Source organism: Danio rerio, chromosome 17 (assembly GCF_049306965.1).
Source record: "Danio rerio strain Tuebingen ecotype United States chromosome 17, GRCz12tu, whole genome shotgun sequence".
Taxonomy (NCBI): Eukaryota; Metazoa; Chordata; class Actinopteri; order Cypriniformes; family Danionidae; genus Danio; species Danio rerio.
Genome location: NC_133192.1, coordinates 16,694,269 through 16,826,554, shown reverse-complemented (window position 1 = coordinate 16,826,554; position 132,286 = coordinate 16,694,269). Strand labels below are relative to the sequence as shown.

Below are 132,286 nucleotides of genomic sequence, written 5' to 3'. Positions count from 1 at the left end.
AGCATATGTTTTACGCAGCTGATGCCCTTCCAGCTGCAACCCAACACTGGGAAACACCCATACACACTCATACACTATGGCCAATTTAGTTTATTCAATTAACCTATACCGCATGTCTTTGGACTGTGGGGGAAAACGGAGCACCTGGAGGAAACCCACAAACACAGGGAGAACATGCAAACTCCACATAGAAATGCCAACTGACCCAGCCGGGGCTCAAACCAGCGATCTTCTTGCTGTAAGGCGATTGGACTACCCACTGCCCACCGTGACGCCCTTGCAGGGTTTAGGGAAGGAGGAGGGTGGGTCAGTCGATCGGTCAGTCAGTCAGTTAACAGTGGCCTCCGGTGGATTTTTGTGAGAACAGCAGGTGCCAGTGGCACTCACAAGAGAAACTCGAGATCTCAAAAAGCATACACAGCGCCCTCTGGTGCATTTGCGAATACAAAAACTGCAACAACAACAACAAAAAAAACTCTTGAGACATATTTGGCACTCTCCAGTAATGTATATAGAGGTATTTTTTCAGAGTGAGCCTGGGTTGAAATATTGTTGTGTTACTTTTGTCCCTACTGACGGTGTCTAAAGTAACAATATGCAATTTATGTTTTAAGTGAAATGATCTTCAAGTTGTTCTACATTTGTTAAAAATACCACCCGATATTGATAGATAACACTTATGAGTTAGTAACCACAGCAAAAATATATTTCTGTCTAAAACATTATCTTTTAAAAATAGTTTTTTATGAAAAATGGTACTTTCATCCCCACTCTCCCCTATTTAAGTGTCTGCTCTACTTATAGTCTAATTTGTGCCTTAAAGAGCAAAAAAGTGGGACAGTATATTTGCTTTTGTATTTAAGCTCAGTAGCAAAAAAGTCTTAATACAAAAAAGCTAAATCTGATCATTTGCAAACATTCAGAGTCAGACAATTCAGTATTTTATCTTTACAATAATCCCTATTTGTAATAAAGTGTGTACCCTCCGTAGGAAAAAAGTTAAAAGGCATATCAGCTATATAGAGATTCAATTGTTTGACATGTTTGACCAACAAAATTTACTCGTAACCTCTTTTACAGGGACTCCTCCAAAATATAACACTGTTGATTAAAGACTGAACCCGTCACATGCACTTAAAGACCTACAAACAGCATCAGCCATGCACTAATTAGAAATTTAGCAGCATCACTTTCCACAAATGAACACACCCAAACAAACTGCATGGTGGGAGACGAACTACGCACAAGCAATTCCCAGGGGCACATTCTGAGAAATTATGAGACCACCAATCACAGACGCACACAGTAAAGTTTACACATGCCATCAGTTTTCATACAGTTCCCATGAAGATACATCTGCTGAACACTGGCATAATGAAACAATTTACCCCTCTGGCACCCTCTAGTATATTGCACTGAAATGTAAAGAATGAGCTTTTTTTTTATGAGGAGTGACGAGAAAAGGAGGAGTTATTATTCCTGATTTTCTTTATTGGTCAAAGACAAAACATTTTTAGCATTAAAACTAGGGCTGTATGATATTTAAAAAAATCTGACATTGTTATGTTTTATTTTTCTGCTCTAAATTTTGCGATATGAATATAGCTTCACAAGATAATTTGAATAGCACCATTTGACAGTTTTCCGGGGGGGTCCAAATATCTAAAAATTCTTAGATAATGTAAAAATATTGTTTTATTTTCAACTTTAGAAGAAATAAGTCAATATAAAAACTTAAAACTTTTTAAAATTATCTGCAAGTGGTGTAAGTAAAAAAAACAACTTATTTTGACTTTGAAATACAAACAACACAAAAATTCCAAAAAAGATACAGTAATTTAATTCAATTTTGCAGCTATATTGTATATACATACAATATATTGTATATATATATTGTGATATCCATGCTAAAACCATATATTGTGCAACAATAAAAATTAATACAGACAGAGCTAAACTAATTTTTTACAAACTTGTAGTTCATTTTAATAACACAAAGCATTTAGGTTAGTATTATAATCTAGAATGATCATTTTAGGTGATGTATTCGGATTACTTTTGAATTCATTTTTGGCCTGACTTGTTTGCAACATCAATTGGGTTATTTATTTTTATTATTTTTATTTTAAGAAACTTAAAAAATAATAATAAATGAGAATTAATGAATAGGGAATAATTTTCTTCCATCATGCGAGTAATCCAGCAAAATCTCATCCAGCAAAAATGACTGTAGTCTGATAATGGGCATTTTATAATGTAATATAAGTTACTTAGTTTAATTTTAACTTTGATTTCTAGATGACATCATTTAAAATGCCATTTAGTGTTAATGTGGCAAAGAAATGGCTGGCAAATACATTTTGCTGACAAATTCTTGCTGACTTCAATTTTTTAAGTTTAGAATTAAATAATCTTTTCTAGTCCTCTGACCTTACAGCAATCAAACCAAAAAGACTAAAAATATTAAGTTAAACTAACTAAGTAAATTAAATCAACTTACAAAGATTTGTTGTCTTGACTTTTTCCTCAGTACAATTTTTTGTATATTTCTTGACATCTTAAAAAAACTATAAAGAATCACATTGGTGTCTGAAAATTGTAATAAAATGTCATTTTAAATCTTTATACTTTAGCACTATTCTTTAAAAACTATTTTACGATGCTTCAGGATTGGCCAGCCCAGTCACCACTCCTGAACATTATTGAGCTTGTCCGGGGTAAGATGAAGGAGGAGGCATTGAAGATGAATCCAAAGAATCTTGATGAACTCTGAGAGTCCTGCAAATATGCTTTCTTTGTTGTTCCGGATGACTTTATTAATAAGTTATTTAAGTCACTGCAGATATGTATGGATGCAGTCATAATACACAATATTAATTCTTTTTCCACTGCACCATGACTTTAAATTCTATACTGTACAGTGTTTCTGTTAAGCAACAAGACTTATGGCAAAGCAAAGTCAGATCTTACTGTCCTAATTAAATAATTAAAAGTCAAGGTATGATCATATTTTATTTTGTTAAAATAAGCGTAATCTAGAGGCCTTTGCCTTTCATATAAGCCACTTTTAGCCACTTTCAAGATATTATTTGTTGTTTCTAATACTTGGATTGGCATATAATACTTGGATATAATCAATTATTCGATACATGTCAGTTTTGCATATAAATGTTATGCAGCTCCATGACATCACCTATATTTTGGCACTTATTTTCAGAGAAGGTATAAGGAATATTAAAATGTACATAAAATTACATTTTATCTAGAGAGCATAAGGACATCTCGTCTTGCACACTTAGTTTCATCAGTACATTTGTTTAGTTATTCACACTGAATGCTGCCCAAAAGTTGCATCTCTCATAATAATTTTCATCGCCAATACATCAAGCTGTTTTTAATTATACACAGTGGGCGAGAGTGCTTTAATTGAACTGCGCAACTGTGAAGAGTTTGTTGGCTGAGAAGAGATGTGACCTTATAAAAAGCAAGGTACATCTCTATATAAATGTCAAAGGCACTATCATGATTCATTAGTAGCATAAAACTGTGCGCTTGTATATACATGAATGTTGTTACAGTCTTTATATTTGGAAGTACGTAACGAGTTTAACCTGTAGTAACCCATTTACAGCGTACGAATAACAAAAATAGCTATTGTAAATTCACAATAATGAGCACTTGGCGTGAAGTTGACTGTCAGTCGCTTATCTTACATTAAGATGGATGGAGATTGAGTAGGCGCTGCTTTAAAAAGCACACGGCTCATAATGTCGGGCTCTGGTGCATTTCTGTCCTTTAATTTGGAAAGGGCGTTTCAGAAATGTCACGGAACTTAAAAAGATAATAGAGGGTAAATGTATAGATTACAGTGGATTTCCAAAGTCCAACGATATAATTTGGCTCATTTCAATGGAACAAACCCACAGCCGGAAGCCTGTAAATGCAGTTTAACACTGATAGAAAAATCTCCAATTGACTAAAAAACACAAAACAAAGGATGTTAAACTGTGAGACTTTAAAGTGATGCTTCATTTGTTCTGCCAAATAATTTCAGTACTACGTTAAAAGGATGACAAAACGTAAAGAAAAGTTTGCTCAAGACTGCCGTGTTTAGAATCCAAGCAAAGGCTAGTTTATTTCTGTGCAAAATTGCCTCTTAAGTGGTGATGAAGGATAAAGAAAACCTGTCCAGATGAAAATGTTTGGATCTTGGCTGTCATGGTTTGCGGATGAATGAGCGGATATTTTCATGCAGTAATCTTTGAGGAAAAGCAAATCAAACAGAGTAAGAAAAACTTCTGAAGGTAATTTGTCTACAATTGTCAGCTTCTAAGCTGGAACATCTGTAGAAGAGGAAATTTGAAGTTTTATTTCTACCACTAATAGCTGAATTCGAACCAAACACAACTTAGCAAAAGGCTCAAAACCCACGTTTCTGGCAAGTTTAGCCCTGTGGGTTCAGCTGTTCTATTTGTACACCATAAAACCACCAACTGCCCTCTCTGAATGTATTCATATATCACTACAAATAGCTTAGGTGTCCTCTTAAACCAGCATAAACACCTTAAAAGTGTCTGTTTTGAAAATGAGTCCTCCTTATGCACTATTTTGCATTTCAAATCTACCAAACACTAACTTGTTTTTTTCTCATTTCTTCTAATCATCCAGCCCAGCTTACGGGAAAAATGTAACAAACAGGAATTCAGCTCGTTCTGGAACACTAAACTTCATAGTGTTCACTTCCATTTTGTTGCTACTGAGGAAAAACCCCAGAGGAGATCATTATGTGGCGCAGAAGAGACCATCCTGCATGTGGTTCCTAAAAGTCAACAGGTCATCAGTTGTGGTTCCTGAAGAGCAACTTTGGCACATGCTGAAATTACAGAGATCACTGAAGCTCTCAGAGTCAAATACTCTTGAGGTTGTCTCCTCGTTCGCTGCCAAAGCTCCTATATTAGGCCAGACTTTCCGCTGAGGACCCGTCTACTCATCCGGACTCCGACTGTTTATGAGTGGCGTAGTTTATAAACGCATTAGCCTGAAAAATATATGGTTCTAAAACTGTCTGAATATGCGGTTCTTGCTTCAGCATGATTATTTAAAAAGCATCTACTATTTATTCAAAATATAAAATGCAAGGTGTAGGCACTTTCATTTAAGCATGTACGGTTGATTTAAAATTTATACTGCACTTTTTAAAACTCTTAAAAATAAAGAATCTTTATTGGAATTGTCAGTTCCATTAGGAAGCCTTAAAGGTGCAGTAGGTGACTGTCTTCAGAAACATGTGCTGTTGTGCTGGTTGAAAGTCTCTTCACAGTCCAATAGTAATGATTAAAGCAAATGATCTAAATGTGTTTATATGTATTTTTATATTCTGGGTAAGGCATACAACTAAATGTTCATCCAATGAAATATTGTCAGCTGACATCTCCCATAATTCTGATAAGTAGCTCAAACTGTCTGTCAACAAATGCAGATTTGGGTTTTTGTGCATCTTTGTTCACGCATATCCGCCATCAGCCTGTCCACGCCTGCATGAGACGCATGTGACGAACTCCCGATATTGTTTACAGCTGCTCTGAATATTCACTCTGAAATAGCATGTAAGTGTGGCTTAGTCATAAGTGAAATTCTTGCAACCTGCCGGGCCAAAAACTACTCACACTTCTAATTGACAAATGACATGAACTAGTGGGTTGTCGGGCCGTGGTGGGGGCAATCGCTAATATGCTAACCAATTAGCATTTTGGCAGATCACCTGCTGCACCTTTCAGAACATCCATGAACCTTTTCATTCCAAAAGGTTCTTTATAGAGGAAAGAAGTTCTTTATCATTTGACACACAAGGTTTTCCAAATTCATAATATTACAGCCTCTATTTACCACACTGTAAAAAATACTGGGTTCCACACAATCAATTTGTGTTGGGACTAGGGCTGGGTAATAAAATCGGTCTCGATATTTATTGACCAAATACCATTGTCAATATCGATAAAAAAAGTTCAGTATGAAGGCTATAGTTTTATTAAAATGTAGCTGCTGAGTGTGCACATTGAGAGGAATGTCAATAAGCTTAATCTAAGTTTGTGATTTCCAATAGAGGCGCGCGACTTGCACGACGTGCACATGGTGTGCAGCGAAAAACATCTGAACTTTCAGAATGCCGCAAGCACACCACAATTCATGTAAAACTAACCAATCTGCTTTACACTTTATATGGAATATACTGATTTCAGTAAGACTGAAGAAAGACTAAACACAGTACAATCAAACACTGTAGTGCTTTTTACTTTTCTCCATAAACTCCATAAAATCAAAGCTGCAGCAATGGTTTGTTCGTTTGTCATCCTCTGAAAAAAACGGTTGATGGTCACCTAGTTACGAAAGACGCCATTGAAAATGGCGAAGTAAACCCCGCACTCGCACTTGTCACTTCAGTTCAAAATAACAACACATGCAAAAAAAAGTGCCATATAGCAGCAGTGAAGAGATTGTAAATAAAAAAGGATTTAAGGATATCGCCAGAGTGGCTTTTTGGTTCCTCTTCTTGTGCATCCCAGCCACTAGCTCCCTATCTGAAAGATTTTTTAGAAGGGATGTGCAATTAATTGAAAATCCGATTTCGATTTCGGCTTCAAACGATTATGAAAAAGCATTAATCGAGATAAAAGATAATTGCATCATATACCGCCCCCTTTCCAGCTGTACACATCTGTTGCTCCTAAAAGCGCGAAAGACCGCGTGCTTATGTGTGTGCGGCACGCGCACAAAGCCAGAAGCATTCGGCCGGTCAGCATTCAGTCTCATTCGCACACTGAAGCTGGAATTATACTCGCGCCTGGTGCCGCATCGCGCACCTCCGCTAACCGCGCCCGCACCTCGCGGAACGGACAAGGTGCAAGACATCTAAAATCATCTTAATAAGAGCGCTTTAATAGTCAAATAGGTGTCAAAACGCGGTGTTTAGCGATTATTCATAATGACCCTCATTTGTGTAATAAACAAACGAGTTGAGAATCAAAAGACAAGTGAAAGAGAAACCATTAAAGAGACAGCGCGCTATGCTGTTTTTATCATTTATCAAACAAAACGAGAAAATCCCTCTCTGCTCTTGACTGAAGGATTTTTGTAGCAAAAGTTTTATTCTTACAGTGAAGATGCTTAAAGCACAGTTTGTTTCATATTTTTATTATTTTGTATTTATTTCTTTTTCCTTTGCAGGGAGGAAAATAACTGTATGTATATACATTGAAGTCAGAATTATTAGCCCTCCTAAATATTAGCAACGCTATTCCCCCCAATTTCTGTTTAATGGAAAGAAGTTTTTTTTTTAACTTATTTCTGAACATAATAGTTTTGATATATAATTTGTGATTACTGATTTCTTTTATCTTTGCTATGATGACAGTACATAATATTTTTCTAGATATTTTTTTAAATACAAGCATTCAGATTTAAGTGCAATTCAAAGACTTAATAAGGGTTAAGCAGTTCATTGTATAACAGTAGTTTCATCTGCAGACAATCAAAAATATATTGCTTAAGGGGGCTAATAATATTGACCTTAAAATGGGTTTCAAAATATTTAAACCTGCTTTTATTCAAGCTAAAATAAAACAAATAAGCATAGAAGAAAAAATATAGGAAATACAGTTAAAATTCCTTGCTCTATTAAACACTATTTGGGAAATATTTATTTAAAAAAACAAATTCTCAGAAACACTAATAATTTTGACTTTAACAGTAATCGTTTTAAATAATAGTGATTACAATTATGACCAAAATAATCGTGATTAGGATTTTTCCCAAAATCGAGCAGCCCTATTTTTTAGCATAGTGAGTAATATATCCATCTAACTTCACAATTTGTAATGCTGTATGTATTTGAATAATGATGATTAGTTCCTTTACTTGAAAGCTCAGATTTTGTCATAATATGTTTTGTTTACAGAGTTTGAGGTGTACTGTATCATTATTATTCACACCTTGCAGATGTTGATTAGCAGACCTTTATCATTGCACATGCTTTGTAACATTTTATTGATCAAGTTTAAGAGTCTCTTTAACACTTGTTTATTTTATTATAAAAAGATGAGAAATTTTGTTTAAACATTTTTGTTTTGATTATTAAAACTATTTGCCTTAGTAATGTTGGTAAATTAAAATAAATTGGTTTAAAAAAAATACAATTATTGAGTTTTTTGGGGAGCGATTTTTTTTTCAAGTAATTTGAACAAACAGCAAACGCCATTTTTTGAGTGCATTTAAAAATAATCATAAATGTTTTCATATCTTTTAAAGTTTTCATTTTGTCTGTGTTGTCTTTAAAGAGATATTTTGTATCATTATTCCTACTTTTAGTTTGGTGTAAAGGCTATTCCCCAATCCAATTAAGTCTTTGGAAAGTAAATATAAAAAAAAGTATTGGAGAAAGGCATCTTGTTTTGTTTATTTTTGGACGGCTGCTTTGCTGAGGGCGCTCTTGGTGGGTTGCCATGTCCTTTTACTATACATGCTGTTTAGCTTATTTTGAGCTTGCTCCTTTTGCTGAGTTTACTAACAAGATTTGGCAACACGTACCTCCTTTACTTTGATTTCTTGAACCGCACATGACCCTATGTTCAAGTCATAAAGCGCTTTGGGTGTACGCGTTAAAACACACGGTAATACACGTTTAAAGCGCGATATAAATGCGTTCACTGCAGGTCTTCACATTATTTTATGATACGCCATTAACAATCAGGCCTATGATAGACGGCTAGCATAACGAGGTCGACGTTTATCAAAAGACGAGCATTTTATATTTCACTTTTGTTCGTGATGGCACACGAAAATGAGTTGTAAGTAACACTCTTTGGCAGATAAAAAGATGCTTTATCTTACCTGTTCACTGGTATGAAATAAATCAGCTCATGCTCCTTGATTTGCCTTGAGGTTTCTTTGGCGCGCACTCCTCAACTTGCTGCAGTGATTGACAGCTTCGTTATTTACAATGAGAGGGAGGTGGTTGCCAAATGTGTCTCTATAAAATAAGGGACAAAACTAAAAATTCTCAGCACAAATATTGGTTTTTTATAGCAGATTCAAAATTCTGTTTTATTTATTTATTAGTATTTTTTTTTTAAAGCTAGAGAATTAAATAATAATAACAAAAATAAGAGTATATAACAAGGTGTTTATTTGCTTTATTACAAGCTGAATCATCTGCATTTTCACTGCACTTTTAATCCAAGTAGTGGTGCTACATTAACCCTGTTATTAATTAGCTAGTTAGATTGTATAATTACAAAATATAATATCAAAATATTTTAAAACATTTCAAACGGGATACATTGCCCTTTGAAGTGAAAAACAAAAATAATCACCATATTGCCATGTCATTCCAAACCAAAGTGTCCTTTGAAATTACGGATTTTGAAGGGTACAATTGATGGACACATCAAGCACTCAAGATCCTTTGTGCAGGGTAGTAGTTTTGATTTCACACAGAATGACAACTGAAAGCTCGGAGTACAAGCCAGAAACCAAGATGTGCGCCTCCATTGATTGCAATCCCACAAGTTGATCAAAACACTGTAAAAAGGCAGTCATTTGCACAGACAGTGCTGAAATGTCCACAAATAGAGGGTGGATAGCACTGTTTGCATCACTGGCTTCACCAAGACAAAAACAAACAGAAATGTGAATAAACAATATATTTGTGATGCAAGGTACAAACACGCAAGGCAAGGAACCCACGTCATAATGTTCAATCAGTATAACAAGACTCAGCAACTAGTGTGTGGGTCTGTGCTGTTTTTAAAGTCCATGTGATCAGTTCTGAACAGCTTCAGCTGTGTGTTTGCAATCAGAGCTTGATCAACTTTTTTGATCACCAGAAACTGTGGCTAGTAGATTTCCATCATTATTAGCCACTCACCATTTTCAATAGCCACATTTTTGTTGTTGGGAAAATATATTTTAAATGCATAAATTTGACTTTGACATGCTAAAATTACTTGATTTAAATTTTGTGTTATGTCCACATGCCTCCTCGTGCATTTAACTTTTTGTGTGTGTTGAGTATGAGCTTGCTCAGTGTGCATGAGCAAATGGGTCTTGTCGCATTGCAATTAGTTTTTATTTCACATGACTTTTCAGGGCTTAAAATTAAGAATTTACCAAATTTATCTCTGACCACACAAAAAATAATTAATTATTTCTAAGCCTCAAGTTTTTTAACGTGTCAAAACAAGGAAAATATATGCCATGTATTTGCCCAAATTTGCCATGTATCTAAACTATGTGCAGTAATCTGTCATAGCTAAAGGTCCCAGATCACATTTGCGTGAATATTGGGTCATCTTTATTGTTGAATCCTCTGCTTTTAAGAAAACTACAATTTAAAAATGATTTCCAACCAGCTAGAGTGGCTAGTGGAGGTGGCCGTCTATGCATTTGGTGGGACCCGCATTTGGTGGGTTGCCGGGTGTTAATCAAGCCCTGTTTGCAATCATGGAGATCTGTGTGAGTGGTGCATGACTGGATATGTAGTTCTTTTGCTGGCAGATTTGTAGTTCTCCAGCGTTCTGCATAGGCTAGATGGCTGGTGACTGTGACAACATTATACTGTTTCAGTTCTATATTGACTTCTGATATGGAACACAGAAAAAAAATAAAACAGCAAAAAATTGTAATGTAAGTTTTGTTACTTGGATTCAAAATTAAGATTTCAATATTTTTTCTGTCACAACAATGGTCATTACATTTATTTATTATTTATTAACTTTTTAAAAACAATAGATCTTACATTTTAATGCTAGTAGATCACAACTAACAACAGATACTTTTAAAATACATTTTAGAGTGTATTGTATGATTCGTGTTATTTAAACGACCAAATTAAATTTGGGTCCATTTGATAAAACCATGTCTTAACTGTTTCACAACTCCTTGACGATTGCGCTAAACTCCAAAGTGTTCTTCGGGCTTTCAGATGTTTGTCGTGTTTTATTCTAAAACTGCTTAAATTGTTTCTTGCAGACAGAAAGCCTGCAATTATCTTTGGAAGACACTCTTGGATCAGTGATTATCTTTAAATACAGGACTTAACCACTAAATTTATGTTCTGAAAAAAACATTAGGTTGCTTTATTTAACCGTATCCTTTAAGCGATTGTGATTCCCCGAAGCAAGGGATATTTTTTTTTCTCCCATGCTGTCATAAAAGAGTGAAAGGCGAGACCTGTCTGAAAGGTGGAGGATCAGAGACACAACAACTCCAAAAGAAAGAGTCTCTTTGTTAGTGATGCTTTTAAAAAAGCAGAAATGAAAAGCAAAGGAAGCCAGTAATGTGCTGAACACTTGACACGATCAGCACACCTTTCACTTTATGTTTTTTTCAGTATACCTGTGATCTTGGAACAAATAACAATGATGGCATCAGCAGTCGTTCAGACGCTTCATGCTTGATGAATAACGTCTCAGAGAGCAGTTTCATAGCGTCTATTTCCGAGACCCTATAATTTAGCTGATAATCTAGTTGAGTAGTTCCCATCCACCCTTCCATTCATAAAACTCAAAGTAGCTTTTAGTGGTGGAGTTAGTTTATTGAAATCTTAAATTTGTGTCCCAATCTAGATGGGGTGTATCTTTAGCTCTCACTCAAAAGCAGATCCCTGTTGCATCAACCAATAATTATTGTATAGCATGTTCTGCTGCTGGGTGAGGAAGTGCTCTGGTCATCTAGGAGGTGAACTGAAAATGTTTTCTCATGTGTTTTCATGTACTTAAACTAATGAAAGTCGAACACTGAAAAAAATATTGTTTTCTTACTTAGATTTTTTGTCTTGATTCTAGTCTAAATATCTAAAAATTCTTAAATCAAGAATCCTTTTCTAGACAAAATATTGCCTTGTTTTAAAGGGGTGGTCAACTACAATATCCAACACAATCTCACGGCAATTCGTAACCTTTCCATTTAGTGGCTAATTCGTATGAATTTGTACGATCTAATTTGTACTATTTAATACAATTTGCTCATCCCCCAATAACGGTTGGGGTTAGGGGTGGGGTTAGGTGCCACGCCTCCTTTTTTAAATCGTACCATTTCGTACGACTGAACTCGTTCAAATTCGTACGAATTAGCCACTAAACTGGCCAAAGTAAAATACTTACGTTTTCTCGTGAGATCAGGCTGCAATATCATATTTTATACTTTAGTTGATTTGTAATGTAGCTGTGTGAACATAAACAACATCTCTGAATGTAATATGCTCAAAGTTCAATGGAAAGGGAGACATTGGCTTTTACAGAGAAAGCTTAGCAAAGCCTACAGTAGACAAAGTTTGGCGACAAAAAAAACAACATCCGGGTTAATGAGGTCATGAACCCTTCAGGTTGGGCACATTCACCCCGCACAGAGCTTCTTCTGTTTCTGTATTTAGGCATCCAACGGATATGACACAAAAAGAGAAGTGCTTACAATTTAATTTTAATTATGTTCCAAAGAATAATAAAAAAGATATAGCTCTAGCATTTGACAAAGGAGAGCTTCCAGAATCTCTCTTAGATCAGTGTTGGATTCGGCTAAAAACTCCTCAAAGAAGGAGCAGCTCTAACCATAATAGACAAAGCTGTGGATTGTGAGCCACAACCTGTAAGTGTTTTAATTTGTTAAAATTGATCTATTACATGCACATTTTCCAGTGTTAACGTTATGTTGTAGTGAAGGCGTAAACAAGGATGTAAACAACAAGAAATGCTGTTTGGCACAGATAACCATTTAGCTACAAATTCATATTTATCTGCCAAACCCCTGTAAACACCCACAATCTTCAGCAGTGCTACAGTGTCTCGCTATGCAGCCGCTATCCCTGCGTTCTACAATTCAAATAACAAACTCGCAAAAGATATGAGAACGTTTCATGTTACTTACACAAGCTTATTCCGAATATATGTGAAAGAGAGCTTTATTTTAGAGAGCAGACATGAGGCTCAAACTGATACAACTAACAGCTACACTGACTGACAGTGTATTTACACAATAGCAAAGTGTATGCTAGTAGAGGCATGGCGCTTCCTTGTGACATGGGGCTGACCTGCAAATCACAGCACATTATGTTGGCTGACCAATCAGAGGCTCTTTAGGGTGGGCCTTTTAGAAAAACTAGGAAATATGACAGTTGTTTTCATGTTAGCTGAGTAGCTGTATATAATTAAAAGAAGATATAAGAAAAACTTACATGATTTTCTACAAATGAAGCATGAACACACATTGCTTTGCTTCTTATAAACACAACCAAGCCTTAAAATACACTCTGGACCACCCCTTTAAAAAATAATATGCTAAAATTCCTAAATAATTTGTCATTGGGGTAAGCAAAATAATTTTATGTCAAAAGGACATTTCATTGCCAGATGATTTTGCTTGTTTTTAAGGGAAAAATCAGTTTATTTTGGCATATTATTTAGTAAAACAAGACTATATTGTTTGCTTGTTTAGAAAATCTACATTTAGAAAAGCATTTTTTTGTAAAGATTCAGTCTCGAGCTACTGCTGGCCCTCAATAAAACATTTGTTCGCAAATCGATCAGATGTACTGTCTTCCTTCTTATTTGCAGTGAAAAAACACCATGATTTTACAGAACAAAATGTGATTTCTTTTATTTCTACCAGGATGGTTAGAATTATGAAATATCTATTGTATTTATTAACATGTATTTATGACAAATATGTATCATATCTTTGTTGGTAGCTAACTGAAACTCATCAGCCACTTTTTTTTTTTTTTTTTTTTTTATCTTTCTGATGCCAAGTTGGACCCTATTTTGTCTTCAGAACTCCCTTAGTCTACACTTACTCAGATAAATCAGATTGGCTATAGGACTGGTGGAGCTGCTTATTGGTGGTGTTGCTTTTTATGACATTTGCATTACACAATTAAATTGATTTGCTCACAACTAAATCTGAACTACAACTAGACAACTAAATCTGAACTAAACTGAAATGAACTTCAACTGTGACATCTGTACTAAACTAAACTGAAGCCGTTTAATTTTACTAGTACATCAGCATTCTCCACTACTCAACTATTGTAATATTTGTAATATTTGGCTATTAATCTGTATCTGTATGTTTAACTGCTTTGACATAATCTACATTGTAAAAAGTGCCGTTGACATAAAAATTAATTGAAAGAAAGAAGGTCAATTCTGTGAATCAATCTCCCCTTCTGGCATATCCCAGTTGCTCATTCCAGATCTGAAGACTGTGGAAAAAAGTTTAAGTGTTGAGAACTCATTGTAATTTTCAAGAAACTTTCCCAAGACCCAACTAGTCTTTAAACTCAACTGGCACAAAGAGGGATGTACCAAGCAAATATACATATTTTTGCCACCAGCAGCCTCAACCATTGATATACAGCAAGGCAGTATATCCCAATGTTGCAGCAAGAAATCGAGACTCATCAGATCAAGCAACCTCTGACCTTTCCTCCGACCTCTGGCATCAACAAGATATTTTCTCACACAGAACTGCCACTCACTGGATATTTTCTGTTTTTTATGGTACTCTTTGTCAACTTTAAAAATGCTTGAAGTTACTAGTAGATCAGCAGTTTTTAAACTCAGCAGCCTGTCTGGCACAAACAACCATGCAACTTAACCCAGCAGGCACATGACGTCAGATTGACATTGTACCCTAACGACGTGGGACATTGCATTATGTTTGGAAATGAAAATTGGGTTGACGTCAGAACCCAACATCAAGCCAATGTCAATATCCAACATCCGACAGACGTTGCATTTTGGTTACTTTCCATCACAAACTAAAATATCAACGTCTAATAATATTACAGCTTGACGTTGTGTGGATGTTACCAATATGACGTCTATCAGACATTTGATTTTGGTCACTTATAGCACAATCTAAAATCAACAAAATATCAATGTCATTTTACTTTATTATTGGACGTCAAAATAAAATTGTCACTAGACGCTGGTGACCTAAATCTAACCTAAAATTAACATCTTAAGATGTTGTGTGTCTGCTGGGAAGTTGATCAGAGAGTAAAGCAAGCCATTTAAATTGAGCATAATGAATTGGTTAAGTACACAATCTTTCCATACATCTGGCTTTCATGTACTTTTTGCTTTAATTGTGCAGTAATTTATCTCGTAGTTGGTTGTGTTGGTTAATTTCTTATAAAACACTGATTAAAAATTACGATGGATAAATAAATACAGGATTTAGTGCTGTTGAAAAAAACAAACAGGCACTAATGCACTGAGTACACTTATTAAACACTCTTTTTTCTGTAGGTAGACAGTTCATTTCTATGTACAGTATCTTGTTAACTTTCTAAATGCCTGAAATGCAGGCCATAATAGTCATTATAAAGTAAGCCGGTAACCACAACAAGAGAGTCAGAGAGGGTAATGAGTTTAACAGAGGCTGAAACACGTTCTCTATCTTTTCCTCTGTTACTGCAAAGTGAAGTCACCGTAACTTAAGTGCTGTGTCATTTATTGCCTCATGGCATGGCTCATAAAAGTAAAACTAAATCACTCACAAGACAGTATACAGACTTTTAATGATCTATGCAGCAAACAGTAACACAGTTTCATGAGATGGACCCATCTTGACAGTTTTTAAAAAGAGTAAAGACATAAATTAACCGAACCTGAAAATGTAACAAAAAGACTGACTCCACCCATACTTGCTCTGTCATTAAACTAAATGTTAGTAGCATTTTGAGTCACTCGCCTCCTTAGTGGGTTGTAAACACAAACATAGTTTGCAAGAATGGATGTCTGCTGGAGACTTCACTGCAGGAGGTGCAATTACACATTTAGAAAGAACTGTTGTCAGCAGAGGAAAGTGTTCAAGGAGTTAGCACACACTTAAAGCCTACAAGTCTCTTTTTTAAGACTTTAGGTTAAATATCAGTTTTTATGTTATAAAATTTATGTTGTAAACTTGTAAACAAATTATTGTTTAGAAGTTGTATGCAGTCAAAACGTGCAGTGTCAGTTCCACCTTTATGGACCACTGACTGATGACATCACTCTGCATTTGCTTCTCAGCTCACAGCTTCTCGTCAGATTTTCGGTCCAGTCAAATGAGATTCTGAAGCGTAGTTTATTCAATTCACCTATAGCACATGTCTTTGGACTGTGACTTGGAAACCCAGGCGAACATGGGGAGAACATGCAAACTCCACGGAGGAATGTCAACAGGCCCAGCCGGGACTCTAAGCAGTGAACTTCTTGCTGTGAGGCAACAGTGCTAACCACTAAGTCTCCGTGCCGCCCAATTTCCCATTGTCACGACAGATCATATGTGCAATGCTGGAAACGATACTCATTTGAACTACAGAATCCTCCAAAAATTCTCAGCCCAATCCCTCTGGTTTAGATCTACATTGACCTGGTATCTGGGTCACTGCTGCAATTCTAGATTGGCACAAGTCACAGGTCTCCAAATCGATTCCTGAAGGACAACACAGTTTTTCTCCAACCCTAATCAAACACAGCTGATCCAACTAATCAAGGTGTTCAAGCCTACTAAAAACTATTAAGCAGGTGTGAGTTGGAGCTAAACTATGCAGAGCTGCGGCTCTCCAGGAATTAAGTTTAAGATTACTGCTTTAAGCCTTTCTGCACTCGAGATATGTTTTAATTATATTAAATGTTACAATAAAAGAGCAAGACCTCATACAATTGCTTCATGTCTTAAATTTTATTTCAGTTTCTTTTAATTTAGGTAAAGAAATTGTATAACAATTTCTGCAATTTTATTGATATCCCCACAGATGGACATTTGACTGGTCTTCAAATGAAAACTCTTCTTAATCTAAAAGCAACACAAATTACTTTATTAAATTTCAGTCTTTCCACAATATAGCATTAATATTGAAATATTGAGCTTGAGATATCTTGTTCAATTGTTTGGGGTCAAAAATAATGTTTTTAACAAGGATTCATTCCTCAAGGATGTATTAAACTGAGAATGACAATGTAAATACGTTTATATTTTTACAATACATTTTGTTTCAAATAAATCCAGTTGTTAAAATGAAATGTCCTCCTATATATTAATAAATCCTGAAGAAAAAAAATCTTTAGTTTACATAGGAATAAAAACAACAATTGTTTTCAATATTGGTAGTAAAAATCTAGCATGAGCACCAAACGTAGTTCAGAATAAAAAATAAGGATGCATATTAAAATGATATTAGAAGGATCAAATGAGGAGTTAACATGGTTATACTACAGTTGAAGGCCCTCTTGTGAAACTAGTATTCTCTTAAAAATATTTTCCAGGTGCTGTGTAATGCAGAGAATATTTGTTTTAACACATTATTAACCATAATAATTTTCTAAAACTCTTTGCCATGATGACATCATATTTTAGTAGTTATTCAGTAGATTTTCTTTTAGTAGATATTCAGCTTGAAGTACAATTTAAGTTCTTTAGTTAATTAGGCAAGTCATTAGCTAACAGTGGTTTGCTATAGCCAATCTAAAAAAAATATTGATCTTAAAAACAGCTTTGTAAAGATTAAGTGAGTAATGTGCATTTATGCAGCAAATTTGTCGTGTATGGCCATACATCCAAAGCACTTCACAATCATGATGAGGTGTGGTCTCTCCACACCACCACCAGTGTGCAGCATCCACTTGAATGGTGCGACGACATAGGACAACAACACTAGTGCGCTCACCACAAGGGCTGATGGAGGGAATTTGGCCAGAACACCGAAGTTACAGCTCTCCTCTTTAGAAGTGACATGGGATTTTTGGTTTAACATCTAATCTGAAAGAAGTGCTCTCTGAGAGTACAGTACTCCTTCTCCTTCTAATAGCAACCTAGTTTTCTCACGTGGTCTTCCATCCAGGTACTAACCTGTCACGGTTCATGGGTTTGTGTGTTCTTTCTGTATGTTATGTGTCATGCCTTGTGTGTTGTCGTGTGTAAGGGTGTGTGCTTGTTTACCTTTTTGTGTTGCTATCGAATCAGCTGACTTAATCATCCTCCAGCTGATCCCTGTTTCACTGGCTATTCATTTCAGCCTGTGGTTACTGCTGGTTATCAGTCCGTTGTTTGTCTTTGTTCCTGTCTGTTGTCTCTCAGGATTCTTTGTAGTCTGTTCGTCGGTTGGTGTCTTCGTTTGGGCCAGTGGGCTCTCTTTTGAATGTTTCATTGTCTTCTAAACATCTTGTATCCTTTGATACATATTTTTCATTAAAAATACTTGCAATTGGATCCTCTCTGTTTGGTTTCGTGACACTAACCAGCCCTGATTAGCTTCAGCTGTCTTGGGCTGCAGGGGAATTAATTAGGGATTAAGAATGTTTTTATTTTATCTAAAATAAAATAATTTTTCCAGATGAATAGTTATAGGAAATACTGTGAAAATATGGGAAATATTTGAAAAATAATACAATTTTCACATGAGGCCCAATTAATTTTCATAAATGCAGCTGTAATGAACAGCCTTTTGTGTTCCACATAAAAAATACCACAAAGATTTGAAGAGTCTTAAGAGTGTCTCGCTAACAGCTTCTTTAAATATACCATGCTGATTACATGCAGAGATTAATGTGAATAAAGAAAGGAATAGGAAAAATCCTGTCTTGGAAAAAAGAACTAAGCGTCTGAGTATAGCTTGCAATCAAGCATAAGCTCTAGACAGCAGATATTGTGATCTTTTTTTAGATGCCATGTCTATAAAACAGAATTTTCTCATATTCCACAGCAATTTACCAGGTAAAAGATGTTGGATTTCAGACTGCAGAACATGTTAAAACAATGCTTGTCAAATGCAATTACTGTTCAAAACTGTTTAGTATCTTAAGGCACTACTTTGGAAAATTATACTTGATTGAGACTAATTCTGAAAATTGGAGATGTTGTAACAAACTTCATGTTCAGAGAACACTTAATGATACGCTATGTGGCACAAATCTTCCATCGTGTGTGCAAAGGGATCTTCCATTCAACCTTTCCGCCTTCATATGCATGGTATAAAATCATATATGGGCTAAACCATACAGTATGTGTTATTATGTAAAGATTTAGGAGCTGTTGCCTGATGATCATACCTCTAGACCACTCTAGTGTTGTAGAGGCTATGATTAATTGGGTGTGCACGTTTCCCATGCAACCAAAAATAAATGGGGAAAAAATGAAAAGATCCAGCAGCAGCCTCAGAAAGTGAGAAAGAGAGAGCTGTGTGAGAAGACCTAATTTAAGGAAATAAAACATGATGAAAGGACCATAATGGGACGAAATGCGCAGAGATGAAGATGCTGACAAATCCGAAAGCATTCACAACCATGCGTTTAAAGCAAAATATGCGCCCCCTTCTGGACGCCTTGTGAAAGATGTATTTTCCAGAACGTCTTTTTATACATCCTTTATTAGCTGTTTCTGGGTGAAGCACTTACAAAAATACACACGTAAAAAACCATAAACTTGTTTGGCCTGAAATAGTACATTTTATGAAAGCCTCACACACTCTCCGAACAGACAGGCTGAACAAACAGAGTCCAATGTGGCCCCTCTATGTGTATTTTTCTCAAGGAAAAGAGTTAAATGTGTTCTCTAATGGTCAGACGCATTTGGGTTCATCGTGTTTGTTGTTATGAACAGCAGGAGGGTTTTCGTTTACCACACTAACCTGCTGAATCCGTCTTCCCCGCAAATTTTAGTGTTTATTTTCTGGGAGAAAATCAAATGCACCAGACAGTCCTGAAAACTGGGGAAGACGACCAAGTAAAGATGCATCTGGAAAGTGAATTCACTGCTTCATTAGCAGTTTTGTGATGACTGATGTGAAATAAAATAAACAAAAAAAATGAAAAAAATGAACATTTATATGTATGAATTTTATACTCAGTATAATCAAATAAAGAATTAATAATAATAAAATAAATAATATATTTCAAATATATGAATTCAAAAACTGCCACCTGAATTTATTTAATTAACATTTTATTATTAACATCTCAGCCTTGTTTATGTTCAGTTATTTCACTTGCAATGACAAGAACCTGTTCTTGGCCATAAAACTGAAAATGTTGCACCAGACACAAGTCTCTGAGAAAAAAAAAAGCTCTTTTATGGAAGAAAATTTCAGATTACATGCACTGTAAAACCCAAAAAGTTAAGGTAACTCAAACCGTTTAAGGAAACCGAATGCAACAAACCAACTTAATCAGTAAACGAAGCAATTAGAGCACAGTAAAACCCAATAAATAAAGAGAACTCAACCGTTTGAGCAAACCGATTGCTACAAGCCATTTGAGTTAAAAACAAATCTATATAAGTACTTTCAACTTACTCCATTTAAGTTGAAGTAATGAGGTATTTAGTTAACTCATTATCTTCAACACTGAGTTCAAAACTCTTTTCAAATGAGTAGAATTAACTTTCAGTAAATTTTGAGTTAACCCAACTCATTTCATTTGATAAAGTTGATTGTTGGGTTTTACAGCATATGTTTATGTTCAGTTATTTCACTTGCAAAGTGAACCTGTTCTTTGCCTTAAAAGTGAAAATGAACCAGACACAAGTGACTGAGAAAAAAATGCTCATTTTATAGAAGCAAATTTTAGATTACATGACTTTATATAAATTATATGTTATAAATATATCATTATGAATCATATACATTCATTTTTACTTTTATATCTACACTGTAAACCCGATCAGTTAACGCAAACTGTTTGAGGAAACTGATTGAGGTAAACCATTTAAGTTTTGAAACAAGAGTACTGTAAACTTAAATGTTGTGTTACAAACATATATATCATTTCTGTTGATATCATCAAACTTATAGATATTAGTAAGCATTAGATAATATTCAGTATTAGTAACTTAAACATTTTAGGTTCAGTTATCACATCACTATTAGTTCAATTAACTTAAATAAATTAAGTCTATACAACTATATATAGATACTCAAATGGTTTGGTGTTCCTTCAGGCATTTGAATTAAGTTAACCCAAAAATATAATTAATGAATTAATTCATAAATCATTCAATTAGAGTTCTTCTTAATATAATCAGTTTGAATGACCATAACTCTTTTTTTTTCATTGAGTCAAAGTAACTTTTTAATAAATTATAAATTAAACTAGCTTATTTTATCTAGTTTCTCAGTGATGGGTTGCAGCTGGAAAGACATTTGCTGAGTAAAACATATGCAGGATAAGTTGGTGGTTCATTCCACTGTGGTGACCCCAGATTAATAAAGGGACTAATATAATAATTTATACTTGTTATATCAAATGACTAATCATATATAAATATATATTGTCACTGTAAAAAATTCTATGATAAATTAGCCATGACAGCATATGTTTTAGTTCATTGTAACTTATTCAACTGTTAATCATGTTCTAACTTAATTTTAAGTTATTCAAGCCGTTTTAAGTCAGTTTACAAAATATAAGTTCAATGGACTCATAAAGTTAATTTGATTCAGCTTAAAAATTATATATATATATATATATATATATATATATATATATATATATATATATATATATATATATATATATATATATATATATATATTGTATTTTTGTATTTAGTTTTTTTAATTTAAGGCAAAGATGTTTTTTTTACAGTGTAGTTATATAATAAAAAATGTAAATGTATAAATGTAAACACAATGCTAAAACATAAAATCTAGAAAATCCCTAACTACATACACTACATGAATTATTGTTTACATCATGTTCCTAAAATGAACAGCATTACACACACATCACACAACTTGTCCATACCCTAAAAATGACATTTTTCATGCCAAATATAGGACTAAAATGCATCTTTTGCAGCTTTGAGGGGAGCCTAACAAGATCTAATCATGGGTCTAAACACTCAAAGCAAAAAGCCATCCTGAAGTGACATGCCAACAGTGGGCAAATCTGCCTGGTAATTACAGCCCAGCAATGAGAGGGGAGGTACTAGTGTGGTAGGTGCTTTTTTAATGATGCAAGGGCCAGATATGGTATAAAAACCCTCATCATTGTGCAAGGCAGCAGCAGATCCTGTCTGGCTCATACCACAAGGATATTCAGAAGTGGGAGCCACGGCTGACTTTTTTTTATTTATTTGGAACCCAAGTATGCCGGTAGGTGTCCATTTTTTTCTCTCTTTGGATTTTGAGAGACTGGGCCATAATATTAAGGGATATCTCTCCACTTTGGGTGGAAAATGAACAGTTAACATGATAATTTACATTATATTTAAGTAAAGTTTTCAGTTTATTTTTTAAAACTGTTGAGTTAGTAGATATCTGATCCAATCAAGTGTTTTTGGAGTGTATCTGCAGGTGCAAAATAAAGGATGCTTACTAAGTTAAGCTTTAAACAAGCTATTATTAATAGAATCATAGTTGATATCATTGCATATGATTATTGTTTATGAGAATGTTCCATTAGAATTTTCTACATCATCACTTATAACTGTTGGAATTCTGTTTCAGATTTGACCTCAGAGAATGGAACTACGAGTAGTAAGCATTCTTCTTCTCCTGGTGGCCTTGACGGCTGCCCATGGTGAGAGATATGTTGTCAAGAAGGTGATGAAGGCCCCGCAGTACCAGCCTTACTCCGTGAAAAGCCATGGTATGTGTTTAAATTTGAAAGATGATTTTCTTGGCTCTCGGAAAAGCTGTGTTTCTGTATATGTTTTATGTAAAGAACACAACAATGATGTGTGTGCATAGCAAAGCAGCTCGCTGATTGGTTACCAATGCATACTGCTTCCTCCAATAGCATGGGTTGTAATATTTAAAGCACAGATTTGCTGTATGTAAATTGCTTCATACTAGAAAGAAAGACATGTTAAAGGGATAGTTCACCCAAATCATCATTTACTCACCCTTTACTTTATAAACCGGCTTTAGCTTCTTTCATCTGTTAAACACAAAAGAAGGAAAGCTGGAAACATGTAGCTATTGACTTCCATAGTATTTGCTTTTCCTACAATAGAAGTCAATGGTTACCGGATTTTAGCTTTGTTCAAAATATCTTCTTTTGTGTTCAACTTAATAAAGAAGTTTGAGGGTGAGTAAATAGTGAGTATTTTCATTTGTGGGTGAACTATCCTTTAAAACAGATGCATCATACTAAAAAGTTTATTCCGATTAAATCCTGGAAGTCATTTTTTAAGTTTTAAGGAGTGAAAATTGCATTGACATTCAAATATTATATATATCTTTTGTATGCACAATAGATCTATGTCCACTAAATGATTCACAAACTAAAACTAAACTAAACTAATTTTGCTGAACACCAAGATAAAAGATGTACTGTATGAGGTATATTTATGTAATGTTTAAATGCTTTTTATTTATAAAATCTGCAAAGTTCAAATATAATCAAGTTTAATATTTTATTTATTTAATTATTTTATTCAATCTTTTTTGTTAAGTGTATGCATGTCAAAAGCAACACAAGTGTTAAGAAGTAGTCTGTAGAGGCATGTTGAAAAGTGATTTGTCTGGGTGTGTCATGGCAAAATCTAGACACATCTGTTTTGGTTCATGAAAGCTGTGGCTCTAAGAATGACCTTTGGTATGATGCAGTTTATAAACCAATTGATTTGACCACATGAAGGCAATTATAAAACTGAAGCCCTTGCCGTATGAGTGCAGAAGCGGGACTAGATTCTTCAGTGAAATTGCAAAATGCACTACAAGAATGTAGATTGTAATGCAATGAATATTTAGATTTTTTTATTTATGAAATGCATGTAATACTAGATTTAAAAAACTTAAAACTTTGGCTTCTAAATTTAAATCAAACGTTTTTTTTCATTTAGTTTATTTATCAAAAAAATTATTTTAAAAATTGTAAATCGCAGGAAAAAAATCTGAATACTTTAAAACCATTTTAATGAAGATTTTCTTATTGTATTTAAAGTTTTAAGTGATATCTAAACACTTTTATGAAACATGGGGCTTGAATAAAAAGGCCTTTTTTGAGAATCTACAGAACATACTGTGAGTGCATCCTTATACTGACTCCCTGCTTTATAGAAAGATAACAACTCTCTTAAAAACACTTGTGACAATTTTCTTTAGTAAAACAAGTTCTAAGACAGAAAAGCATTCCGTTTTTAATAGTGATCTGAATTTTGAATATAGCACAGACTGTCTAGAAATTTTAAATATTATCACTTTTTTATTATAGTAGTATATTGTACTTTTGTATTTTAATGTTATTATTGTATATTATTTTATTGTACTGTAAATTGTGCTTTTCTAATCATTGAGTATCATGGCAATATAACTTGTTTCACACACTTTATATTTACATGAAATATGTTCCCCCTATATGAAAACATTAATTGAATTCAAGTGATATGCATATTGATTGTGACTATTGCAACTGATATAATTCTTCTTTTGTTCCAGTTGTATCTGTAGCAGGAGAACCAGGCACCCCTGGTGAGCCAGGACCGGCTGGACCTCCTGGCCCACCTGGACCTGCAGGACAAGATGGTGAAGGTCTGCCAGGGCCACAGGGACCTCCTGGAGCACCTGGGCCTGCTGGGTATTCAGCACCTGGAAAACCTGGTTCTCCTGGTGGCCCCGGAAAACCAGGAGCCACAGGTGCACCTGGACTTAAAGGAGACACTGGTGCGCCTGGTCTTCAAGGCCCAAGAGGCATGCCTGGTCCTTCCGGTAGTCCTGGACCTGCAGGCATTTCTGCAACAGGCAAACCTGGACCAGCAGGTCTGCCAGGTGCAATGGGACCACGTGGTGAGCAAGGTTTTAAGGGACATCCAGGTATTCCTGGTCTACCAGGACAAAAAGGAGAAATGGGGGTTGGGGTTCAGGGGCCAGCAGGTGAGAGAGGTCCAACAGGACCAGTCGGACCTTCAGGGAAACCTGGAGCGCCTGGAGTTGGTTTACCTGGCAAACCTGGAGCTCCTGGTGAAGCAGGCAAATCAGGCTCACCTGGCCGTGATGGGGAATCTGGGCCCATGGGTCCACAAGGTCAAAAAGGTCAAACTGGGGCTCCTGGAGTTGGAATTCCCGGCAAACCAGGTGAAAATGGTGCTCCTGGTATGCCTGGCCCTACTGGTCCCAAAGGTCCACAAGGTGCATCTGGCGCTCCAGGTGCTCCTGGTGTACCTGGTTATGGAAAACCAGGTGAAAATGGTCTAAAAGGTGACAGAGGAGTACCTGGTAGTCCAGGAACAACTGGTCAGAAAGGTGAGCCAGGTGCTAAAGGGCACACTGGATATCCAGGTTCTCCTGGTGCTGTGGGTCCAGCTGGTCCTCAAGGTGCAAAGGGTTTCCCAGGTGAAAGGGGGCAAGCAGGTGATAAGGGTGAACCAGGTCCAATGGGACCACCAGGGCTAAAGGGGCACAAGGGAGAACAGGGAGCCCAAGGCATTGAAGGCAAGCAAGGTTATCCAGGGGCAACAGGTCAGCCAGGTCCAAGGGGAGCAACAGGTGCTCCTGGAGCCAAAGGAGAGTTAGGTCATACAGGTGCTACTGGTGCCCCTGGAACACCTGGATCTGTTGGACCAAAGGGTCATCCAGGGTACCCTGGAGCAACAGGTGAGAAAGGAGAACAAGGAGCTCCTGGAGCAAGAGGTCCTGTTGGCCCAGCAGGTCCTGGAGGCCCACCTGGCCTAAAAGGTCACCCTGGTATTCCTGGGGCACCTGGCCCTGCTGGTTTGGCTGCAAAAGGAATTCCTGGACCTCAGGGTCCACCTGGTCTTCCAGGATCTGAGGGACCTGCTGGAATTCCAGGTCCTTCTGGACCTCCCGGCCCACCTGGTCCTCCTGGTGAGGTCATCTTTGAGAAGGCTCAGGGTGAAACTGCATACCCAGTTCTTGTCAAAAGTCCAGTGTCTGCATTTACTGTTGCAACTGTGACACCTTATCCCCCATCTGGTACTCCAATTAAGTTTGACCAGGTTGTGTATAACGCAGAGCAGCATTATGATCCAGAGACAGGTATTTTCACCTGCCACATTCCAGGAATTTATTACTTCTCCTACAGCATGCATGTGAATGGAGCTAATGCTTTAGTGGCACTTTATAAAAATGGTGACCCAGTCATGTTCACTTATGATGAGTACAACAAGGGATTTGTGGACCAGATGTCCGGTAGTTCTGTACTTCAGCTCAATGAGCAGGACACAGTTTACATGCAGATCCCCGATGATGAGGCTAATGGTGTCTTTGCTGCCGATAATGTCCATTGCTCTTTCTCTGGATTCCTGATTGCCTCAACGTGATAAGGTGACCCATCCACATCACATCAAAACATCACTATTTCTCAAACAAAATTTCCTGTTCTGCAAACATGATGCACAACAGACTGTGCTATTGTTCTGAGAAATGCACGCATCTCAACTTGAAAATGCCAAGCAGTGGTGCCTAAAAGAAGGAAGTAATTTATGTAATGTTATCAGGGATAAAAAGATAGTTAAAACCTTAAAGATTTCAATTTTGTGCGGAGAGTGCATGTGAAGTTGTGTCCTGACAATTTCACATCTTTTCCTCATTAGTTTTTTTTTTTTTGTTGTCTTTTATTGTATTTTGTTTCCTTGTTACTGTCAGTGTCTACTTCAACTTTGTGCCTTATTTTTTACTGTTTACTGTTGTCTTTATAGTCTCACTGATTAAACTAAGAGACTGCTCTTCCTGACATCCTTATATCTGACTTGAATATTGTGAGATGGTGAAAATGCGAAAAAACAAACTCACAAGCAAATAACATCTATAAATGTTATCCCAAATGATTGATTTTGCTCTGTAAACCATTATGGCTGAAATAAAAAAAAACATTTCCTAAAGAATTCTTGTCTGTGTGTTGTTTACATGTGCTGAATATTTTAATGAATTGTTTATTGTGATTATTTAAAAACAATAACTACTAAGTGGTCTACAATGTACAGCAATTTACAATAGTACAAGTATTTAATAAACCTCTTCTGTGTTTTGGTGGTTGCAATAAAAAAAAACTGAAAACTCAACAACTATTTCAGTAGATTTAAAAATAGTGCACTTAAAAATGGAAGAGGGAATTAAAGGAGCATGCTTTGATGACTGTGTTAACTTCACCAAATAGATGTGGGTTAGGTGGAGAGACGAGTCAAACAGAAGCCGCTGGGTGGAGGCAATCAGAAACTGGGAGCCACAAGCCACAGGCAGGCCCTGCATTTGGAGGGTTTGAGGGATGTGGTTAGATAAAAAAAAATGAAGTAAATGAAGACAAGAGCACCTGGAGGGTGAATTCGTTACCATCTGGGAGAGCCGAAGTGGGAGCTACAAGTTTAACATTGCAATATAAGATGAACATCCATCATCTAAACTAGGAACAGGAATATTGGGTGAAAGCACACCCATCATGTGGTTGCTAGATTAGTGGTGCAGTTCATCTTGGAGCATAGAAAATGGATGGTTCTAAATTACCCTTTGCATCTGTGGTAGGCTAAAAACATCCGAAAAGTGTCTGTTAACGTTTATTTTTTTACTTAGAAAGCATTCGACTTTTCTTGGCCTTTAGAAATACAGCAATTACCAGTGGTGAGGGTAAACACAGAAATCTGAGTAAATCCTTAATCTTCTATCAAATGTAATTGTTTTCATTAGGACAATTTGGCACATGGCTCTATATGCTGCTAAACTTTTTATGAATACAATGATCTTTCCTCAGCTATGTTTTTACGCTACAAGTTGGTCCCACACGAACATTACAACACTGAAAAAGGGCCTTTTGCTACTTGTTCAAACTACTTATTTAAAATGAGTTGAATCAACACAACTCTTAAGGTTTTTAGGGGACGGTCCACTTAAATTTGTAAAAACGATGATGGAATGAAAGAACTGTGTGGAACCCAGCATTTTTTATACTGAACATTAAAACCATTGAATATTATTTATAAACAAACTGTAAAAATTGTAGCTAAAAAGTCAGGGAGCTATAATTACCGTAACTGTATTAAACAACATAAATTACTAACATTTGACAATTTTTAATTTATGCCGATGTGTGTTTAATGTAAAAAAATATTTCATAATTTTGCGCCACCACCTCTCAAACAATGCGTGACTGGCTGCAAGAACAATATAAGACAGACTAGGTCATTGGTTACAGGCCCGTAGCCAGGGGGAGTTTGGGTGGTTCAAAAGACCCACCCCTCACTGACAGGTCCATACATGCTCATTGTTGACTGCTGTGCCATAATAAATTGTAAAAATAACCCATCAAAAAGGCATTAAGACCAAGCAGAATCCTGTGTTGGCTCTCGGTACAGAATTTGGGACACCGAATTTAGCACACCATGACTTCCTGTTCTGAAGTCACGTCATGCCAAATTCAGCATCCCAAATTCTGACTGAGGAAAGTTGAATGTGCTGGCCAGTTTGTAATTAGCCAAATAAATGAAAATAGTCTACAGTTTTTTTTTTTCTTTTTAAACTTTAACAGACTGCTATTTTTTCCAATGATATATGATATTATAAATTTGTATTTAAAAATTAAATATTTCATTCATAATTTTTTATTCTAAATCTGTAAAAAATGTTTTTGGTACATCAAAAATTGTGGTTATGATCACCATCCAACAAGCTAAAATGATGCTTAAAATGCCACTAAAATGGCGATGCAGTGGCACAGTAGTGCTGTCGCCTCACAGCTAGAAGGTCGCTGGTTTGAGCCTCAGCTGGGTCAGTTGGAGTCTCTGTGTGGAGTTTGCATGTTCTCCCTGCATTCAGGTGGGTTTCCTCCGGGTGCTCTGCTTTCCTCCACAGTCCAAATACATGCGGTACAGGTGAATTGGGGTAGGCTAAATAGTCCGTAGTGTATGAGTGTGAATGAGTGTGTATGGATGTTTCCCAGAGATTGGTTGCAGCTAGAAGGTCATCCGCCCAGATTAATAAAGGGACTAAGTCGAAATGAATGTCACTAAAATGCAGTGTTTGAACCTCATAAATAAATATAAAATAAGAATAACTGCAAAAAGGTTCTCTTGTTGAGAAAAAAAAAACACCCTTTTCACCAGGCTGGTTATGGACCTGGGTTAGAGGTGACAAACTCAAGACAGCTGTTTTTGGACAATCAGTTTTTTTCAGTCAGAGCAGCAGAAGGAGGGAATAAAACACCAGTAATATTAAAGAAAGTACCACTTTTAGCTCAGCTGTTTGGCTTAAAGAAAATCAGATCAGTAGTTGCATGTTTGATTTTATTTTATTGATGTATTGTATGTAGGGCTGGGCTAATTAGCAATAAGATATCCAATCGCAATAAAATGTATGTCGATAACAATAATCTCTGGACTTTTTTCTCCATACTGATGTAAGAGCCAATACCACAGCAGAAATGTGCAACAATGGGAATCTAGAAGTGTGTTGATGTTGGATATGCACTAAAACATTATCGACCACCAAAAATAGGTTATGCTATTTAATAGACCCTCTCATTTTTGTGGCTTAAGTCATTGTTGGGGTATTCTTTTAAATCTAGAAGCATTAACACCTGATATTGAAATAAACATCTTTGTTCAGTGTGGAAAATAATCCATCAAGGTTGCAGTTTTGCCATATAAACCAGGCCCAATTTTAAGTATATATTGTGCTTTTTAAAAATATTTTTAAACTTGTTACAACTTCCGCCCCAGGGACAACAGATGTAAATTGGCTTTAGCTAACTCTGGCACGTGTCATGTTGTACATTGTCCCTGAATAAATAAATAGTTTACTTCAAATATAAAAATAAATTGTTCAAACAACTTCTATACAATAAGCGGAAAAAACACAAAATTCTTGAGTTTTTGAGGGGACAACTTAATTGTTTATTGTTCAATCAAATTAATTTGTAAAAAAAAAAAAAAAAAGAAAGAAAGAAGTTAAGTACACCAGTGGTTCCCAAACTTTTCAGCCCACGAGCCCTAAATAACAATGCCAGTGACTTGCGACCCCCAAATTCCTTGGAGGTGGTTATAAATATACATAGTTGCACACACATCAATAGGCCAGTATAAACACAAGCATATCGACAACACAAAAAAGTGCAAGTCTAACAACCATTTCATTTTCATAGTCATTTATTAATTTAATATTAAACTCAGCTAAGACTGGTGGACACAATGTTTTCAGCACAAGTCTTTTCTTAGTTTAATTTTGGAGAGCACCAATCAGAGATCATTTCCAATGTATTTGATTGCCATAAAGGTGTCAAAGTTTAACCTGGTCCTATAAAATTAATCTGCTGCAGCTGACGCTATTGCTGTGTTTTTAATCTAACGTAAACACATCATTCCTATGAAAAAAAAATTAAAGCTGATGGATTTTCATTTGCAGGTTGTTGTTTATTACTATTAAAAACTTCTATTTTTAACTTGGGTTATGGTTAAAAAAGGGGTAATTCTATTAGTTTAATCACATTTATTTGATTTTAGGAAAATTACCAAGCCACCCCGTATTAGTCCCAGCACCCCCACTTTGGGAACCACTGATCTGAACTCCATGTTGTCCCAACAGAAATTGATTGAAAAGTAAATCAGCCAAAATAACATAAAAAAAATAATAATAATCAAGCTAGACATTTCACATTACTCTTGTAAAATTAAAAATAAATCCCACTTAAGTTTTTTCCCCCCACTAAACGATGACAACTATTAAAAAGGTTATGTTGTACAATCAATACTCAAACAAAACCACTCAAATCATGTCTGTCTAAATCCTTTATTTTTATTTTGAGTGCCCCTAAAATGAAGGGGTAAAAGAAGCATTGTGAACGATTTGCACGCAGTTACATTCCATTTAAAAATCAAGTAGAGATGGTGCTGAAGTATTTACAGGAAAAAAGGAAGAAAAAAAATATCTACTTGACGATTGCACTGGCAACTTTTCAAACATTTGTGGAACTCTGCTGGAATAAAAAACACTTTGACTGCATTACACATGACAGGGCAACGGTTTGATCTTAAACACTTCAGAACATCATTCTCATTGAAACAGGAATATTTCAAGAAAGAGAGAACAAACAAAAAAAACTTCAAATTGATACCACTGAGGGAAAAAAATAACATGAAAAAGCCATTTTCAACATCTTAAAATCCAGCAATGACAAAAGCCAATACCAATACATAATGCTGCGGTATTGCACAATGCAGCTGCTGAGGATTTGAGCACCTGTTTTAGTGATTCATGACAGTAAAAATCAAATGAGAACGGACCGATAACATCTACAAACTGTTCAGCGATGTCGTTTCTGATAGCTCCTTTTTCCACACGCTTGATTTACCCAATTGTATGGCACCAGTACCTTCAACTAACATTTCAACTTAACGTCCTTACAACACTAACAAAGTTCACCTACAAAAGAAAAAACAAAACAAAATTTAAACAAGCAATATTTCTATTAAATCTCACTCATGCGCGCACACACCCACACAACTGCTACAGAAAATTATGAGAAAACATGGGGGGAGGAAAAAAAAAAAAAAACAATGTGCCTTTCACTTCCAATCATTCCATCCAACTTCCTTCCTTCAAAATGCCATATACAATGTAGTGGATGGAACAGGAATGGGTGAAAGTATGGGATATAACAGAAGGTTTGAAATGTCATTGGTTTTTGTACAAATTTTCCATGTTTGTGCTCCTCGGACTTCATCTAAAAACGGGCCTTTCACCTCCTCCATCTTACTCTGTGGCAGCGGCTGGAGCCTCTGAGCTTTCTGCGGCTGCTGGTTCCTGAGGAGCCGCCTCTTGCTTCTCCTCAGCTGGCTTTTCCTCAGCTACCTCGCTGGCTGGTTTCTCCTCACTGCTTTCAGCTTTTGGTTCCTCAGCTTTGGGTTCCTCAGCTGGAGTCTCCGCCTTGGCCTCTTCGCTGGAAGCTTCGGGCTTGGCCTCCTCGGGTTCAGCATCTTTCTTCTGCTCTCCATTCTCAGCGGTGGCCGCCGCCGCTTCTCCACCTTCAGCTTCTTTTTTGGCGCTCTTCTTAAAGGAGAAACCGCTCAGCTTGAATGGCTTCTTAAAGGAGAATCGCTTTTTGGTTTTGGCAGGCTCGCTGCTAGTAGCTGCGCTTTCTTCTGTCTTGGTGGAGTCTTCACCATTTGCAACAGCAGAACTCTCTCCTTCACCCTCCGGAGCGGCCTTCTCTGCGTCTGCTTCCTCTGCCTTTCCCTCCTCGGCTTTTACCTCCCCATCGGCAGCATGCTTTCCATTGGCTTGGACATCTTCTGCTGCCGCTTCAGCATTCGGAGAGGCATTCCCGTTGGTTTTAGCATGGCCATTTTCCTGAGGAAACATGAAATGTATAGTTTTTGCATTGTGTATCATTTTAAACTTTTTTGCATACATTGTGCACTCAATAAAAGGTGAAAAGCTGTATTAAAAGTAAGCTATAGGATCGCCACGTGGGTAAAGTCTCATGCACTTTGTCTGGCTGATGCTGTTGCCATCTAAGTGAAAGCGTTGCAAGATGGACGAGTGGATCCTCCAGCGCTGGAGGATCAAACCGAGGAGACCATCGTGTTGAGCACACAAGCAGTCTTACAAGGCCACTTCTCTCACTACAGCCATTTCTCATGTTAAATCTACGGATTGGGTCTCGTGGCTTATTTGTACATCCATTTTATCAACTAGATGCGATAAAGGCGTGGTGATTTTACAGTAATGGCCATCCACGACGGAAAAGCTTGATAAAGCTGCGAATATTAAACATTTTCCAAAGGAAATCCTCGTGTTATCGCCGAATTTCGGTTTAATCACAATTTTTTCATTTACGATTTTAAAATTAACTTGACGTTAAGAGCTCGGCTTGCTTTTGGGTGGTCTGTTACAATAAACGTGGAAATGTGAAAAACAGATTTTCCCCCAACTCGAAGCCGTTCACGCGCACCATTCATTTTTAATCTACAACAGCATCGATATTTACTAAAATTGCTATATTTCGTGGAAACCGGAGAGTCCCTTTGTTGATCGGCTCATTGTTCATTTGAACCGACTTGGTTTTTGGTAACCGCACACCCCCTCATAACATCACACGCCTGTAGAAAGATGATAATTAAAGTTATTACCTGCCCGTTTGATTTATTTGCAGCCTCCGCGGGTTTTTCGGCAGCAGTCTCGTCTTTTGCTCCGTTTTTGGAGATTTGTGCTCCCATGCTTTCACACGCAACAAAGAATCGCAGATCAAATGAATGAACAAAGAGCGCGAGCTTCTCCCTCACAGACGCGTCGCGTGCGCGCTCTCAAGAGCGTCTGTTTTCAAATAAAACCGCGGAAAAGAGAAAGCGAGAGGCGAAGCTGTGATCTACTGATCCCGGAGAAGTAATAATTACAGCACTCTCTTAAATAAAATATATTATTTTGGGATACGAGATGGAGATAATGAAATTGTTCTCTTTTGATAATGAGATGCGAGATACAACGCCCAAATACCCCTGACGTCACATAAAGGCGGCGTGAGCCAATCAGAAGCCTGCGTGAAGCAGGGGGGAGGGACTACAATCACGCACTGGAAGGGGAGGAAGGGCGCGCAACCAGCAACTGGTGATTCAGAACCAGTAAATACAGTCACAAATTGCTTTGCCTTTATTTTTATTTCGAAACATAATTTTCTTGGGGGGGCTTCATGTTTTAACTCAATAAATTTATGAAAAACTCTCTTTTTGATTCATTTTTTACTTCGCAAATGCAAAAACACCGTAGATCTAAATGGCTGAGAAGTATTTGTGAAGCCACATGATCTATGTAGACACCACCTGAGCCAACACACACATTTGTAAGCATTTCATTCCTGATGCTCCAACAAGCGTTGGATTACAATTTTCCAACATAAACATCCAGTCACACATTGCATGCATGATGAATTCATTCTGAGGAATCCTGGTGACCTAGATTCAGTCATAGTTTATTGTCAGCCCAGACGGAGCTGTTTTCAATGCACTGAAATAGTCTAAAGTGCGCTTTCACATCACCATACTAACTCACGTCGCCATGGCAACTGCTCAACATCACAGCAGACTGCTCATAAACAATAATAATATTGTAAATGTGCAATGGTCAAATAAATATTTGTTTACATTGGAACGAGGAAATGATCTTCCTGAATAATAGAGAAGGAGTAAGAAGATTTCAGACCACAAACTAAGATTAAACTGGGCATTTGTCCTTAAAAACATAGATGATCTGTTTTATATATGATTTTAAATAGTCATCTACCAATGTTGGTTAGATAACCTGTCTGTTACAACTTGACTGTAATTCATCCATTCATTTTCTTTTCGGCTTAGTTCCTTTATTAATCTAGGGTAGCCACAGCGAAATGAACCGCCAACCTATCCAGCATATGTTTTATGCAGCGGATGCCTTTTCAGCTGCAACCCATCACTGGGAAACAACCATACACACACATACACTATGGACAATTTATCCTACCCAATTCACCTGTACCGCATATCTTTGGACTTATGGGGGAAACCGGAGCACCTGGAGGAAACCTACACGAATGCGGGAAGAACATGCAAACTCCACACAGAAATGCCAACTGACCCAGCCGAGGCTCAAACCAGCAACCTTCTTGCTGTGAGGCAACAGCAATTGTATAATTGTAGCCTGTTATTAAATACAAATAACCTCAAAGCCTATATATTGTAGCCAGTGGCTAGATTGGTTATTCTAGGTCATGTTTTTATTGGATCACTTGTATATTTTTCAATTTGATGTATTATTTTTTATTTAGATTGGTGCCCAAATAATGGCGACACGGTGGCTTAGTGGTGAACACAGTCACCTCACAGCAAGAAGGTTGTTGGTTTGAGTCCCGGCTGGGTCAGTTGGCATTTCTGTGTGGAGTTTTCACGTTATACTCAAGTTGTCCTGTGTTTCCTCTGGGTGCTTCGGTTTCCCCCACAGTCCAAAGACATGCGCTATGGGTGGATTGAATAAACTAAACTGGGCGTAGTGTATAAATCTTTGTGTGAATAACTATGTATGGATGTTTCCCAGTGCTGGGTTGCAGCTGGATGGGCATCCGCTGTGTATAACATATGCTGGATAAGTTGGCGGTTCATTCCGCTGTGGCGACCCCTGATGAATAAAGGGACTAAGCCGAAGGAAAATGAATGAATGAATGGTGCCTAAATTCAGAAGCATGGTACACAAATTACTTAATATAATTTACAATGACAATTCTATGCTATGAATATTCTAATCTGAACAATATGACATACAGGAGAATAAAAACAATCGAAGGGAATTAGCTAATTTACTGCCACTGTAAGAATAATTAATAATTATGCAATTCATATAAAACATCAGTATCATTGAAGCATCACAAAAGCATTTTCATTCATTCATTTTCCTTCAGCTTGGTCCCTTTATTCACCAGGGCTCGCCACAGTGGAATATACCAACTATTCCAGCATATGTTTTAGACAGCAAATACCCTTCCAGCTGCAACCCAATACTGGGAAGCTTCCATACACACTCATTCATAAACATACACTACGGACAATTTAGCCTGCCCAATTTACCTGTACCACATGTCTTTGGACTGTGGGGGAAACCGGAGCACCCGGAGGAAACCCACGCGAATGCAGGGAGAACATGCAAACTCCACACAGAAATGCCAATTGACCCAGCTGGGACTCGAACCAGCGACCTTTTCGTGCTTCGCCCAAAAGCATTTTCAAAGATAAAAAAAACTCTCTACATAATATAAAGTGACTCAACAAAATATTTACAAGTATAAACTGTATTAAAATATTTCAGAATCTCAGTACTGCTGGCCAACGCTCCAGTAACAGATGTTGATGTAGGCCGGGAGTCCTCTGGCAGAGTTTCATTTTCAAGATTAAAACTGATAATATTGAAAATGCTTGAAAGTCAGCCCAAACCATGATCTGTTTTTGCTGATTACTTGTTTTGAATACATCCGTAGCACTGCATGTCATATGCATTTATTGCCATGTTTAGAACACTGTTGCCAGAGTAAAATACTGTGATTTTCCCCAGACATATAAAAATGTTTACTAGCAGCATGGTGGCTCAGTGGATTTGACTGTCACCTCACACGCAAGAGGGTCATTGGTTCAAGTCTTGGCTGGGCCAGATGTCATTTCTGTGTGGAGTTTGCATGTTCTCTTCGTGTTCGCGTGGGCTTCGTACGGGTGCTCCAGTTTTCCTATACACTATAAATGAATTGAATAAACTAAATTGGCTGTAGTGTATGAGTGTGTTTGTCAATGAGTGTGTTTGTAAAACATATGCTACATGGATAACCACCAACTATTCCATTTTTTTTATACAGCGGATGCTCTTCCAGCCACAACCCAGTACTGGGAAACACCCATACACAATCTGACAAACACCCCCACACATACACTACGGCCAAGTTAGCTTATTTAATTCACCTATAGCTAGGGCTGTGCGATTTATCAAAATCGAATCGCCATTTGAAAGAGACTGCAATATATCCATGCTGGATAAGTTGGCGGTTCATTCTGCTGTGGCAACCCCGAATTAATAAAGGGACTAAGCCGAAAAGAAAATGAATGAATGAATGTAAACAAAAATAACGAATAACATCTTCAAAACCAGTCTGCTATGCTTTAGAAAATGAAACATGCTAGACTTGCTGCCATGGTGTTGTGAAGCATCGCAGACATGGTATCGGTTATTGTAATCTATGCCACATTACACAAAAAGAAATGATTAAATCGTGTGTCATGATGTCCATTTGTTGTTTGCGACTCCTCACAACACCATACGTCAAGGAAATCATGCCGAAATCATGTGACCTGATCTGATTGGGATTTATAACTGGACAATTGAATGAGCACACTTTCGTTCTGCCCAATCAGAATTGCACACCTGAACTGCATCTGCTGCTTAAGAAGCGTTACTGAACAAATTAATATCAAAGAAAACCAGCATTTGTAATATGGGAATATTTTAGCTTCAAAGTCACAGACCACGGCTCTCAGATTATTGAGCTAAAGCCTGAATTAAATTAAAATCAACTCAAAGCTTAAAATAAATAAATAAATCAAATCGCAAATCAACACATCTGTCAAAAAATCCTAATTAAATATTTTCCCCAAACCACACAGTCCTACCCATGTCTTTGAACTTGTGGTGCATGCGCACATGCACTTTGGCACATGTCTTTGGATTTGTGGGGGAAACCGGAGCACCCACAGGAAACCCACGCAAATACAAGGAGAGCGTGCAAACTCCACACAGAAATGCCAACTGACCCAGCCAGGGCTCGAACCAGCAACCTTCTTGCTGCGAGGCGACTGCACTACACACTGTGCCACCATGTTGCCTTTCTATACTGCACTGTAAAAAAAAAAAACTGTTATTGTATAGAATTTTACCATTTTATATCACATTTTTCTGAAATACTGTTAAAAAACGCAAAATAACAGATTTTTACAGTGTGTGCAATAAAACATTATAATGAGCCTGCATAACTCCTCATTGAGTGATTCAATACCTACTTCAATATCTACAGTACGATTGGCTATTGTGGTCAAAAATCAGCAGACACAAAGTAGAAATGATTAGCCCTCCTGTAAGCTTTTTTTTTTTTTTAAATCTCAGTTTAATCTTTTAAACAGTTTTATAACTTATTTCTTATAACTGACTTTTGTCTTTGCCATGATGACAGTTTATCATATTTCATATTCATCCAATATATTCATATTTTGCAAGATACTTGTATTCAGTTGAAAGTGCAATAAGGCTTAACTAGGTTAAGCAAGTCACTGAACAATAGTTGTGTGTTCTGTAGTAAATCTAAAAAAATCTTAAGGGGGTTAATAATAATAATAAAATACATTAAAACCTTAAAAATATTTCAGAATTGGTTTTTTTTACTGCAGCTAAACTAAAATAAATGACATTTGTTTTTGTGAAAATGTCCTTGTTCTATTAAACATCACTTGGGAAATATACAAGTACTCTAGATAGTTTGGCAGTATGTTTTGCTTTTACTTTTGTTTCAGGATGCTTAATCCTGTAAAACCCGGCCTATAGTGCTGGTTAGCAAGTCAGTTGTCAAAAGTCAATTTTAATAATTAAAAAATAATTTATTCCCAAGATTTTTTTCTAAACCTTTATGACTTCCTGTTGTCTGTGAAGCGTTTAGTCTGAGTGTTAGGCTGTCATTCTGTCAAACATCTCCTTTTGTGTTGCACAGAAGAAAGAATGTCACCCAGGTTTCAGACAACATGAAGCTGAGCAAAATGTTCGCAGAATTTAAATTGGGTGAACAATCCCTTTTAAGTAATTTGAATATTTCCAACATTATCGCCAGAGGAAAGAATAAGATGCAGTTGAATGAACACATGCTGTCATAATATTTATCTGGGTACGTAATCATAATGGAACGCAATTTTTAAAAGAGCTGTTCTCATCTTTTGACTAAGACAACAGATGAAATAGAAATGTCAAATCAAAGTAACCTGTTCAGAACAATACTAATATACATATACACAGGAGAGACAGAGAGTTCTCAGTTGTAGAGTAAAATGCAGTTTTTGTTTTATTCTGCTATGTAACTACTGATGACATTTTCTTTCAAATGTAAATTATGTTGCTATTTAGAGCATTTTGTCACAGTAAATAACAAAAGTGCAAGTTTAGATGTTTATATTATTTTTTGACAGTACAATACTGATGTTTTAACCTCAGAAGAATTAAAACAACAACTTATTTTTGGTGGAATAAATCTGATTTTGAATCACAACAGATTAAAATATGTTATTCCGATCAGATGCTATTCTGTAAAAACAATAACACTGTAAATTACAATATTTTTATATGTACAATAGCATTGACGCCTTCTAGTTGATCATTTGGTATCGGAAGTGGCTTGTATAAAAGCCAAAGGCCTTTAGATTATTTACCAAAATAAAATATGATCATGCCTTGATTTTTATTTATTTAATTAGGACAATAAGGTCTGACTATGCATAGACAAAAGTGTTGTCACTTAACAGAAAAAATGTACAGTATTAATCAGTATTAATTACAGAATTAATATAGTGTAAGACTCCCATCAGCTTAGAGGACTGCATCCATACATCTCTGCAATGACTCAAATAACTTTCATCTGGAATGGCAAAGAAAGCGTTCTTGCAGGACTCCCAGAGTTCATCAAGATTCGTTGGATTCATCTTCAATGCCTCCTTCTTCATTTTACCCCAGACATGCTCAATAATGTTCATTTGGGGTGACTGGGCTGGCCAATTCTGGAGCTCCTTGACCTTCTTTGCTTTCAGGAACTTTGATGTGGAGACTGAAGTATGAGGAGCAGCGTTATCCTGCTGAAGAATTTGCCTTCTTCTGTAGTTTGTAATGTAATGGGCAGGACAAATGTCTTGATATTTCAGGCTGTTGATGTTGCCATCCATTCAGCAGATCTCTTGCATACTGAATGTAACTTCAAACCATGATTTTCCCTCCACAGAGCTTGACTGATTTCTGTGAGAATCTTGGGTCCATGCAGGTTCCAATAGGTCTTCTGCAGTATTTGTGATGATTGGGATGCAGTTCAACAGATCATTCATCTGAAAAATCTACCTTCAGCCACTTTTCCAAATGATCAACTAGAAGTCAAGTTATTATTTGTTGCTCTTACAACTGGGATCAACAATACCTTTGTCACGAAGTGTACAATATAAAATACTGACATTTTACGTAATAAATTCAGAGAAACAAAGAATTATCTCATTTTTGTTCCCACAACTGTGTGTGTGTGTGTGTGTGTCTGTGAGAGGGAAAAGATTGTTTATGTGCTGTATGTAAATATAAATTTAAATGTCATGACTTGCCCTTTTTTTCAAAAACGCAGTGCAACGTTTCAGTTAAAGAGATTTGCATACGGCTGCATTTACTGTTTTGATAACAGGACTCGTTTTTTGGCAGGCTAAGTTACACACTGAAGACTTTCCCACCCAAACCGTTTCTAATTAACCGAAATTCTCCGGAGTGTCTAAAAAAGCAGGTGTGCCTCACTCACAACACTCGTCGATCACAATACGCTTCAGAACTCAACGTACGCACCAAGTTATCAGTGTTATTACAGTTTGTCGACGGTTACAGACAGATTTGTAGAGCATGACCAGACAGTTGTTTTCCAATAGTAGCCACCACCACAGCTGAGCCCACGCTGCATAGTAGGAGCAAGAAAGGACCATCGAGGAGGCAAAAATTTGCGCACGCACGCAGGCGTCGTCTGCGCCACCTGATTGGCTGAACGCGCTGTCAATCACACCCTCGGTCCCCAGAGAATCCGCCTCAGCAACGCCATCATCTGTTACACTCGGCGACAGGAGCAGCCTGAACCGTCAGGGCCAATGTTGTTATTTTCATAATTCACCGAGATTTTATTAATAGAAGAAGCCGTCTGCAAATGACCTATTTTCGATTCTCTCTTTGCGGTGAAACACAAACACACTTCAGGCGACCCCTCTCTTGGTAAGTATTTTTTTGATGGTCTGGCGTTTTTTGATACACTTGGTGCAGCCGATTTGTGTCCAATGGATATCGTGGGTAATGGAAATGATGGAGGCATTAATGATGCTAGCGCGGACGGACTAACCGTGATGCTTTCTCTTTATCAACCGCGTTATATTCGTGTGTGTTCAACATCGAGAGCGAATGTATTTTGTGTAAGGACGGTGTGATGCTTTTGCTCCTAAGCGCTCGTCTCTGGCAGCAGGATTGATGCGCAGCAGAAAAAGCCTTATGTACACAACTGAATGGAAGAATAAGGCCTCTGTCACTGGACAGTAGTCATTTTATGATAGAATGATATCACACAATACCCTTTATCAGGGTTTACGACCTCGACACGCAAGCTGTTGTGTGACTAAACAGATTTTATTGTTTGTTTTAATTTATTTTTATGCGATTTGTAGCTGCTTTATATCTGTTAGAATGGATATGCAGTAGACCTTAGGGACAAAAGCTCTTTTCTCTTATATTGCCTTCTTCAATGCATCCAGAATGATAAATACAGGGTTATTGTGGTCATGCAAAACATGGACATTTTAGTCTGGGAAGTAATAAAACGACAAAAGTCATGAAAATGGTTTAAAAAGACTTGAATCTCAGAGATGTGCATTCTAATAATTTTTGAGTTTATCATGCTACAGTTATTAATTCCTGAAATTAAAAGGTCTGCTAGAAATCTTGGTAAACATATTCATAAACATGATCATTTATTGGTGGAAAGATTTTGATTTAATTAGAATGTATCCTATCTTACAAAATTTTCCCATTGATGGGTTTCAGCTGATGGGCATCTGCTCCGTAAAACATATGCTGGATAAGTTGGCGGGTCATTCTGCTGTTGCGACCCCAGATTAATAAAGGGACTAAGCTGAAAAGAAAAGGAATCAATCTCACAAAATTAGGGCAGAACAATATACCGTTTGAGCATCGATATCGCAATGTGTGTTTCTGCAATAGTCATATCACAGTTTATTATTATTTATTATAGATTCAAAAATAAAGATACTACTCTCTATCTATCTATCTATCTATCTATCTATCTATCTATCTATCTATCTATCTATCTATCTATCTATCTATCTATCTATCTATCTATCTATCTATCTATCTATATATTGTTCAATTTCTGTACTTCAATACTGTTAGACTCCCCTGAAAACCATAAAGAACTGTTTATTTATTGATTTTTGCTTGTAATTTATTATAATTTATGCAGATCCACAACATAGAAAAAAGACTTGATCATCCCAGTTGATTTAAATGAATGAAATCTATCCAAATAGAGCTATTCAAATCATCTGGGGAAATTATATTCATATTGCAATAAATATTGTGGTAAAACTAAATATTGCAATGTCAGATTTTTCCAATAACGTGCAGCCCTACACAAAATATGAGTAAAAAATAATTATTTATTTTTATTTAATGGATTTATTTTAATATGTACATTTATTTATAATGAGAAAGGATTTCAAATGAAATGAAATCATGACACTTTTACAGCATTTTGCTTAACATTTTTGCTTGCTTAACATTGCTTGACATTAGCATGTCAGTCTCTTGTCAATCTAAATCTTAGGGCCTTTTAATTGCAAAGCAAATGCAATTAAGTACTTTGTTTTAATACCTGAGGAGGATTAATGTATATATTTTATATTTTGTATATATATATATATAATGTATATAATAATGTATAAATAATATTGGGTTATCAATGTATATTTGTATTTTGTACAGGTTTAAATTTTTCTTAACTTATTGATTTATTTTTTGTGTTTTTATTTAATGAATATTTTATTTTGTAATTTGTTTATTTATTTTTTTATTGATTTTTATTGATTAGTATGTTTTTCTTCTTTTTACACTTAGATAAATGTAATTTCAACTTGTTTAACGAGTAGGGGTGGGAATAATATTTGTTGAAATTTCTCTGTAAAATTACCTTGTTATATCTGTAAAAGTTTAATAAACAGATAAAAAAGAATTAAAAGTAACAAAAAAAATAACATTATTAAAAACTAATAAATATACTTAAATAATTATAATTTTCCAGCTGCGAATGATATTTTCAGGGTATCAGCAAGGTCTTAAAAAGTCTTGAAATGTCTTGAAGTTTTAGGCCATAGAAAGTCTTAAATCCACTGAAAGGTTGTGTTGTAGGTCTAAAATCTTTTTTTTTAACAGGTCTTAATTTTCCTTCATTCATGTATAGCTACCCAATCTGGCCCTTAACACCCATACAATCACCAACATCCCATCTCAATCAAACGTTTAACTTTTTACTTAAAAAGAGCATTTAATTACTTTCCTTACAATAACATTTGCTTTAAAGTTCTCCATTTATTTACTGCAGAGGATACTGGTTATTAAATTGATTTTAATGTTGACTGAAGTAATTGACAGCTATGTTTTGTTCTATTATTGGTAAAGATTATAGGGTTTGTGAATGGGTTTATTTGAAAATTGATTTAAAATATTCAAAGAAAATGATAATTATTGTATCATTAAACGTATTACATTTTAATGTGTTTTTATAGGACAAGTGAAAATGAAGAGTTTAGATGCAGAATTCTACATGCTGTCTGGAATGTTCCTCTAAAATTAGCATTTTATCAGGCTCCTGTGTGTATGTTCAGTAATATCACTTTTATGGCAAATAATAAGTCCTTTTCCTGGTCTTTAAAGTTAAATATCTTAACATAAACAAAGGAGGCTGAACAAATTAAATTTTTGTTGAAAATTTCAGACAGTAGAGGTTTTTGCATCTGAACTCTTCAAATCTTTTCTAACTATAGCATATTCAAAAAGAACTCCTTTAGCCCTGTAAAAGTCTAAAATTTCATTCATAATGATATTAAAATGTCTTTAAAAGTCTTCAATTTAACTTGGTAAAACCTGCACAAAACCCTGGTTTTAAGCACAGAAGAACAACTGTAGTTATTTCATTCATATTACTACTAATAATTACATTCAACAATTATTTAATGCAAGATTTGTGAAGATGGTGAGGCTTTTATGACTTTTCTCTTTGTTTCCCATACTGAGGAAATCCTATTCATGCTTTGTTGGTTATTTTTATATATAATGTTTTCAGAGATACAGATAAGAAAGTAGTTTGGTGGTTAAGAAGCTGTGGTTGAGACACAGTGCCCACAATGAATGACTTATTCCCCAGAATTATTGGCTTTCTGCAGATGAATTAAAGCATGTTAAATGATAAAATGTAAAATGCATCTATAGACGAGCAGTATTTGTAACACTGTAAGTTTGCAAATAACGTTGCTGGATTTTGTTTTGCCCACTCAGGCAAAGGAGCAAATCATAGATGTTTTCACCCCATCTTTAATTGAATGGAATGCGAATACTCCACTGTGGTAGCCCAGTGCTTGCCTTGGTATGTTTATTGAATATATATGCTTTCATTTATTTTCTGCATGTGTTACATTTCAAATCTTCTGTCAAACTTGCCGCTTGTTAATCAGAATGGAAAGTTTGGTGGCATAATAGAAAATAGAAATGCGGCGCCACATTAATTGACTCATTTCTACAAATCATGCTGCAAATAAGATCAAATAAATCACATATGCGCTGACTGACACATTCATTTGTTTTGATTGTAATTACAGACATATTTCTAAAATACAAAGATGTCTCTCTCAATCACTTGTCGACTTTATTATTGATTTATGTCTTTTTTTTTTTAAAGAAATCCCTCTGGTTACTTCCAGACAGTTGATTTTGTATCTGTCCTCCTTTTAAAAATCTCTCTTAATTTGAAGGAATTTAATGTTCATTTCTGTCCTTTCCTTGCTGCAAAGAATATATTGTAAATAATGTTCAGTTTCTTGCACAGACCATTTATTTCACTTTACAAGACCCTAAAGGGGGACAGTTCACCCAAAAACAAAATTTTTTTACTCACTATTTACTCACTTTTGTGTGTTTTCAAACTTTTATGAGTTTCTTCTTTCTTTTTAACATATGACATAATCATTTGTTTTCACTATAGACTTTTTGTTAAAAACAAAGATGTCTCACTGAATCACTTGTCGAGTTTATTATTGATTTATGTCTTTTTTTTTTTTTTAAGTAATCACTCTGATTACTTCCATACAGTTGATTTTGTATCTGACCTCCTTTTAAAAATCTCTCTTAATTTGAATTTCTCGCTGCAAAGAATATAGATAATATTGTAAATAATGTTCAGTTTCTTGCACAGACCATTTATTTCACTTTACAAGACCCTAAAGGGGGACAGTTCACCCAAAAATTACGTTTTACTCACTATTTACTCACACTTGTGTGTTTTAAAATTTTTATGAGTTTCTTTTTTCTTTTTAACATATGACACAATGATTTGTTTTGATTGTAATTATAAACTTTTTGCTAAAAACAAAAAACAAAGATGTCTCACAGCATCACTTGTCGACTTTATTATTGATTTATTTCTTTTTTTATGTAAGTAATCACTGTTTACTTCCAGACATTTGATTTTGTATGTAAATCTGGCCTCCTTTTAAATATCTCTCTTCAATTGAAAGAATAAAATTTTGCTTTTCCATTTATGTTCTTTCCTCGCTGCACAGAATATAGATAATGGGCTGTGTGCAATGTAAGGACAAAGAGGCAACCAAACTCACAGACGAAAGAGAAACTAGCGTCTCGCAGCATGCGGGATATCGATATGGGTCTGATCCGACTCCTCAGCACTACCCCAGCTTTGGAGTCACCGCCATTCCCAACTACAACAACTTCCATGCGCCTGTCAGTCAGGGAGTGACCGTGTTTGGTGGAGTGAACTCATCGTCGCACTCGGGAACGCTACGATCCCGGGGAGGAACAGGTAAAACTAATTAGAGACTTGGCTGTTCTGGTACTCGAATGTGAAATGTCATCAAACTGTCCTGGAGTTTACTTCCCTCTGTAATCATTCCTTACTGTATTGTGGCTGTTTTATTGGCCCACATCATTCCATTGAAGAAAAAATACTTCTTGTTAAAGGGATAGTTCACCCAAAAATGAAAATATGCGGTTAATTTTACTCACCCTTAAGGGATTCGAAATGTAGGTGACTTTTTTTTCTTCAGAACATTAAAACTCTGCTCCTTAGTGATTCATAATGTGTAATTCAATGGCTAATGGCCTCTTTAGATAAAAACACATTTTCTTTCAGTTATATTAGGGGTCAAAAAATACAGTCAAAGTAAAATAAATGTTGTCAACTTGCTCAGGATGTTTGCAAAGGTAAAATGTTGTAAATTATGTTCTGTTTCTTGCACAAACCATTAATTTCACTTTACAAGACCTTAAATGTGGACAGTTCACCCAAAAATTAAAATGTACTGTTTTAGTCACCTTTATGGGTTTCTAACTTTTGTTAAAATCTATAGAATATGTTTTGAGGAAACTTGAAAACCTGTAATAATAATTCAATTCAATTCAGCTTTATTTGTATAGCGCTTTTACAATGTAGATTGTGTCAAAGCAGCTTCACATAAATGGTCATAGTAACTGGAACAGTGTGGTTCAGGTTTTAGTGTTTAAGTTCAGTTCAGTTCAGTTTAGCTCAGTTCAGTGTGATTTAATCATTACTGAGAGTTCAAACACTGAAGAGCAAATTCGTAGATGCGTAGCTCTACCAATCCTGAACCATGCGAGGCAGTGGCGACAGCGGAGAGGGGAAAAAAACTTCACCTGATGGGAGTGAAGAAAAAAAACCTTGAGAGAACCAGACTCAGTTGGGCACGACCATTTTAATTTCTCCGCTGGCCAAAAGTCTTGTGCAGAGCTTCATTCGCCGTGGTTGGAAAAACAATAGGAAAACAAATAGGAAATAGGAATAGGAAAAACAAATACAATGGAAGTCAATGGTTACAGGTTTATAGCTTTCATCAAAATAGTTTCTTTTGTATTTAACCGAAGAAAGAACATCAAATAGGGTTTAAAGAATTGAAGGCTGAGAACACGATGACAAATCTTTAATTTTTTGGTGAACTATCACTTAGTTTATCATCAAAGCCACAAGAATTAATTTTGTTTTGCCTGTATGTGTTTTTTTACGCTCAATGAGCTGGTAGCCATTGACTTTCATTTTATGAATCACCCAGAACCATTTAAGCCAAAAACCCTTAATAGTGTTCTACTGACTAATACAGACAACTACGTTTTTGATGACCTGAAAGTGAATATATTAAAAATTTGGGTAAACTATCCCATACTACCTTATTTTGTTGGCTGACATCACTCTGATCACTCATTTTCACCGCTTTCTTTTAGCTCGACTCTGGTATCAAGCACATTTTTCACGATCTAATCAAGTCTGATGAAACAAAAATCAACTCTTGGCTTACTTTCCCCCCATCTTATATACTTTTATTAATCTGGAAACATTTAACAGAAGTATAATAAGTTGCTAAAGATGCATTTTCCCCCTACAGTCATTGTAAAAATATCCCAGGAATCCCTACATTCAAGCATTCTGTGTTGCACATTGTTGAGACATTGTAATATTTCTATAAACTGATGGATTGTTTTTGACTTTGTCAGTAAGCTTGTGTTATTTTCCTCATCTTTTGCAGGAGTCACACTCTTTGTAGCACTTTATGATTATGAGGCAAGGTCAGAGGATGACCTGAGCTTCAGGAAAGGGGAAAAGTTCCAGATTTTAAATAGCACGTGAGTATATACAACATATTTTATGAGCCAAACGGTACTTATCAATCTAAATATCTGAAATAATAAACAAAAATGTATTTATTATTATGTTAATAAAGGACTTTTCACTTTTTCACAAACATTTCGAGTGCCTTGAACTTATGATTTGTTTGTTTATATTTATGATACCCTTATCCAAAGGGCATAGACACATGACTTACCCCTGAAGCACTTTTTGTTTGATTTTGCATTTATATCGGAAATAATAATTTGAAGTGCTTAACTATTGAATTTTTAAGTATGATTTGCGTCCAGTGGAATATATTATGGTTGTGTAAGAAGTCCCATATGCTGAGCACAATTGCATTTATGTAATTTTGTGAAGGGCAGCACAGTGGCATAGTAGTTAGCACTGTAGCCTCACAGCAAGAAGGTCACTGGTTCGAGTCTCTTTTGGGCCAGTTGGCATTTCTATGTGAAGTTTACATGTTCTTCTTGTATTTGCGTGGGTTTCCTCCGGGTGCTCCAGTTTCCCCCACAGTTCAAAGACATGAGCCATAAGTGAATTGAATAAACCAATGTGGCCGTAATGTATGAGTGTATGTGAAAGTGTATGGGTGTTTTCCAGTACTGGATTGCGGCTGGAAAGGCATTAGCTGCATTAAACATATGCTGGAGTAGTTGGTGGTTCATTCCACTGTAGCAACCTCTGATGGATCAGAGACTACGCCGAAGGAAAATGAATGAATGAATAAATGGGCATCATGGTGCTAAATTGTCCATAGTGTATGTGTGTGAATGAGTGTATGGGTGTTTCCCAGTGATGGGTTGCAGCTGGAAGGGAATCCACTGTGTAAAACGTGCTGGATAAGTTGGTGGTTCATTCCACTGTGGCGACCGCTGATTAATAAAGGGACTAAGTCGAAAAGAAAATGAATAAATGAATGAATAAAGGTTTTCAACTGTCTTAGACTTATGATTCTTTTGTTTATCTTTATAATTCCCTCAACATGCACTGCCACATTAATTACACAATTAATTTTGTTTAATTTTAGACTATTTTGAATAATAATTTGAAGTGCTTAACTATTGAATTTTTTAATACAGTTAAAAATTTTGGGTTCAGTAAGATTTATTATGGTTTTGAAAGAATTCCTCTATGCTGAGCACAATTGCGTTTATGTAATGTTGTGAAAAATGTAAATATGTCATATATTTAGAAATATATATTTTGAGCAACATTAAAATATAAATATGTCTTCAGTGTCAGGTTATGATTCAGAAATAATTCAAAATGCTTATTTGGTGCATAATTAATATTTGTGCATTTTATATTGTCATATATGTCATATATATTGTCAATAATGCCTACTCATGATTTTTATGTAAACTTTTTTTCACAATGTTTTGATGAATTTAAAGTTCAGTAACAGCATTTATTTGAAGCATATAGTTGAAGTCAGAATTATTGGCTCTCCTGAATTATTAACCCCCTGTATATTTTCTTCCCCAATTTCTGTTCAACGGAAAGAACACATTTCTAACCATAATAGTTATAATAACTCATTTCCAATAACTGATTTCTTTTATCTTTACCATGATGACAGCACATAATATTTTACTAGATATTTTTTACTAGTATTCAGCCTAAAGTTCAATTGAAAGGTGCAAACTACATTAATTAGGTTAATTCGGCAAGTTAGGGTAATTAGGAATTGTATAATAATATTAAAAATATATTGCTTAAGGGGGCTAATAATACTGACCTTAAAAAGATTTTTAAAAAGTAAAACTGCCTGTAATCAGTCTTCAGAAGAAAAAATATTATCAAACATACTGTGAAAATTTCCTTGCTCTGTTAAACATTATTTGTGAAATATTGGAGAAAGGAAAAAATAATTCACAGGAAGACTAATAATTAAGTTTTTAACTGAAAATCTTTAATCACTGTATTTTCACATCAAATTTAATCTATTCTTGTTGAAAAAAAAAACAAGTTCAGATTCCTTTAACTAAATCTTATTAACACCAAACATTTGGACAGTTATTTTCGTCTATTTACATTGGAGTTTTAAGTGTGCAGTTTTCCTCTCTATAAATGAAACTTGACCCATGAGAAGTGTTTTCATTGTTTATTTGTTCTCTCGCACCTGTTGCTGTATATCAGGGAAGGAGACTGGTGGGAGGCACGCTCTCTCACTACAGGTGGAACAGGATACATACCCAGTAATTATGTGGCTCCAGTCGACTCCATACAGGCAGAAGAGTAAGTTCCGCTTTAGTGCTAAAATAGACAAAAGCCAAATATAAATAGCTGGACTGTACTGAAGAACAATGTCTGTTTTTTTGCATGGTATTTTCATTGGAGCAAATGCAATAACATAACTTTGTCTTGTGGTTATACTGTTAACCAAACCATGTATCCCTTTGTAGTTGGTACTTTGGAAAACTAGGCCGTAAAGATGCAGAACGACAACTGCTGTCAAATGGAAATCCCAGAGGCACTTTCCTTATAAGGGAGAGTGAGACCACGAAAGGTAATTTGGATTTGCACAAACCAGTTCATACTGTAGTTTATGCTACCATTAACATGTTTGGGGTCGGTAAGAAGTTTTAATGTTTTCGCTCTCATGTTCACTGAGACTGCATTTATTTGACCCAGCTGCCAAAATACAGTAAAACAGAAATATTATTAAACTTTATTAGAACTGTTTTTAATTTTGTCATAATTAAAAATGCAATTGACTTCTGCATTTTTTTTGTACTTATTTTTTTAAAGAAAACAAAATTTTATACATGCAGCACTGTGGCTTAGGGGTTAACACTGCCGCCTCACAGCAAGAAGGTCGCTTGTTCGAGTCCCAGCTGGGTCAGTTGGCATTTCTGTGTGGAGTTGGCCTAATTCTCCCTGTGTTCATGTGGGTTTCCTTTGGGTGCTCTGGTTTCCCCCACAGACCAAAGACATGCGCTATAGGTGAATTGAATAAACTAAATTGGCCGCAGTGTATGAGTGCGTACGTAAATGTGAATGTATATGGGTGTTTTCCCTGTACTGGGTTGCAGCTGGAAGGGCATCCGCTGTGTAAAACATATACCGGAATAGTTGGCGATTCATTCCGCTGTGGCGACTTCTAATAAATATGGGACTAAGGCGAAGGAAAATAAATAAATGAATGAAAGAATGAAAGAACATTTCATATAGTACGATACAGTGTAAAAGTTTTTTTTTTTTTTGCATGTAAAGGCTGATTTATACTTCTGTGTCATGTGTACGCATATGCTCCAGCGCAGCCTTGGCGCAGTCACATAGTATTCACTTTGGCTGACACTGATGCGCACCTCTTAAAAAATGTAACTGCACATTGCAACGACACTGTGATTGGTCGGCTTGGTTGTGGTGATGAGTGTGGGCGGAGCCGAGAGTCACGCAAACCCAATGGAGCGGGTGTTTACTAGTGTCGAGTGCTGTGAAGTGGCTCCATATGGAAACTTTTGTTTTGTTTACCTTATGATTATTGTTGTTGCACATCCGCTGATTCCCACCTCCACTACTTGTACATTAAGGTAGCATTCAGAAAAAACAAAACTCCAGCGAAGAAACTCGACACAGAGGAACATAAAAACCTACCACCAGCTAACATTTCGAAAATGTGTTATTGCAGAACAAATGCACGCAGAAATATAAATAGTGGGTCACGGTAAACGATCGATGCAACAGATGCAGAAGTATAAACAAACCTTCAATTTCTAGATAGATAATGGTTGTAAATACATTAGAGAATTTTTTTTCGACATGTAAAAGAGGAAAGAAATAATATTAAAAATAATAATAATACAAATAAAAAAGGACAATAAGATAGATAAAGTGGAGAAAGTAGTGTGACCGTGACCATAGCAATATGGCTCGTTATTGAAGAATTAAAGGCGACATCTACAGTTTGAGCATCAGATTTTTTTTTGAGTGCTCAAGAAACATTTTTATTATCATAATGAAAACTCTCTTTGCTGCTTGGTATATCTGTTGAAACCATTTTTTTTAGTTTCAGTTTAGAAACTTATTTGAAATAATAATCTCTTGTAATTAGGGGTGCACAATATATCGTTTTAGCAACAATATCCTTATGTGTGCGTTTGCACATCGAACATGTTGCAATTCTAAGAAATATATGTGCTGTTAATAAAAGAAATACATCTAATATGACTTTTTGATGCATTTTTCCTCCCTTCATTTACAAATGTCATGATATATTGTGGATCTTTTTCGTGATATATTCCTGATATCATGATTTATCATTATCGGGGGCAAAATATCATGATAATATCGTATTATATTACTGTATCTGAATATTCGACTACTTATTTCAGGGGGAGTCAAGACCTTGGTTTAATGTCTCATTCGAAAGACGGCACTCACTAAGCAGTATAGAGTGCCCTTCACTATACTGGGTTGTTAGAACCCACCCAGACCGCAGGTTGAGCACCCCCTGCTGCCCTCACTAACCGCACTCCTGGCAGCAACCTTGCTTTCTCGTGTGGTCTCCCATCCAGGTACTAACCAGGCTCAGCCATGCTTGGCTTCAGTGAGCGACCATGTGAGAGTTGCAGAGAGCTAGCTGCCGGCATTTTATAATGAACTTCTTAAAATAAAAACATAAACAATACACAAGTCAAGCTACACCTGCTTTTGCTTTAATTTGATCATTGATGATCCTTCGAGTGACAGTATTTAAAAAAAAAAAAAAAACTGATTCATGCACAAAACTTAATTAAAACATTTCATTTCAGTTTGCTTTTTTGCAGCTCAAAAATTAAACAAACAAACAATTGTTTTAGAATTAGAAATCACGAATGCTGTTAATGACTTTGACCCCAACCTTCCCTTCCCAACCTCTATCTTTTCTCAAAAATCAAAGGTTACCTCAGGCCAACTTTGCTTTTAGAACTTCCAATTTAGTTGGCCATGGGGAAAATGACTAGTCTTACTCTACAAACAAACTACTTACTCTACTAACAAACAAGTGTGTTCATGACTATACATAAAAAGTAGACTAATATAATAAGAAAATATCAGTTTGCAACATCAAGCAGTGTAACAAGCTGTTTTTAACATCTAAAAATCAATGGAAGAAAGTCTTGGGCCAAAAAGATTCCAATGGCTGTGCCCTCTCGTACATGAAGAATAAGGGCAATACACCAGTTAAACATGCAGCAAACTATTAAATATCCTTCTCAGAATTATTATTGCCATTTGATACCCCCATACACCTAATTTCCTGTGTTCTCGTGTTGTTCCAGGAGCATATTCATTGTCCATACAGGACTGGGATGAAACTAAAGGCGACCATGTGAAGCACTACAAAATACGAAAGTTGGACAATGGAGGATATTACATCACCACTAGAGCTCAGTTTGAAACTCTTCAGCAGCTTGTGCACCATTATTCAGGTAAATGTGTATTAAAGTGCTTAAACGTATAGGATTGTCATGATATTAGCCCTTTTTTTACTACGTGATTATCATTCCCAGAGGAGTTCACAGTATATTGTGATATCTTTAGAAGTCACTCGCTATTCACTCACTTTCCTGTGGTTTATTCTCTTTTTTTTTAATCAGCCAAGAAGTAAAAATCATGGCATTTCAGTTAAATGTTTAATTATTTTTTATTATTTATTTTTTTCTTCTGGCCAATAAATTTTTAATACTGCATAATAAAGGAAATATTACACTTATAAACCTATAAAAGAGGTTGAAACCATTTTTAGCTTGGCAAAGCATCGAAATTCAACAATATATGAGAATAACAGCATATTTTGACATAACTCACATTATAGCATCAGTCGAAGCTCATGTGGATTCCTATAATAAAATCTGACTGAAACTATAATATGTTTCTATATTATTTGCAGTGTATAGATAAATGTTGTGTTGATTACAGCATTTCATTATAAATACATCATATATTATCCTAATAATAATTTGGTAACACTTTAAGTACCCATTCTCACTATTTTGTATTGTTTATTTCTAGCCTGTTAAGATTTTAGCTGCATATTTGTATGTCTGCATGATCTTAGTTTACATACTAATCCTAACTAATACCTAAACCTAATTACTAGCTTAATAACTAATAATAAGCAGCAAATTGTAAGTTTATTGAGCTTAGTCACAGTTATTGGTTTGTAATTTTACCTTAAAATGATTTGTGGCCAAACATGCCAAAGATAGCTTGAAGAACACAGACAAACTATGTACTGTTGATGAATTTACAGTAGAGTTTTTTATTTTATTTTAATCCTAGTTTTGTGATTCAAAACATTTTTATATGCATTTTATTCTGCTAGAAAGATTGTTGAATTGCTGCATCCAAAGTTATATACAAGTAATTATCTAACTAAACAATTTAACTGCTAAAATGGTTTCTATATAGAATGAATGTGTATAGTGTGGATGAAATTCAGACATACTACATTAGCCATGTTTTACTGTCCTGTGACCTATCTGTGTCAATCACACTGCTTTACAAGCATTCATAAATCCTCTCTCGCGGCCTCATGAGATAGTAAAGTGTCCATCAGATTCACACTTTAGAATCTAGCTGTATATAGTAGGCCATTTAAGTCGTTTTTAATTAGTCCTACAGTAAATGAATACTGTAAACTCAGACATACTGTACATCTTTTATAAAATACTTTTGTTTTCCAAAGAGAGCTTGTTTTGTTGTACTTTAATTTGTTTAGACTTGACATTTCTAATTAGATTGCTTAACTTGTTTTTAATTTACATTTTTCATATTTCTTAAGTTTTAATTTTGGTAGAAGTAGTTCACACAAAATTTCCATTTTCTCACCATTTACTCAAACTCAAGTGGTTCTAAACGTTTAGGAATTTCTAAAATAATTTCTTTCTTGAATGAATAGTGGAAAGAAGCAGACATTGACATCCATAGTAAAAATACTGTGGAAGTCAATAGCTACTTTTTCCAACATCTTTCAGAATATGTTCCTTTGTGTCAGCAGAACAAAGAAATGTAAACAAGTTTGGAACAAGTGGAGAGTGAATAACTGATGACAGAATTTTCTTGTTTTTTATTTTCATTTCCTAATTTTCTAGGAATAAACATGTTAGTTTTATAGGAATTAAAATGTAAAGGATTTGTTGTGGAGTAAAGTGAACAAAAATACAAGTTTAAAATATTTGTGCATCTATTAAATTAAAATTATTAAAAAGCAAAGCCCCTTTAAGACAAGTCATTTCACTCAGCGGCTATCTTTAAAAAACCTCTCGGGCATTCTGTTTGAATGGGGAAACGTCAAATTCTCCGAAACTACTTGGCAAGCTTACGATTACATTTCATATTACGAATAACATGAAAAATTAAATGACAACTGTGTCTTTAGTTTCATTTCTAAATGTTAGTATCACACAAAATCATCAGAAACTCACGTTTGGTCTGATCCCCTCTCCCGGAGAATAGTCATTCTATAGCGATCACTGATTGGCTTCTGTACTAGAAGGTGGGCTTTATTCACCATATAGTGTTCGCTGATTGGCTCTTGTACTAGAAGGCGGGGCTTCATTCGCCATATAGACAGTTACACTTTATCCCATTCAAAAGTAAACGAGTGACATGTCTTGTGCATTCTATAGTCTTTGATTATAGTGACTTAAAGCATCTTATCGGTATTTGACTCCCATGAGTCTTGCTTGCAAACTTTCCATGGAAGGGTGCCCTCCAGTGTTGTGTATGAATGAAACAAAGTACGTGTAAGTGTTTAACATGTAGCATTATTTATGAATCATTTTATCATATGTGCACTAATAATTTTTATATATATTCCAACAACAGTTAAAAAATATAATATGATCATCATTGAAACAGCAATATTTTGGCACCCCTTATTTTGTTTAAAAATGTGTTTGTTTTGAATGCTAAACTAACTGTAATCTGATACCATGTCTTCATTCAGCCCGGGCTGCAGGACTTTGTTGCCGTTTAATAGTCCCATGCCATAAAGGCATGCCCCGCCTCGCAGACCTGTCCGTCAAAACCAAAGATGTATGGGAAATCCCACGGGAGTCACTTCAGCTCATCAAACGATTGGGGAATGGACAGTTCGGAGAGGTCTGGATGGGTAAGAGATTAGCTCAAACACATATCTAATGAAAGAGTTTGATACTCATGCATTAATTCCACATGTATAAATCTAGACCTGTCAGTAAGCAGAGAACATTTCCTTTTCTCAAAAGAAAGCCAGCCGTCTTGGAAGGATTTATGCATAGTTCCTTTAAGGATTCTGTGACTCAGTATGAAATCTCATCTCTCTCTGAATGGCAGGCACTTGGAACGGCAACACTAAAGTGGCAGTGAAGACCTTGAAACCAGGCACAATGTCCCCAGAGTCATTCCTGGAGGAGGCTCAGATAATGAAGAAACTGAGGCATGACAAGCTGGTGCAGCTGTATGCGGTCGTCTCTGAAGAACCCATCTACATTGTGACAGAATATATGAGCAAAGGTGGGAATGGCTTCACAAACAGGAGTGCTAAATATAAAGACTGCTCTTTTGAAGGAAACCTGAAAAAAGCATCATGGTTTTCACAAAAATATTACAGTGATAGTTCCCCCAAAAATGAAAATGTACTCACTATGCTCTCTCCCTCAGGTGGTTTCATACCTTTATGAGTTTCTTTTTTTTCTTACACTAAAAAAGATATTTTTGACGTCCATATTAGGAAAACAAATACTAGTCAATGGTTATTGTCAATAAGTTCTTTTAAAAAATGTTGGAAACCTGTAACAATTGACTTTCACAGTGAGAAAAACAAATACTATGGAAGTCAATGGTTACAGGTTTCCAACATTTTTGGTGGCACGGTGGCCCAGTGGGTAGCACTGTTGCCTCACAGCAAGAATGCCGCTGATTCGGCCCTCTCTGACCCGGTCGGCGTTTCTGTGCGGAGTTTGCATGTTCTCCCCTTGTTTCGTGGGTTTTCCCCGGGTTTTTTGGTTGTCTCTCACTGTCCAATGACATACACCATAAGTAAATTGACTCCTTCAAAATAACATCCTAAGGCAACTCTTAGTCAGATATATCCCAGCAGTTCACAAGTATGGGAGTTCTCGATACCTACCTGAGCTCAAACTCTTCTCTCGCCCTTCAAATGGAAGGGAGCCCCGGGCTAAAGGATAATCCGAGCTCAGGGCTCTCTTCCTGGGCAGCATGCCAAACACGCTTTATTATCAATCATCAGCTAAGTGTGAACTCTTGAACCTCTTTTGTTTTCAACAGAAAACAGAAACTCAAAACAGGTTGGTGACTAGTGAAGGGTGAACTGATGACAGAATTGTCATTTTTGGGTGAACTTTTAAAACATTTAAGCCATGGGAGCCCAAACTTTTTCTCATAAAGAGCCGAAGACTAAAATTTATTGAGGGCTGAAGTTAACTATAACAAACTGTATTGCATTAAAGTCGCCATGGGTTAATTCATAATTTATTTAATAATATTTAAAAATAAATAGAAGGCAGCATGATGCCACAGTGGGTATCGCTGTTGCCTCACAGCAAGAAGGTCGCTAATTCAATCCTCGGCTGGGTCAGTTGACATTTCTGTGTAGAGTTTGTATGTTTTCCCCATGTTGGCGTGGGTTTCCTCTGCGTGCTCCAGTTTCCCCCAAAAGTCCAAAGACATGCGCTATAGCTAAATTGTCCGTAATGTATGTGTGTGAATGGGAGCGTATGGGTGTTTCCCAGCGATTGGTTGCAGCTGGAAAGGCATGCTGCATAAAACATATGCTGGATAAGTTGGTGGTTTATTCTGCTGTGGCGACCCCAGATTAATAAAGGGACTAAGCCAAAAAGAAAATTTATAAATAAAAAATAAATAGAAAAGATTACTTTATTTGTATCAACTAATGCATTTTTTTATATATATTATAATTAACATATTGGAATAAAAGCAAACAATTCCATTTATAACACAATGGAGTTTGATGCTAAACACACTAGTCACATCCTTTTGCATTGATTTGAAAGTCAAAGTCTTGTGCATTGTCCTCTATCCATAGAGTGTACATTTGAAAAAATATGAACATTTAATTGAAACATTTAATTCAACTTAGGTTTTTTTTGTAGCTCAGCAATAACACAACAAAAGGTTACGTTAAATTAGAATTGACAATCTCTATTAAAGGCAATCCCCAACAAATCAAAGGTTATCATGGGCCAACTTTGGCCTGTATGCCCTAGTTTTCAATATTGATAATAGTAAGAATTTTTCCAGATCAGAATATTAGAATGATTTCTGAAGGATCATGTGACACTGACAACTAGAGTAATGATATAAAAAAAATCTGTTTTCAATCACAGAAAAAAATTACATATGACAATATTTTCAATTAGCAAATAAGGATTTTTAAACAGTGTTAATATTGCACAATATTTGTGATAAAATAGCCTTTTTCAGAAACATTTATGGCGTCATAAGCTGCATTTTAAAATCTTTTTTTAATATTCCACTTATAATGTTAAAAATAAACAATCAAATTGGTGTGTAACGGAAGAATCATTATCTCAAAACATTGTTACTCAAACCTTGTAACATTAGTGTACAGTCAGCAATGCATGATCTTTCTTTTGTGTGTGTGTGTGTGTGTGTGTGTGTGTGTGTGTGTGTGTGTGTGTGTGTGTGTGTGTTTGTGTCAAACTGTCTTGCTTAAAAAAAAACTTTTGTTTTTATGTCAACTTTGTTTCTGTAAAAGCTGGTTTTGGAGCAAGTTTTGGGTTCTGATACTTAAAGTGATAATTCACCTAAAACATACTATTTACTTCCTAATCTTCATGAGTATGTTTCTTTTGTTGAACACAAAAGAAGTTTGTTTGAAGAAAGCTGAAAAGCTGTAACCATTGACTTCTATTATAGGAAAACACTATGGAAGTCAATGGTTACAGGTTTCCAGCATTTTTCAAAATAACTTCTTTTGTGTTTAACAGAAGAAAGAAACTCTTAAGGTTTGAAAAGCAAATGATGAGAATTATTTATCACCTTAAATGATGCTTAACAGTACAAAACTAAATGACTAACAAATCTTTTTAATGGTTTTCAGGAAGTCTGTTGGACTTCCTGAAGGATGGTGAAGGACGTGGGCTTAAATTGCCAAATTTAGTCGACATGGCTGCTCAGGTGAGTAAAATGTTTTGATAACCCCCTTATCGTATCTGGTTTCAGAAAGCACTTACCACACTACAGGACATCTCAATATTTCATTGCTTGTGCTCTTCTTTTTTAGGTTGCTGCTGGCATGGCTTACATCGAAAGGATGAACTACATCCACAGAGATCTGCGGTCTGCCAATATACTTGTTGGGGACAGCTTAGTGTGCAAGATTGCAGATTTCGGACTGGCCAGACTAATAGAAGACAATGAATACACAGCACGACAAGGTGAGGCTTACACTCCAAAATTGTAGCTACACTTTTTTATTGTCTTATTTAACCCTTTACAATACAGTATAATGCAGCATTAACTGTTGTTTTAAAGCAACATGATTTATTAAATAAAAAGTGCAACAAAATTTGCAAACACATAAAAGGAAGTCATATGACATTTGGTCTTTGAATTAAAAATACCTAATTTATTCAGAAACAACAATGGGGCCAAGAGCTGCATTTTATATATTCTTTAAATGTAATATTTATTAATTTAAAAGGGACTAAACCGATAAGAAAATGAATGAATGAATTAATTAATTTATTAATTTAATAATTCTTTAAATATTCCACTTATAATGTTTTTAATTGGTGTTTTTTTGAATGAGTGTGTATGGATGTTTCCCAGTATCGGGTTGCAGCTGTAAGGGTTGCACTGTGTAAAACGTATGCGGGATAAGTTGGCGGTTCATTTCGCTGTGGCGACCCTTGATGAATAAAGGGACCAAACCGAAGAAAAATGAATGAATGAACATAATCATTTTGAAATAATAGAGTATTTTCTGTCTGTTTTTTTATCTCTCAAAATACTCCTTTTTGATCAATAAATGTATAATTACTTATCAAAAGGGTATGTAACAGAATAAAACAATATCTCAAAACATTGTTACTCAAACCTTGTAGCATTAGAGTCAGATCCAGTAGAGTCAGCACTACATTATCTTTTACTTTCAGCTTGTGTCAAACTGTCCTGCTTAAAAAACAAAAAATACAAAGAACAAAAACATTGCACTGTGAAATGTGTTTTTTTAAGGCAACTTTGTTTCATTAAAATCTTTTGGTTTTGGTTTTAATTGTTGTTTAAAAACAACATAATTTATAATAAAAAAGTGCAGCAAAATTATCACGTGTAAAAGAAATTATGACATTTGGTATATGTTGTAAGATGCAAAAATACTGCTCTAATTGATGTAAATGTCCCCCATTTTCTAGATATTATTATTGTTCTTAAACGTTGCATTCTTAGTATTAAATATTTATATTCTACAGTATGATAGTTAAAAAATTAAGAAAAAAAAATCTTCTAAATTTCATTTAAAGAAAAAAAAGCATCTTAACAATTCACAGAGTAGAAAATATGTTTACTAAAGGGGCATTGCATAGTGCTTTTCCAACTTGGATTTGTTTGTAAATATTAGCAATATATGTACTGTTAAGGGTGCTCCGGTTTCCCCCAGTGTCCAAAGATATGCTGTACAGGTGAATTGAATAAGCTAAATTGGCTGTTGTGTATTGGCTAAGTGTTGGGTTGCGGCTGGAATCCACTTTGTAAAACATATTCTGGATAAGTTGGCGGTTCATTCCGCTGTGGCAACCCCTGATTAATAAAGGGACTAAGCCGAAAAGAAAATGAATGAATGAATGTACTGTGAAAAAATAAATACATGTAAAAACATTCAACAGAAGGGCCAAAAAAGTGCACAAGACTGTGAATCCATTCATGAAAGTGCACCACATTGCTTATCAAGGTTTCAAATGAATATACATTAGTTTACAGATGATTTTTTTTAACATAAGCCAAAATTTCAATATGGCAACATCTTGAAAGTAATTTAGATGACATCGCCCTACAAGTCATTTAGCAAATGACATAGCTGTGTTTCATAGCTGTGTATTCAACAGAGTTAAATCTGTAATTTCGCTGGTAACATTGCCCAATTCGCAAGTAGGTCACATTTCGAGATCACATCCATAAATCCAGTGTTCCGTTGCAGGTGCCAAGTTCCCAATAAAGTGGACGGCTCCAGAAGCAGCGCTCTACGGACGGTTTACTATCAAGTCAGACGTGTGGTCATTTGGAATACTACTCACTGAGCTGGTCACCAAAGGACGTGTGCCCTATCCAGGTGAGATCTGATGCTACATGTGGCATTATTAGATTGTTAATAAAGAAAGTTGGCTATTTTCGGTAAGATGAATTTTTAAATGGGTAGTGTATTCAAAAATGAAACTTTACTCACCATTTACTTACCCTCAAGTGGTTTTTTTATCCGTTGAACACAAAGGAAGACATTCTGAAGAATGTTAAAAAACTAGTAATCATTGACTTTGACTTATTTTTCTACTAGTAGGAAAAATAAACTATCGAAGTCAATGGTTCATGTAATATCATTCCAGACCTATATGAATACACAAAACTGCCTCTTTAGGATTTCATATTATGATTATTCAATTTATATAAACAGTCTAGTTCATATATTTGTTTGTGTGTTACATATTTTCCAGCCCAGTAGCTGTGTTGAAGTTTATTTTTGTTGTTATTTCTTTGATAAACTCTCATAAAAGAAATATGATTTTTTATAATTCTCATCTAATCAGCAGTTTATAAGAAGCATGTAAACATATGTACATTTGTGAGATAAAAGCACATGAAAACCTCAGAGATTATTATGATAAAAGATCTGGTAAACGTATGCATCACTTGTTCTGTGCATGTAGGTAAATCTTTTTTAAAACAACTAAGATTGCATTTAGAAAACACTGTTGTAACACATTGAACCACTAAATAATGTTCTGATGCAGTTTTTCTACAGGAGGAAAGCGCAAATACTTACAAACTCTTAAAATATAGTCTGTGTTAGTAAATGCAAGACTATTTATGAAATCCAGGCATAACACTAATAATAAGAATTTCACTTACCTTGAAAATAGAGGTCACTTGAATGGTTTATGAGCACAATTAAGTGCAAAGCATGCTGTATTATCAGATAATTGTAAGAAATGATCCCACATAGGATTTGACTGTGTAAAGCCAAATAAAACAAAACAAAAATATAAAATATGTACCAAGCTCAGCGGCTAATCAGCCGGAATCAGCTGAGGTGACATGACGGCGAGCAGCGAGACCTAGCTCTCACTCAAGTGGCCACGCCCTTATTTATGCAGACTTAATATAACTGAAACGAATGAGTTATAAATAAATTCACCCCCTCACAGTTCTCATGAAGGGAAATATTATCTGCACCAAAACCAAGGCTGTAAACATGTTTTTATCAGCTGTAAAATTGGCAAATTTAGCATTGCAGTCAGTGAACACCTGGAGTTTCTGGAGCCAGCTATCCAAAGGCCAGTCGATAAATTGCAGTTTCAGTTACTTCCGTATTAGCTTCACGAGTGGGATGTTGCTACTTGCTATTAGGGCTGCACGATTATTCGATAAAAGATCACGATCTCAATACGACCCTAAACACAATCTTAATTAAACTTTTCTACGATTCAACCAATTATATTTTAAAGGTCAGGAGAGAAGCAAGGCAGTTGCACAAGTCTTCACAGCAACAATTGATAACTTCAGATGGTGTTACAAGTGTCACATACTGTATTTACAAGGTATAATTCACCCAAAAATGTCATTTCTGTCTTCATGTAATGATGTATTCATGGCCGCGAAATCACACATGAGCTGACCACCAGCTGTTTGTTTACTTCAGAGAAAGAGCGCGTGCACATATGACGCCTACTTTAGTGAACACAACCTGCATAGGCTGTGAATAACAGGTAAGGAAGTTGTTAATAACGTTCAGTTTGTTGCACAGAGCGATCATTTGAGGGCCGTGCGGGAGGTTTGATTTGCATGTGTGCAAATCCGAGCTGCACTCAGAAGTATTAGTGAAACCTGTGTGGTGTCACAAAATTTAAATGATCATATCTCATTTTAGAGTTATGATTACAATAAGCATTTGATTGAGAAGTTTTTTCTTTCATAGCGAACACAAAGTGTTGTGCATGAAAATAAATGTTTACTTTGTCCGTATAACAACCCTAGCCTATATATAATGTTAAATATAATGCAAGAAGGAATCTGATAATGACACAATTGTAATTTTACCAGTGAAAACAAATGGTCTAATAATGCTATCAAAAACAGATGACAAGCACATGTCTTGAACATACTGTAATAAATCAACTTCAGAATCATGAATAGTTGTGTTCTGATGTCATCATTTTACTGTGAATTAACAAACAGGACATATTGAAAGTCTGTTCAAGTCCACCATAATGACTGTACAAAATTTAGCATTTTAACCAACAGTAGACCTACACATAGGCCTAATATTATTATCATTGTTTTACCATATGTTTGAGAATGAACAACAATAATAGGCTAATCATATTAACCTTAATGTTACATCTTGCGATCTTGATTTTAAGAAAAAAATAAATAAAATCATGATTCATATTTTTGTCAGAATCGTGCAGCCCTACTTACTACAAACATATTATGGTATTTTTATGTTTTATGAGAGTAAATAAACTTCCATTCAGCACCTTTAAATCTAGCTCATGGTAATCAATGTGTTTTTGTACCCCCTAGACTTATATTGTTTGGTGAACAAAATTTATATTTTATTCACAGCGGAATGAACCGCCAACTATTCCAGCATATGTTTTACGCAGCAGATACCCTTCTAGTCAGAATTCAGTACTGGAAATCAGCCATACACTCCCACATTCACTCATACTCTAAGGCCAATTTTGTTTACCCAGTACCGCATGTCTTTGGAAACCAGAGCACCTGAAGGAAACCCACATTAACATGGGGAGAACATGCAAAAATGCCAACTGGCCCAGTTGAGACTCAAACCAGCAACCTCCTTGCTGTGAGTTGACAGTGCTAACCACTGAGCCACTGTACTGCCTAAGTTTTATTGTTAAACATTAAAAAAATTATTTGACTTAATATTTAAAGAATTGCAGAGCGGAAGCGTCATTACGACAAAAATATATATATATATATATATATATTTATTTTTTTAATGATTTATTTGACATTTTTCCATTTAACAAACATATCAAACAACCCTTACAGAAATAATAATAGAAAAAAAAGTATATATAAATACAAATAACATATTGATAAAAAAGTGAATAAATAAATAAATGAAAATAAAAAAGAAGATGATAATAAAATAAAACCAAATTAACAAAGTAACAAATAATGCGAGGCAGATGTCTACATTTATACAGTAATCTCAAATGTTACATTTCGAGTGATGAAAGATTACAAACTGATGTACTATTGTGATCAAAAGCTGAGGTGATCAGTCTAGATCCAGCTGAAGAGTTTTAACATAGAAAGAAAGGGCATCCCAAATTTTGGCAAATGTTCTGTTAGGTCTTTGAAGGGAAAATCTAATCTTCTCTAGTTTTACAAAATACAAAAAATGACACCTATCACATTCAGAAATAATTTTAATATGCAGTTCGACTGTCAACCATTTCACCTGTGTTAGCCACAGGTGGGCTAAAATAACATTATTGTTATTATTTTGCCATATGTTTGAAAATGAACAATAATAATAGGCATATCAAATTACCCTTAAATTTACATTTACAGAATCGTGAGAAAATCACGATCTTGAATTAAAAAATAAAATAAAATCATGATTCATATTTTTGTCAGAATCGTGCAGCCCTACTTGCTACAAACATATTATGGTATTTTTATGTTTTATGGGAGTAAATAAACTTCCATTCAGCACCTTTAAATCTAGCTCATGGTAATCAATGTTATTTTGTGCCCCATATTCTTACATTGTTTGGTGAACAAAATATATATTTTATCTGTGATCCACAAAAGAAACAAAAAGGTTTGGAATGTTTCTGGTTGAACTTTCACTTTAAACTCTTAAATTAGAGAATGAATTACAACCCAGCATCATACAGGAATTTAGGAGCCTCCTTTTGCGTTTTTTTTCCCCCTGAGTTTAAAAGAGCACATGCTTTTGATTTGTCCCTCAGGCATGAACAACCGGGAAGTCTTGGAGCAAGTGGAGCGTGGTTACAGGATGCCTTGCCCTCAGGACTGTCCCAGCTCCCTGCATGAGCTCATGCTCCAGTGCTGGAAGAGGGACCCCGAAGAGCGGCCCACCTTTGAGTATCTGCAAGCCTTCCTGGAGGATTACTTCACTGCCACTGAACCACAGTACCAACCCGGGGACAACCTCTAAACACAGAGCCCCAGTGTGCCACAACAGACTGCCCTACAAAAAAAAGACTGAGCGTTTGATGAGTGAAGCTTCCAGGTTTTGTGCCATCTTGACCCAATCCATCTTCCATTGACGAAAAAAACAAAACGGACATGCGATCGCATTTTATCTGTCAGTAAAGCCAAAAATAGTATTCCGGGGAGACGTCCATCACGATTAATGATAAGAAAGGCTTGTTTGTATGTAGTGTAAATAGTGTGTTTAGTTTTCCCTTGTATTTGGCTTGTTTTATTACTTTTTATAATGCTGTTTTGCGTTCTTATCCAGGCCGAGGAAAAAAAAAAGTCGACGCTGTGAGGAAAGTACGACCAACAGATCAACCGTTTTAATATTCCCGACGATTCTGGACATCCTTGACACTTCCAGTAGGACGTTGACCAGCCTCTTTTAAACCTTAAATGAATTCTGTCAATTGTACATTGAATTAACTGAACGTGTCAACAACAAAAGACATACAGCAGTGCATAGGTAGCATTTCTGACACATTATTGTGGGTTTTCACAGAAGGTAATGACGTCCGCACTGGTTTTAGTGAGTTTGCTGGGCCTGATTATTTTGCACCCGCTCAGTGTGTCTCTCTTTTCGTTTTCTGCTTCTTAGGACGAGTGCATTTTCTATTTAGTCACTTTGGATTAACGATAGAGCAATGTATGTATCAGAATAGTACGAGACCAAGTGGGCATTATGCTTGACCATAACTGCATCTTTCCTGCAAATAAGATAAAATGACTGCTAACATACCTTACTGTTGTGAGAGAAAATAAAAAGTCCATTCAGTGTATCTCACAATATCATGCATTATAAAATAACACGACTAAACGCGTAGAGAAATATTATCAAATTGTAGAACTTCACTCAAGATAACTCTCATCGCTGGGCTGCCTTGTTTTTTTGCCCCTCGTTTTCTCTTTTACGATAAAACGACATGTCTGAATATTCATTACTGGGTGATTCTTTGCTTTTTTAACACGTTAAGGAATCGTCTGTGAACATAGTCAATGCGACGGTATTGGCATGAGCCATATTTCAAGAGTGGTCGTTTTGCTACTCTTTACATTTTCGTTGTTGATTTCAGTCAATATTTTGGATAGGATAAGGGGTTTTAACCGAAGGCTGCTTTGATCTGGGCCTATCGTTTTAATGATGTGCTGCATTTGTGTTCCAACCTCATAAGTTTTTCACATTTATTTTTGTACCATCTATGTTTGGATTAATTCATAAATCTTGTGTTTATTTAATTGCTTCCTTTCATTTATGCACAAAAACATTTTTAGAATAAAGTGTCATATTCAAAATCCATTTCTTTCAACCTTTCTGTTTTTTTTACACCACCTGACATCAAACGCATAATTCAGCATTGTTTGGCAAGTACACGAAATGTAATTTTTAAATTGCTTTAATTGCTTTGTAATTTAAATAATTGCTTTAATATACAGTTGAAGTCAGAATAATTACCCCCCCCCCCCCCCCCCCCCTTGATCTTTTTCTTTTTCAAATATTTCCCAAATGATGTTTAACTGAGCAAGGAAATTTTCACAGTATGTCTGATAATATGTTTTCTTCTGGAAAAAGTCCTACTTGTTTTATTTCTACTAAAATAAAAACAGTTTTTAATTTTTTAAACACCATTTTAGGGTAAAAATTTGTAGCCCCTTTAAGCTATAGTTTTTCTGATAGTCTACAGAACAAACCATCATTATACAAACATTACCCTATCCTGCCTAGTTAACCTAATTTACCTAGTTAAGTCTTTAAATGACATTTTAAGCTGTATAGAAGTGTCTTGAAAATATATAGTCAAATATTATTTACTGTCATCATGGCAAAAATAAAATTAAATCAGTTATTAGAAAATGAGTTATTAAAACTATTATGTTTAGAAATGTATTGAAAAAATCTCTAAGTTAAACAGAAATTGGGTTAAAAATAAACAGGGAGGCTGATAATTCTGAGGGTCTAATTATTCTGACTTCAACTGCATATAAGCAAAAGAGAAAAAACTAATTCATACTGAAATTCAAAGTAATGCATTAATGCATATTCTTGATTTTTAACAATTAAATAGCAAATCATTTAGACACTTTCGATGCTGTCAAATATTTTAGAGCACTTTTAATAGTTTGTTTTATAATGCAACACAAACCTAAAACTTTGGGGTTGGAAATAAGATTTAAAAAGTTCATTCATTCATTCTCCTTAGTCTCCTTATGGCTTAGTGCCTTTATTTATTAGGGGTCGCCACAGCGGAATGAACCGCCAACTATTCCAGCATATGTTTTACGCAGCGGATACCCTTCCAGTCGCAACCCAGTACTGGAAATCATCCATACGCTCTCACATTCACTCATATTCTAAGGCCAATTTTGTTTACCCAATTCACTTATAGCCCATGTCTTTGGAAACTGGAGCACCTGGAGGAAACCCACATGAACATGGGGAGAACATGCAAAAATGCCAACTGGCCCAGCCGGGACTCAAACCAGCAACCTTCTTGCTGTGCGTCGACAGTGCTAACCACTGAGCCACCATGCTGCCTCAGTTTTATTGTTAAACTTCATTTAAAAAAATGTTTGACTTAATATTTAAAAAATTGCAGAACTGAAGAGTCATTACGACAGAAATAATTTTAAAATGCAGTTTAAGCTCAGATAACATTTTAACATTCAAATTTCAAAGTATTTCAGAAAAATATAACACATAAATATGTTAAAGAAGTATCTACAAGTTTTAAATATGTTTCGCAAAATACATTTTAATTGGTAGTTCATTACACTGTGGCAAACCCTGAGAAATCAGGACTAGGTCGAAGCAAAGTGAATAAATGAATAAATAAATATTTTATTAAATATTTTGAAAGCTAAAACTGCAATGAAATGATGTCATGGATGTGACAACAGCTGTGTAAACGATAGTTATGTTTCAAAATTTGGAACGATAATACAAAAATTATAATTACTCTTTTTTTTTTTTTCATTTTGCATTTTTCTGTTAGTGCTGCCACAGTATCAGAATTCTAGAACTAAAAAGAGACCAAATATGATTAAACCTTCACCATCAAACCCTTCCAAAACATGGCAAAATTCGCATTTACAAAAATAAAAGGATTAGTGTATAAAATAGTATACATTTAGTAGACATAATATGAAACCTGGTACAACCCACAGGTGAGAGGAACATGGCAAAAGATTTTAATAAAGTACAAATGAAATGATTCAAAAAGGTTTCACATGAACTCAGAAATAAAGGTATGCGATCTGTCACTGGGGTGGTACCTTTTTAAAAGCTACACATTTGTACTTAAAGGGTCCATGTTGGTACCTTAAAAGTATACATTAGTAGCCTATCTAAAAATTTTAAGAGGAACACTTTTGTACTTTTTAAGTATTAATATGGACCCTTGAGGTATTAATATGACCTTTAAGGTACAAATTTGTACCTTTTAAAAAGGTACCACCCCAGTGACAGATCACGTACTTTATTTCTGAGAGTGCAGGATAAAGTTTTTAAGGTTTCTAATGATGCATAATTTAGCATAATTAACAATTATTAACAATTATTAATTTAGCATAAAGAAGAAAGGTAATAAAAAGCATTGTCATGTCCCCCCCATCACTGGTGGTGGTTTATCTTTAGAAGCGCATGTTGACCCAAAACTGAAAACTCATAATTTACTCATTAATTCCACTTGTTCATTGGTTCCCAATTTTCTTTCTTCTGTTAAACAATAAAGAAGATATGAACAGTTCAGATGCAAAAACCTCTAAATGCCATTTGATATTTTCAAAAATTTAAAGTAAAATACTTTAACATAAACATAGGAGGCTGAGAAAAATACTAATTTTAGGAGAAAACTTCAGACGGCGTCTGAACTCTTCATATTTTAATAATAATAATAATTCCTTAAATTTATATAACGCTTTTCTGGGCACTCAAAGCGCTTTACACATTGAATCTCCTCATCCACCACCAGTGTGCAGCATCCACCTGGATGACGCGATGGCAGTCATTTTTTTGCGCCAGACCACACACAACACACCAGCTGATTGGTGGAGAGGAGACAGAGTGATGAAGCCAATTATGATATGTGGATGGTTAGGAGGCCATGATGGACAGAGGCCAGTGGCAAATTTGGCCAGGATCCCGGGGTTAATACCCTACTCTTTTTTCAAAGGACCTCTTGGGGTTTTGATGACCACAGAGTTGAGACCTCGGTTTCACGTTTCATCCAAAAGACGGCGCTTACTGAGCAGTATAGAGTCCCCATCACTATACTGGGGCATTAGGACCCACACAGACTGCAGGTTGGGCGCCCCCTGCTGGCCTCACTAACAGTACTTCCGGCAGCAACCTAGCTTTCCCATGTGGTCTCCCATCCAGGTACTGACGGAGCGCAGCCCTTTTTAAAAAAAAGTTTGATAAATTGGTAGCAATTATATTACCAATAATTTCTGGATGCAGCCTTTATAATGCAAGCTGAGATTGCATCACCCAGCGATGCAACGTTAGACACAATGCACTCATTGGAGTGAGTGACATCACTGTGACAGGTAGGGTTAGGGGTGGGGTTAGGTGAGCGCATTAAAAAGCATGGGATGCAGCTCCGATCGCACTGCACCAGGTCTGCATCCAGACCACTCTCTTTGTTTTTGCTAAAAATGTATGTCAGTGCTTCTTAGCTTTCATTAAAATATCTTCTTTTGTTTTCAACATAAGTAAGAAACTCATAAAAGTGTGTAACTGCTTGCCGGTGAATAAATAAAGAGTGTACATTTTCATTCTGGGTCGCTGGTTCGAACCTCCGCTCAGTTGGCGTTTCTGTGTGGAGTTTGCATGTTCTCCCTGCCTTCGCGTGGGTTTCCTCTGGGTGCTCCGGTTTCCCCCACAGTCCAAAGACATGTGGTACAGGTGAATTGGGTAGGCTAAATTGTCCGTAGTGTATGAGTGTGTGTGTGAATGTGTGTGTGGATGTTTCCCAGAGATGGGTTGCGGCTGGAAGGGCATCCACTGCGTAAAAACTTGCTGGATAAGTTGGCGGTTCATTCCGCTGTGACGACCCCGGATTAATAAAGGGACTAAGCCGACAAGAAAATGAAATGAAACATTTTCATTTTTGGGTGAACCATCCCTTTAAAACAATGGCGCATACTTTTGCAGTGCATTTCTGTAATTCCCTTGATGTCCAGCAGAGGGACACTGCATTCCAGCCAAAATGTTGATCCGTGCCTCAGAGATCCACATCTCAAGTCTCCTCTCTGCTAAGCTTGTTCTGCTTAAAAATAGGAGTCATGCTTCTGTATTCCAGATCGGTTCTACGAAGTTACAAGTGAAACCATAAACAGTCAGATTTGAGTGAAGTGTGCTAAGTGGAAGCAGGATTAGCTTTAAATAGAGAGTATTAAATATAAATATCATTTATTAATTTAACCTAAAACAAATAAACTCCCTGTTTGCTGGGTAATTTGTTACAGTATTGCATATTATGATGTAAAACATATTAGACAGTGTGTGCATCAAATTAAAGGGATAGTTCACCTAAAAATGAAAATTCTGTAATCATTTACTGTCCCTTGTTTAAGCCTTTTCTTCAGTTGAACACAAGAGCAGATACAGGTTTTTGTCTTTATCCAAAATATCTTATTTAGTGTTAAACAGAGTTTTAAAAACACATAAAGGTTTGAAGCCACATAAATAGTGAGTAAATTATCATTTTTGGGTGAACTCTCCCTTTAATGACAGATGTGAAATGGCTAAAAATCAGTGACAGTACAGTATGTGACTATGCAACTGTCTAATTTTTTTCTTCCATTAGTTCACACCCCCTAGTGCCTAAAAAGGCAAGAGAGAGTGCAGCTGGTAAATCCAACACTGTCTAAGAATAAACCCGGGCTTGCAATGGATAAGGTTACCATGAAGCACTCCAGCACTTTTTCCCGTCCCACATCCATGTGAGGCACCAATAACATGGGCTAAATTACCAGCACCAATTTGCCTGAGCCCGAACTCCCCTGTTTACGTCCCTGACCTGCCATCCCCACTCTCCCACTGCCATGATCCCAAATCCGGCTCTCTGAAAACCCCTCATCCCGCTTTTCCTCACTAGACTGGGAGGTTTCACCCATGGATTGAATGGGGACGACAAAGAAGAACATCTTTTCCTGAGTGGGAATTAACATCAACTGGGTGAAACCGGCCTAATACGATTAGCCTACACAAGCAAAAATCAAAGGACATTCAGCTGAAGTTACTACTGCACCATGGCTCAGGCAACCAAAGGTACTGCAGGTCTTGCACTCATGATCTTCTGCATTTTATTGACAGACAGTGCTTTATAATAAAACTGTGTATAATTAATGATAATAAAAACTGAATTTACTATAAATCCTGCTGTGATGCAAGACAATTGATTTTAATCTGAAGAAACAAGTTGTATAGTCACGACATTAATGCATATTTTTTTTCCCAAGACCAAGACAGAAATGTCTTTTATTAAGTAAAAAAAAAAAAAAAATAATAATAAATAAAGACTTTTAATGATCAGCTACACTGTAAAAATACTCAACTTAAAATTCTAAGGCAACAAGCTTCAGGACATTTTTGAGTCAACTTAAATTGATTAAACTGGGTCAAGTCAAACATTTAAGTTGAGCCAACATTTTACAACTTTTACAGTGTACTTATTAATGGTGATTGTTTTATTCACGTGTTAGTTTTGGGTTATTAAAAAATAGATAATAATAAACAATTAAAAAATTGTCATTATATTTCCCAATACTATTTTTAATGTATTTTTGAAACCCAACACTCAACTTTATAAAATGAAATGAGTGTAGTGAACTCAAAATTCAATGAAAGTTAACTCATTTGAAAAGAGTTTTAAACTCATTGTTAAAGGTAATAAGTTAGTTAAATACCTTATTACTTCAGCTTAAATGGAGTAAGGTCACACTACTCATATGGATTAGTTTTTGAACTCAAATGGTTTGTAGCAATCGGTTTTCTCAAACAGTTTGACTGACCTTAACTTATTGGGTTTGACAGTACTTAGTTGGTTTGAGTTCTCTTCATTTATTGGGTTTTACTGTGCTCAAATTGCTTTGTTTACTCAAATAGATTAGGTTCACAATACTCAGTTTTTTTTAACTCAAATGGTTTGTTGCAATCAGTTTCCTCAAATGGTTTGAGTTGCCTTAACTTATTGGGTTTTACAGTACTCAGTTGATTTGAGTTCATTTCATTTATTGGGTTTTACTGTGCTCAAATTGCTTATTTTACACAAATAGATTAAGTTCACAGTACTCATTAGGATTAGTTGGTTTGAGTTACTATATACATATATATATATATATATATATATGTGTGTGTGTGTGTGTGTGTGTGTGTGTGTGTGTGTGTGTGTGTGTGTGTGTGTGTGTGTAAAAACTGTAAAAAAATATATATATACAATTAGTCATGGCAGCATATGTTTTTAAGTTATTGTAACTTCTTAAACTAAGTTAATCATGTTCTAACTTAATTTTATAAGTTATGCAAGCTGTTTTAATCAGTTTAACATAAGTTACACTGACTCATAAGGTTAATTTGATTTAGCATACAAATTTAAGGCAACCAAGATATCATTTATTTATTATCCTTATTATTTGTTTTTATCAAACGAAAGCAGTAAAATCTAACTGACCCCAAACGTTTAACCTTATCATGTGTCAATATGCCTAACAAACATAGTTGATGTTTTGATGACAACTATTACATTGGGATGTTTAGTTAATATTTATTTATTTATTTATTATAAGCATTGAAACATTTCACAGAGTATTAATACAAATTCAAGCATAAACTATATCCAAGACCATTACAATAAGTGCAAAACACATCCAGACATAATAATAAAACAAAAACATAACAAGTGAAAATAATAATAAAATAAAATATAACATGGTACTAAAATAACAATAAATTATGACACAATCAAACTACAATGGGGGATCAGTACCAGAAAAAAAAACTCATTCTTTTTGTTTAGTTAATAAATAGTTTCTTTGTTTAGTCCATGATGTCACTAAACTCAAGCAGCGGGGAGAAAATAACACGAGGGAGATGCAGTTTATTCTTGCAAGAGTGAAGTCAGTTTAGACTTGAGAACAGATGTACCAAATAATTATCAGTACACATTATGGTGCTGTATTTTTTAGGAAAACTGCAGGATATAACTTGTACTGTATGTAACATTTTTGCATATACTGTAAATGTTTGCAAGCAAACTTAACATTCAGAGCAAGTACCTCCAAGGTTGCTAACAGATATTGGTATACTGTTTTGTGCAAACTTAACTCATACAGTAGTGAAATCCATCCCTCCCACCGCTGTAGATGCTCCGGCTAGAGCAGTGCATCCAGAATCCTTTACAGCCAGGAGTCATGGAATTTTACTAACCATGAGTCGTCCAGCACAATGGGTGGTCATCATCACACTTCTGATCTCTTGGTCAATAGCTGGTGTTGTCATGTTTGACTTTGTCAGTGATGATCAGATTGCAAGTAAGTTGAATAAATAGTTTTTATTTGACTTGTTTCTACTGTTGTTGAATTTGTTGATTTCACTCAGAACTTTTGTCATGCAGGCATCCAGGATTTAGGTTCAGATCCAGCGCTAGCAGTGAACATGGCCATTGAAGGAATCGAAAACAGGATAAACCACATGAATAATATGTTTAATGATGCTAATGGTAGGCCTGTGCTTTCTTTACACAAAAATAATTCGTTTTAGTTTGGTAGCAGTCATTTTTTTTAGACTATTTTTCAAAATTTGTTATGTTATGTTATTAATGCAGTTAACTGAATCTTTCAGTTTTCAGAAAGAGTGCAAAACCCTTAATAAATCTAATAATTAGTATAACATGGTATATTTTAAGTCTTCTAAAGCTATACAGCAGCTTTGTGTCAAAAACAGAAGTCATTATCATTCTCGCATAATTTTGACTCGACTGATTCGCATGAACCGATTCGCTAAAAGATTCAAATCAGTGACTCATTTTTGAATCGGCAACAGCTGTGCTTCAGTTGTCACATGAACGCGCCCAATTGAGAAGAACGATGTACATGGTAGTGAATGACATTTGACTTGTTTTGGTATTTTTCCTCACAAAACTATCACACTGAATGATATTAAGTACTTTTAATACGCCTCTGACAATCAGTTCATTGTAAATGCATCGCAAACTTGTATGTTTGAGAATGTTGTGAGATGAGGAACGTAAACGACAGCATTTCCGTTTTGACTAACGTTAAGCCAGTCCAAAGAGCATAGGCCAGTCCAATGAAAAAATGTATGATATATTTATTTATAAAATTGTTATCTTCATGCCATTTTCTTTCATCTTTTATTTGGAATATCTAGAATACATTGGTGAATTATTATATAATCCGAAGGAAGCTCTTTATTCAGCAGCTGACTCATCCGTGTCTTATGTGACAGAAATGCTCACACCTGATGGTATGTAAATATTCATTCAATTCAATTTATCGCTTTTAAAATAGTTCACAAGCAGTTTAACATTTTAATTATTCAGCTCTGCTTCTTCTTTGTTTGTTTACATTCAGAATTAATCATCGAAACTGTGAAATATGGTGGAACTGCATTGGATGAGGTTACAGAATGGGTCAGATTTCCAGTCTGCTGCTTATTCCACTTATACGAAGGTACCTGCCTTATTTTTCATGCTAAAATATTTGTTGTTTTGTGAGATGACATGTAATAAGAGACTCCTAATGTGATATAACCCAAGAATTGGAGTACATGCTACTAAAATGTGCTATATTGTTATTGAGTATTTTTATTTACTAGTTCTATTGTATTTAAATGATCTAACCTCTCTGTAATCTCAATACTCCATATATTATTGTTATTATGATAACCATAATTTTTTAATATTAAGATAAAAATACATTGTTAGTTATATTTGAGGGGCTAGATGCACTAATATTTTGACTTTCTTGCTGCGTAGACGTCCTGGATATAGTCTTTACGCCAGTGGATTTGCTGAGTGAAGCTGTTGTGCAAATTTTAAGTGGAATCAAGACTATTGTACAGTATCTTTCAAACATATTGGAAGGCGCTAGAGGTACTTCAGATCACATATAAATTCACTCATAAACCTCTAAATTCCATCTTGTTAACATTCCTGCATTAATTCTCAAAGCATCGATCCTGTATGCGGTTGTTCAGAATTGTTTTTTTTTTTTTTTTTTTTAAATCATTACTATTATTACAGACATCACTGATATTGCCAAACTTGGAGGCACTGTATTGGATAAGGTTACTGACTGTATTCGATTACCAGTGGGTTACTTATTTTACTTATTTGAAGGTATGTACATTGCTGAAACAATTAGCTTGTGTTGTGTGAGCAGATATGGAGTGAAATACGAATGATGAACATGTTTCAATCAGCATTAGAAAATGCCCCTGATTTCTCTGCATAAATAAATAATTAATCATGTTTGATCATTTCATTGAAAGATTCAACTTATTTTAGACTCGCTGGTTTCTGTTTAATTCTGTCTTTGCCATTCAGCCATCCTGGAGGTAACCATTATTTATCCAGCGGATTTGACAAGCGAAGTATTTCTGCAAATTTTAAATGTGATCAAGAACACTTTATCAGCCATATTTGGGTTCTTCAAAGGTACTGATTTAAATTCATTTTTAAATTTTATTTTTGACAAACAGTGTTATAGGGCTGGGCAGTTAATCAAAAAGTAATCGAAATCAGCATTCAGAACCTATAATCGATCTAATTTTTCCAGGTCAATTTTTTTCATTTTCTTTTCTTACCATGTGTGGAGTTACGTGATTTTGCTTTGTCAAGGCTAATTTATAATTATTATATTATTCTGTTATTATACTTCTGCCAAGCGCACGCACACAGTCCGGCGTAGCCTTTGCATAACCACACACCTCTCAAACAAACTACACGTTACAACGACACATAGCGCAAACTTTGTGATCGGTCGCTTAAGTATCGGCGACAAGGGTGGTCGGCGAGGAGAGCCGCGTTTTGGGCAATGTGCGTTTTAATTTCAGTTGTTTAGCATTAATGTTCAATAAATAATCATTGACAATATATAGTGTGTTTCCTTCAATTATTTTAAAATCAAGTAATGCACTCTTCATTTAAATATCTCTCACTTGTAATATGTGATCATATTTACTGTACAAAACCTGTCAGTGAACTATGAGGGCAAAAACATTAAATAAATAAATAGGGATGTCTCGGTACATTTTAACTTCCGATACGATACCGATATTGCAGCCTCAGGATGAACCGATAACGATACAAATCCGTGGTTTACCTATTTCGTTGTGGAATGTATGATGTATGAACGGCTAGATCAAACTGAGAACAAAAGTTAGCAACAGTATGGAAAAAACAACCAATTTATTAACTATTGGTTGCATAAATGTAAACCTTTTACATAAGAATATGTAAAAAAAGAATTAAAGAATAAATATTAAGACCCTGAAAAATATCTTAATTGAATAAACAAAAATATATTTTTTAAAGTGCAAAATACAAATTAAAGGTCACTTCAGTTATTTATTTTTTACCATTAGCAAATGGTAGAAACAGCTGAGAGCAGGAACATAAGAAAAGAAAATGTTAATTGACCAACTGCTAAAGGTTGAGTGTCTAAAGTTTCAATTTCACACACAGCTTCTTGATGAAATTTTGATCCAGTTTTGAGGTGAAAGGTATCTTTTACACTGGGCAGCAGAAATAGGAAGTTTTTGTTATAAGTTAATGTTAAATGAATAAAAATGTGCAGTATGGTTAGTACAAACATTTACATGATCAGATCTATTTAATCTGTGTTTGTATAGTAAGAAGATTATTCCTGTATCAATGGTCCCAAACAAAACATTATTAATTTTATAATAATATATATTGCACATAATATCTTTAACAAAAATATACTTGCAGTAGCTGGATTGAAACACACCTTTTTTCCACAGCACATAAAATAATATGACTTTTTTTAAGAATTATTTTATTTATCAAAATTCATTTTATTTGCATAATACATTGCACAGATTCCCACATGGGAAAAATTTGACAATGTAAATAAAGACAGAACTGCAAACTGATGTGCAAAGCTGACACTGTTTATCAGAGCACTTTGTCTTTCTGGGCTTTTTAAAGAAGAGTTAAACATGGGAATGCCTCTAATTAAATTTTCCTTCTGCCCGAAAGTTATACCATTCATTCTTTTAAACTGTAATGGCCCTTAGCAACAGAACGATTTCTTATTCTTATTTAACAGACAATTAAAACAACAAAAAATGCTAAGCATTTAACACCTTTTACATGACACTGTTTCTTTTCAGTGTGTTCAAGTAAAAAAATGAAATAAAAAAATTAAGAAATCCACTATTTCACTCCTATTATCCATGTGCACCACTGACAGGTCAAATCTGCACCCTCTTTCTCTCTCCCTAGTCTGGGTGCTGCTGAGAGATTGAGATGCACCGGCCAAAGTTTGCATATAAAAAAATGCAAAAACGCAGCTATAGAAAATGAAGGCAGAATCCGGGACATGTTAGGTGATTTAGAAATCTTGGCTGAAAGCATTTTTCCCAATTACTTCACGTCATCGGACCTACTTCTGATATGAATATCGGATTGGGACATCCCTATAAATAAATAAAATAACCGTTCATTAATCGTAATCAAGTTAAAATGTTCAATTAATTAAGATTTTGATTTTAGGCCAAATCGCCCAGCCCTACAGTGATATAATCATTTATAATCACTGTTTAAATTTTACATTTACAAGATATCACATTTTTATTCAACACAATAGTTTTCTCATTTTGTAATAGTAAGAAATGTACATTTTAAAATATGTTAAAGCAGAATGTTTATTTTTAATTTGCTCAGTGAAAATGTACAAATTTTAAGTGGTGTCAAGACTATTATACAATTTCTAAAAAAACATGTTCGAAGGCACAGAATGTACTGCAAATCACCTACTGTTTTAATTCACCCATAAACGTCTAAACTGCATTCTGTTCAAATTGTAGCATGGATTCTCAAAATAAGCATAAAATTTGTACGGTTAGTCAAAATTGTTTGTTTTTAATTATTGTCATTCTTAATTATTTAATAGGGGATGCAGACATCACTGAAACAGCCAAACTTGGAGGCACTGTATTGGATACAGTTACTGACTGGATTCGATTGCCAGTGGGTTACTTATTTTACTTGTTTGAAGGTATGTACAGTGCTGAAATAACAGGCTTTATGCAGTCCTCTGCATAAAGAAATAATTAATCATTTTTGATCACTTCAATGAAACATTTAACCCTTAATTTTTAATTCCTGCTTCAAGAGTTCACACTTAGCTGATGATTGATTATTAAGATTGTTTGGCATGCTGTCCCGGAAGAAAGACCCTGAGCTTATAAGATCCTCGAGCCCAGGGCTCCCTCCCTTTTGCAGGGCGAAAGGGGAGTTTGAGCTCAGGTAGATCTCGAGAACTCCCCTACTGTAGTAGATGCTGAACAGATAGTGATTGCTCTTAAGAGATAACTACTTACTAGGAGCATGTCTACAGTGCTGATTTGGATTAGTCAATTAACTTAAGTTGCATAATTTTGGATGGTGGGAGGAAACCGGAAAACCCGGAGGAAACCGAAACCCACGTGAGCATGGGGAGAATATGTAAACTTTGCACAGAAATGTCGGCTGGCTTGGTAAGGACTAGAACTAGTGACATTTTTGCTGTGAGGCAACAGTGCTAACCACTGGGCCACCGTGCCACCCATTTAGGAAAGGAGGAGGAGTAGGGGTGGAAGGGGAGGTTTTTCAAAACAAAGATGGCTGTCATATGGAACTTAAGGTATTTGTAGTGGCTAAGGAATCATCTGATTGGTGAATCATAAATTGAATAATGCGGGACCAGCCGCAAGCAATCATAAGCATGTGATCCTCTCCAAATTAGTTTATAAATAAACTTCACTTATTTCTGTCTTTGCCATTCAGCCATTCTGGAGGTAACCATTATTTATCCAGCGGATTTGGCAAGTGAAGCATTCCTACAAATTTTAAATGTGATCAAGAACACTTTATCAGCCATATTTGGGTTCCTCAAAGGTACTGATTTAAATTTATTTTTAAATCTTATTTTAGAGAAACAGTGATATAATCATGTATAATCACTGTTTAAAAAATTAGGATCAAAAATATTTTTAAAGATTTCAAATTTTTATTTAACACCAGCACAACCATTTTCTCATTTTGTAATAGTAAGACATGTACATTTTAAAATATGTTAAAGCAGAATGTTTGTTTTTAGTTTGCTCATTGAAGCTGCTCTGCAAATTTTAAGTGGCGTCATGGCTATAGGGTATATGCACAGCTAGTGTTTTTCCCCATACTGATAAACTTCCGGTGAATGGTTAGTGTGAGTTTTTTCCATTTTATACGGTTCCTTTAACAGCATCGATGCTGTAATGTAGGGGTGTCAAAATTAATCGTTTCTTCGGTGCATCGCAATGCAGACGCGGACAATTCGGTATCGGTTCAGTAATAATCATAACCGGTTATTACTGACGTCATTTACCTCATATGCGCTCTGTCGCGAGGGAGGCGATCGCGAGTATTTACAACGCTTTAACTACTTAAAACTCATAAACTGTGCACAATTTCACTGTGTGTGTTTGCTGGATCAGTCTTTCACTGACATATACAACAATAGCCCCTATTTCACTGAGATCGAGAGAATAAAAGTAGCCTACTCCATTTCTCTCTTTCTCTCTCTCTCTCGCTCTCGCTTTCGTTCTGTCTCTGTCTCTCTCTCTTTCTCACACACACACACACACACAAACACATACACACACACAGACACACACACACACACAGAGGCCCATTTGACCTGCTGGGGTGGCTTTTCTTCTCCTCTCGGCTGTTTTACAGCATTATGTTTGGATACAGAAACGAGCGCATGTCTGCAGAGTTTTCTCCACCGTGTCTATCATGCATCAGCTGTGAGATCGCCGTTGCCGCCTGCCACTTATTAGTGTCACTTATCTGAAGAGCGCAGTGCGCAAGAGCCTATCGCAACCGTTTTTGTTGAGGGTGTGACCAATCAAAGAGGTGTAAGAGAACTAGACAAGGATCAGAAATTGAGCTGGATATTTATATTTGTTTATATTATTTGCTTAATGCTCGTTTTGTTTAAAGTTACAGTTTATATATCTGACTGTTTATATTAAACGACAAAATTGTATTACAAATAATATATAAATATAAATATATTCATACATTTTAATACAAGAACTGCTGCTGTGAAGAAAATATAAAATTGTGTATGGAAAGCATCGTCAATGCACCGTGATGCACCGAAATATCGTATTGAACCGAATCGATGGCATGATAATTGTCGAACCGAACCGAACCGTGAGACTAGTGTAGGTTCACAGCTCTACTGTAATGTAATAAAAATATAATCCGTTAAATAAACTTTGTCATCCATTTAGTTGCTCAAGCGTAAAACTAGTTGAAAAGCCGTTTACACGCACGCGCCCCCCCGTCAGTATTTGCAGGCTAGCGCAGAAGATCTATTTATTATACTGGGGTAAAATAAATGTTCATATTTTAAGCACACGGCAGGGAAAATTTTTATTTAATGCAGTGCTTCTTGTACTATCTGAGACTCACTTTATATCGTATATCACTCAGATATAGTGGAGATCACTGATTTTGAAAGAAAACGGAAGTAAAATGTGCCAATGGTATACTGTTCACCGGAAGCACTTCACCCAGGTCACTGACATATTAAAAGTCCTTCCGCATACTTCTGGATATACCCTAGTATACAATATCTAAAAAACATTTTTGAAGGCACAGAATGTACTGCAAATCACCCACTGTATTAATTCACTCATAAAAGTCTAAACTGCATCCTGTTAATATTCCAGCATGGATTCTCTAAATAAGCATTGATTCTGTGTGGTTAGTCAGACTCAGAATTGTTTGTTTTTTATTATAGTCTTTTTTTTTATTAACAGGGGATGCAGACATCACTGAAACAGCCAAACTTGGAGGCACTGTATTGGATACAGTTACTGACTGGATTCGATTGCCAGTGGGATACTTATTTTATTTATTTGAAGGTATTCCTGAAATAACTGGGTTTTGTTTTGTGAGCATTTCAATGAAACTTTCAACTCTTTTTTTTTTAAATTTCTGTTTATTTCTCTCTTTGTCATTCAGCCATCCTGGAGGTAACCATTATTTATCCAGCAGATATGGCAAGTGAAGCATTTTTGCAAATTTTAAATGTGATCAAGAACACTTCATCAGCCATATTTGGGTTTCTTGAAGGTATTGATTTTTTTTTACATTATTTTAGACAATCTGGGATTTTTAATCAATTACCCTTTTTTTCAACATCAGCACACAAGAAATGCTTCTTGAATCCAAATCATGATATACTAATAATTTCTAAAATATCATATGTCATTGACGACCAAATAATGTATGCTAAAAATGAAGCTTTACCATAACAAAGTGAATTACTATTTATTTCATATTTATTTCATATTTATTAGGATTAACCCCTTGAGATGTCTCAGTTTCAAGGGTGTCCCACAATTTATTGCAATTGCATAATAATAACAGTAGATAACAATACAAAACATAAATTACATAAAACATCAACATCAACAGAAAGGGAAATAGTACAAATATACACATATTCCTAGTACAAAATAAACAGATCAGTGAATCAAATAACCACATAAACAACAACAGGAAAAACAAGTACAGTCCAAAGTAAAACATGACAGCGAAGTTTGCTTAAACACCTTAAATGATCCAATGGATCACTTGTTGGCAGGGAAATTATGCCAATTTATTGGACACTTAAACATAAATGCTCTTTTAACAAAATATATTTTTTTAACAAGATAAAACAAAAATAAGTCTGAAGAGAATGTCTAACTTGATCATTTTAAAGGAAAAATAATATAAATAATGTGGATACTTAAAATGAATGTATTTAAATATAGATTGAAGTTAATAGATCTGTACACTAATACTGATTTTACAGTATATATATATATATATATATATATATATATATATATATATATATATATATATATATATATATATATATAAATATGTATAAATATGTATATATATATATATATATATATATATATATATATATATATATATATATATATGTATATGTATAAATATGTATATATGTATATATATATATATATATATATATATATGTATATGTATATATATATATATATATATATATATATATATATATATATATATATATATATATATATATATATATCTTGTCAATATTTTAGCTTGGTTCCCCAAAATGAGCACTCGTCCTACAGAGCTGGTTGAAAAGGTTGCAGAGGAGGCCACTGATGTAAAGACCACCGTCTCTAATTATCTGTCCAGTCTGTTTGTGAGGGATGAAGGTAATGCATATACATCCCTTCCAAACAATTTGTATGTTTTATGTTTTTACCCTGGGAAAAAATTATGTGCGTTATGTTAACATATGTTTAACGTAACATTTATTTTCCTCAGGTGGTATTCCTGACGTCACTTTTGATCCCATGAAAGTTGTCTCAGACACCGTTGAGGAGTTTGCAGACAGAAGAGATATGTTATTAGCTTATCTCTCAAACATGCTCATGGAAGACAAAGGTATTCATAACATCATCATATTATCATAAATGTATATACGTATGTTAATTTCCAGTTTTCTCTTTAATATTTTCTGTTATTCTCAGTTTCAGATGAAACACCACAGGTGATAAGGCGAAAAGGTTTGTATCAGTTTTCATTCACCCAATATTTAAAGCTGCATAAACGAACTCTGACCTGGTCTGTGGTTGAAACACACAATTAAGATTTGTTCGTATTATAATTCTTCAGGAGAATTTCTGCCCCCTATGGAAAAAGGTTAGTAAAAGCACATCTTTGCATTTACACAAAAGCTGTAAAATTATGTACAAATAACACTACTACTAAAACCTCTCAAATACTACAGTACTATGGGTTTGTTCATACCTGTAGTTTGGTTCTCTTGGTTCTTTCGACCTGAATTAAAACCAAAAAATATATACATTTAGTCTGTCTTGATGCAACTTGAAGTTTCACAATCAGGGCTTAGTTTAAACCAGGACTAGTCCTTTGTAAAATTGAAGTATTTAAACAGCTTATATAAAATGCCTTTAAAGACCACATTGCTAGAATGCATCTTGAGAAAAACCAACACTCTAAAAAATATTGTTAAGACCAAAAGAAAAACATAATAAATTATGTACTTAATGTGTTATGTACTTAATTACCATAATTATACATCCAAGTTTTCAAGTTTAGAACCTCAAATAAAAGTCGCTGAACTTGTTTAATTTTTGGTTTGCTTTCAAATTTACTGTTCATTTAGTTGCTTGTAAGAAATATATTCACCAACAACACTTTTGTTTCCAGTAATTTATTTTTATTTTACAAAACAAAATGTGTACTGTCCCATGTAAAAAGTATGAAAAATAGCTAAAAAAAACAAAACAAAACAAAACAGTGTGTGGGCGCATTACTTTTGCACTGGGCTTCAGTCCATCTAGTTCATGAAACTTTACAAGTATATTTAAGTTTCTGGGGGTAGCTCAGATTCAGAGCATATATAATGCCCATCAGCAGAGCACAGCCCCTTGAGATATCCATTCCAATTAGGATTCTCATGCCCTCAAACATGATGGTTTTCATCTTGTGGTTCATTTCCAAAGTAGACTGATCACCAAGGATGGCAATTTTCATCACTTGCGTTTTTAAGGTCCTCCTCAAACTCTTGTGTATTTTTGTAAAGCAAGAAAAATTCCAGAACTCCATTAGTTTGCAAAAATTGAGTTATCAACCCAATTTCTTTGGGTTGCTACAAGTTAAATTTTGATTCAAACTAATTGACAGACATATTTACATTTAAAATTAGCCACATTTTTAGTTCATGCAATTATCAAAATTTTTCTGTTGTGAAAACTTAACATTATTCTGACAACTTAAAAGTTTTAATCTAATCAGTAATTTAAAATTTTTAAGTTACAACAATGTATTAAGCTATGTAGGGGTAACAGACCTCTCGGGTTATTTTGTTAGAGTGAATGGCACTGATGTAACTGCAAGTTATTTTTAGGTAATACAGCTCAAACATGCAATTTAGTCTAGGATTAGCTTTAAAATGGTCTAAATGATAGAAATATACAAAACAATTAAGATAAAAAAATATTTTGGTGACAGACACTTACCAATTGTATGTTGAGCAGGAAGGTTCAGATGGCAGTTTTCAGACTTATTCAATTGAACCACACTAACTGACATATCCGTTTGTTTTAATCGAACCAAACCTGCCAAGTGTGAACACAGCCTAAAACAGCACCAGCAAACTTAATATTCAGGACTTAGGATTTCAAATGTGCTTGATTTTAACTTGCAAAGAAACAAGCATGTTACAAACATATAACGCAAGATTTTGAATTAACAAAAAGTATTTAGTTTCCTGCATCATCATTTTCTATCCATTCATCTTTACGCATTGCTATGTTGTGTCTTTTCATGTTTAAATCTTTTTGGTAATTAAAACATTTAAAAACAGTGTTACAGATTCTGTATTATGGCGCATGAAATGGTCCTGCATGTCTGCATTCATGGGTAATTTTATAAATCATTTATTTGGATCACTTGTATTGTCTTTCTGTACAACAGTGTGATTGTTAATGTCCTGCACTCTCCATCTCACACAGTACTGGCCATGTGTTTTCTCCACATTATGTAAAAGTGCTTGTCTTTAATTTCTCCAGAATGGTTTAAATCAGAGGTGGTGCATGAGATTTTCACCAAATGCAAAAATAAAAATTTGCCAAATGCATTTCTTGCTGTTTGATTTCCTATCCCCTCCTTGCGATGGAGTGCGACGTCTAACCTTCTCTGATACATTCGCCGGTTTATATTCACAAGCATTCAGCATGTAGGAGTTCTTACTACACGGTATGGCACATGTTGCAAAAATATTGTGATGTTCACAATATCAATGCCCTGGGATTTAAGCTGAGGTTGTGGAAAGGAAATAGAAAGTTTTAGAAGAATGTTTATATGACCAGTGTTCAGGCATTAATGATGTTCATGTAAAGGTGCAGTATGTAAGATTGATACCCAGTGGTTGAACTGTAGGTTTTGCAGTTCACATACAAAAAACGTTTTCACCCAGCCCCTATTTCGACGACTTCAAACAAATGCAATTTGCCAGATTGACAACACCAACACAAGAGAGCTGCCTTACTATTGAAGACACGTGACAAAAGGAATCTTTTCCATGGTAAAGGAGTTTTTGTCCAAATCATCACCTGAAGCTTTTATTTTAAAACCATTTCTATTTCACACAACTGAACAGCAACCTTCAAATCTGAACCTGGAATGCTAAAATATAATTGGGTAAACTGGCAGTAGGTGGGTTATAGAGACTAGGGTTGGGCAATGTTGGCCAATTTGGCATCACGATGGACGATGGCATCGTCGTCTTAGGTGGCAATGAATTTATAATTTATACATAATTAATTAATTCATAACGAATTAATTATTTGTAGCCTACCGTTTTAACCACCTGACCTGCATGGTCATTGATTTACCCATAACCAAATCATGAATAAATGAAGATAAGTTACACACAAATTACGATCTGTCAATCACTTTTTCTGCAGAGCTCTGGCATGAATAGGCAGAGTGATCTGTGTCATAATAATGGCGCCAACAAACTTGGTTGGTAAAAAAGGTGCACAACCAACAGGAACCAACCAATGACTGTAAAAAATATGGACGACGCGACAGCCCTTTTTCCCATTGAACGCCTTGAGGGCAAAACGCCTGCTTGACGGGCACAAACTGTCGCAAAAGACTGCTGAAATTGGAGCCAGACATGCGCAGAAGGATTGTCTGATGGAGCCAGAGGAGGAGCCGCGAAAATGAGCAGAGTCGAGCTTCCAATCGAACGCTTTATGTAAAATCAACTACGCCCCCCGAACTTCTCAGCATGCGTTTGCTGTCATATCAACACAAATGGATGTAATAACGTTAACAAATATGAGGGTTTTATATATTCAATCGCGCCAGCTCCAGGCCGCAGCGCATAACTTACTCGCGGCGTCGCGGGCTGATTCCGGCTCGCATGCGGCAGCGCCTGCTCGCTCGGCCGCCGCATCTGGCTCGATTGACTCGGGCTGGAATTGGGCAGTGAGTCCAGGCATCCGGAGTAGGTCCCGCAGAGGTAACATTAGTCAGTCTGAGCTCTAAGAGATAAGTCTCCGGCAGGCGAGAATCTAGCCGGAACTGTGTTTTGCTATCTGGGTGGCTAGGCGTGTATCAGCAAACTAATAAAGCCAGAAAAAAGCCCTGAACTTAGCGAATAAACAGTGTTCCACCAGGATCATGTATGTCAGAAACTGTAGTTTACTGCTGAACTCATTTTGTCATGGTAAAATAACACAGAAATCGAATAATAACATTTCAGTCTACTTCAGTCTCCTGCCGAAGCTCAGACGCCGCGCTTTGAGAAACTGTCAATCACAGCTGTCAATCACGATGACACGCCCAGCATTAAATTACTGCTAAAAACAAACTGTTTACAAAAATGAAGATCTGCACCTATTTCAGCACAATAACCAGTGCCTTAATCGACCAGAACTATCTTTCGGGACATTTTATTGCAAGTGTAATATTTTTTTTTATTTGGGCTCAAGTCTCCTTCATTAACACGGAGGAGGCGGGCTTTATGACTTGTACTGCAGCCAGCCCCCAGGGGGCGATCTAACGGCCGAAACCTTCACTCAAACGTAGGCTTGCGGCACACTTGGAACCAACCAAGTATCTGAGGTTTTCGCAAAAATTGCTAAGTACAAGCGTGAAAGTGAAAGATTGAAGCAGTGTACTGACGCTGTGACACCTTACCTGATAGATTCAAAAGACAGAAGAGTCATTAGAAAGAGACGAGATTAATTAAATATCACGATTACAACTATAGTGAGACATGATTCAGCAGTACATCCTTGATAAACTGTCTGAAGTGCACTGCTCTCTGGGGTTTTGTGCTCTAAGCACCCACTGACTGCTGGGGCTCAGACGCGCACGTACGATGTAGCTCATAAAAGTGAGTGCGTTTTCAGCTGTATCATGTTGAAGGAGGGCTTTTCAGAAATGCTAGGGGTAACATCAGTGTGGATGTGGATTGTTTTGTTCTAAAATGGCATTTTAAAACTATGACGTATTAGTGTAAATGGGGCCTAAGTGTGTATTTTGAGCGAGCGGATTGCTGCTTTGACGGGGGCGGGGCGGGGCGGAGGATCGTAATGCCGGCTCAGCATTGTGATGTCTATTGGCGATGGACGATGGCATCGTCTATCGACCCGACCCTAATAGAGACCAAAACAAAGATTAATATTCTGACATGAAATGGACATTTTTAAAGGAGAATAGCTCATTTTAACTTGTTTCTTGAATATCTGCAAACATTGGCCATATTATGGCCTTTTTGTATTTTAGAAGATTCAAAAACTTACATACTGCAACTTTAAAATGTATTTATTTAAAATACACTTGCTGGGTCATTCCCTTTTATTAATGGGTTTTTCACAGCAATTTAACTTTTTTCCAAGACTATGTGAACAGATAAAAAATCTAAAGAACCCCCTTTTGTGTATTAAAAAGATTTTAATAGATTTGTAAAGTTTCTTCATGGGACCATAAATGTCAAATGGGCACCATCAGTTTAGTACAAATCAATTAGAAAAAAGTGTTTCCTTATTTCATAAATGCACAGAAAAAAAAGCTTTCTCAAAGAGGCATGTTTTATAAGCATTACAATTTCAACAATGAGCTTAAAACAGTTCAACTGAAGTTTGTTTTGTCAGGGTGCAACATGTGCATACTGGCGAGGTCATCAACTTGATGCAATGACATAACGTCTCGTGTATACCTAATCTAGTACATTTTTTATTTACAAAATGAGCTTGGATCTGTGATAAATCTGAATTGAAAATTGACTTGATGAAACAGTTGCAGAAGTACTAGGAAAAACTCAGGACCCCATCTACGCTGCCTACATCGCTGTGAGATCCACAGCTGAGACAGACGGCGATGAACTGGAAATAAAGGGGGCTGAGGTGGACTCTGCTGAAGATATCTTGGAAGAACAAAAAGTTGAAAAGACAGTGGACGGCTCTGAAAATGATGCAGTTGCCTCTGTTGAGGAGGAAAAAGCAGTTGTTGATATTGTAGATGAGGAATCTTCTCATACGCCTGAAGTCACAGATGAAGAAATGGCAAAAGAAAAAGATGAAGACACTTCTGATTCAACTGAAATGACTTCTGATGTGCAAGACATTGATGATACCATAGATTCTGAGACTGAAGAAATTCCTGAAATGGTTGAAAGTGTTTCAGAGGTTGGAGAAGAGGAACCTTTTGTAATTGAAAAGGTTGAAGACACCTCTGATTCGAAAGAAATCACTTCTAATGCCGCAGATGTGCAAGATGTTGATGATAATTCTGATGTTGATACTGAAGAAATTCCTGAATTGGTTGGAGGTGTTTCAGATGTTGGTGAAGAGGAACCTTCTGAAGTCATAGATGAAGAAATTGCAACTGAAAAGCTTGAAGACGCCTCTGATTCAACTGGATTGATTCCCAGTGCTGAAAATGTGAAAGACACTGACGATATCTTAGAAGTTGACGCAGAGGTGAATGAAGTTGAAACAGTTGAAGACATTTCAGAAGTTACAAATGAGGAAACTTCTGATGTGCCAGAAGTCATAGATGAGGAAAAGGTTGAAAAGTCTGATGATATCTTTCATTTTGCAGAGGACAAACCAACTGAATTGATTTCTGATGCTCCAGATGTAACAGAAGACATTGAAATCTCAATCTCTGCAGTTTCAGAGGATAATGAAACAATTCAAGAAGCTGATATGACAGATGTCAAAGATGAGGAAATGGAAGCTGAAAAGGTTGATGAAATCTCCTATTTTGTAGAGGATAAATCAACTGAAATTACTTCTGATGCTACAGATGTGAAAGAAGACACTGATGGCTTTACAGTTACAGAGGAGAAAGGAACAATTGAAAGCCTTCAAGAAGCAGCAATGAAAATGTCGGGAAATGCAGATGATGAAATCCCCAATGTCACAGAGATGGTTGAAGAACCTGATACTTCTGATGTTATGGATGAGCTAGACGAACCTGAAAAAGATGAAGATGTAATCAGTGTCACCAATGAAAGGGTTACAACTGCACAAGATGTCATATTTTCAAAGGAAAAAATGGGAGCAGCAGAACTGGATGATCATGACAAACTCAGGGCTAAGGATGATTCAGAAGTGGATCACATGGAGAAGGAAATTGCAGATGCTGAAAATGACCTTCAGAATGAGATAGATAAAGATGAGTTTAAGGTTGAAGATGCATCTCATCAAACTATTTTGGGAAGCACTGCTGCTGAAGAAGACCAAGATGATGATGATGATGATGAAGAACCTGTCCTTCTTACTGTCAAACATGAGCTCACAGACGGTGATGATGAAAATAATAATAACAACGACAGAAAGAGAGATGCCAGAACTAAAGGTCTGATCAATAGAAAAACACCAAAGAGCCATTCCACTGAAACTGATGAACAAAAGGCGCACAAGGATCTTCATAAAGAGTCTGCTAAAGGTATTGAAATTTTTTGTGTATTTTTTTTAATAGGGAAAATTGATAGTTCAGCAAACAGATGACCAAGGGACAATTCACGCAAATTGAAAATTCTGCCATGATTTACTCACCCTTGAATTGTTCCAAAACAGTTTGCGTAATTCTGTCGAACTCAAAATAAGATATTTTGAAGAAGTTTGTGAATTTAAAAATCATTGATGTCTATAGTAGGAAACACGAATACTGGACATCAGTGGTTACACGTTTTCAACATTCTTAAGAATATTTTGTGTTCAACAGTAGAAAGAAAATCATACAGGTTTGGAACAAGTCAAGGATAAGTAAATCATGGAAGAATTTACATTTTTGGGTAAGCTACCAGATTAAATAACAAATTATACTCATTATGAAGAAATTAATTGCTGTAATACATTTGTATGTTTTAAAAATCGGTAACTTTTTTACATTTAAAAAATAAAATCTAGTTTGCAAGGTTTTAACACATAGCTAACATCCTAAAATTATGTTACTGATAATTGCAGCTTAAACAATAAATATGTATTGATTGATGTTAAAGAGTATTTGGTCCAATAATTTGTCCAAGAGCAACTTTTTGAAGTTATTTTGTAATTCAGTAGTTCAAAACATTGCAACTATAATAAATTATATGAAAAAAGTCATGGCATCAAATGTTATGTCTTGAAAATATTTTAATAACTGAATCAACAATATTTATTGAAACAAACAAGAAAAAAAGTTCTGCTTGTACAAACTACTCATTTAAAATGAGATGAAACAACACAGTTCTTGAGATTTTCAGGTTCACCTTAATTTATTATGTTATGCTATCAATTTAACTTTAATTTGTGTTGGGACAACATGAATGAATTGTGTGAAACCCTGCATTTTTTTACTGTGTACAAAGTTTAACTTAATATTTGTAGCCAGTTTGATTCAAGTTGAGATGACAAGAAACGTTTATTTGATTCAACAAACAATTAGGGCAGCAATGTTTTTTTACACTGAGTTTTTTTTTTTTTTTTTGACAACAAATAAATATTGTATGTTAACTTGTTAATCAAACACAGCGGTTGTATTCTATAATCTGTATATCAAAGTCATTTTGCCCGTTTTATCTTGGCATAAATTCAGAAGAACACTTATCACTGTTCTCTTTTGGACGGGGAAGAACAACAAAGATAAGGATAAATTGTCATTTACTATTGCTTTTTCTTCACCCTTTTTCTGCGAAGAGATGATTAAAAGTGGAGCAAAACAGCCGGAGGATTCTCTAATGGACTCTACTGCTGTAAAATTATATATATATATATATATATATATATATATATATATATATATATATATATATATATATATATATATACATACAGTACATACACACATACATACATACATACATACATACATACATACATACATACATACACACATACATACATACACACATACATATATATATATATATATATATATATATATATATATATATATATATATATATATATATATATATATATATATATATATATATATATATATATATATATATATATATATATATATATATATATATATATATATGTATGTATGTATGTATGTATAAATACACTATTGCAAGCTATTTGGTGTTTAGTTACACAATGTCAGGATTTTAGCCTCCTATGTCATTATTGTTTTCTTTTTTAAAGAAAAAATTTTCTTTATTCTACAGAAAATGTGTTTGTTTTAAGTGCAATTTTATTTCTTTTTTATGAGAATTATTTTTTTTTTATCTTAAACTTGTGTTTTGGAGACAATGACGGAAATATGACTAACTACTGTATAATATTGCAATGCCATTTGTATTGCATTAACTATCAAAATGGTTACATTGAGAGAATGAACGAATGCTTTAATCCATTATACATTATTAATGTCATTTTACCATCTAACACAATGACATGGCTGTCAACGAAGAAGCTGCTTACAAGTGTCATTTATGTTAAATTAACACACTCACGGTACTCTAATTCATGCACTAATTCCTAGTGTTCATTATGGATGTTAAGACATGTAACTCTCATTTAACATTTACTCATGATTTCAGTTCTTGAGCAAGTGAAAGAAGCCAAAGAGAAAAAAGCTAGAGAGGAGATATACAAAATCATTCAAGGTGAATGGTTTATTGTTTTCTTCCATTCTTGCACACTATAAATTATAGCGTTTGTGCAGAATGAAAGCTGAAATCCAAGAGAAAAATGAAAACTGTGATGCATTGTCTTTTCTGCTTTTACAGAAATGAGGGAGGAGAAGGCTGAAGGTGTGGAGGAAGAGATCGTGTTACAACAGATAAACATAACAGTAGAAAAGGTCAAGAAAGAAGAAACTGTCAAAAAGGAGGAAAAGGCTAAAAGAAAAGAAAAGGCTCATAAACCAAAGGGCAAGTCTGATAAAATAATACAGAGCTTAAATTGTCGTATTGCTTTTAAATAGAAAGCTGTACATTTACATTTAGATTGCATGCAAAATCTCTTTCTAAGCTCGAAAGTGGTATTCACCTCAGACCTTTTACATGTTAAACCCTGCACCTCGGAAAAATAAAAAAATAATAATAATCTAGGATGACGATATGGAAAACACAAAATGAGCCCCCCTTTTTAAAAGGAAAATTTGCTCAGGGTTTATTTTAATGAGTCATTATTTAATATGCAGTTTAATTATGAGATTAAGTCATATAATGCTTATTAACTTTAGTTTTTTATTTTATTTCTATTTTTGGATTATTATAAAACTATGGTGCGACAGATTAGGCTTTGGCAGGTGAAAATAGTTCATAAAAGTAAATTAATAACCATAATGAGTGAGAAACTGTGTGTGTGTATGTATATATATATATATATATAAATATATATATAAAGATGATGCTGTAAAGAAGGTGGCCAAAACTGAAGGTAAAAAAAAGGGAAAACAATAAAAGATTCATAGTATTGGTTATAATTTTTGCATGTAAGCTACTAACTAACAGTAACCAAATGGTAACCTGAAGATTCAGTGTTAGTAGCTTTGTATGCATTTTATGTACTGTATGCAGTCAATCACCATTAACTGCATTAATATCTGTTGTATCACAGATGCAAAGATTGCCAAAGACAAACCTAAAGCAGTCCCAGTAAAGCAAGGTATGTAACTTGATAAGCGAACTTCTGATAAAGTCTCAATTAAACGGGAATACATGTTAATGTCTATTTGCAGAGGATGAAGTAGCCAAGAAAGAAACCAAACCAGCACCATCTAAGAAAGGTATTGTGTTATATATTGTGAGCAAATCCATAACTGTGTCATGTACACTATCTTTTTAAAGTTTTAGAGCAATGCAATGTTTTTCTACTATTTTCTACTTCATGTATTAAATCGCCCAAAAGTGACTGTTGTCTTATCCTAAGTTTAGAGATTTAATTAAAAATTAAATCAGTTCTTTTGACAGAATATTTCCACAAAATATTAAGCACCACAATTGTTCTCAGCTATACTACAAGTATAATATGATAATCTGAAAAGTAATATCAGGATGATTTCTTATGGACATTATGATGAATATATTAGTGTCTCAGGAGTAAAATACATTTTTAAATACATAAAAACAAAATGAAAAAGATCTGCTTGCTTCATGTTTGTCACTCTGCTGCTTACCTGACACAGTCGAGGCGGAGATTAAGGCATACTGACAGATTGACAGGCAAGTGGGAACGGTGGGCAGGGAGAACTAGCATTAAAGGCACAGGCGAAAAAACAGATGTGTTTAGAGCAGAAAATTCCAATATTCTGAAAGGAATCAAAAATAATCTGAACTGTGTTTTAGGCTGAAATTTTACAGACACATTCTGGAGACACAAAAGACATATCTTAAATCTTGAAAAGGGGTAAAATAAGTGCTCTTTAAAAATTGCTGAAAGTTGTTGTTTTAATTATTATTCACAAATTTTCAGAGGCCAAAATTACAAAAGAAGTGGCTAAACCAGCTCGTTCAAAGAAAATTATCACAGTGCATGTACAGTATAATGTCTTATTTCCATTTTAGATAGGTTATGTAATTAAGATGCTGCAGTGATGGCAATGTTTAGACTTTCACTTAAAGGCCTTAATCCTTGTAATGTTTACATTTGCTTTTTTGCAGAGGCTAAAATTGTGAAGGAGAAACCCAAAGCACATCCTGCAAAGAAAGGTAACTGTCTTATTGACTCACATTTTTGCAGATTTTAGCAATAGTTTAATTTAAATTTAATTACAATATAATTTCAATGTCATTTAATTTTACTGTTAGAAATGCATTTTAAAGAATAGTAAGTAAATATGTGGTTTTATAGAATATTTGAGATTTAATGTTCCTTTAGAATATTTTTTGGGGGAAACTATTGCTTTAAGTCATCTCTTTTATAGTTTAGTTTAGCATTGTATTTTATAAAGGAGTAGTAGTTTGCTCAGACATCAATATAACATTTACTTGTTTATTATTTCTTTTTTTAGAAAAAGCTAAAGATATTAAGGAAAAGGCAAAATCTGGTCAAAAAGAAAAAGGTGTGCAATTCCTGTCAAAAATAATAAAGTAATTAATTAAATAATTCAAGTAATCATGCAAAGTTATAAGATTTGTTTTGCAATTTGTTTTGTTTAGTTGCTGAGGCTGTCAAGGAAAAATCGAAGCCAGTAAAGAAAGGTAGTTGGTTTTGCGTAATTTCTGTTTGACGTATTGTGTAAATTGACAAATTAAATTAATTCAGATTAAATATATATATATATATTTTTAGAAGTATTACATCAGTGATTTAAAAATATTACTTATTGTAACTCTTACATAGCCAGCACACACATAAAAAGTATAATAGCATACTGTAATAGTCCATTATTGTGATTTATGCTTTGAAAAATGTAGCAATAAAAGTACATAATTGTCATTCTATGTAGAAGATGAATTCAAAGATAAGCCATCAGCTCCTTCTTTCAGGTTCAGGATTGGAGTAACATGCTTTTACTGTAAAATTGAAAATGCAAAGATAGATTGTCTTTCTTTGTTTTGTTTCATAATGTTTTGTTTGATTATTTTCCTTTTTTTTTTTTTACTTTCTTTTTTACAGAAGCTGAAAAAATTGATGCCAAAGTCAAACCAGCAGCAGAAAAGAAAGGTGCCCCGATTTAGACAACTATGAACTTATTGGAAACCTGTGGCCTTTTAGTATTAGCATTTAATCTTGTCTTGTCTTTAAATATATATTTGTTTTCTTATTTTTAGTGGATGAAGCCCCCAAAGAGAAACCTAAAGTGAAGAAAGGTATCACATTTTACACTCACAACTGTGTGTGTAAACAACATGCTTGTGCTTTAAACAACATTTTCATCAACACGATTTAAAAAGTGTGCAAACTAATTAAAGTTAATTAATCAGTTATTTATATTAAACAATTATTAATTATATAGAGTTATAATTTCTTCATCACAGAGGCTGAAGTAATCAAAAAGATTAAACTAGAGCCTGAGAGGAAAGGTATGAATTATAAATCAATTATCATTATGTATCAGTTCACATTGTATTATCCCTCATTGAGACTGTTATTATTATTAATTGCTATAACTATATATTTATCTGAATTTCAACTGAACTTAGTTGTTGAACTCAATTTTACTTTTTAGTATTAACTAACTTTCATTTCCAGTTAACAAGCCTTTAATTTTTTTCTCATATTTTCATCAAAATGGAGAAGCTAAAACTCCCAAGGCCAAAATTGAACCAGCTGGTTTGAAGAAAGGTATGGTGGATTTGCAGTAACCCAGCATTTCATTTAATATGCATGGCATGCAATCATAAAGCGAAAAAAGTAATTTATACCATCTAAAATGTCATTGTGTAACAATAGTGGATCCACCAAAAGTCATTTGAGACTTATTTAGAACAAAGATTATTTTATGACAAAATAAAAGACTATTTAAAGATCAGTATACCTTATAATCATTTAAAATGATTTTAAAAACTGTATATGCATGTACATTATTGCATTTATGATCATTTTAGATGCTGAAGCTGCTAAGGAGAAAGCAAAACCTGCTCCAGTCAAGAAAGGTGCCATTTGATTTAGTTTGAATTGCATAGTGTATTTTTTGCAATGTTTATGTGAGGCTAACTGGTAACATTCATTGATTTACAGGGCCTGAGGTTTCCAGAGAAAAAGCCAAACCAGAGCCCGCAAAAAAAGGTCAGCCGTTTGAATTGTTTTTATTCTTCAGTGTTAATTTATTGTAGTGTTTTTTTCACATGCAGATAACATATTGAATTTTTCTCAGAGCTTGAAGCGGTCAAAGAGAAAGCAAAACCAGCACCAGCTAAAAAAGGTACAGCACTCACACTCTTTATTTGAAAACATTGTTAATTCTGTGCAGTTTAATTAGCGTGCCTTGTATCATTCAAAAGATGAAGTCAAAGAGAAAGAAAAACCAGCTCCTGTAAAGAAAGGTAGGACACTTTGTTCAGATTAAATGTGAGTTTTGGAAATAGAAAAGTATTATAAAAACACTTAGTAAAGTACAATTTTCTCTCTTGGGTTTTTAAAAGCTGAAGAAATTAAAAAGGCAAAAGCAGCTCCTTCAAGGAAAGGTACTGATGTTTCTTAAACTCAAAAATAAAATTGATACTGTTATTCATTTATTTTCTTTTTGGCGTAGTCCCTTTATTCATCTGGGGTTGCCACAGCGGAATGAACCCCCAACTTATCCAGGTTGTGTTTTACAAAGAGGATGCCCTTTCAGCCGCAACCCAGTACTGGGAAACATCCTCACACACACATACAGTACACTACGGCCAATTTAGTTTATTCAATTCACCTATAGCTCATGTCTTTGGAGCTTAGGGGAAACCGGAGCACCCGGATGAAAACCACGCCGACACGACTAGAACATGCAAACTCCAAAATTGATAAGGAATACATGAAATTACATTTTTAATACATATTTCTACACGAATGAGATCTAGTTAATTGAATTTTATGGTGTTTAAAAAAAAAAAAAAAACGATGCAGATTTCCCAGTGATGGGTTGCATCTGGAAGGGCATCCGCTGCGTAAAAACGTGTTGGATAAGTTGGCTGTTCATTCCGCTGTGGCGACCCCAGATTAATAAAGGGACTAAGCTGAAAAGAAAATGAATGAATGATGTGGATTATTATAGGAGTTTCAGAATATTTTCCATTACTGCAGCATGCACTTGTTTGTTTGCTGTACTGTACATATAAAATGGTTGACTTGATTTTAGAGCCTGACATTTTTAAAGAGCAGAATCTGTAACACAAGGCATAAACATTTAATTTTAAAGTCCATTTTAATTATATTGTTTTTCTTTTATATTGTTACTAGAACTATGTTAATCTGCTTTGGCACAATTTACATTGTGAAAAGCGCTATATAAAAAAACAGCTATATAAAAAAAACATGGATTGAATTGAATTTAATTGTTTTTAATTCTATTGGTTTTTTAGAAGCTGTAAAGGAAAAACCCAAACCTGTTTCCGAAAAGAAAGGTGTTGTAATACCTAACAAGTGTTTCATGCTTTGAAATAGTAATTGTATGCATTTTGATTTAAGTTATGTTGTGCGTGCGTGCGTGCGTGCGTGCGTGCGTGCGTGCGTGCGTGCGTGCGTGCGTGTGTGTGTGTGTGTGCGTTTCTCAAAAAAGCTTATAAATCCCACAGGATGATTTTAATCAGAGAGTAAAGCTGTACACAGTCTCCTGTGATGGTTGGGTTTAGGGGTAGGGTAGGGTGAGGGCAGTACAACATTTAGTTTGAACAGTATAAAATGAATGGAAACCTATGTAATGTACTCACCTTTCACAAAAACAAGTGTGTGTGTGGGGGTGTGTGTGCATGGGTGTTTTAATGTTTCTTTTATATTATATCTCAGAAACAGAGGTTGCCTAAAAGTTAAATTAGCATGGCAATCTGGGGAAAATGTTAGTGATGAATAAAAATTTAAATGATATTGTTTGCCATAACAGTTATATAACAACACTTTTCATTAATATTATTTTATTAATATTTAATGCTGTCTAAACAAAGCATAATCTTCTAACATTTGTTTTTCTGAACATTTTGCAGAACCTGCTGTTGCAGTTGAAAAAGCCAAGCCAAAATCTACAAAGAAAGGTACAAATATAATTTTAAAAAGCAGTTATAGTTACTAGCATCATTATATTTGTGTGCAAATACATTTGTAACAAAGATGTAATTTTATGTAGAAATAACTGTTGCAATTGATGTCAATGGTAAGCTTATACTGATGCTTTTTTTTTTCGACCTTCACAATGTTAGAAGCTGAAGTCGAGGAAAAAGTGAAACCTGCTCCTGAGAAGAAAGGTATTGATTTACAATAATAGTAAATAAAATCCAAAAGAAAGCCATTTACAGTAATCATTCTTCTTATTATTTTAGAAGCTGAAGTCATCATGGTGAAAACTAAACCAGTTCTTAAAAAGAAAGGTAATGCACAGTATGTGTTTTAAACATTTTCATCAACAACATTAAAAATGTGTGCAAAAAAAATTTGCTTTTATAATTTTTTCATCACAGAGGCTGAAGTAATCAAAGAGGTTAAACCAGCCCTTGAGAAGAAAGGTATGAATTACGAATAATTTATCTTGTAAATTTGTATTTTATTAACCCTCATAACTAGAGCCAGACAGAATCTGAGGACATTTTTTGCTGTTTCTGCGAATAATTAAAAAAAAAAAAAACTGCGGATTTATGTGGAATAGTTTTAAGAGTATCATAACTAAAAACTTAATATATGAAATAAAATATATATATATTTTTACTTTTATTTAATGTTTACAATGCAAATACAAAATTAGATCCACTTATTTGGTAAACAAAGCAATAAGTCTCTTATATAATATCTCTACTAAAAGACTCAAATATTACTTTACAAACTGTTTTGAAAATAAATAATATGAACGTTTTATTATTGTTATTATTAAAATTACAATAATATTAGTGGAATTAATTTAAAAACTGACATTTAAATTGACACACATTTACACAAGTAAATTCAATGATGGGCTAAAAAACTCATAACTCTTTCAGGCTGTTTTTTGTTGTAATTAATTCATGTTCTTAAATATTTACTTAATAATTGTTATTGATTATTGTTACAATATATTTATCTGAATTTTAACTAAACATGATAAAATATTTAATGACAAATGAATTAAAGAATTCGCATTGATGCAATTTCAGAGGCTGAAGTCATCAAGGAGAAAGTTAAACCAGCTCCTGTAAAGAAAGGTATGGATAACAATCCAATCTTCAAATCCTTTGCTTTTCACCGTATAAAGCCCAATCATTACATAAGTTAAAACTATTTTATAGAGCCTGAAGTTGTTAAAGAAAAGGAACCTGAACCAAAACCCAAAAGAGGTTAACACTTGAACCTTTAAAATGGCTCACTGAACTTTTGCAGTACATATTTTATCATATTTCATTTTGCTTCACTTTTATTGTACCTTTTTCTTTTGTAGAGCCAGAAATTATTAAGGAGAAATCAGCACCACCAAAGAAAGGTATTGGTCAACACTGGGAATTCTGTCTAGATTACAATTAATCATCTCATTGTTTTAATCATATTTATCTTGTACCCTCTTACAGTTGAGGTTCCAAAACAAAAGGCTCCTGAAAAGAAAGGTGTATATACGTCTTTTTGACAAAAAGTAGTTTTTTTTATCTAAATAATTTATGATTGTGAATAATACCAAATGTAAACCGTAATTAAAATATGTATTTTATTTAATTGCTGTTTTCCAGCACCTGAAATAACCAAAGAAAAACCAAAGCCAGCACCAAAGAAAGGTAGCTAATTTGTATTAAAAAACACAAACATTTATTTTTATACAGATAATAATTTGTTAAATATTTGTATAAACATTTTTAGAGGCTGAAGCTGTAAAAGAGAAAGCTAAACCAGAGAAGAAAGGTAAGAGTTACCTTGGCACTTCAATTATTATTATTATCACAATGCAAAAACTATGTCAGACGTTTACTTTCTGTGTATTTTATAATATGTTTAGAGGCTGAAGCCGTAAAGGAGAAAACGAAACCAGCCCCTGAGAAAGGTAAGAGTTACCGCAATGAATTAATTAAAATATTCTCTTTCATAGTTTTAAATTTTACCAAATTATATCCCAGTAATTTGTTGTTAATCTCTAAATGCTATTGTTTTTCAGAGACTGAAATAATCAAGGATAAAATTAAAGCAGCTCCTGTGAAGAAAGGTATGATTGTGAATAAGATATCTATTTATCTTGATTAGTTTGTAATTGTCATAGCCCCTGAGAAAAAAATGGGTTTATGTTATTTTATCTAGATGGGTTTTAATAAATATATATATAAATAAATAAAACAAAACTTGCACAATGAACACACTGTGGTTTTAGAAGTTGAAGTCAAGAAGGAAGCAAAACCAGCTCCTGTAAAGAAAGGTATTGATGACAAAATAATTCTTAAAAAATAATGTTGTGGCTTGTTTCTACAAATACTTTTTTACACTTTTCAGAAACTGAAGTCATCAAAGAAAAAGAAAAACCAGCTCCTGAGAAGAAAGGTTTGGGTTGCTATGAGTTTGAGTTACTAAATATATATTTAATACACATTGATACATATTATCACAATGTATAAAATATGTCAGAAGTTTACTCTTGTATATTATAATGCATTTAGAGGCTGAAGCTGTAAAGGAGAAAACGAAACCAACCTCTGAGAAGAAAGGTGAAATTTAACATATTTAATTAATTATAGTTTTCTTTCTTTGTTCATTTTTCTTAGTTTTACATTTTAGCAAATCAAATTGCATTAATCTGCTTTAAATCTGTAAATGTTATTATTTTTCAGAGGCTGAAATAATTAAGGAGAAAGTTAAAGCAGCTCCTGTGAAGAAAGGTATGATTTTGAATAAGATGCGCTGTATTGATCTCCATTATATTTTAATTGTAATGGCCTCTGATATAAGAGGTGGGTTTTTGTTATTTTATCTATAATAAATATATAACACAATGAACACATTGCTGTTTCAGAAGTTGAAGTCAAGGAGGAAGCAAAACCAGCTCCTGTAAAAAAAGGTATTGATGACAAAATAATTCTCTTATTAAAATCATTACCTTTTGTGTTTTGACTTGTTTCTACAAATACTTTTCACATATTTCAGAAACTGAAGTCATCAAAGAAAAAGAAAAAACAGCTCCTGAGAAGAAAGGTTTGGGCTGCTATGAGTTTGAGTTACTAAATATATATTTAATACACATTGATACATATTATCACAATGTATAAAATATGTCAGAAGTTTACTCTTGTGTATTATAATGCGTTTAGAGGCTGAAGCTGTAAAGGAGAAAACGAAACCAACCCCTGAGAAGAAAGGTGAGATTTAACATAGTTAATTAATTATAGTATTCTTTCTTTGTTCATTTTTCTTTTTTAGCAAATGGAATTGCATTAATCTGCAATTGAGTTGTTAAATATATATTTAATACATATGAATACCTCAAAATATTTGATTTAATTGTCGTTTCAGAGGCTGAAGTCATCAAGGAGATAGTTAAACAAGCTCCTGTGAAGAAAGGCAAGAGTTACTTTAACAGTTTAATTAATATTATTATCATCATGCAAAAATGATGTCAGAACTTTAATTTCTGTGAATTATAATACGTTTAGAGGCTGAACCTGTAAAGGAGATAACTAAACCAGCCCCTGAGAAGAAAGGTTAGAGTTACCATAATTAATTGACTTTTCTTTATTCATTTTTCTTGGTTTTAAATGTTACCAAATCAAATCCCATTTGTCTGCTTGTAATATCTGAATGTTATTGTTTTTCAGAGGCTGAAATAATCAAGGAGAAAGTTAAAGCAGCACCTCTGAAGAAAGGTATGATTGTGAATAAGATGTTCTCTATTTAGTTACATTATTTTGCAATTGCAAAAGGCTCTGAGAAAATAAGAGAGATTATGTTATTTTAGATAGCTTTAATAAATATATACAAACAAAATGTACACGATCAATGCACTTGTGTTTCAGAAGTCAAGGAGAAAGCAAAACCAGCTCCTGTAAAGAAAGGTATTGATGACAAAATACTTTTCTCATTAAAATCATTTCCTTTTGTGTTTTGTCTTGTTTCTACAAATACTTTTCACACATTTTCAGAAGCTGAAGTCATCAAACAAAAAGCCAAACCAGCTCCTGAGAAGAAAGGTTTGAGCTGCTTGTGTTACTAAATATACATTTAATATATATTTAAACCTCAAATATAATTTTTTATACAATATTTATATTATTGCCATTTTTAGAGGCCAAAGTCATCAAGGAGAAAGTTAAACCGGCTCCTGTAAAGATAGGCAAGTGTTACTTTAACAGTTTAATTAGTATTATTATCATACTGCAAAAATGATATCAGAAGTTTACTTTCTGTGTATTATAATGTTTAGAGGCTAAACCTGTAAAGGAGATAACTAAACCAGCCCCTGAGAAGAAAGGTAAGACTTATTTTTTAAATTTCCAAATCAAATCCCATTAATCTGCTTTAAATTTGTAAATGCTACTGTTTTTCAGAGGCTGAAATAATCAAGGAGAAGGTCAAATCAGCTCCTGTGAAGAAAGGTATGATTGTGAATAAGATGTTCTCTATTTGGTGACAATATATTGTAATTGTTATGGTCCCTGAGAAAACATTTGGGTTCATGTTATTTTATATAAATTTACAGTATATGAATATATAAAACTATAATAAATGTATAAAATATATAAAACAAAACTTACACAATGAACACACTGGGGTTTCAGAAGTTGAAGTCAAGGAGGAAGCAAAACCAGCTCCTGAAAAGAAAGGTTTGAGCTACTTTGAGTTTGAGTTACTTGATATAAGATTGATTTAATTCTCAAAATAATTTATATATTGCCATTTCAGAGGCTGAAGTCATCAAGGAGAAAGTTAAACCTGCTCCTGTGAGGAAAGGTATTGATGTTAATAAAAGTGTTGGTATGATTATGTATCACATGAATAAGTATTATTTAATGATGAATTAGAATAATAATTCATTATTCATCACATGGTATATATGATTGGTATTATGATATGATGATTGGTATTATTGATATATTTTACCAGTCAGGCAGCCTATTCATATAAAATAAAATAAAAATTCCAAAGGATGTTTCTAGATTTTTGCTGGGCTCGTTTATAATAATATCCTCTTTTGTACTGTTTTATTGCATAATCATATTACATTTATTTTTCAGATGATAAATGATTTGATGTTTTTTGTATTACTTTCAGAAGCTGAAGAAATAAAGGAAAAAGCTGAAGCAGTTTATGAGAAAAAAGGTTTGATTTGATATGTTGTATTGAGATGATAGATAGACAGACAGACAGACAGACAGACAGACAGACAGACAGACAGACAGACAGACAGACAGACAGACAGACAGACAGACAGACAGACAGACAGACAGACAGACAGATAGATAGATAGATAGATAGATAGATAGATAGATAGATAGATAGATAGATAGATAGATAGATAGATAAAACACTTTAGTTATTTTTTTTAATGTTTTCAAATTAATTTATTTAAAAAGGCATTAGTTTATATTCTAGAGGATTAAACAAATCTGATGTAAGACAATTAAAAAAATTGTCTTTATTTATGCAGTGCAGACTAAAATAGACTTGCTTTATCTTAATACTATTTTATATTATGATCTATTATATTATGATCTATTATATATTATAATTATGATGAAGTGATTAATGAGAAAGTTAAACCAGAAGAAAGGTATGAGTTTATCTTAGCTTCATGAGTGATTTCTGTTTATGTAAGGACAAATTCAGACATTCATGTACAGTGCATTCTCTAAATATATTTAATTTATTGCTTTTTCAGAGGCTGAAGTAGCCAAGGAGATAGTTAAACCAACTCCTTTAAAGAAGGGTATGGATATCAACCACCTTTTCTGCATTTGCTTCCATTTTCACTTGAATAAATCTATTTTAAACCTTTTTATAGAGCCCGAAGTTGTGAAGGAAAAGGCTCCTGAATCAAAACCCCAAAAAGGTGAGATGTTTCCTCATTGTCTTTTTTTTTTTCATCAAAATATTATTCCTTATCTTAACATATTTACAATATCACCATTATAGAGGCTGAAATTATCAAAGAGAAAGTTAAACCTGCACCTGTAAAGAAAGGTATGGATACCAGTCAAATCTTGCTGCATTTGGAGTCATTTTCGCACAAATCAATCTATTTTAAACCTGTTTACAGAGCCTGAAGTTGCAAAAGTACCAAAACCCAAAAAAGGTGGGATGTTTCACCTCTGTCCTTCATTTTAATTTTCTTTTTATATCAAAATATTATTTAACGAATCAACAATATTAATGTTATAGAGGCTGAACTCGCCAAAGAGAAAGTTAAACCTGCACCTGTAAAGAAAGGTATGGATGTCAAGGAATTTATGTATACACATTTATTACAAAGAAAGGTATTAATTTTACATATTTTCAAACACAGTTTTTTTTTGTCTGCAAAAAAAAAAAAAAAAACGTTGAAATAAGAAATATCTGTTTACACTCAAATATATATATTTTTACTGTTTGTTCAAAAAATGTATTTTAAATGAGCTGAAACTACACAGTTCTTTAGATTATTTTGGGACAGCTTAATTGTATTATGTTCAATCCACTTAAATTTAATTTAACTTAATTGAGTTGGGACAACACAAATGAATTATGTTGAATCCTGCATATTTTACAATGTAGTTTTTATGTTTTATATGAACACTTTTACTTGAGAATGCATTGTTAGAAGTCAAATATTTGACACTGTTATTACGGGTTTTAACATTTATCGGTAACATTTTACAATAAGGTTGTATTAGTTAATGTTGGTTATTCCATGTACTAACATGAACAAACAATGAATGATACATTTATTTTATTTCAGTATTTGTTGATGTTAGTTAATGAAAATGCAGTCGTTCATTGTTAGTTTATGTTAACTCAGTGTATTTAGTAATGTTTACAGGCATGAGTTTGGATGTTAATAATGCCTTAGTAAATGGTGAATTATGATTGATAAATGCTGTGCAAGTACTGCTCATAATTATTTTTGTTAGTAAATCCATAAACTAATGAAACCTTGTTATAAAGTGTGACCCATTTATCTTTAAACTCTTCTGATTTGCAGAAGAAAAACCTAAGGCAGCACCAAAGAAAGGTACAGTATGCATCTTATTGTTAGTTTAATGACTATTCTTGTTGTAAGATTTTAATATTTTGGACATATTCTAACATTTCAGAGGCTGAAGCTATTAAGGAGAAACGTACACCAGCTCCTGAAAAGAAAGGTAGGAGCTATTGATGTGTGTGAAAATATATTCCATTGCTAATTTTATCATTAATAAATTATATTATAAAATTAAAAAATACTGTTAAATGTTTTATATTTTTAATTCTTTAGTGGTAGAAGTCATCAAGGAGAAAGTCAAACCAGCCCCTGAGAAAAAAGGTAGAAGTTATCATTACAAGTGCCTTTATCAAGAATATTTTTTCTCATTAAAAATTTATAATTCATAAATACTTTATTATATTTTCTTTTGCAGCGGTTCTCAAGGAGAAAGTTAGACCTGCTCCTGAAAAGAAAGGTAGGGGTGTCAATGAAATAAACCTGAATTGCTGATTTTCTTAATGCAGTGATGATTTATCACATGAATGCTGTTTTATAGAGCCTGAAGTTGCTAAAGAAAAGGCTCCTGAACCAAAACCCCAAAAAGGGGATTTCTTTTTTCAGCACACATTTTGTGTGGTTTATATACTGATACTATTAAAAATGTGTTGCTTGACATGATGAGACTGCATTATTCTTCTTTTTTCTGTTTTGTAGAGGTTGAAGTCATCAAAGAGAAAGCTAAACCAGCCCTTAAGAAGAAAGGTTTGATTTACTGTGTTAATTATCAAATCAGTGCCAATACTCATATAACCTTTAAATGTTATAATCAATTACAATCATCATTTCAGAGCCTAAAGTCAAGGAAAAGGTTCAACCAGCTCCTATAAAGAAAGGTTTGAATTTAATTAAATAATCTATAAGAACTGATACTTACATGAAGTACTAGGATTTGTTAGCAAACAAACCATATATTTTTTTTTTTAACAGAGCCAGAGCTTCCCAAAGAAAAGGTGCCTGAACCAACACCAGAACCTGAGAGAGGTATCATTTTTGTGTTTTTACAATACATTTTTATTTCACTGATGTCATATCCTATATCAAAGATGAGACTTAAGTTATATATATATATATATAGAAAGCATTCTTTTATGTCCTATAGAATCAAAGATTTTGGCTTTTGTTATGAATATGTTAGCTTTAAGATGTCTCTCATTTCTGCCAATATGTTAAATCTGTTTTTATGACATATTTATGTAAATTAATAGGTGCTTATTCTGACCTATTAAATATATAAAATATACTTTTATGGTGGCGACACGGAGGCGCAGTAGGTAGTGCTGTTGCCTCACAGCAAGAAGGTCGCTGATTCGAGCCTCGGCTGGGTCAGTTGGCATTTCTGTGTGGAGTTTGCATGTTCTCCCTGCATTTGCGTGGGTTTCCTCCGGGTGCTCCGGTTTCCTCCACAAGTCCAAAGACATGCGGTACAGGTGAATTGGGTAAGCCAAATTGTCCGTAGTGTATGTGTGTTAATGAGAATGGATGGGTGTTTGCCGGTGATGGGTTGCAGCTGGAAAGGCATCGGCTGTGTAAAACATATGCTGGTGACATATGCTGTGGTGACCCCAGATTAATAAAGGGACTTAGCCGAAATGAAAATGAATGAAAACTTTTATGGTTTCATGCTGGATGTCAGACGTTTTTAACTGACATTTGAGGTCCACAACAAATGAGCTTTTTTTTTTATTATAGTACTGTTATTATTATCATCATGGTTTCTGCTTTCTACTATAATTATACTTGTTGTTATGAATGTTGTATCTTTGTATAGCTTCCTTTTGTTTTTATATATTTCAACTCTTACCAACTTACAACTGTACACACACATCACTGTTTTATTTTTGTACTTGATTTTTCTTCTGCAATTTGTATATGTTTGCATAATAATTAAAACAACATATATTTAAAATAAGTTATTGTATAAAATGTTATTATTTTGTAAAATAATAATAATAATAAATGTCTTTCTTACACAAGGGTAAAATGTAGTGATTTGATGGAAGAATTTGATGTGTTGTCAAACTATTTCTGTTATAGAGATGTCTGACAATTTATTTTTTGGAAAATATTTTGCAGAATGCCATTTTAGCTGGTTTACACTTTACTGTTTTGTCTGAAAAAAGGATAAAAAGTAGTAATTTTGATGGAAGGACGTATTGTCAAATTATGTCTGTTATAGATATGTACATTAATTAATTAATTAATTAATTAATTAATTCATTCATTCATTCATTCATTCATTCATTCATTCATTCATTCAGTCATTCATTAATTTTCTTGTCGGCTTAGTCCCTTTATTGATCTGGGGTCGCCACAGCGGAATGAACCGCCAACTCATCCAGAAAGTTTCTACGCAGCAGATGCCCTTCCAGCCGCAACCCATCTCTGGGAAACATCCACACACACACTCATACACTACGGACAATTTAGCCTACCCAATTCACCTGTACCACATGTCTTTGGACTGTGGGGGAAACCGGAGCACCCGGAGGAAACCCACGCGAATGCAGGGAGAACATGCAAACTACTTTATAGATATGTCTGAGAGTTTATTTTTTGGAAAATATTATACAGAATGGCATTTTAGCTGGGTTACACTTTTACTGTTTTGATGCGTGAAGTTCCCATTTTGTCTTTGTTCCATTTATATTGGAAGTTTTGCTCTGAAACTTTGTTTATTTTATCTAATTTCTTTTAGTTGAAGCTCCAAAAGAAAAGGCAAAAGTAATCCCTAGGGAAAAAGGTATAAATAATTAGTATATTAGCTAATATTGCCAATTTATCTTAAACATGGTTATTACAAGTAATGTTTATTGGGGTATATTTGATTTGATATATATAATTATTATCACTGCTGCTATTGTCAAGTTCTTAACTCTCATGTTTTCCAGTAGCTGAGATTACTAAAGAAAAACCAAAGCCAGCACCAAAGAAAGGTAATTTCTTTAATTTATTCATAAGAATAACACCAGTCCTGTACTGTAAAATATAACTGTTAACATTATAATGTATAAGAAATAATATATAGAAAAATAAGTCTGTCAAATAACAGAAAATGCACTAGCAGTTTATTTATATAAGGTTTTTGTAGCGTAATATACAACACCAGCCAAACAAATGGCACTTTAAACTATTAAAAATGTAAGTAGAAGTAACTTTTTTCAAACTTTTTAAGGTTAAAAAGTTTTGGAAGAAAGATTAAGGGCCCATAATGCAATTCAAATTCATAAATAAATGGGGAAAAATAAAAACATCAAGCACAAAATATGGAAAACTGCTGATTTTTGTAAATGTTTTACAGTGTAGGTCAGTTTTAAAATCACATTAATAATGCCTCATCAATCATTAATATTGCCTCGTCATTGCAGAGGCTGAAGTCATAAAAGAGAAAGCTAAACCAGCCCCAAAAGATAAAGATTTGATTTACTAGTTTATCTGTTAAAATCATTTGATGTGTGAAAATAATTAAATAGGGTAGATTTCTCTTTCAATTACAAATTTGTTACATTTTAGAGGCTGAAGTAAAGGAGAAAGCTACACCTGCTCCTGTGCACAAAGGTAAGAGGTAATATTAGGATGATATATAATAATAACCTATAATATTCTCTAATAATAGTCTATAAATATTATTATTGCCATTTCAGAGGTTGAAGTGTTCAAGGAGAAAGTTAAACAAGCTCCTGTAAAGAAAGGTATGGATATTATTCATATTCCATTGCTTTTGTTGTTGCCTTTGTAGTAATTAAATTATCACATAAAATAAACCTATTTTACAGAGCCAGAAGTTCCTAAAGAAAAGGCTCCTGAACCAAAACCTAAAAAGAGTGAGATTGTTTTTTTTTATATACAACAACGCAAACAGATAAGACATTTTAATGCATTTTCCCACTTCCAGAATAGATTAGTACTGTTGTCTAATATGTTTTTTTTTATATTTTTCACAATTATAGCTGAAGTCATCAAAGCGAAAGTAAAACCAGCCCCTGAGAAAAAAGGTTTTATTTATTGTTTACAGTTAAAATAACATAAAATGAGTAAAGAAACAATTGTTTAATGCTAAAACGATACAAATATTTTCAGAGGCTGAAGTGAAGGAGAAAATTAAACCAGTCCCTGAGAAGAAAGGTAAGAGTTTTTTTTATTGACATTGTGTTTGTATTAAACATAAAATTAGCATTTTGCTCTCATTAACTTATATTATAACTGTTATGTCATTTATTTTATATTTATTACTGTTACTGTTACGTTATATATTTTTAAAAATAATATTATTGCCATTTCAGAGGCTGAAGTCATAAAGGAGAGAATTAAACCTGCTCCTGTAAAGAAAGGTATGGATATTATTAAAATCAACACAAACACTGTCGATTTTCCACTACTATTTATAACTCAATTATCACATTAATAAAAATCTGTAGAGCCTGAAGTTCCTAAAGAAAAGGCTCCTGAACCAAAACCCAAAAAAGGTTAGTTTTTTTCTGCCTGTTTAATTGCTTTAATACTAAATTATTTGTATTATATCTCTTTTGATGTTTACATATTCACAATTTCAGAACCTGAAGTTATCAAAGAGAAAGTGAAACCAGCGCCAGAGAAGAAAGGTTTGATTATTTTAAAATTGTTATGAAAGTTATGTTTGAAAATGTAATATCATGCTAAAAAGCATTTTTTGTTTAATATTAACACTTTAGAAGTCATAAAAGAGAAACCTAAACCTGAGAAAAAAAAGGTACAGTTAAGGTTAAAAATTAGGCTAAAATTGTTCTCAAATTCAGTGATGATGCTGAAGTTTTTTTTTTTTCTCGTTCTCTAAATATTTTCGTAATTCCAGAAGCTAAAATCAAAAAGACTAAACCAGCTCCTATAAAGAAAGGTATAGATATTCATGAAATCATCTTGTTTTGTGTTTTATTGTATTGTAAGTCATTGGGTATGTTTACATGGACACCAATATTCTGATTTTAATACCATTAAGGCAATACTTTGATTAAGAGTCTACCAAGTAAATATCAACTCCTGATTAATTTAATCTGATTAAGGTCATATTCAAAATAAACAGAAATGGAATTAAGACATGTGGAGTATGCCGATTATAGATGCATTATTGAAAGGCAGTACAGACATATTAAACACCATCATGTAGTATTTTCATTGCATTTTGTGAGAGGATATTCCATACACACAGGGTTATTTGACACTAATCTCTGCACCTACTGAGTCAGTAAAGCACTACAGACACCTACATTGCGAAATGCAGAGGATTTTTTCCCCATATGGTGGAAATTTCCAGCAGTTTACACTCGCATCCAATATCTTGTTTGTCACAGGGGTATTCATGAAATGTTCCTGAATGAAAGTGAAATTGCCAAACTGCAGTTAAAGTTAACAAAGTAAAAATGAAAGACCCGAAATAATATAAAAATCCAGAGAAACTGTGGATAGCGCGATGACGCAATAACGTTAATCGAATTATGTGCTACAACATGTAAAATGTTCATGAAAGGAACCTTCAAAAAGCAGCTCATGTAAACACCTTAATCATATTATTTTCTTATCCAGATTAAGACATATAATTTGATTACTGATGTCCATGAAAATGTAGTCATTGTTTTATAATGACGTATTAAATTCAATAAATAAAATATTTAGAGTCTGATGTTGTAAAAGAAAAAGCGCCCGAACTTGCACCAAAAATAGGTGAGATCACATAGCCAAAATCAGAAAAGCATTTGTTTTAATTGAATTTTATTTGATGTAATTCAACATTTTAAACTTAAGTATTTCCAAAATAATTTCAAATTTGTACAAATTAAAACTACATATTTTGTAGCACCCGAAATAACCAAAGAAAAACCAAAGCCAGCAGCAAAGAAAGGTACTGTGATATATTTGTAAAATAGGATTCCCTTAAAGCAAATTTTTAAAAAAAGCTAATGCTTTGTGTTTTATACTAATATTTTAGTAGCTGAAGTCATCAAAGACAGAACTAAACCAGTCCCTGAGAAGAAAGGTTGGAAATACTTTGTCATGTAATCAAAAAAACATTAAAAAAAATATAGAATCATGCTAAAAAATAATTTTTATTTATGAACTTTAGAGGCTGAAGTCATCAAGGAGAAACCAAAAGCAGTTCCCGAGAAGAAAGGTATTAGTGTAAACCTAATATGTTCACTTTTGCCCAAGTTAAATACCAAATTAAATCTCATATTCAAACTATTTTCATATTTCAGAGGCTAAAGTCATTGAAAAGAAAGTTATACCAGCTCCCGTAAAGAAAGGTATAGATGACAATCAAATCCTCTTGCTGTTTTCTGCTGCATGATGATTATTCATTATAAATTTTTTTATTTTATAGAGCCTGAAGTTGTTAAGGAAAAGGCTCCTGAACTGACAACAAAAAAAGGTGAGATCTTCTTACAGCTAAAATGCGTGATTTTAAACTCAACATTTGTAAAAGTTAAGCATTGAAATTGACATTCTGCCTGACAAATGACTGAATGTTTTACAGCACCTGAGATAACCAAAGAAAAACCGAAGCCAGTACCAAAGAAAGGTATTATGCCACTTTTGATTTGTAAAAATGTCTAGCCATATTTGTGGTGTTAGTTTTAAGACAAAAATAATATAAACATTTTAAATTCTCATTATTTTAGAGGCTGAAGTCATTAAAGAGAAAGCTAAACTAGCTCCTGAAAAGAAAGGTTTGATTTACTCTGTCATCAAATTGCCGTTATTATAATACTGCATTAAGAAAATGTGTCCTTTATGTTAATATTTTTGTAATATTATCATTATAGAGGTTGAAGTCATCAAGGAGAAAGTTAAACCAGCTCCGTTAAAGAAAGGTATAGATGTTAATGAAATCATCTTATAATTATGAAATACGTTTTTACTACTGTTTACATACATGCTGTTTTCTAGAGCCTGAGGTTCATAAGGAAAAAGCACCTGAACCAAAATCAGAACCTACAAAAAAAGGTACCTTGTCAAATTTTAAATAAAGTAAACTAAATTCATATTCAAGATTGTTTTACTTCTTATGCAAATCCTTAATTGTCACTCCTTTTTAGTTGAGGTTCCAAAGGAAAAGGCAAAACCAGTTGCTAAAGAAAAGGGTACTTATCAAATAGACAATTAAAAAAATCACATAACTGTCTATACTTTTGTTTGCTGTTGTAATATTATCCTGTTATCTTTTACAGAACCTGAAATAACCAAAGAAAAGCCAAAACCAGCACCAAAGAAAGGTATTTTTGTGAGATTAATACTGTCATACTGTTATGATAAATTAACTTTAAAGTATTTTAAAGTATTGTTTTGCATTGCCAATAATTCAGAAGCTGTAGTCATCAAAGAAAAAGCTGTACCAGCCATCCTGAAGGAAGGTACTGCATAAGTTAAAATGCGTTTTTTAGAGTTTAATAAAATTATAACATTTACTTAAGGTCAGAAATTTATTTTATTAATTTAAATTTTTATTATATATTTATTTATTTTAATAATGAATTTGTTTTTATTTTATTTTTTATAATTAAATTTAATTTATTCTTGTTTTTTTTTATAAATTTTATTGTATTTTTCTTTTACTTATTTATGTAATTATTTATTTTTATGAGATTTTTTTTATTTAATACTTTTTTATTGACTTAATTAATTAATTGTTTGTTTTATTATTTTTTATATTATTAATAATTTTTTTAAATTTATTTTTTATTTTATTTGTGCTTCTTTAGAGGCTTAAGTTAGAAAACTAAACCAGCTCCTGAGAAGAAATAGTGATTTAGTGTGTAAATTAAAATTAATCCAAACAGAAATCAATATTTTTGGGGTCTTTTGTTTGCATTGAAACTTTTTTATTTTTATTTTATAAACTTTTAATTGGCTGAAGTAAAGAAAGTTAAAGCAGCTCCTGAGAAGAAAGGTAAGACGTAGTAAGATTGTACCTCCAGGTTAAATGACCATGCTTTTATTCTTTCTAAATATTTTCACAATTATCTTTTCAGTGGCTGAAATTAAGGAGAAAGTTAAACCAGCTTCTATAATGAAAGGTATGAATATCAATGAAATTGTTCTGCTTTTCTGACTTTTTTTTAGCAGCATGATACATTACCATTTTTATAAACCGTTTTACAGAGCCTGAAGTTGTGAAACAAAAGACTCCTGAACCGAAACCCAAAAAAGGTAAGATGTTTCGCCACTGTCCATTTTTCAAATACTGGTCAATCATAGCAATCAAAAATAATATAAGAATTTCATATACTTGTTAGCCGTTCAGACATTAAAATTGTACATCCAAGTACATTATTTGACTAAATTCCTCTTTGTTTTGTTTTGAAGAGCCTGAAGTTGTGAAAGAAAAGGCTCCTGAACCTAAACCCAAAAAAGGTGAGATGTTATATATTGGTCAGTGAGATTAAATGTAAGAATTTGCTTGTTAATATTTTTAACTACATTATTTGACAATGAAGTTCCTGTTATTTTGTTTTGAAGAGCCTGAAGTTGCTAAAGAGAAAGCCAAACCAGCACCTCAGAAGAAAGGTTTGGTTAACTGTTATTCATTATATTTTGCTCGTTGTTATCAAAATATTTGGTAACACTTTAGTTTGTCACAGTGCATGCTATTAACTTGCAAAACTTGGTTTATTACTTCCCTATTATTAATATATTAATTGTTCATTAGTACTATAGTAGTTATATATAAGATTATCTTATTATCTACACCCCTAATCCTTCCTAAAACCTAAACCTAAGTTCTACCTTACGAACTATAAGCTTCTAATTAGTAGTATATTTAGGTTATAGGGCTCTATTTTGATGGTCCATGCGCAAAACGCAGGGCGCAAATGCTTTCAGGGCGTGTCAGGACGCGTTTTTGCTAATTTAAGGACGGGAAATCTGTCTTGCGCTTCGGCGCATGGTCTAAAAGGGTTGAGTTTATTTTCTTAATGAGTTATAGGTGTGTTTCAAGAATAAACCAATTAGAGTCTCATCTCCCATTCCCTTTAAGAGTCAGCTGCGTCGCGCCAAGAGTGCATTCGCTATTTACAGGACGCAAAGTAAGTCTAAGTGGAAAAAATGAGCATTTTACAAACAAACAGTTAACTATTGCAACAGAAAACTGTTAAACAGAGCTTCTACTGCGTGAGAATGAGAGATAATGGATCACTTTCACTTTCGCTCTTTGATAGGGAAACCTTTACGCACAGACATCAATTAGTCTATAAATAAATACTTTTGTTTGTTAAGCTCAAATATTCATTTCAAAACTATTTCTAAATTCAGTTCTAATTTCCAGCAAACGAATAAATGAATAATAATAGCAAAATGTGCTCAAAAACCTGAGTTATATCCTAAAACACATGCTGTGCCCCTTATGGTCTAAAACCTGACAGGTGGGCAAATCTAAGCTTGTTTTTAATAAAACAAATATAAATATGGATATAATAAATAATTTTGCTAATAATAATAACATTATACAAAAGCAAATTGTTATGAATGCACTGAAAAAGCCTCCCGAGATGAAGAAGACATAAAAGCAGTGGTTTTTCATATTTATGTAGGCTAGAAAATAATATGTTTTGTAATATTTTAATCCTTTATATTTATATTCTATATCTATTCTTATTATATCCTATATATATCCTTAATATTTAAATTTTTTAATATGTAAAGATATTTGCCTATTGCTCTCTTGTGCGTATTAAGCAGTGCGTAAGCGAGGCGCAACTCTGCGCCGGAGTTTTGACCGGGTTAGTTTTGGTCTAATGAAAACTCTATTAAAGATTCTCAAAATAGCGACGCGCCAGCGGTCCGCCTCAGAACGCCTATGGGTGAAAAAATGAGCGCTAATGCATTTGCTATTTAAACAGCGTAGCGCAACGCCTCAAAACGACTCTTGCGCCAAGCTGAAACTACCAAAAGACTACTGCGTCACGCCTTGCGCCACACTGCGCCGGGTGTATGATAGGGCCCATAGTCTTAATTAATGGTTTGTTAACAGCATGAATTATGACCAATTGTTTTTCTAAACATTTTTATATCACCTTAATAGAAGTCATCAAAGAAAAAGTCAAACTTGCTCCTGTAAAGAAAGGTACAGCACTGATATCAATGAAATAATCCAGTACACATTGTTGCAATTTGTTTAAATATTCTTGTTGTAAAATATGATTATAACAATAAATAATACTGTTTTCAGTGCCCGAAGTTGTCGAAGAAAAGGCACTTAAACCAGAACCCAAAAAAGGTGAGAGTCAGGATTATTATAGTTAATTAAACTAAAACCATTATTATTAGTAATAAATTGAAATTAAAATAATTATAAGTGAATAATCAAAAGTAAATTGTTTAATGAAATAAAATGGTACTTTTTAAAACTTTTTTTGTTGTAGTCAGAATTATTGATCCCCCCCTTTTTTTGAAATGTTGTTCCCTTTTTTTAAATTTTCCTAAATGATGTTTAACAGAGCAAAGAAATGTTCACAGTATGTCTGATAATATTTTTTCTTCTGGAAAAAGTCTTATTTGTTTTATTTCAGCTAGAATAAAAGCAGCTTTTAATTAAAAAAAAACATTTTAAGGTCAAAATTATTAGCCCCTTAAAGCTATATTTTTTCGATAGTCTACAGAACAAACCATCATTATACAATAACTTGCCTAATTTAACCTGTCTAGTTAACCTAATTAACCTAGTTAAGCCTTTAAATGTCACTTTAAGCTGTATAGAAGCGTCTTGAAAAATATCTAGTCAAATATTATTTACTGTCATCATGGCAAAGATAAAATAAATCAGTTTTTAGAAATGAGTTATTAAAACTATTATGTTTAGAAATGTGTTGAAAAAATCTCTCTTTTAAACAGAAATTGGGGAAAAAATAAATGGGGGCTAATAATTTAGGGGAGCTAATAACTCTGACTTCAGCTGTAGGGTTTCTGCAGGGTCTGTCTGAATGACAACAGATTTTCACACTAACAATATCAAAACCCTTGTGAATACACAGATGAAGTTGGTCTTATTGGTCTGGACCTGGAGCTCCTAAACTCCATCAACCAAAAACTGTCTCTCCTGGACTTGCTAAGGAAGGACATTGGAGAAATGAAAAGCGATCTGGAGTCCACTCAGAATCAAATCACACTTTTACGGATGGACAACAGAACGATCAAAGGTTGCAAACAAAAAAACTCACTTATAATAATAATAATAATAATAATAATAATAATAATAATAATAATAATAATAATGATGTAAAGTGTAAATTATTGTTTTTAAAACACGTGCTACTAATATCCTTTACAGAGCCAGAGACTATTGGTGTGAAAGTAAAACCAGCAGTCAAGGAAAAAGCAAAAAGAGGTATTCATATTTGTCAATTTCACAAGCTAGTTCTGAATTTTAAATATATTGAGCTACTACCAAGAAGGCTGTATAACTTTTTCCAGAAATTGTGATTGATTTGTTTTGCAATGCTTACCTGGGAGTGACTGAAAATAGTTTTTTTTCTGTTATAGACCACGCTCTGATCAATGCTACTAGGACTGCACATATTAAAACAGGTAATTGACATCCATTATTTAAAACTTATTCAATAATTTCTCCTTTTTTCAGAGATTATGTATGTACAGTTTTGACCTTTTTCATAGGATGCAAAATTACTCATTATGCTTTGGCTGTATGCTGAAGGAGGATGCTCCGAACTTCTGGTCAACAGATTGATGTGTATAAACAGTCACATTTGGACTGCTTTGAAACAACAGCTTTAATCTATTTTATTTGTTTTTAACATATTTGAATTAATACTGCTGTCGATCAGCGCCACCTCCTGGACTGATCATTTTGAGAATGCGATCTAATAGGAATTAAAAACAACATCTTTGTGTCACCGTCAGATGGCATCTTATGCCATTTAAATGGAGTATCGTCATCGCAAAAGTCAATTTCTTTTTTTATTTCCAAATATATACAGGGTGTTCACAGTGTCTTAAAAGTCTTAAATGTCTTAAATCCACTGAAATATTGTGTTGTAGGTCTTAAATGTTTTTTAAACAGGTCTTAATTTTCCTTTGTTCATGTATACTGTAGCTGCTCAATCTGGCTGTTAACAGACATAAAATCACCAACAATTATTTCAATAAAACTTAACTTTTTATTTAAAAAATGTGATTTTTAACTAAATAAAAATTTCATTCATAATGGTCTTAAAAATGTCTTAAATTTAACTTGAAGTCTGCAGAAACCCTGTATATAACCAGCCCAAATAAATGTATTTCACCAAAATGTTTGACACACATATACTGTCCCACTAATAAATTGATTAATAGAGTGGCACAAATAAAGTGGCATTTAGAAATGACAGAAAAACACATACCATGGTAATTATTACACAATACAAACTAAATGAAACATAAATGGCTCCCAGTTAAAATCAACATGCAATTCAGCCAGCAGAGTATCAGTAACATACTTTTATTTTAATTTTTTGGGAATTGCATGGCTTAACGTTATATACTTGTTAAGTTTCACGCAAGTAATATTGTTTGCTCTATAATGCTGGGATGTATTGCATGTGATGTGTCTGTGTGCCTTAATGAGCTCCCCGAGCAGAGTATAACAGCTGGCAGGTCAGAAACACTGTTGCTGTATTTCAGCATCTTATCTGATGACACTGAATTAGGAGAACGTTTTTCTCTCGTGCTTGAACAGCATCTTACAGAATCAGGCTATAACGACTTTAACTATTTAACTATGTAGACTATTATGTCTACATTATGAGAGAAATTAATTTTTTTGACTTTGGATGTAAACCAGCTAAATGTATAACTTTTAAAATAGAATAATAATGGGATAATAATGAAAATGTGTTTTGTAGGAGCAATATTTAAAATTAGTTTTTTCACCAGTTTTGTATTTTAAGTGTAAATGATGTCTGTCTTTGTCCTGTGATTAAACTGAAGCTTTCAATCAGCTTAACTAGTTTTTTTTCCCCTAAAACAGAGCGTGAATCTCTAAAAAACATCACGAAACCAGTGCCTGCAAAGAAAGGTGTGTCTGAACGCTGTCTCAGCAGTTTAGATGATGTAAAACACAAAAATAAATGTGATTTGACTGTTTACAGAAGTGAGTGCTGTGATACATTGTCTATATTAGTTTAAATATTTTATTTGCTCATTTAGCTGTTTTATGAATAAACAATGCATCTCAGTATTTATTCTTATTTGCTAGTGATATTTAACAAAAATACAGCCCTAATTGTTATCTTTTTGTTAACACACAGTGCATTACCTAATGTTAACATGCAAGAATTCATATTTTAATAATGCATCAGTAAATGTTGAACTATGAGAAATCAATGCTGTACAATTATTGTTCATTTTTACAGTAGTTCATGTTAGTAAAAACTAATAAAACTTCCTTTGTAAAGTTTGACCAAATTATGTAACTATTTATTTATGTCCACTTTTTTGTCCAAGCCAAAGAGGCTCCAAAGGTTAAGATTGCGCTGGAGCCTAAAAAGAAAGGTAAATTTAACATTTTGTCTATTCTGTAGAAATAAATTACATAAAAATCACCACATCGCACGACATTCTCTTACTCCCAGTTTTATTGATGGAAAGTGAATACAAGTTGAAGTTGTTGTAGTTGGATCAGTGTTTGTTTGAATATAAATCTTCCTCTGATTACAGGAATCATCCCTGAGAAGGTCAAAGAAGTAAAGGAAACTTTACAGAAAGGTATTATAACTGATTTTTGAAGGGTATATTTACTAATGCAGACTTTAACAATGCTATTTCGCTTTTCAGCAGTAATTGTGTATTTTTACACTCTTAATATATTTCATATATTCTCCCCCTCACTATTAATGGTTTAATCATGGGACAGGCAGATGGCTATGTACATGCTGAAACCTATTTGTAAATGTCAACTGGAATTAAATATTTCTTGAGAGGGGAATATTGACAATATTCCCACTTGATCCAAATGGGACTGCAGATGGCAAAAATTCCCAGTTAAAATGAATGCATGAAGCATATTTGAAAGCCTTTTCGTCTACATTAAAAACGCTTTTACTTTCTGTTTTTGTTTTTAGAACCTGAGTTGGTCAAAGATAAAGGTATGCTCCTTTTCTGTTGCTTTACTTTTGAATTTTATTTACACTTCTGTGTATCCTGATATTGTAAATGTTTTGTAATCAGTAGTTGAGCCAATAGAGAAGGAAATTGTTGTTGAGAAGGAAGTCAAAGGTAAGATAGAAATTTAATATAAACTAACTAATGTATAAGTAATAGTTGTGTGTGTGTGTGTGTTTTATTTATTATAAATTGTAATGTTTATGAAAATTGTCTTTTGCTCATTAGTGCTGCTTTTAATTATTTGATTAAAATGTTTAATGATATGAATATTTTGAACTATAATTGCTTAAATTAATTAAGATTAATTATATATAATTATTAATTATAATTTATTTATAATTTTCAGCATTATTACCATTGCCTTCATTGTCACACATCCCACAGAAATCATTATAACAGACTGGCATATATATTCTGGAAATATTCAATAAACATGTAATATAGTTGTTAATATTATTTTATTATCAATTCGGAAAGTACTTGCATCACATGAATACGTAACAAAAACTATATTCTAATTGAAAAATATTATTTTAAATCATATTGATATTATAATTTTAAGCATAATAGATTTTTTCCACACATAAAAAAACAACATTAATATTACCAAATTCTGGTTGCAAGTACAATTATTAGATTAATATTTTCCACATCAATTTCTTCTGCAGGAGAAGAGCCTGAAATCACCAAAGATATTCCAGAGGTGGAGGAAGGTGAGTTTTTATTACAGAAACTGGAGAACACAGTCATTTATTTTTCATTAAATAGTTCTAAAGCATCCTCTGATGTCTTTCCTTCAACAGAGGACATTCCCTACTTCCAGTGTTTCTTTGTGGATGAGGATGACACTCAGTATCCGTTCTTCCCTTTCTCTCCACCGCTTTGGTGAATTCAGCTAAACCTCAGAGTAAATAATAACACGGTAAAGGCCGAGCTCTGATGGATGAAGAACCTGCAGCTGTGATGCATGTGGAAGTTCACAGTAGGTCTTACAGCATTACATCAAGAAGAATATGAAGGTGTAAGATATAATATAAAATAAGAGAAGATATTCCTGGATTTTAAAACTGGAAAACTTCCTTCTGGTAATTGTCATTTTAAAGAACAGAGTTTGCTGACACAAAATATCATCTAAAGGCTGTCTATCTGTCTTTTAACATGGATTCGCCTTATGTGTCTGATAATAAATATCTGTTTATACTTAATATATACGTCCAAGAAGGAATGTGAGTATAGTTAGTCCAGACAGAACTGACAGGACATCATGAAACAATCTTTCTGAACACACCAGTGGAGTTCAGATACAAGGATTATGCTAACTTTTAAATGCAAGGGACAATACCTCATTTTGTTGGGGTGCTAATTCAAAGCATTCCACTGTTGTTGTTTTCTCTCAAAATGAGGTTTTGAGATTGTTAACGTTTGAGTTTTGACTCAAAGAGAGGATATAGTAGATCAAGAAATATATACACAGATATTTTATGTCTTTTTCTAAGTAATACCGTTTAAGTTTACTGAAGTGACAACTGCACTGAGATATACTGTAAAGACAGTTTCTCTGACTGTATAGATTTTATTTTTTATTCTTTTTTTATTCTTTTTTTTACAATTCACATTTAGTCATTTTGCAGATGTCCAAAGCGACTTACAATTGAGGAGGCATTCAGCAATTCAACAAGAAGAGGCAATACACACAAGAAGTGCTAGTTATACAAAGCAACTTGTTAGTGCTCAGAGAATTTAGCGCTTGAGTAGAAATAATAGAATTTTTTTATTTTGAGAGAGTGAGAAAAAGAGAACATGTTTCTATAGGTGATTTAAGCCCACTCACCCAAGGCAAGTTACGAGTTTATGATGTTTGAAAGGCATGCTGTAACATTTAGGTGAGATAAATGTAATGTGTGCAACAGATCAAGGATGAGGCAGGATTCAATTTAAAATTTTAAGCTTTTTTTTACTCAATCGTTAAACAAAAGATGTAACAATAATAACGAAAAAGAGTAATAAACATTTACAATATTCTTTTTACAAAAACAATGAGTGTAAGCTAAATCAAAAAACGAAACAAAAAGCAAAACAATCCTTAAGTCTATTGTCTAAACTAGGCGACAAAAATAAATAATGAAAATGAAACCTGATATCTTCAGTGCACAAAACACCTGATCTAAACTAATTAAACTACAAAACTCAAAATTACACAGGTGGTAAAACACTCAAGCTAATCTAAAAAAAAAAACAAGATAAACTAACACAAAAGCTATTATAAGGCTCAGTTTAGAATCATACTGCGAACATCAAAGCATTTACTTAAAGCGAATGAAGTTTAACAAGTAAACTCGAATTACCATAGTAAAACTGAGATAATAAATCAGAATTTTGAATTGTTGTATGAGGGGAAGAGAAGAGGGTCTTGGTTTCATTCATCAGGGCTCAGGTGCTCATGGAAAAGATGGGTTTTTAGTTAATGACTTAAGGATTTTTTTTCATGTATTTTGATTTCTGTAATCTACCAAACTATTTGTTGAATCTATACCTCAGAGAAAACTGTTTTTTTTTTTCAGAGCTCTGTATAAATGAACACACTGGATTTTGCATTCAAATAATAGACCAAATTTAGATGTTTTATCCAGGACAATCATTAATAAAACATCCAAATGCAATATTTAAAATGCAAACAAATAACAGCAGCAAACTCCACATAACAGCAATAGTTTATGCAAATAGACATGGATGTTTTTGCATTCATACATGAATAGACCTACCTAATAAAATATAACCACTTCCTGTAAATGGCTTGTCTGTATAGTAAAATATACTCATACTGAAAATTAATAATCAGTATGGTGTGTATATATAAATGTATGTGCTTGTGAAATCGCATACTTAATACTATATACAACATATGACTGAAAACTTTCTTTGTGACCATTTAAAATAATATGTTCTATGTCGTGTGGAAGTGAATATAATACATCATCTTTCATGTCACTGCCATGTGACAAGTTTTGTCGCTCCACTTGGATATTCAAAAATTCTCTCCTGTGGCATCATGGGATAGTTAAAGTCCTTTTCAGGATCTTACAGAAAGCATGAAGTCATCCAGGTACATTTTACATTATACTTTCTATCTGCTTATTTTAGTCATACCTGTAGTACTCCTAATAGTACTCATAATGTATACTATATAATACAGATGTAGGGTTGTTTGGACACAGAGCGTGTTTATCTGCACTGCCTCTAGTGGCTTAACTGACACCTTAAGTACCTTATTTAAGTAATCGGCTCATTAGGCAAGCACTCTATTACTTGATTTATTATTTAGTGAGTGTTTAATGGTGTGTACTAACTAGTGAGACTGATCAAATGTGGGTCACCACACAGACATTACTTTTACTGCCTCTGTCTTTTCTGCAGGAGTTCAGCACGCGACTCCAGAAAGGAAACATTTGTGTTTGTACAAAGATTTATTTTTTCCTGTATATTATAGCAATACTTAAATGTATCCATAAATAGAAATAGTCTCTTTTGGACTTTTTAAAACATGTTGTTACCTTTAATCATGTAAACTTACAAGCTTGTTAGTTGTGTTTCCATGTAAACTGTGTGAGTAACTTGTTTTATTCAGCGGTTCCTTGAAATCGGCGTAAGTGTTCTTTTAATGGGATAGTATGTAAAAATTAATTCTTTTACATCCTCAGACTGTCCAAGATGCAGGTGACTTTTCTTCTGTAAAACATTAAAGATTTTTTTTTTAGCCTTGGTATTTCTTAAGATGTAAGTCAGTGGCATTTTGATGGTGAAAAAAACACATACAGGTAAAACAAAATTAATACCTGTGGCTTCTACAGAATTTATATATTGAAGTTTTTATAAAAGTAAAATGATCATTCTGTGAAAGAAAACTAACATTATTTACAATATTTAATCCACAGTTTCAGCAATACCTACTGCAACATGACTTGTATCAAACAGTAGTATAATTTTGTAAATCAGAGATGCCCAAAGTAGGGCTTGCATGCCAAAGTTGGCCCATTGTAAGCTTTGATTTGGCCCACCATCCCATCTGAGAGGTGAATGAGAATGATAAGAGAGGGTTGACGTAACCTTTTTTTTTTGTTTTTTTTTTTTGTTTAATTGCTTTTTTTTCTTAATTTAGAGCAATCTGAAATGAAATGTTTTCATTAAATGACTCATATTTTATTTTAAAATGTAAATACTGCCGCTCGACGGATAAAGGACTAATCAAGGCAAGCAAATCTAGGCAAATCTAATGTAATTCTGTTATAAATGAGATTGTTTTGTTTTTACTGTAATAAGTTAATTAGAAAATGTCAAAAAAAATACAGTATTAGTTAATATAAGGCTATGTTTCTAGTCATTGTTAAACATTATTAAATAAATTAGGAAATCACCCATATTTACCTTCGGCCGACCAGCCTCAATCAAGTTTGGTTTTTGGCCCTTCATTATGTTTGGGCACTCCTGTTGTAAATAATGTTAATTTTCTTTCACAGATTTTTGTGCTTTCTAAAGCCTAATGTACCATCAAGAGCTGTAGGTATACATTGAGTTTTACCTGTAAAATGTGCTTTTTGACTCTCAAAGTGCAGGTACAGTAGCTGTGGAATATCATTTGATGACTCTGAAAGTTTAACAGTTTTAGCTAAAAATGTACATTTTTTTGGATGGCCTGAGGGTGATTAAATGACAGTAAATGAAATATTTTTGGGTGAATGTTCTCTTTAATGTTTCTCAGTGATAAAAGTGTTGCATGTTTGCATGAAGTTTATCATTTTAATGTATCTAGACCAGACATTTCTTTTTGTAATAGGAATTGTATGATTTCTCAAAACAAATTTGTGATGTGTTCATTTTTTCGGTCTTATGCATGGTATTACAGTCAGATGTTTTAAGGGCAATGAACTTGATGTGTATTTATATGTGCATTCTCTGTGAAATATAAAGGCAAGGCATAATATAGATTTTTGAAGAGAATCAACAATATGGTCGAATAGATTTTATGCAGCTGTAAATGCCTTTGGAGCTGAGATACAAACTTAATTTGTGATGAATGTCTGATTTAAGACCATAATAAATGTTTGCAATATTCCAAAACAATTGTTTGAGCTTTCTTTTATTAACAAAACCAGCATTACTTAATTGCATTTCATTTACAGAATTGCTTATTTAGTTTTTATGTGATTGACATTGTTTTTACTAACATTTATTTGTCTTTCCTTTTTAGGTCAGGTCATTTTGAGGAATTATTTCAGTACAACCCAGGCTTTTGTGTCAACATCCACTATGTCCAGTAGGTGGCATTACTGCAATAGGCATTTGTGTTACCTTTCTCCTCATTTTGTCATTTTTGTGTAAGAGCAAATTTAAATGTAAACCTTTCGTACTATCAATTGCTTTATATCAGCAACATTTCAGTAGTATGTCCACTTGAAAAAAAACATTTCAGAATATCGAGACTCATCGCAAATTTAAATAAATGTAAATGTCAAATTATTTTAGTATGTTTAAATAGTTAATTTACACACACACATACACACACACACACACACACACACAAAACATGCACACACAAAACATGCACTAGGATGATTCATTCATAATGATGAAAGATTCAGAAAAATACATTTTGTTTAATCTGACAGTCTCACAGAAAGCTGCCAATTGTTGCTAGTGTTCACTGCATTGGTATGCACACACTGTTTTGTGCTATTCAGTGTTTCTGCCAGACTGCTATTCAAGCGTCCAAAAAAAAATCTTAAACATCTCCAAGCCAACAGAGACTATTCCCAACTGAGCCAATACTAAAATTTCTCTTATTGCATAGTAGTTTTTTAATGTTTCTAAAAGAGGTATCTCATGCTCACCAAGCCTGCATGCATTTGCATAAATAAATGTTGATGTAAAATACAGCAAAGAACTGCAATATTACTGTCATATTAACTATTTATTTTTTTATTTTGACATTTTAAAAAGTAATTTGTTACTGTGATTCAGAGCTAAATTCAGCATCGTAATATCAGTATTTAGTGTCACATGATCCTTCAGAAAGTTTTATAATATGCAGATTTGTCCCAGATTTGTCCAGATTTGTCCTAATATGCAGTGTGTCCTTATTACAATGTAACAGTTTTTTTTAATTACAGCATATCACGAATATAACTACTACTAAACTACTATTTGCAATAATTAAATGCATGTACTTACAATATGGTTAAGGTTAGAATGTGGGTTAGTGTGCAATATGTATAATTAATTGAGATTAGTAAAAACGTAAAATAGTGTTATAAGTGTTACATTTTTGTTGTTAGTGTTGAAAAACAGCTCAGTATTTTTATTGAAACCATGATGAACTCATGCTTTGGCTTAGCAGAATGTTTTTTTTATCCTTCACATTTATTCACGTCATATTGGTCAAAAGTGACAGTAACCAGTATACGTATGATGTTTTATTTAGCATTGTCATATACATCATTTATGCAGATATTACTTATTCACTCTATAGTGGGCATTGCTAGTTTCAATACTACTTTTTTCAAAGCATTAGCAACATTAGACTGTCATTTTGAATGGTTGACATTAATTCAATAATGACAAGAAAATCAATACTGCAACATATGGCTTCTACAGATGGCTGTTGATTTATAGTCATAAAAGGATTTCCATGCATAAGCTCAGTTTACACACAGATAATCCACCCCCATTACTGAAAAATTGAAACTGAAACCAAATTAAGATGCATCTATTTAAATCACTCTCTCACACTTTACATTGCTGGCCATTATGCAACGAGACTGCCCTAAAATTAAAAGCAGTCCCCAAGCGAACTGCGGTCCAGTGCTGGAACGGTGCCTGATTACAATCTGTGCATTGTCAAGCGAAATATTTTCTCTTCTGTGTTAACAGTTCCCATGGCAGGAGTGTCAGGGTTTCCCAGAGCCTCTTTGCCTCTTTCTTTTCATTGGGAAACAACGGGGAGAGTTTCTTTCATGGCACTTGGCAAGAGCATAATCTGGCAGTGATGTCACTCCCAAACTTATAGGCCATTGGCCACGGAAGAACGGACTACTCTCAGCCCACAAAGAAGAGGCAAAATCAGCTTAAAGCTGAACCGTGGTTGGCCTATGGGAGAAAAAAGGGGAGAAGATGAAGGCAGGCATTCATGCTTCCTGACAAATGGCCACAGAGACTTGACATAGACTGGGCCTTGAATAGACCCCCCATATCCTCTGGCTTTTTTTGCTCTCGCCCAGTCATTTGGTAGACAAAATTAGTTTACACGCCAGTCTTGGCACTTTTGGAAACACCTGTGGTGATTTAAAAGAAATGAAAGCCTTGCTCAGTTCCTGAATTAGGAAACTAATGTCTTTTTATCTGCTTTGCCACTCTGTCAACCAAAATATACAGCAAATGCAGCACTAAATGCATTGAACCATGTCAAATACAAAACATTTATTTTTATATATGTTAAACAGAACGGAAAAGCTGAAATGCTTAGAATGAATAGGCTATTTCCTTTTTAGCCCGGAACACCCATGTGTCCACAAAGTGGCGCAAATGGATTTGCTGTTTAAACAACGTGGTGCAAAGCTGGAAAATTAGGGTTGTGCTGGTTTGAAAATAACAACAAATCGCACCAAACGCATCTTGCACCTTATTGCGCCGTGTGTATAATAGGGCCCATGGTATATGTAGTGTGTCCGAATGGTTGTTGCCAGAAGGGATACAGCTGCGGCCAGAGGATAACAAGAATTTATTTATCATATCATTAATTATATCGTTTAATAAATTACATATTAATTGTATTTTAATAACGTCTACTCCAACCCTAAACCCAACATCACAGTAATGTAAAAACAGTAATTATACGTATTATTAGTATTAGTATTATTAGTAGAGTATATTAGTATTATTCATATTATTTATTAAATTACCCATTAAATTGTATTTTCCTAAACCCTCACAGTAAAAATATGAATTATAGTTGTATGCTATATGGATGTAGGTATGTGCAGATGTATCTCATCTAGACTTTATCCATCTGAATTCCATTCTACTCCCATACTACTCGCATTCATACTATATAGAACATACTTTTCGTGTAGTGAATTCAAATTAAATGTAGTACTGTAAAAAAATGCTGGGTTCCACACAATTCCTTCATGTTGTGCCAACACAAAATGATTAAGTTAACTTGATCTGTTTTGCTAATTTGAACCTAAAACAATGAAATTGATCGGCCTAAAACTTAAGAATTGTGTTGTTTCAACTCATTTTACATAAGTAGCTTGAGCAAGTAATTTTTTGACTGTACTCGATGCAATTTCAGACGTAGCCATAGTCATCTGTAACTGTTAGATACCACCAAACAATCAGGAACAGGTTACATTAAAGAGTTGTCCAAACTATGCACGATAAGCCATAATTTAATTTATAAAATATTACAGCTTGGATTTACTTTTTACATCAAAACCAAAACCATTTCTCTACTCAGCAGAGTTTAAATAAATGTGTGTATGTCTTGGCTAGAACTGTATGGTGATGTGTGGTTAAACATTGGTTTCATTAACCAGAGTGAGTTGCTCATGAGTCTCATGCTATTAGGTCAGCCGTGAGTGCAAAGAACAATGGCTGATTACTTTCCACTCCAATTACAGCGCTTTTGTGACTGAAACAGTCCATTCACAATCTGCTGTTCTAGTGAAGCCATCATGACAGTCCTGGGTCAAACTAAACTGTCACTGCGAAATGTGGAGCGCAGGATCTTGCGAAATATTATTTGGGAAATAGCAGCCAGATCTGCTGTAATCGTCAAACTCGATTAGGGTGTAAATGTGTCACAGTTCAGTTGGATGGTTTCAGCTTTGTGCTGTAAATGCCAAAATTAAAGGGATAGTTCACTTAAGAATGAAAACTACTTCATTATTTACTGTCCCTCGTGTGGTTTTAAACCTTTTATGAGTTTCTTTCTTTTAATGAATTCATAAGAAGATAATTTGGAAAATGCTGGGGTAACTGGCACCCATTGACATCCATGAAAAAAATTACTATAGAAGTCAATGGGTGCCAGTTACACCAGCATTCTTTTAAATATCTTTTTTGTGTGTTAAAAGTAAGAAACTCAAACATGCAATTGACAGCATTTTCATTTTGGGTGAACTATCCCTTTAAGTATGGATATATTAGATGCACATTGCTGTTTACATTTTAAGGCAAAATACTGCAGGCAAATAATAGAGGTCAAATAAATAAATTAAAACGAATTATAGTTAGCACGTACCTCCAAATGGAAATAGAATGCAAAGACAAAAAAAAAAATAGTAGAAGCATGAATGAATTGGTAACACTTTACAATAAGCTTGTATTACTTAATTTAAGGTATTTATTAACATGAACAAGCAAAGAACAATGCATTTATTACAGTATTAATTCGTCTTTGTTAATGTTTGTAAATGGAAATAAACTTGCAAATATTTGGTGCTTATAAAAATAAGCATATTTTATTAGTAATACCACTTTTGAAAATGGTTGTTCTGCTTAATATCTTTAATTTATTAATTACATTAAGACAAAACAGATTTGAGAATAAAATATTGTATATAAGCAGGCATATATTGTATAAATAAATCCTTTTGCAAAATCGTTAAATTACAGATCTGAATTCCTGTTACTTTTGACACCCTTTGAGCAAAAACAGCAGGGTAGCACTTTGTAAATATTCAAAGACATTCCTCATATTTAAAAGAATGTAAAAGTAACAAAAGTTAGCAAAGTGAATATGATGAATGTACATTCATTAAGAATATATATTAACAAATAACAAATATTGAAAATATAACAACATTACAAATGTTCACACCCTATAAATAAAACTTAAACTCATTTTGAGAAAACAGGCTTAACTTTTTTTATTGTTTCTACTGTATATTGTAATAATTAATTTGTTAATATGAGTTTTTCTATTATTTATTTATTTAAATATTATTTTATGTATGTATGCATTTGTGTATGGACACTGTAAAAATACCGGGTTCACACAATTGCTTCATGTTATCCCAACACAAATCAATTAAATTAACTTTTTTTTTTACACATTTAAGTGGATTAAACAACAATAAGGTTGTCCCAAAAAAAGCACAATTATAAAATATATAAAATATATATATATATTTTTTTCTCATATTATTGCTATGCCTATTTATAATAAATAATTACAATCAAATTTATAATAATATATTTTCCTCATACTTTCATGTTTGGAGAATTAGTGTGTTTTTGTGTTTATGGTGTTTGTGCATGAGCATATGCATGTACATTATTTATTATGTCTTTACAGAGTAAATATTTTTTGTTTGACCTAAGGTGAACCTACACTGTTAACAATGTCCTGTATAATCTACTGTAAATCACTCAAAATTACAGCACCATTTTAATCTTGCTCTTAATGTATTTACATTATTGTATCTCTTTACTGTAAAATATACAGTCGTTTTCACAATGCAACTTTAAAATACTGTAACATACTGTATAACTGTTCTGCAGTACAATACCGTTCATATTACAGTTAAATACTGTCATGTACAAAAAAAATCGTTAGCAGCTCTGTAAAAACTTGCTTTTGCCTTAACATTTTTAGTTTAATGAAATTGTCTTTTTTATCCATCTCAACTTTTAAGTTCTCTTAACTTTTAAATATTAAGTTAAACTTTGTGTAACTTAAAAAAAATAGTTGAAACCTGATTACCTTATTAAAATATGCTAAAGCAACATCAAAAGAATTTTGTCTTTTTTTGTCAGAAAATAATTTACAGTGAGTGTAAAGCCAAAAAAGCTTTTTTTTTTTTGCATTGTAGTTAAAAACTTCTGACAGTTTAATAAATTTACAAAAGTGACAACTTGAAAGAACAATTTTGAATGTTTTCTTTTAAATAGAATAAAAAAAAAATAAGTTTATTGAAAGCCCAAACTCTCAAAATTGACAGGTGAATAATTAAAAAACCCCACAGAACACTGAAAAAATTATTCATTGGATTAACTAAATATACATAGGCTGAATTTAAACAAATGAAGTTGAACATTACTACATTTATTTTGTTTAAACCACGAATGTTGCCACATGCAACCATTTATCTTAACAAAAAAATAAATAAATAAATAAAAATCCAATGAATTTATTTTTCAATGTACAATAAAAAAACTAACTGCAGTGTCTGGCCTTAATTTTATACCATAATCTGTGTAGCATAAAGTATTTTAACCTCCCAATATACAGTCTATGAATCATCTGAACATGGTTGGTCAAATTGATCGAATGATGCTCCTACGTAAAGACAACACAGATTACAGGATTAACTTTGACCCAGTGACAAGATGTCCTCTCATGGCTGCTTCAGTTGGGGTTACTATAGGTCACTTTCCAGCGCCTTCATATCAAACACACACAGGATTGTTCTTTTGAGTCCAATTGCAGTCTCCTCTGGCCTGCACTAAAGACTCTTTTAAAAAGTCAGTAGCCTGTGTTCAAACCGCTCCAGAAGTAAAACAAACAGCCTTTCAGGGCTTCAGACAGCCTTTTTTTCTTATTCTCATGCAAGCCAGTCTGAAGTGGGCGCTTCAAATTGCTTGCATGGTCAAATAGTTGAATAATCTTGGGTTAGATATGAGTGGAGTGTCAGCCATCCGCTCAGTGGATTAAAAGCGCCACAGCGTCGACTCTCAAAGACGAAATCTAATTAGCATCCGAAGCACAAAAATTGGCTGGGCATTAATACCTGATGATCATCATCCAAGTGCTTAAGAGTGCAATCCGTAATCGGACTAGATTATGTGCAATGAAACTAGATTACGTGCCAATAAATATTATTGACGTTTTATGCCTAAGACGTTCAGTAAATTACATGTTAAACTGACAATGATGGATGATGCAAATAAATGGTTTGGGCACCTCTCACAAATCTCTCATTTACATTAACATTTTTTATAAGAAGCTTTAAAATATTTTATTTGTGCATACAGTATATTAGATTAGCCAGTACTGCAGCCAAATCTGAAGCTAATCGAACAAAATAACTTACAATAACGGTCCAAAAGTTAGCAGGCCAAGTTGATATGTCAGGGGAAAATATTCAAAAAAAAATTGTTTAAATAAACAGAGCGAAAGTCAAGAGAAAAAAAAATCTAATTTAGTTGGAATTTTATAGTTTGTATAAATTTTTTTAATAGATTTCGTATGACTTTAAATATAAGATCTTTATATTTCTAAAAATGTTTGGTAATAAAAATAATGTTTTTTAGATAAGATTGAATTAGATTCAACTTTATTGTCATTACACATGTACAAGTACAATGCAACAAAATGCATATATATAATATAAATATATCCATTTAATAAATCTTTTTAGTTCAAATGCACCAATATTTATTACCTACATCGTTAAAAAAGCAATTACTTAATGTGTGTAACCCATTGCCTTAAAAATGACAAGTTGATTTTACTTAAATGTATTTCTGTTGTAACTTAGCAGTATAAAGTTCACTTAATTTTTTATTTATGCATATGGCTTATAGTCAATAATTTGAAGGCAATGGGTTTACTTACTTTTTCAACCAATCGTGTTTTTCAGTGTAAATTCTCTGAGAAATATATAAAAATATAATTTTTTCATTCATCAAAAATATTCAACGAAAAGGAACTCAGAAATGACACCAAATTATTATTATTAATATTTTATATTGCTGTTGTAATATACAGTTTAAGTCAGAATTACAATCCCCCTTTTAATTTTTTTAAAAAATATTTCCTAAATGATGTTTAAGAGAGCAAGAAATTTTTTAAGTGTGTCTGATAATATTTTTTCTCCTGGAGAAAGTTTTATTTGTTTTATTTTGGCTAGAATTAAAGCCGATTTAATTTTTTTAAAGCCTTTTTAAGGTCAAAATTATTAGCCCCTTTAAGCTATATATTTTTTAAATAGTCAACAGAACACACCATTGTTATACAATAACTTATTACCCTATTAGCCTAATTACCCTATCCTGCCTAGTTAACGTAGTTAAGCCTTTAAATATCACTTTAAGCTGTATAGAAGTGTCTTGAAAAATATCTAGTCAAATATTATGTACTGTCATCATGACAAAGATAAAATAAATCAGTTATTAGAAATGAGTTCTTAAAACTATTATGTTTAGAAATGTGTTGAAAAAAAAATTCTCTCCGTTAAACAAAAATTGGGGAAAGCAATTACCAGGAGGGCTAATTATTCTGACTTCAACTCTATATAAGAGACCAATAAAGTCTCAAATTAGATTCCTTACAATTTTTTATTGTTATTGTGGTTATTATTAATATTTGTATAAAATAAATTTTTGTGTTGTTTACTTTGTTACAGAAGCAAAAAAGTTTGTTTATTTTGAATATTATGTTATTGT

The 132,286-nt window shown here is 33.9% G+C and overlaps 4 protein-coding genes across 54 annotated transcripts; 3 read left to right on the top strand and 1 right to left on the bottom strand.

Annotated features, from left to right (window-relative positions):
- Positions 1 to 22,048: 22,048 nt before the first annotated feature.
- col10a1a (collagen, type X, alpha 1a) lies at positions 22,049 to 26,817 on the top strand. The gene is given in 3 exon segments (NM_001083827.1): positions 22,049 to 22,129; positions 22,484 to 22,625; positions 24,419 to 26,817. Coding segments are annotated over 2 exon segments (1,968 nt in total). The 5' UTR covers positions 22,049 to 22,129; positions 22,484 to 22,498; the 3' UTR covers positions 26,260 to 26,817.
- A 2,974-nt stretch (positions 26,818 to 29,791) lies between these two features.
- Positions 29,792 to 33,385, bottom strand: marcksb (myristoylated alanine-rich protein kinase C substrate b). Its single transcript, NM_001015060.2, has 2 exons — positions 33,055 to 33,385; positions 29,792 to 32,272 (listed from the first exon to the last, which is right to left on the bottom strand). Exons 1-2 carry the CDS (start codon positions 33,139 to 33,141, stop codon positions 31,676 to 31,678), a joined length of 684 nt encoding a protein of 227 aa, NP_001015060.2. The 5' UTR covers positions 33,142 to 33,385; the 3' UTR covers positions 29,792 to 31,675.
- Positions 33,386 to 40,300: 6,915 nt separating this feature from the next.
- On the top strand, positions 40,301 to 70,911 carry fyna (FYN proto-oncogene, Src family tyrosine kinase a). 2 transcript variants are annotated; one of them, NM_001328163.1, is made up of 13 exons: positions 40,301 to 40,468; positions 43,814 to 43,901; positions 45,094 to 45,350; positions 47,086 to 47,182; positions 49,329 to 49,427; positions 49,595 to 49,698; positions 52,457 to 52,606; positions 55,129 to 55,293; positions 55,497 to 55,676; positions 58,267 to 58,343; positions 58,450 to 58,603; positions 60,364 to 60,495; positions 64,391 to 65,936. In NM_001328163.1, exons 3-13 carry the CDS (start codon positions 45,104 to 45,106, stop codon positions 64,597 to 64,599), a joined length of 1,614 nt encoding a protein of 537 aa, NP_001315092.1. In that variant the 5' UTR covers positions 40,301 to 40,468; positions 43,814 to 43,901; positions 45,094 to 45,103; the 3' UTR covers positions 64,600 to 65,936. The 2 variants fall into 2 exon arrangements, 1 of the variants encoding a protein (NP_001315092.1); XR_012392649.1 differs by lacking the exons at positions 58,267 to 58,343; positions 58,450 to 58,603; positions 60,364 to 60,495; positions 64,391 to 65,936 and adding an exon at positions 69,635 to 70,911 and having other exon boundaries at positions 40,307 to 40,468; positions 55,497 to 56,935.
- si:ch211-266g18.10 lies at positions 70,658 to 123,958 on the top strand. Of its 50 annotated transcripts, none has more exons than XM_021467335.3 (116): positions 70,658 to 70,911; positions 72,975 to 73,172; positions 73,256 to 73,360; positions 74,032 to 74,127; positions 74,235 to 74,333; positions 74,639 to 74,755; positions 74,906 to 75,001; positions 75,209 to 75,319; positions 77,802 to 77,906; positions 78,677 to 78,787; positions 80,704 to 80,808; positions 80,909 to 81,019; positions 82,030 to 82,149; positions 82,262 to 82,381; positions 82,468 to 82,503; positions 82,613 to 82,639; positions 87,779 to 89,434; positions 91,521 to 91,586; positions 91,710 to 91,853; positions 92,545 to 92,592; positions 92,666 to 92,713; positions 93,588 to 93,635; positions 93,938 to 93,988; positions 94,086 to 94,127; positions 94,546 to 94,593; positions 94,701 to 94,739; positions 94,908 to 94,952; positions 95,167 to 95,214; positions 95,478 to 95,525; positions 95,611 to 95,658; positions 95,747 to 95,794; positions 95,874 to 95,915; positions 96,015 to 96,056; positions 96,933 to 96,974; positions 97,551 to 97,598; positions 97,764 to 97,808; positions 97,884 to 97,931; positions 98,022 to 98,066; positions 98,688 to 98,735; positions 98,820 to 98,867; positions 98,969 to 99,010; positions 99,096 to 99,131; positions 99,252 to 99,296; positions 99,379 to 99,420; positions 99,515 to 99,559; positions 99,671 to 99,718; positions 99,881 to 99,925; positions 100,000 to 100,047; positions 100,164 to 100,211; positions 100,335 to 100,382; positions 100,517 to 100,561; positions 100,648 to 100,695; positions 100,812 to 100,859; positions 101,014 to 101,061; positions 101,154 to 101,201; positions 101,316 to 101,363; positions 101,514 to 101,552; positions 101,640 to 101,687; positions 101,783 to 101,830; positions 101,921 to 101,968; positions 102,045 to 102,092; positions 102,276 to 102,320; positions 102,400 to 102,447; positions 102,769 to 102,816; positions 103,376 to 103,423; positions 103,499 to 103,546; positions 103,630 to 103,677; positions 103,754 to 103,789; positions 103,876 to 103,923; positions 104,675 to 104,704; positions 104,787 to 104,834; positions 104,948 to 104,995; positions 105,090 to 105,131; positions 105,213 to 105,260; positions 105,371 to 105,418; positions 105,505 to 105,549; positions 105,644 to 105,697; positions 107,412 to 107,456; positions 107,605 to 107,649; positions 108,227 to 108,271; positions 108,358 to 108,405; positions 108,490 to 108,537; positions 108,664 to 108,708; positions 108,794 to 108,838; positions 108,997 to 109,044; positions 109,132 to 109,179; positions 109,267 to 109,314; positions 110,544 to 110,588; positions 110,676 to 110,723; positions 110,811 to 110,858; positions 110,944 to 110,991; positions 111,069 to 111,116; positions 111,222 to 111,266; positions 111,367 to 111,414; positions 111,511 to 111,558; positions 111,635 to 111,691; positions 111,784 to 111,828; positions 111,916 to 111,960; positions 112,051 to 112,098; positions 112,593 to 112,634; positions 112,717 to 112,761; positions 112,847 to 112,894; positions 113,051 to 113,098; positions 113,204 to 113,251; positions 114,765 to 114,806; positions 114,912 to 114,959; positions 115,714 to 115,878; positions 116,010 to 116,066; positions 116,222 to 116,266; positions 117,705 to 117,752; positions 118,181 to 118,228; positions 118,394 to 118,441; positions 118,798 to 118,821; positions 118,907 to 118,951; positions 119,509 to 119,553; positions 119,644 to 123,958. In XM_021467335.3, the coding sequence occupies exons 1-116, from the start codon at positions 70,893 to 70,895 to the stop codon at positions 119,727 to 119,729; spliced, it is 8,076 nt and encodes a 2,691-aa protein (XP_021323010.1). In that variant the 5' UTR covers positions 70,658 to 70,892; the 3' UTR covers positions 119,730 to 123,958. The 50 variants fall into 50 exon arrangements, with proteins under 50 accessions (XP_021323010.1, XP_021323007.1, XP_073784374.1 ...); XM_021467332.3 differs by having other exon boundaries at positions 118,904 to 118,951; XM_073928273.1 differs by lacking the exon at positions 112,593 to 112,634.
- Positions 123,959 to 132,286: the final 8,328 nt, after the last annotated feature.

What these genes read in the sequence shown, in the direction of transcription:
- marcksb (NM_001015060.2), bottom strand. Translation starts at nt 33,141, where the DNA reads ATGGGAGCACAAATCTCCAAAAACGGAGCAAAAGACGAGACTGCTGCC. An exon ending in CAAATAAATCAAACGGGCAG is followed by an intron (nt 32,273 to 33,054) that starts GTAATAACTTTA and finishes ATGTTTCCTCAG; the next exon opens with GAAAATGGCCATGCTAAAAC.
- fyna (NM_001328163.1), top strand. Translation starts at nt 45,104, where the DNA reads ATGGGCTGTGTGCAATGTAAGGACAAAGAGGCAACCAAACTCACAGAC. An exon ending in TGAATACACAGCACGACAAG is followed by an intron (nt 58,604 to 60,363) that starts GTGAGGCTTACA and finishes GTTCCGTTGCAG; the next exon opens with GTGCCAAGTTCCCAATAAAG. An exon ending in AGGACGTGTGCCCTATCCAG is followed by an intron (nt 60,496 to 64,390) that starts GTGAGATCTGAT and finishes TTTGTCCCTCAG; the next exon opens with GCATGAACAACCGGGAAGTC.
- si:ch211-266g18.10 (XM_021467332.3), top strand. An exon ending in AGCTAAACCAGAGAAGAAAG is followed by an intron (nt 99,421 to 99,514) that starts GTAAGAGTTACC and finishes TAATATGTTTAG; the next exon opens with AGGCTGAAGCCGTAAAGGAG. An exon ending in ACCAGTGCCTGCAAAGAAAG is followed by an intron (nt 117,753 to 118,180) that starts GTGTGTCTGAAC and finishes TTTTTGTCCAAG; the next exon opens with CCAAAGAGGCTCCAAAGGTT.